Source organism: Neurospora tetraspora, assembly GCF_033439725.1.
Source record: "Neurospora tetraspora strain CBS 560.94 chromosome Unknown B0H65scaffold_7, whole genome shotgun sequence".
Taxonomy (NCBI): Eukaryota; Fungi; Ascomycota; class Sordariomycetes; order Sordariales; family Sordariaceae; genus Neurospora; species Neurospora tetraspora.
Window position 1 is genome coordinate 2,994,493 of NW_026944389.1, and position 118,021 is coordinate 3,112,513.

General features: G+C 50.8%; 32 protein-coding genes and 2 non-coding genes across 34 annotated transcripts; 17 read left to right on the forward strand and 17 right to left on the reverse strand.

The window, feature by feature from the left end:
- Positions 1 to 420: 420 nt before the first annotated feature.
- B0H65DRAFT_591715 (uncharacterized protein) lies at positions 421 to 2,711 on the reverse strand (the record flags this gene model as incomplete). Its single annotated transcript, XM_062831109.1, has 4 exons — positions 421 to 1,513; positions 1,625 to 1,897; positions 1,962 to 2,531; positions 2,600 to 2,711. 4 exons carry the CDS (start codon positions 2,709 to 2,711, stop codon positions 639 to 641), a joined length of 1,830 nt encoding a protein of 609 aa, XP_062678808.1. The 3' UTR covers positions 421 to 638.
- Positions 2,712 to 8,772: 6,061 nt separating this feature from the next.
- B0H65DRAFT_301137 (armadillo-type protein) lies at positions 8,773 to 12,389 on the reverse strand. Its single transcript, XM_062823141.1, has 6 exons — positions 12,179 to 12,389; positions 12,008 to 12,097; positions 11,650 to 11,931; positions 11,459 to 11,549; positions 10,119 to 11,405; positions 8,773 to 10,060 (listed from the first exon to the last, which is right to left on the reverse strand). The coding sequence occupies exons 1-6, from the start codon at positions 12,305 to 12,307 to the stop codon at positions 9,021 to 9,023; spliced, it is 2,919 nt and encodes a 972-aa protein (XP_062678809.1). The 5' UTR covers positions 12,308 to 12,389; the 3' UTR covers positions 8,773 to 9,020.
- Positions 12,390 to 12,969: 580 nt separating this feature from the next.
- On the forward strand, positions 12,970 to 13,950 carry B0H65DRAFT_476574 (uncharacterized protein). The gene is made up of 3 exons (XM_062827373.1): positions 12,970 to 13,302; positions 13,367 to 13,393; positions 13,451 to 13,950. Exons 1-3 carry the CDS (start codon positions 13,162 to 13,164, stop codon positions 13,559 to 13,561), a joined length of 279 nt encoding a protein of 92 aa, XP_062678810.1. The 5' UTR covers positions 12,970 to 13,161; the 3' UTR covers positions 13,562 to 13,950.
- On the reverse strand, positions 13,870 to 14,642 carry B0H65DRAFT_445629 (uncharacterized protein; the record flags this gene model as incomplete). The annotated part of the gene is made up of 2 exons (XM_062825756.1): positions 13,870 to 14,492; positions 14,552 to 14,642. 2 exons carry the CDS (start codon positions 14,640 to 14,642, stop codon positions 13,870 to 13,872), a joined length of 714 nt encoding a protein of 237 aa, XP_062678811.1.
- Positions 14,643 to 15,485: 843 nt separating this feature from the next.
- Positions 15,486 to 18,683, forward strand: B0H65DRAFT_433498 (OPT oligopeptide transporter protein-domain-containing protein; the record flags this gene model as incomplete). Its single annotated transcript, XM_062825075.1, has 2 exons — positions 15,486 to 17,725; positions 17,780 to 18,683. The coding sequence occupies 2 exons, from the start codon at positions 15,486 to 15,488 to the stop codon at positions 18,681 to 18,683; spliced, it is 3,144 nt and encodes a 1,047-aa protein (XP_062678812.1).
- Positions 18,684 to 20,499: 1,816 nt separating this feature from the next.
- B0H65DRAFT_301226 (histidine phosphatase superfamily) lies at positions 20,500 to 22,658 on the forward strand. Its single transcript, XM_062823142.1, has 2 exons — positions 20,500 to 20,972; positions 21,038 to 22,658. The coding sequence occupies exons 1-2, from the start codon at positions 20,650 to 20,652 to the stop codon at positions 22,545 to 22,547; spliced, it is 1,833 nt and encodes a 610-aa protein (XP_062678813.1). The 5' UTR covers positions 20,500 to 20,649; the 3' UTR covers positions 22,548 to 22,658.
- A 2,806-nt stretch (positions 22,659 to 25,464) lies between these two features.
- B0H65DRAFT_511654 (uncharacterized protein) lies at positions 25,465 to 26,329 on the forward strand (the record flags this gene model as incomplete). The annotated part of the gene is made up of 2 exons (XM_062828504.1): positions 25,465 to 25,566; positions 25,682 to 26,329. The coding sequence occupies 2 exons, from the start codon at positions 25,465 to 25,467 to the stop codon at positions 26,327 to 26,329; spliced, it is 750 nt and encodes a 249-aa protein (XP_062678814.1).
- Positions 26,330 to 27,337: 1,008 nt separating this feature from the next.
- B0H65DRAFT_432587 (uncharacterized protein) lies at positions 27,338 to 28,364 on the forward strand (the record flags this gene model as incomplete). The annotated part of the gene is made up of 2 exons (XM_062825014.1): positions 27,338 to 27,455; positions 27,565 to 28,364. 2 exons carry the CDS (start codon positions 27,338 to 27,340, stop codon positions 28,362 to 28,364), a joined length of 918 nt encoding a protein of 305 aa, XP_062678815.1.
- A 293-nt stretch (positions 28,365 to 28,657) lies between these two features.
- On the reverse strand, positions 28,658 to 28,731 carry B0H65DRAFT_t396. Its single transcript has one exon. It is a non-coding gene; the product is annotated as a tRNA-Val (tRNA).
- Positions 28,732 to 29,143: 412 nt separating this feature from the next.
- B0H65DRAFT_476590 (actin cytoskeleton-regulatory complex protein) lies at positions 29,144 to 31,086 on the forward strand. Its single transcript, XM_062827374.1, has 3 exons — positions 29,144 to 29,785; positions 29,879 to 30,113; positions 30,176 to 31,086. The coding sequence occupies exons 1-3, from the start codon at positions 29,549 to 29,551 to the stop codon at positions 30,892 to 30,894; spliced, it is 1,191 nt and encodes a 396-aa protein (XP_062678816.1). The 5' UTR covers positions 29,144 to 29,548; the 3' UTR covers positions 30,895 to 31,086.
- Positions 31,087 to 31,916: 830 nt separating this feature from the next.
- On the forward strand, positions 31,917 to 32,648 carry B0H65DRAFT_552186 (acyl-CoA-binding protein; the record flags this gene model as incomplete). Its single annotated transcript, XM_062829872.1, has 3 exons — positions 31,917 to 32,001; positions 32,196 to 32,263; positions 32,496 to 32,648. 3 exons carry the CDS (start codon positions 31,917 to 31,919, stop codon positions 32,646 to 32,648), a joined length of 306 nt encoding a protein of 101 aa, XP_062678817.1.
- A 583-nt stretch (positions 32,649 to 33,231) lies between these two features.
- B0H65DRAFT_580864 (tyrosyl-DNA phosphodiesterase-domain-containing protein) lies at positions 33,232 to 35,632 on the reverse strand. The gene is made up of 2 exons (XM_062830801.1): positions 34,737 to 35,632; positions 33,232 to 34,675 (listed from the first exon to the last, which is right to left on the reverse strand). The coding sequence occupies exons 1-2, from the start codon at positions 35,319 to 35,321 to the stop codon at positions 33,332 to 33,334; spliced, it is 1,929 nt and encodes a 642-aa protein (XP_062678818.1). The 5' UTR covers positions 35,322 to 35,632; the 3' UTR covers positions 33,232 to 33,331.
- A 527-nt stretch (positions 35,633 to 36,159) lies between these two features.
- On the forward strand, positions 36,160 to 38,762 carry B0H65DRAFT_511658 (uncharacterized protein; the record flags this gene model as incomplete). Its single annotated transcript, XM_062828505.1, has 3 exons — positions 36,160 to 36,365; positions 36,434 to 38,297; positions 38,370 to 38,762. 3 exons carry the CDS (start codon positions 36,160 to 36,162, stop codon positions 38,760 to 38,762), a joined length of 2,463 nt encoding a protein of 820 aa, XP_062678819.1.
- Positions 38,763 to 40,254: 1,492 nt separating this feature from the next.
- Positions 40,255 to 40,999, reverse strand: B0H65DRAFT_433069 (uncharacterized protein; the record flags this gene model as incomplete). The annotated part of the gene is made up of 2 exons (XM_062825040.1): positions 40,255 to 40,464; positions 40,577 to 40,999. 2 exons carry the CDS (start codon positions 40,997 to 40,999, stop codon positions 40,255 to 40,257), a joined length of 633 nt encoding a protein of 210 aa, XP_062678820.1.
- Positions 41,000 to 43,585: 2,586 nt separating this feature from the next.
- On the forward strand, positions 43,586 to 47,085 carry B0H65DRAFT_511660 (uncharacterized protein; the record flags this gene model as incomplete). The annotated part of the gene is made up of 9 exons (XM_062828506.1): positions 43,586 to 43,850; positions 43,906 to 43,945; positions 44,000 to 44,133; positions 44,274 to 44,519; positions 44,573 to 44,716; positions 44,767 to 44,866; positions 44,918 to 45,208; positions 45,262 to 45,364; positions 45,415 to 47,085. 9 exons carry the CDS (start codon positions 43,586 to 43,588, stop codon positions 47,083 to 47,085), a joined length of 2,994 nt encoding a protein of 997 aa, XP_062678821.1.
- A 1,838-nt stretch (positions 47,086 to 48,923) lies between these two features.
- On the reverse strand, positions 48,924 to 50,700 carry B0H65DRAFT_445640 (major facilitator superfamily domain-containing protein; the record flags this gene model as incomplete). Its single annotated transcript, XM_062825757.1, has 3 exons — positions 48,924 to 50,053; positions 50,197 to 50,592; positions 50,634 to 50,700. The coding sequence occupies 3 exons, from the start codon at positions 50,698 to 50,700 to the stop codon at positions 48,924 to 48,926; spliced, it is 1,593 nt and encodes a 530-aa protein (XP_062678822.1).
- Positions 50,701 to 55,688: 4,988 nt separating this feature from the next.
- Positions 55,689 to 55,762, forward strand: B0H65DRAFT_t389. The gene has a single exon. It is a non-coding gene; the product is annotated as a tRNA-Val (tRNA).
- Positions 55,763 to 56,353: 591 nt separating this feature from the next.
- B0H65DRAFT_445642 (uncharacterized protein) lies at positions 56,354 to 58,921 on the forward strand (the record flags this gene model as incomplete). The annotated part of the gene is made up of 4 exons (XM_062825758.1): positions 56,354 to 57,607; positions 57,907 to 57,938; positions 58,187 to 58,283; positions 58,739 to 58,921. 4 exons carry the CDS (start codon positions 56,354 to 56,356, stop codon positions 58,919 to 58,921), a joined length of 1,566 nt encoding a protein of 521 aa, XP_062678823.1.
- A 1,267-nt stretch (positions 58,922 to 60,188) lies between these two features.
- On the reverse strand, positions 60,189 to 62,225 carry B0H65DRAFT_433204 (uncharacterized protein; the record flags this gene model as incomplete). Its single annotated transcript, XM_062825050.1, has 2 exons — positions 60,189 to 62,080; positions 62,156 to 62,225. The coding sequence occupies 2 exons, from the start codon at positions 62,223 to 62,225 to the stop codon at positions 60,189 to 60,191; spliced, it is 1,962 nt and encodes a 653-aa protein (XP_062678824.1).
- A 3,047-nt stretch (positions 62,226 to 65,272) lies between these two features.
- Positions 65,273 to 65,796, reverse strand: B0H65DRAFT_432738 (uncharacterized protein; the record flags this gene model as incomplete). Its single annotated transcript, XM_062825027.1, has 2 exons — positions 65,273 to 65,489; positions 65,570 to 65,796. 2 exons carry the CDS (start codon positions 65,794 to 65,796, stop codon positions 65,273 to 65,275), a joined length of 444 nt encoding a protein of 147 aa, XP_062678825.1.
- A 16-nt stretch (positions 65,797 to 65,812) lies between these two features.
- On the reverse strand, positions 65,813 to 66,653 carry B0H65DRAFT_445644 (uncharacterized protein; the record flags this gene model as incomplete). Its single annotated transcript, XM_062825759.1, has 2 exons — positions 65,813 to 66,186; positions 66,332 to 66,653. 2 exons carry the CDS (start codon positions 66,651 to 66,653, stop codon positions 65,813 to 65,815), a joined length of 696 nt encoding a protein of 231 aa, XP_062678826.1.
- Positions 66,654 to 67,415: 762 nt separating this feature from the next.
- B0H65DRAFT_301664 (putative TOP2 protein) lies at positions 67,416 to 73,751 on the forward strand. The gene is made up of 3 exons (XM_062823143.1): positions 67,416 to 67,704; positions 67,878 to 71,510; positions 71,567 to 73,751. The coding sequence occupies exons 1-3, from the start codon at positions 67,648 to 67,650 to the stop codon at positions 73,655 to 73,657; spliced, it is 5,781 nt and encodes a 1,926-aa protein (XP_062678827.1). The 5' UTR covers positions 67,416 to 67,647; the 3' UTR covers positions 73,658 to 73,751.
- Positions 73,752 to 74,003: 252 nt separating this feature from the next.
- B0H65DRAFT_542185 (ATP-NAD kinase-like domain-containing protein) lies at positions 74,004 to 76,453 on the reverse strand (the record flags this gene model as incomplete). Its single annotated transcript, XM_062829200.1, has 2 exons — positions 74,247 to 76,453; positions 74,004 to 74,073 (listed from the first exon to the last, which is right to left on the reverse strand). Exons 1-2 carry the CDS (start codon positions 76,037 to 76,039, stop codon positions 74,004 to 74,006), a joined length of 1,863 nt encoding a protein of 620 aa, XP_062678828.1. The 5' UTR covers positions 76,040 to 76,453.
- Positions 76,436 to 79,098, reverse strand: B0H65DRAFT_476621 (S-adenosyl-L-methionine-dependent methyltransferase). The gene has a single exon (XM_062827375.1). The coding sequence runs from the start codon at positions 78,991 to 78,993 to the stop codon at positions 76,897 to 76,899; it is 2,097 nt and encodes a 698-aa protein (XP_062678829.1). The 5' UTR covers positions 78,994 to 79,098; the 3' UTR covers positions 76,436 to 76,896.
- A 367-nt stretch (positions 79,099 to 79,465) lies between these two features.
- Positions 79,466 to 80,912, forward strand: B0H65DRAFT_542187 (uncharacterized protein). The gene is made up of 2 exons (XM_062829201.1): positions 79,466 to 80,519; positions 80,609 to 80,912. The coding sequence occupies exons 1-2, from the start codon at positions 79,749 to 79,751 to the stop codon at positions 80,831 to 80,833; spliced, it is 996 nt and encodes a 331-aa protein (XP_062678830.1). The 5' UTR covers positions 79,466 to 79,748; the 3' UTR covers positions 80,834 to 80,912.
- Positions 80,913 to 82,500: 1,588 nt separating this feature from the next.
- Positions 82,501 to 84,856, reverse strand: B0H65DRAFT_301719 (uncharacterized protein). The gene is made up of 3 exons (XM_062823144.1): positions 84,630 to 84,856; positions 83,750 to 84,577; positions 82,501 to 83,696 (listed from the first exon to the last, which is right to left on the reverse strand). Exons 1-3 carry the CDS (start codon positions 84,721 to 84,723, stop codon positions 82,612 to 82,614), a joined length of 2,007 nt encoding a protein of 668 aa, XP_062678831.1. The 5' UTR covers positions 84,724 to 84,856; the 3' UTR covers positions 82,501 to 82,611.
- Positions 84,857 to 85,378: 522 nt separating this feature from the next.
- On the reverse strand, positions 85,379 to 86,358 carry B0H65DRAFT_301731 (uncharacterized protein). The gene is made up of 2 exons (XM_062823145.1): positions 86,175 to 86,358; positions 85,379 to 86,090 (listed from the first exon to the last, which is right to left on the reverse strand). Exons 1-2 carry the CDS (start codon positions 86,238 to 86,240, stop codon positions 85,500 to 85,502), a joined length of 657 nt encoding a protein of 218 aa, XP_062678832.1. The 5' UTR covers positions 86,241 to 86,358; the 3' UTR covers positions 85,379 to 85,499.
- A 652-nt stretch (positions 86,359 to 87,010) lies between these two features.
- Positions 87,011 to 88,985, forward strand: B0H65DRAFT_476627 (translocation protein). The gene is made up of 3 exons (XM_062827376.1): positions 87,011 to 87,677; positions 87,742 to 88,313; positions 88,376 to 88,985. The coding sequence occupies exons 1-3, from the start codon at positions 87,245 to 87,247 to the stop codon at positions 88,586 to 88,588; spliced, it is 1,218 nt and encodes a 405-aa protein (XP_062678833.1). The 5' UTR covers positions 87,011 to 87,244; the 3' UTR covers positions 88,589 to 88,985.
- B0H65DRAFT_500883 (Alpha/Beta hydrolase protein) lies at positions 88,981 to 91,551 on the reverse strand. The gene is made up of 2 exons (XM_062827835.1): positions 90,881 to 91,551; positions 88,981 to 90,804 (listed from the first exon to the last, which is right to left on the reverse strand). The coding sequence occupies exons 1-2, from the start codon at positions 91,196 to 91,198 to the stop codon at positions 89,332 to 89,334; spliced, it is 1,791 nt and encodes a 596-aa protein (XP_062678834.1). The 5' UTR covers positions 91,199 to 91,551; the 3' UTR covers positions 88,981 to 89,331.
- A 1,178-nt stretch (positions 91,552 to 92,729) lies between these two features.
- B0H65DRAFT_301748 (Spo7-like protein-domain-containing protein) lies at positions 92,730 to 94,403 on the forward strand. Its single transcript, XM_062823146.1, has one exon. It carries the CDS (start codon positions 93,004 to 93,006, stop codon positions 94,348 to 94,350), a length of 1,347 nt encoding a protein of 448 aa, XP_062678835.1. The 5' UTR covers positions 92,730 to 93,003; the 3' UTR covers positions 94,351 to 94,403.
- Positions 94,404 to 95,457: 1,054 nt separating this feature from the next.
- B0H65DRAFT_433298 (protein-tyrosine phosphatase-like protein) lies at positions 95,458 to 96,609 on the forward strand (the record flags this gene model as incomplete). Its single annotated transcript, XM_062825060.1, has 2 exons — positions 95,458 to 95,844; positions 95,956 to 96,609. 2 exons carry the CDS (start codon positions 95,458 to 95,460, stop codon positions 96,607 to 96,609), a joined length of 1,041 nt encoding a protein of 346 aa, XP_062678836.1.
- Positions 96,610 to 97,966: 1,357 nt separating this feature from the next.
- On the forward strand, positions 97,967 to 101,631 carry B0H65DRAFT_511675 (uncharacterized protein; the record flags this gene model as incomplete). Its single annotated transcript, XM_062828507.1, has 2 exons — positions 97,967 to 98,753; positions 99,140 to 101,631. The coding sequence occupies 2 exons, from the start codon at positions 97,967 to 97,969 to the stop codon at positions 101,629 to 101,631; spliced, it is 3,279 nt and encodes a 1,092-aa protein (XP_062678837.1).
- A 765-nt stretch (positions 101,632 to 102,396) lies between these two features.
- Positions 102,397 to 103,274, reverse strand: B0H65DRAFT_552204 (uncharacterized protein; the record flags this gene model as incomplete). The annotated part of the gene is made up of 3 exons (XM_062829873.1): positions 102,397 to 102,481; positions 102,634 to 102,763; positions 102,902 to 103,274. 3 exons carry the CDS (start codon positions 103,272 to 103,274, stop codon positions 102,397 to 102,399), a joined length of 588 nt encoding a protein of 195 aa, XP_062678838.1.
- A 1,372-nt stretch (positions 103,275 to 104,646) lies between these two features.
- Positions 104,647 to 106,685, reverse strand: B0H65DRAFT_591744 (uncharacterized protein). Its single transcript, XM_062831110.1, has 4 exons — positions 106,420 to 106,685; positions 105,961 to 106,327; positions 105,723 to 105,840; positions 104,647 to 105,594 (listed from the first exon to the last, which is right to left on the reverse strand). The coding sequence occupies exons 1-4, from the start codon at positions 106,567 to 106,569 to the stop codon at positions 104,889 to 104,891; spliced, it is 1,341 nt and encodes a 446-aa protein (XP_062678839.1). The 5' UTR covers positions 106,570 to 106,685; the 3' UTR covers positions 104,647 to 104,888.
- Positions 106,686 to 118,021: the final 11,336 nt, after the last annotated feature.

Consider the following 118,021-nt stretch of genomic DNA (forward strand, 5'->3'; position numbering starts at 1 on the left):
CATCCAAAAAACGGCTCCCATAGATAGTCCTCCGATTAGTGGCTTATCTATGGGAGAGCGGACGGGATCCCGAGTTTTCCACTATCTATGGCCGTATGTGTTAAAAGTAGTTCTTTGAACTTCTTATAAGTGGAAATGTGCATGAAGGCTCCATATCTTCACATTCCTACCGGGAAGATGAATGAAGATGAACAATACGCTGGAAGCAGCACGAAGCAGTTGTTTAGGCACAGTCAACAGAGCATTAAAAGATACGTATCGTTAAGTGGACGACCATGATGTCCGTAATTACTCATTGTATAATTTGAGACTCTCGATGGACGTGTACTTCCAGCTTTCACATCCTACGTGCTCGCTGAGGGCGCAATCATCGTGGAACATTTGACATAGAACATGTTCCTGCGCAGATGATCGATAAAACGGGTAGAATCTTAGTAGTTGGTATCTCGAACTAACACTGCTTCATTAAACGTAAACGCCGTCAACCTCATAAAAGGACATCCCCTTATATAAATAATCTTCTCCCTCCTGTCCCTAAACTCGTATTGATCCTCATCAACAAAAGAGAGTGGATATCCCATAAAACCAAAACCGCGGTTGGACAAAAGGAAATTGAAAACAAAAGAAAGAAAGTCCCATTAATACCTCACGGTATTCGGATTTTCATATGGATCCCTCCCCATACTATTTCCATATCCCCCACCACCCCCGTGGACACCGTGTACCGGTGTACCATAGGGATCAGACATAGCCCCCATCTCGTTCGCCTCCTGATACCCGCCTCCCATACCACCTTCCAACCCTCCCGTCGTATTCGTCGCGGCATTAACATCCCTCCACTGCTGTCTACTCTTCTCGACATCCCTCCTCGCCAGCTCCGCCACGAACGTGGTCTTGGGCTTCCACTTCAGACTCTTCCTCGGACTGACCTCCTCCATCATCTTATCGATCTGCTCCAGCGTGAGTCCCTTCATTTCGGGGACCAAGAAATACGCAAACAACATCGAAAAAATAGACAAGCTTCCCCAGATGAAGAAAACCTTGGGGCCCAAGTTGGCCGACCCCTTCGAGTTACCGACCATGTAAGGCGCCACGACGGCAATAATACAATTCCAGAACCAGTTACAAGCCGTGGAGATTCCCACACCGCGCGAGCGGATGGGAAGGGGAAAACACTCGCCGATGACGACCCAGCCGGTCGGGCCCCAGCTGGTGGCGAAGAAGAAGATGTTGAGGCAGATGAAGGCGATCATGGCGCGGACGGCGGCCGGGTCGTCGGCATCGACGCGTCCGGCCGTGGTGCCGATGATGGCGACGATGAATTGCATGATTACCATGCCCAAGGCGCCGTAGATGAGCAGGAAGCGGCGGCCGAGGTACTCAATGGCGACGAAGGAGATGGGGGTGGATAAGACGTTGACGAGGGTGGTGATGAGGGAGATGAAGAAGGGGTTGGAGATGGTGCCGAGTTGTTGGAAGAAGGTGGTGCCGAAGTAGAAGATGAAGTTGATGCCTGGGAGGGGGGGTTAGTTTTGTGGTTAAGACGGTGAAGGTTGTGCCCCTTATGGCTCCTTTTTGGAGGCCGGGGGAATGGGTTTTGAATAGAAACGAAAGGGAGACTTACCAGTTAGTTGCTGCCACATTTGCAATCCACACGCCATAATGATACGGCGGATATTGCTGTTCCCCTTGCGCAGCGAGCCGTGGAAGCAAGCAACCCACGATCCGATATACGAGGTTTGAGGAACAACTTGCATCTCATACTCATGGTTCGCCACAATTTCGGCCAGCTCGTCCTTGATGTACTCCGACTCAATCGGCTGTCCACGGACATAAGCCAGAGACTTGGCGGCTGAATGAAGTTGGCCCTTCATGACATGATAACGGGGTGACTCGGCTAGAAAAAAAAGGGTGTCAGCATTATCACATGACGATGGAAATTCCATAGCAGCACGACTTACGCAAAATAAACAACCCAGTTCCCAAAATCAACGCCCACAAAAACTGGACACCAATCGGGATCCGATACGAGCCCGTGTCGTTCCTATCCTGCGTGGCATACACGACGCAGTTGGCGAGCAGAATCCCGACCGTAATGCAGAACTGGTACGCCGACACCAGTGCACCACGAACTTTCCTGGGGGCGATCTCGGACATGTACAAGATAATAACGGTTGAAATGAAGCCCACACCCAACCCGGCAACGAGTCGACCAAACACGAACAGAACGGTCTGGTTAGTCGAGGCGATCTGGAGGACGCAGCCGACGCAGAAGATGAGACAGCCGATGATGATGGTGAGCCGACGGCCGATGAAGTCGGCAATGTCACCGGCGATGAGGGCGCCGAAGAAGGTGCCGCAGGAGAGAATCGAAGTCATGAGGGACTTGGTCGACGAGGGTAGGCCAAAGTTGGTGGGGTCGATGCCGATGGGTTGTTTTTTGTCGTAGTCGTACGAGTAACCCGTGTAGAGGGTGATAAAGTAGGGCATGCCTAGCACGCCGTTGATCCAACCCGTATCATAGCCGAAGACTAGAAGTGTCGCCCATGAAAGTAAGCATTGGCCATTGAGCAACAAGCACATGAAGTTAGAGACTTACAAAGTCCACCACATGCTGCAAAAGCGCAGATAAGATAGGCCTTCAAGGTGACCGGGGCCTCTATCCTCGAGAGATCCGCCGGCCCCTCAAAGGGGAGTAAGGCGCTGACCATCCTCCTGCGTTTCTTTTCCCAGTTACGACCTTAACCAAGTTGCAAGTTGGTGACCCTCCTATCAAGATGACTTCGCGCACCCAAACCCGGAATAGTCGTCTATGTTTCTTTCGAGATATCGCTGTTGACGTTTATCTGTTAGGAAGCAACCCGGACAGTGTTGTAAGCCTTTAAACCGAAAGACGTATATCATACACGCAAGAGAGACAGCAACAAGACAGAAGAGGAAAGTTCCCAGAAGGGAACTCGAGGGTGTGTGTGTGGTGCGCGGGATGTGTTATAGGAAATTTTGTCGAGTCCCACGGCAAGAGGGAAGCGGGAACGGATGCATGGGGATCGACTGTACTGTGTAAGACAAACCGAACCGGGGCCGGGGGGTCCTGGATGTCTGCCGTACACTAAACCTGAAAGGGACTGAAAAAGACGAAAGCGAATGGGGAAGGGAAGGGTGAGAATACAGTCGGGGGTACTAGATCATAGGATTGCCGAGCATGGGATACACTCAAAGCTCCCGCCGTCCGTTCCTTGGTGCAAAAGCAGTAAAAAGTTGACTGAGAAGTGAACACACCAGAGCGTGTGTAACAAAGAAAGGGAAATAGAAGAGAAGCAGTCAGCTTACAAAAGAAGTAGGAGAGGCGGCGAGAAGACAATGGAGAGGGAGCCAGAGGGTCCGGAAACTGCGGTCATGCTCAGAACGATTTGGAAGACCAAGACAATAAGACATCCCAAGACCCCGGAAACAGACGACCAAGCGTCCCTCGAATGCCGAGAGAAGCCTGGGCTTCATTTTGTTACGCAGGAGTAGCGTGCTACTGTTGGCTTATTTGGGTCTGGGCGAGCTACGCCACATAGGATCGGGGCCATGTTTTGTTTTCTTTTTTTCTTTCCAAGACAAGTTGGATAATCCTAGGCTACCCCTGACAGGTCGGCAGCCGTAGCACAACGCCATGTTCCTCGCCTGCATACACACGCAGGCACTTAAGTACGCAGCGGGTCATTTCTCGCTGCGTCGGCCTTTGCCCACTTGGGGCTCCTGGGAATGTCTCAGTGCCAGTAGTTTAAGTAGGATAAACCGTTAGCACTCCCGGAGACAGGTTTCAGCGGATGATTTGCGGGTAGCGCTTGTGCAATTCGGATATCGGTTCGGGGAGGCTGACTGCTTAAGAAGGTCTCACTCCTGAATGGTGTGTTTTTCTTCTTAAAACACCTACATTGGCTGTTCCAAGCGCAACTCGCGCCGAGAGAGAAAGAGAGAGATGATAGGTAGGCCAAGTACACAGGCCGTCCCAGTCCTGCAGCGTGCATGATAAAATACCTGGACGAAAGCGTGATGTCTCGTCTCTTGTGGCTGGTTGCCAAGACGAACCGCGTCTCTTTGAACCATGCTCGCCATGTCACTGGAGAGCTTTGAGAATGACTGACATTCGTGAATCAGAACGTGGGGTTCATTTCAACTTGCCTCTCTTGGCTGCGGAGGCGAGACTGGGAGATTCCGGGAGATGATGGAGCTGAATAAGAGAGATGACAAGGCGAGAACGTGGACGATGGAAAGTTTTTTGATAACGCGTAAAGCCACAGAGCAGATCAACCGACAAAGAAGCCGGGTGCAACGGTGATCACCGGGGAGAAAGGCCATGACGGGTGATCTGTGAATCTCCCTGCGAGCCCTGTTCCCGCATCTGGATGATCTGGTCGAGGTCCCAGGTCGCCAAGGTCGTATCCTCAGCCTGGTGATCGACACGACGCCGTATGTACGGTATGGTTTGAGGGTGTGCGTTAACAGCGGGGGATTGGGCCATGCGCGTTTTGCTTGCCGCCAAATATGCGTTAAAAAAGGGACGTTGATATATAAAACTGCATGTGTGATGCTGATTTTGGAACTCCTCTTGGACCTTGGCAACTATACCAGATTGTCACTCACTGCCCAATACTGTACAAGAGAATCAGGATATCGCCGACAGAATCAGAAGCCAAATACCGAAGGCGGCTAGAAACCTACAGTGCGGTGAGTACGCCGGCTGTTCAGGCAGCCTTATCCCATCCACTTGAAAGGGACTCGGCCGATGAATAAAGTGAAGTGTGAGCAAGTGTCTACGACGCTCTACCGTACCGGCGCGGGTCCAAGACAAAAGTGCGACCTCAGCGGCGCAAATACCGGCACCGTTCCGCAGCTAGGGCAACGGCTGAACCGGCGAAACACTGTACTTCCAAGGGGACTTGCCAATGGGAAAGCCAGTCCAATGGATCATGAATGGATCATGGAAGATGGTGTCACCGACCGACGGTGTGCTCCTAACACAGTCAGTGTCGCCGCACGTCACACGGCAATCAAACATGAGCTCGAAACGGAACATTTCTTGCCTCGCCAGATTGGCCATGATGGTAGAATGGTAGAACAGACAGACGCGGTGGAATCACCTACCCACCTACCCTCACCTATGACCGGCCCTGGGCAGACACACGCCACCAGCCAACTCTTGCCCTGTTCTGCTGCCGACTAACATATGGGATTCCGTAAACGGCGATCGCGGGAAAGACGAGAAGGTTGTGAGCTTGAAAGCTGTCACGGAGATTTCCATGGCAGACATCAGGCAGTCAGTCGGGCGGTCGTCTTATGAAATCCTTCGGTTCCGAGACATAAAAGAGACGTGGCCGTCGAGAAAGGAGGGAGAAAAAGAGGATGTACAAAGAGAGCGCCACCGAACATAAATCGCAGACCGCCCCACGCCGGTGTCGTCGTTGCGCTTTGTTGTCGTTCCTGTTGATGTTGCTCTCGTCGACCTTCTCTGCTGGTCTCGTCCTGGGGAGCCTGTGAGTGTGGGTGGCCACCTGAGCCAGCTTTTCCGTCCCAGCAAACTATTCACTGTCAGACATGCCGTGCCTCTTTCGAGATGACGTTTCGACAAGACGGTATACCAGTACCAAAGCAAGGCGAGGTGCTGGATTGATTGATTGAAGTTGGTGAACTTGTGATGCCGTTCCGGTAAGAAGCGAATCACACGGTAACAGCTGCAGTGCCGTTGAGCCGGTTCACTTCGCTTGCAACGAGGCAAGTTGGCGACAGTTCTGGGCAGTGAACACTCACAGCGAGCCGAGAGTCGGAATTGTGGGAGACGAGGTCCAGAGCCGTCTCACTTTCCCCCACAGCGTAGCAGCGGTCCCCAAGCTCACTGAACCCGAGTCGATCTGGGGATGCCCCACTTCACCTGATCCACACCCTAGTCTAACCCTAACCCGACACAGCTTAGTGTTTCCCCAGATAAATGAACAAAGCTCCACCGCCCTCTAACGACATCCACCCTGCACCGCGAGTTCACGATAAAACACCAGGACCACGGCCTTGACAACAACCCCCTTCAGCACGAGCCGAAAGTCGAATCAATCGGTTCCATCAGTCCTCATCAGATGGGTTCTAGCTCAACTCCTGGACCCCTTAAACTTCGCTTTATCCCATTTTGCAAACCTTGGCTCAATAGTTTGGTCTCGGGCCAGCCAGCTATCAGTCAGAATCAGCCGACTTCATGTTTGTGCCTTTTTGAGGCTTCCACACCAAGAAACATTGGCATATTGTCTTGTGATGAGCGGGGTTCTAGTTCGTTCTTTGCCTAGAGAGAGAGGGTGGTTCTTCAACTTCAGCTTTAGCCAAGTTAGTGCCAAGCTGATGTCGACAACTCGGCACAGGCAGGAAAGGTCGACCGGCAGTGGGCACCAAGCAACGGCATGTTTGTTCATGAAGCCAAATATCTTCAACAATAAATACCGTAGAGACTCGCGAAAGTCGCAAACTACTATCCCTCTTTGAGCGCCGGGCATATGGCAGAAATCTGCCAGAAGTATGCCCAGTAAGCATACATATGCCAGCACATGTATCTGTCCAGTTAGTGAAAACCTCGAGGATATTGCCCACCACGTTAACTTACACACATTCAAATGCACAGCGACCGGCCTGATCCTGCCAGCTGCCTGCACAGATCTACTCCCTGCCCGCGCTCAAAGAGGGATAGTAGTTTGCGACTTTCGCGAGTCTCTACGGTATAAGAAGTAGATGCGGTTCTTCATGCAATGCACCTGCCGATGCCACAGTGGTGGCAGCTGGTCACCCAGTCTAAAGTACTGCATCTAGCAGCGTGCAGTGTGCACGGCAGTCTTCCCCTTCTTCTCATGCACCTACTACCGTACCTACAGCATAGAGGGATACAGGAATGCATGCATAGGTAGAGGTAGTGTAGAGGCAGAGGCGCGTAGAACTATCAACTGCACTTTATCAAAGTGATCATCCCGGCATCTATCAAGCATTTGCATACAATCACACACAGATTCAATTCCTGTCCTGTATACATGAACACGAAGAGAGAGAAATCAGCATATCACAAAGCCCGGCTCTTGTCTTCCACTTTTCTCTTCCCCGCCCTTCTCCGTCTCTGCTTCTGCCCTGCGCTGTGTACCGAGACCACCTACCCACTCATACCCAGGGGCTCAGGGGTCTGAAAGGAAACGGTACGCACGCGAAATGGGAAAATTTTTGTCGTTCGGTGTTACCGGACTAGGTAGGGAAAGCGCAGAGACACTGGGCACTCGTATGACCTGACTGAGCGCTGAACATTGAAGGCTTTTGAGTGAGGGCTCCTGATCCGATTTTCCAGTCGAGCCTTCGATTGTGGTCAGCCACGGTCGGAGAGAGGTACATTACTTCGCACAAAGTTTCCTGAAGAGAAGTAAGTTGCGTGGGTTGAAGGGTGGGGTTTTGTGGCTTTATGGCTGTGCAATAAGCTTTTGATATGTACTTTATCACACACGTCTCGTCATAGGTATTGATGGTTTTGCTGGGCACAGAGTATAGACAGACAAACATTTGGATGTTTGCTAGGTAGAGAAGAAACCGGTCTGGAACTGCCGGACGGTGCCCCGGGGAGTCTGGATTGCGTACTGTATGTACCTAACTGGAAAATCTTGCATAGCCGACTTGCGCTTGCTTGCATATAGATTTACTGTGGTCTATTGTACTATCTATTGCGTTATAGTATGTGATTACTATTCGATTATCCTCAGAAATGTGCGATGGAAAAGATGAGGAAGAGGAAGAGGAGGAAAACACCAAGGCCCATTCCCATTCCCAGGTCCAGGTCCGCGGATACGGGACATATTGTTGATGAAGGTCAAGGATACCTACGAAAGTCGCAATGATAATAAAGATACCAGGGATATTCCGTCACCCTACCAGGGAGTCAGTCTGGCTGTGCCTGATTAAAAGTACTGCGGCAACCACGTGGACGTGAGAGACTTGATTGATCGGGCCGTTTACTTTCTTTGCGGACGGGACTGAGTCTAAACCCGGTGAGTCGAGGGCGGAACAACAAAGAACCCAGAGAATGATGAGGCAAGGAAGAACAGAGCTGGGCCAAGGCCTGATATTCCGGATCGTATCAGCCTAGTATTCGTTCCAGATGTTGTGTAGAGGCTCCTCAGTCGTCCACAAGGAGATCACCGAACTGTGAAATTAGGTCAATAAGCATTTCGCTTTTGAGTATATACCTGCTACATAACACCTTGACGCAATACCAAGTAATTACATCTACTGCAAAATGAGTTTCAGTCACTGACATCCACCTCTTCCTAGGTGGCCGCTCCATTCGTTAGCCACCCTGTCTCTTGATAACGTCGTGCCTCACACTCCTCTTTCACCGTTTGAATGCCAAATACAGACATACACATGTCCTCTACTCGCCAATATACACACATCGTCCTAGAAATACCCTTCGCTTGCTGTGTAGCACGCGGTCCAGGCTGCCAGTCGACTTTTCCCGTACCATACATACCATTTTCAACAACTCGCCCAATGTCTAAATTGTGGTATCTTCCCCCAATATTCCACGGTTGAACTGAACGTGTTGATTTGCGGTGGTGTCACTGTAGTCGTAATCTTTTATCCCATCTTTTTCGCTGATTCAAGTCCGAGTACCTTGGTTCCGTGTGTCGGTTATCATCTCATCCATCTCTCATCTCATCATAGCCGTCATCTCGTTGTAGGTTGTAATTCATCGTCCATGGCGACATTTCGTATCTGAAACCTCCAGATCCATTCATCGTGTCGAACCTTCCTTCCTTTTAATTATCTTGTCGTGAACCATTCCTGGTTCAAAATCCCATATTTCCTCCACATCTAGCGTACCATCATCGTCCAGTTATCTCAAAATCCGAATACTTTACCTGTTTCCACCTCTCCTCCGCTCCTCCGAGTAAGCAATTATTCGACGTCCTACATCCAAGCTCCAAACCTGCGTAATCCGAACAAGGCCACGATCCAGCAGCTTAACCCTCAAAGTGGAATCTTGCCGCCGCCAACATGCCGAGTCCATCTCTAGGCGCGATATACCTCCGGCGGTACGTGTTTGTGAAGTCTTGCAGTAGAGTCCTGACATGTCTCAAGTTCGAACGATCACCTCCCTGCAGCTTCTCGTTGATCTTGGCCATGAGCTTATTGGCTTCAGCATCCGTGATAGTACCAGCTGGCAGCATCCTGATTGTCCGGTCAACCCAGGTGGACGTCTCGGCGGGGAGAAGCTCGAACATGCCCAACAAAACACCACTGCCGTCACTAAAGCAGTCGCGAGGGAATGTGATCATCATGCCCGCCAAAGTCTGCTTGATGAGCGCCTCACCCTGGCTGAGCAAGAGCTGCCTGACGTGCTGGCGAAGCTGAGGGCCGACTGCACCGAATTGTTGACTCGATGAGGCGGGGTTGTCGCCGCCGTAGGTGAGAAGGTCGCGGATATAGTGAAGGGCAGCCGAAACTGGCTCCTGCTTCTCCAGGGACAAGGCCGAGATGGCAGCCTGGAAGATAGGGGTAAAGAGGGCAGAGGGGATCAACCTCTGAGGGTAGTAAAGAAGGGCATCAATGAGAAGACGGTAAAAGTCTTCAATCACGTCGGGTAGATCGATGGGAGCAATGTCACTCATCATACGGAGGACATTGGTCGCTTGAGCCTCGAAGAAGCCGTAGATGCTATCCACGATACCATCTTCGACATGTTCCCGGTCTTCTGAGAACTCGCGCAGAATAGCGCTCGACGCCCACAAGAAACAACCCTGCTTAGACTTGGCGAAGCCCTCTGCCAGCTTGTTGGCCAAGGGCCCGAGAAGAGGCGTAATGGCAGTCCTGTAAGAGATAACCATGAAGCGCCAGCATCTGCAAATCCGCTCGCAGATCGGGACGAACTCGATAAAGTTGTCCATGATAGTTGCCAGGACAGGGAACACTTCTTGCCAGTAGCGAACAGCCGGGTTATCCGAGTTACTAGGCCAGTACGGCACGACGTTCTGGACATATAGGGTAAGGAGGTTGATGTGATCTGGAAAAGCGTCAGTCAGTACAGGCGTACATATATGGTTCGGGACATTTGAACTTACCTGCAAGCTCCAACTTGGAGGCATCATCGGTAGCGTTGTTGGCCTTAGTCATCAGGCGCTGGACTAGAGGATCGCAATAAAGCTTAAGAAGGCTATATATATCCTCCGTCTTTTGCACACTAATGACGGTCGCTACACCCTCAGTCAGATCTTCCTTGCTATGGTCGCTGAGTGTATCAAGGATGGAGTTGTAGAAGCCTTGCAGCTCGATGGCCTGGGGACCCAACAGATGCTTGCAGTCGACGCAGAAGTACTTGAACGACTGGGCAGCAGCGCGTAGAATCTCCTGGGAGGAGGTCTGGAAAGACGCCAGAACGTAGGAGAGCTGGGGTTGGAGGTAGTCGGGGTGGGCTGATGTCCATTCAGTATAACGACCAAATACCATGATGGCCGCAAACCGCAACTTCTCGTTGTTGATGGGAATCTGGACCAACAACGGCATGATCTCCGGCAGGACGATGTTTTCTTCCTTATCCACCAGGCGACCCAGAGCTCGCAGGGCAAAGAGCGGCGCCTCAAGCGACTGCCAATGCGGTACTGCTGACTCTGTCGCCTGGCCGCCAAACTTCTCCCTCCAAATCTTGATTGCCTCGTGCACCTTTGTAAGACATTCCGTAGTACCCATCACCTGGCAGGCATCCTTCATGGTGTCGCCCATATGATGACGGAACTCGCGGAACTTTTCTTCCTGTTCGCGATCTCCATCGAAAAGGTCAAACTCGTTGGGGTCGTCGGATTCGGGATACTCGAGCTGCTTGAGAAGGATGTCGACGAGCTTAGAGTAGACGTCCAAGAGCTGTACCCTAGCCTGGATGTAGTGGTCCAAGGTAAGGTATTGCTTCAGCTCATACCAGAAGTTAAATGTGTAATGGATGACATCCCTTTCCTTGTCCCTAGCACAGCATTCCAGCAGAGTATCGACCAACGGGCGGAAATGTTGTGGCTCGCGCGCACAAAGCAAGACCCAGGAGTCACCGGCATCAGCGAATACTCGGGTAATGGCCTTGAATCCTTCGGTATCCTCCTCATCGGCCAGCGCTTGGATGCGCGGCCTTAGCTGAAGGACCTTGGGGAGGAGCGCCTGAATAGTCTCGAGGTTGTCGTCCACATCTCTGGTTTCTCTGCAAATGATACCAAGGCATTCGGCAGCCGTCTGCAAGGACCTGTCGTTGGAAAGCCCATTGATAACAGCATCGAGAAGAGGCGAGTTCACCACCACGCTAACCGGAACCTCGCGAAGCCATGAGGTAATGCACTCGAACAGTTGTGGGTTTGTGGCAGCAGCAGCTGAAGGCTGTGTTAGTCAACCATGGCACAGCTGTATTTCGAGTGGTACTTACGGGAGGACTGAGCATAGTTAATGAGGAGTCCGACAACCTCATTCGCGTTGTCGGCAAGCAGCTCTGATGTTCTTTGGATGAGCTCTTCTTCCTGTTATGATGCCAAATTAGACACTGATCCAGGCTGGTGCCACCAAAGCGGCTGGTCGAACTGGAGGCAAAGGCGAGCCGCAGCATATCGATCCACATACAGACAAGGTGATTTTGCGGCCTTCCGTGACCTCTTCGGGAAGTACTCGTAGGAAGTCCAAGATGCAGGCGTGGCTGGATACATCATCTCCGAGGGCGCCAACGACGGTTTGCAGAACATCCTTCCACGACTGCATCTGGATGGCTAGGATGGCCAGACACACGCATAGTTGAACTCGGACGGGCTTGGGGCCACTGGCGAACTTCTTAAGGAGAACTAGGATCTGATTGCGCAGAGCAGCATGTTCGCTTTCGGAAATCTGGGTTGCGAGGTCGTAGGTAATCTGATAATGGCGGATGTCAGCGATTCGCCACTAGCAAGCGCGGCGGTATCGTCATGTTCCAATGGGTATCTAATACCTTGCCCTTCAGTGTCGTTGCTGCGAAGAGTTGCGCCTCGGCTTCAGGAGAGCCCTGCAAGATCGATATTGTGGTAGTCCAGGCTTCGTTCTACAGTCGATTGAACAATACGGGTTAGTCACATGCGAATCATAAGTACACTGGGGTCAAAAGAGCTAAAGCGCAACTCACCGACTTCTGGAACTTTTGCAGGTAATCCATGGCGGCCTTCTTGGTGCTGGAGTCACCACTCCGCATCGTCAGCATGGCCTGCAAGACATTTGGGGTGGTGAAGCCATCGGCGGCACCATTGGAAGCCATGTTGGGCGGCTTAGAAATGCGTGTGATGTGATTTTGAATCGAATTCTAGCTTGGTGGTGGAGAGTGTTGCGATGCGATGTTGCAAGTGGAAGCTATCGCTAGGTGTCGCGGGTCGCAAAGTGGATGGATCAGCCCCTCCTATTCGACGGGAGTGTTGTCCGACTTTAGTTATCGGTCTTGCGACGCGATGAAAGGTTGCAAGTAATGTTGTTGGAAAGGCGAGGAGCTGAGATGCGCACGGGGTATATGAAGCTCGAGAGAGGTCGCAAGAATGAAGGACTGAGCGGTACTGTAGGGTGTCGCCGTGGTGACAGGATTCCTGGAAGCTGAAGGTTGCCGGCGACGATTTGCTCTTCTGTCCAGAAAGAAAAACATCCCGCCAACAATCGAAGAACGTCAGGCTGCCTGACCACCGACCACGAGTGGAGTAAACGGCGGCGGGCAGGCGGGTCAATGAAAGCAGATGCACCGCCATAAGTGGGACAAGCGGGAGGGGTGAAGAATCTGTGGCTTGAGAGCCGCTTGAGAGTAAATGCCAAGAAGTTATGACACGAAGCTGTGGGGCCGCAAGTGTGTAAGCGCACGGGCCATCTGAGCAGCTCCCCGGTGCTTGTGAAAACATGGGCTCCACACGCCAGAGACAGGCAGGCAATTCGACCTGGGGGAAATTCATTGAAGTCACGTCCCGCCGTGAGAGAACGCGACTGGGAACAACGGAAGCCAAGCCTAGCCGACCAACAACGAAGACCATCCACGACTTGATTGCGACTTAGTTCAGCCTCCAACATCGCCATCAAACTTGTGTCCCAAACAACAACCAAACGACCAAACCACAACAAACCCCGATTTTCAACATGACCGGCAGAGGTGGTGGCGGCAACCGCCGTGTTCTTCTTCCTCCCATCAACTTCCTTTTCCGTCTTCTGCAACAACACTCGACTGTCCAGATCTGGCTTTACGAGCAGCTCCATATTCGCATCATTGGCACCATTCGTGTAGGATTCTCCCTTGTGGTCTCTCCGGAAAGCAAACATGAACGCTGACACCTTTGTCTTTTAGGGCTTCGACGAGTTCATGAACCTGGTTGTAAGTAGCGGCGCAGGTCCCAAGCGATGGAAATACCAAGCCTAACCGGATTTACAGATCGATAATGCGATTGAGGTCAAGCTGGTCTCCAAAACAAACGAGAAGGAGGAGAGGAGGGAGCTTGGGGTAAGGATATTCTTATTGCTGTGGTGCGAAAGGGTTGGCTAACTGGGTTGCAGCAAATCCTCCTGAAGGGCGACAACGTCTCGCTCATCCAGAGCTACTCCGGGTGAAAAGCTCAATACCTGAACGAGAACCGGTAATCGACGATGCATTTTACGCTGGGACCTACATCGAGCGACCAAAGCCAGCAGATCTAGAGCTGTACATAGACGGCCCACAAAGACGTGCCTTCTACACACCAAACGACACCGAATCTACGGAACGAGATACCAGGGAAAAGCGATTGGCCGAGGCGCACAGGAATGTCGACTATATGTATTTGATGAGTACGGGATGGATATCATGTCATGGAACTATTTTGCTGCAGGAGGGCTCTTAATCTCGCCATTCCCGAGTATCAGGCCGTCCAGAGGTTGATCGTGGGGACCAACAGGTACCGACCCCTCGGACGGAGAGGATAGAAACTGCTCAGAAAGCGCTAAGCCATAAAGCAATACAGGGGTTTCCTGCTTCCCCAGCTCGACGGACTTTTGGTTGTGCCGGTTGATGAAGTAGTCGTAGAAGCCTTTGCCGTGTCCGAGTCGTCTGATGGCCCTAGTCTCCGGGTCAATGTCGAAGGCCACGCCAGGCATGAGGATCAAGTCAAGCAGAGTCTGGTCGGAACCTCCAAACACGCTCTGCCGCTCATGGACCGTGGCCGGGTCGATGCTGGGAATGCCCCATCTGTCTGGCTTGAGGGACTCGTAGTCGTGGAGGTCTCTCAGGCGGACCATGTCCATGACGCGGGCTGGAAGGTTGGGTGAGGCCAAGGGGTTCTTGTGCAGATACGGGATGAAGACCTCCTTGCCGGACTCTAGGGCGTGTCTGACGATGCCATCGGTCTGGATCTCACCCGTGGGCATCGACAGGAACACGCTGACCCGCTTGGCGTCTACGTAAGGCTTGAAGTTCTTTAGGGTGTTGAAGACCACGGAGCCTGCAATTTTTAGTCATTTTGCGCTGATAGTACCTTTGTGGTCTATGGAGCTGTCTTACTCTGTGACTTGACGGCTTCGTGAGAGAGGGCGCCGAGCTTGTTCTTCATGGCAGAGCGAATCTGCTGTTTGGCGGCGTTGAGAGAAGCCATTACGAATGTGTCCTCGGCCATACCACTCATCGTCTTGATCAGGGGATATAAACAAACTTGGACTGAATGGTTGGAGGAAGTAAGCTTGGAGCTGTGTGACGCTTTCGGCCAAGAGCTGCCCTCTTCATCTTATCTTATCGATCAACTTGGAGCATGCGGGCGATGACGGCGGGCCGGCAGGGTGCCTGGAATTGGATCTTTCAGCCTCCCGCTGGCGTGCAGATGCGCTGTACTTGAGCGCGTCATCCCGTCGTGTCCGCTTCCACTTTCATCCCGCAAGTTCCCCGCTACAAATTGGGGATAAAAATCCATCTTCCATGTCCCGTCATCCAAAGACTGGACATTTCATCGACCATGGAGAAATGGAAAACGCAACCTTGACGCCAACACTTGTCTCCTTTCTTCGAGGTTGCCCACCCATTGCAAATTCGCAATGACAATGACTCGCCATTCTTGGCTAAAGAACACTTTTCTGATCATGTTCTAGACCCCGTCTACCGTTATTTTATGTTATCGCCAGAAATAGAGTACGCTGGTCTTACGTTTCTTCTCGTATTGCCGCGATCCCACAGCGTCGCCTCGCTGTCCATCGTTGACTCTCGCTCGACTTGAAACATCGCGGGCGCAAAACACATGCCGGTCGCAACTCAAGGATAGACTGCTACAAGTCTACAAGTGATAACCAAACTCTGTGGCGGGCTCCATCAGGGCAACTGGGCGCAACAAGGATTGGACTTGCGCGGACCCCCACCGGGTATCGGATTTGTGAAAGGCTGGTCGTCCTTGGCTGTATTGACTCGTTACCCGCATCTTGCCCCAGGCGGGCAGGAAGACAGATTCCGTATGACGCCTGACCGAGATAGAAGTCCTTCCCCAGACATACCTTTCTTGGATGATTCTGATCATCATCCAAGCTTCCCGCTTCGTTCACTGCTACATCAAGCTGTAGTACCGGCCGGCACCAATTCGTCAACCACCACTCGAGGGCAGCCGACGCCAACCTCCTCGCAGTCTTCGCAAGACTTTGAAGTCTTACCCATTGGTTCGACACAAGACCAGGAGCGTGTGAATACGTCGCCTGGGCGGGACGAGCCCGTCCGGACCTTATCTGGCAATGCCCATGGAATCCTCGATCAACTTGGCTTACATGAGGGAACGGGTGGCAACAGCCAAGATAACGACGACGATAGCATACCAAGCGAGCCCGTATCTGAAGAACCCATGACCAAGAGACAACCTTCTCTTCTCTCCGTAGCGCCAGGGCGTAGCAGTCCCTCCTACGGAGCCATATCCTCTGCGCCGGCCCTTGCGACCGGTGCTCTCCAATCCCAAGGGAGCGAACCATCCGTACGCACCGAAACCGGCTCTGAGAGCGGTGATGCATCTGTGGGAAGATCTTCCGAGCGCTTTTCCTTGTCGCTGCGGAAATCGGGGGAATGGGGCGGCTCGATGACAATGCGAGGAATCGAGGGTCGTTTTGGTACAGAAGTACCACTCGTCAACGACATTGATCCGGATGACCTGGGGCATAGCGTGGAAGAAGAGTCTCTGCTAGACCGTTCGGATGAGTTCGACGAGGGCGATGAAAATGAGCAGGGCCCGGCAGACAACTCTCCCTACGCCCAGGTACGAGCTTCAGTTGCGCCCACCGACAATACGACACTTTCCATCAACACTCCACGGATGTGGACGTTGGCCGTGCTATTTTCTTTTCTCGGATCTTCCACCAACTTGTTCTTTTCGTTGAGATACCCCAGTGTTGCAATCACGCCCGTCATCGCATTATTATTGACACATCCCCTTGGTCTCATGTGGGACTTCTTTCTCAAACGAGCGGACGACCCCCCGGAAGAGTATGTGGATGGATGTCGGACAAACAGTGCCAACACTCGGATTCACAATGAGCAACCACGTCTTTTTGTTCCTTGGGAAAAGAGAAGCAAGCTCGACCGGCTGCGACTCTGGCTTGCCCAAGGTCGCTGGAACGAAAAGGAACATAGTTGCGTCTATGTCAGCAGCAATGTCTCGTTCGGTTTCGCCTTCGCGACGGATGTTATCGTTGAGCAAACCCAGTTCTACAAACAGGATGCGCCGATACTCTACCAGATTCTCCTCACCATCTCTACTCAAATCATGGGCTACACCTTGGCCGGTCTCACACGGGGATTCCTTGTCCGGCCAAGCGGCATGATATGGCCTGGTACCCTCATGTCGGCCGCCATGTTTACTACCATTCACAAGCAGGAGAACCATGTGGCGAATGGGTGGAAGATGACCAGGTGGAAGTTTTTCATGGTCGTGTTCCTCGCTGGCTTTCTCTTCTACTTTGGACCCGGCCTCCTGTTCCCTGCATTGAGCTATTTCAACGTCATCACCTGGTTCGCTCCCAAGAATGTTGTCGTTGCCAATCTCTTCGGCGTCGTGTCCGGCTTGGGATTGTTTCCCATGACATTTGACTGGGCCCAGGTCGCCTATATCGGATCGCCTCTTCTAACACCATTTTGGGCAGCCATGAACGTGGTTGGCGGTCTTGTCGTTGTCATGTGGATCGTTGCACCTATCGCATACTACAGCAACTGGTTCTACTCCTCTTATATGCCAATATTATCAGCAGCGGTTTTCGACAACACGGGCCAGGTATATGATGTCAGCAAGGTCCTTACCAAGGATTTTGTTTTGGATCGAGAAGCCTATTCCAAGTATAGCAGAGTCTTCCTCCCGATCACATATGTCCTCGGCTATGCCGTTCAATTTGCCGGCCTTGCCTCGCTACTTACACACACCATATGCTGGCACGGCAGAGACATATGGGCTCAGTGGAAACAGAGTCTGGGTGAGGTGCATGGCGCTGAGTCCAAGGGCTCGTATGAGCCGATTGCAGAGTCAACCGAGGGACTAAATCGGATTTCGAGTCGGTTGAGTTCGAGATCAAGCTTTACTAGGTCTAACTCGAACATGGAGAACATTATGAATAGGGAAGACGTACATAACCGGTTGATGAGGAGATACAAGGATGCACCAATGTCGTGGTATCTCATCACTTGCATATCGATGCTGGCCATTGGTATCTTCGTCGTTGAATAGTAAGTTATTTTCTAAACAAACATTTGAACATGTCGATCTAACCCTCTCCTTAGCTACCCGGTCCACCTGCCTTGGTATGGCCTGCTTCTCGCTCTCGGAATCTGCAGCATCCTGTTCATCCCCATCGGCATCATCATGGCGGTCACCAACCAGCACAGCAGCATTTATCTGATCTGCCAACTCGTTGCGGGCGCCGTCTTCCCCGGCCGACCCGTCGCGAACATGGTATTCGTGACCTACGGATACATCTCCTCAGCACAGGGAATCAAGTTTGCCGCCGATCTCAAGCTGGGCCACTACATGAAGATCCCGCCCCGGATCCTCTTCTCAGTCCAGATGGTCGCCACCATCGTCTCCTCCCTCACGCAGATCGGCGTCCTCAACTGGATGTTCAAGAACGTCCCCGGCCTTTGCACGCCAGAGGCCCTGAACGGGTTCACCTGCCCCATTGCCCGCGTGCACTTCAACGGATCGATCCTGTGGGGCGTCGTTGGCCCTAGCGAGTTCTTCGGCCCCGGGGCAACCTACCGACCGCTCGTATGGGCATTCGCCGTGGGTGCGGTTCTACCGATTCCACTGTGGCTATACGCACGCAAGAGGAAGGATAGCATTGTGCGGAAAATCAACCTCCCCGTGCTCTTTGGCTCGCTGGGCTGGATCCCGCCGGCGACGGGCCTGAATTTTTCGGTGTGGGCTCTCGTTTGCTACGTGTTCAACTACGTGATCAAGAACCGGACGCGGGCGTGGTGGGCAAAGTACACGATGACGCTCAGCGCGGCGCTGGACTCGGGCCTGGCGTTTGGTATTGTGGTGGTGTTCTTTGGGTTCATCTATCCCGGGGTGGTCAAGGGGTTTAGTTGGTGGGGGACGGAAGTGTATAAACAGGGCTGTGATTGGCAGGCTTGTGCGTATCAGGCGGTACCGGAGGGTGGACGGTTTGGGCCTGATGTTTGGTAGAGGAGGGTATTCGGGCTAGATGTTGGAAATGTGTGGTTTGGATACGATGATGAGGTTATGATAAGGTATAGAGTGATAGATATGTAGAACTTTCTAACTCCGAGTTCTCACTGTTTGACTTGCACCTCATCGAAACCTTCAACGGTCCCGACGCCCGGCTGTAATGTCCGAACTCCGAAGGCACTGAATGCTTGGCAAACGGATCTCGAATCTGGAACCATCGGGACCTGCAGTCGGACTGCGGGGCTCCGCGTGGGAACGTCGCAAGCCAAGAAAGGGCCGACGGGATCAACTTCTTGGCGCCGCCGGGTCTTGTGATATTACTGGTAATAATCGATATAGGTTCAACGTGGCTTAATTGTATGTATATATGTAAGACTGGCTCTATAGACTTGAAGCTCTAGCATCTAAGTAAAAATCCCGCATATTCCAATCCAACTGGGCACGTACACGCCCAGTAGTTCTCCTGGCCTCTAACATACCCCTTTAGATTTAGTGTACAAACCACGCCAAATCTACCCAAAAATAGCCTAAAATGCCTTAAAATCCTTCTAAAATTAATTAGAACTAATACTATTCCTAAATTACTTCCTCGTTATAATAGCTTTTAAATTATTATTCGTAAAAGTTTTACCCTACTATACTTACCGTTATACTTACCAATTCGTTATCCGAATCCTCTTTTATAGAATCCTTTATATCCTTCAGGCGGCCTATAGTAATATTTCCGTTATTAAACTCTCGTAATTAAATTTATAGCCGCTATAATTCTACGAATCCTAATTACTCTATAGACTTTAAATATACTTTAGGAAGGAAATTCTTAATAAAGCTATTTACAATCTACTCTTTAGTAAGTACGTAAATTATATATATTAGCTTCCTCTCCTATACTTACTTTAATTAATATTTATATATATTAACGTACTTAAATTTAAATATAAGCCGAATTCCCTCCTTTATAATAAATTATATCGTTTATTTATTATTATAATTTATAGGCGTAGCTTCTTAATTTTCGAACCTTAAGGTAAATTTATTAAAGAGACGGCGAATATAAATAACCTCCTTAATTCCCTAAGTAAAAGATAATAGTTCGGCTTTTATAAATAAGGTATTAGTAATAATCGATATGGGTTCAACGTGGCTTGATTGTATGTATATATGTAAGACTGGCTTTATAGATTTGAAGCTCTGGCATTTGGGTAAAAATCCCGCATATCCCAGTCCAGCTGGGCACGTGCACGCCCAGTGGATCCCCTGGCCTCTGACAGGTCTCTCCAACTTCTTGGCACATTCGGCACCGCAACCGATTCCTTCTCACCTCCTCACCTCCTCACCTGGGGCTTGCTCTCTATTCCCCCTCAAGTCTCAGCTCTCACCGACGACCCCTGATAGGTACATCATTGGTCCGTGCGCATCCAGTGAGACGACAAGACGATTGGCAGTTTGACAAACACCCAACCATTCGACGAACCAACCACGACATGAAGCACACTGCACGTGGGTGGTTGCAGTCAACTTTACATATGTAATGGGACCCGATCCTTTTTCTGCAGGTTGCATCTCTCGACTATTCTTTGTTACTTGAGTTCTTCTACCTTCTCGCGGCAAACGTCTGTTGAACTGGGTCGACCTAGTTAGTGGTTCAAGACCTCGACTCATGGCGACTGGGACGTGGATCAACACTCAAGTATATTGCATTGATATATGATGAGCCGCATCAACAAACATCACTGCGCATAATCACATCCTGGAAGAACAACAACTTCGGCATTGATCAAACCCGTCTGTCTGGCCATCAAGGTCCCCGCAAGGATATCCTATATATCCCCATTTACATCGTCACCTTCCGGCAATACTCGCGGTTAGGGAGAACGAGTCCGCGCAGAGTCGTATCCGGGAATACACGTCTAGACGGGAGAGGTGGAATAAGGAATCGCTTCACAGTTGCGCCGAACCGAACATGGATCCGGCCACCAAAGGAACGTCCAGGGCCTCCTCTGTATTTACTTCCCTCTTTAGGATGGGAGGAGGCTCGCAGCATAAATACTCGCCACTCGATCACGATGGCGAAGCTTCAGGAGGAGTAGCTCCAGAGAGTCAGACTCGGTTGCTTCCAGGCGAGTCAACAGACGAGAACTTGGACGAGGAAAGTCAACTTAAACAACAAAAAGGGAGAGGCTTGCTTTATCGGTTGGTATGGGGAGATCCTAATAACATCTTTGTCAAACTTATCATGCTCCTCTTGATGATTCCGTTGTTCAGCTACCTGGTTGCTGCTTCTCTGTGAGCCCTATTTTTTTACCTTTCTTGCCATATCTTCACGTCAAAAATACTAATCATCTCATCAGACGGGTACTCTCCCCAAATTCAGTACCTTGCGACACCCCCGAGCTTGGCTACCAATGTGACCAAAAGACCACTCACACATGGGGCCAATACTCGCCCTTCTTCTCCGTCCCATCGGAGATCTCCCCCTCCGTTCCCGAGGGCTGCCGCCTCACCTTCGCCCAAGTTCTCTCCCGCCACGGCGCCCGCTTCCCAACCCCCGGCAAAGCCGACGATATTTCCGCCGTTCTCACCAAGATCAAAACCTCCGCCACCTGGTACGGCCCCGACTTCGAGTTCATCAAAGATTACAACTACGTCCTCGGGGTAGACGACCTCACCGCCTTCGGCGAGCAAGAAATGGTCAACTCCGGCATCAAGTTCTACCAGCGCTACGCTTCCCTCATCCGGGACTACACCGACCCGGACTCTCTCCCCTTCGTCCGCGCCTCGGGGCAGGAGCGCGTCATCGCCTCAGCCGAGAACTTCACAACAGGTTTCTACTCCGCCCTCCTCGCCGACAAGAACCCACCCCCTTCCTCCCTCCCGCTTCCCCGCCAGGAAATGGTCATCATTTCCGAATCGCCCACGGCCAATAACACCATGCACCACGGCCTCTGCCGCGCCTTCGAGGATTCCACCACCGGCGACTCGGCCCAAGCGACCTTTATAGCCGCCAACTTCCCGCCTATCACCGCGCGCTTGAATGCGCAGGGTTTCAAAGGCGTCACTCTTTCTGATACGGACGTCCTTTCGCTTATGGATCTCTGCCCTTTTGACACCGTCGCTTATCCACCTTCCTCTCTTTCCCAAGAATCATCTACCCGCAAGAGGATCTCCCCCTTCTGCTCCCTCTTTACGGCCCAAGACTTGACGGTATACGACTACCTCCAATCCCTCGGCAAGTTTTACGGGTTCGGCCCGGGTAATGTTCTGGGTGCCACGCAGGGGGTGGGGTACGTGAACGAGCTTTTGGCTCGACTCACCCACTCACCCGTGGTCGATAACACGACGACCAATTCCACTTTAGACCAAAACGAGGAGACGTTCCCGTTGACGAATAAGAATAGGACCGTGTTTGCGGATTTCAGTCATGATAATGATATGATGGGGATATTGACTGCTTTGAGAATCTTCGAGGGGGTGGATAGGGAGAAGATGATGGATAATACGACGATACCAAAAGAGTATGGAAGCACGGGGGATGAGCCGGGATTGAAAGAGAGGGAGGGGGTGTTTAAGGTGGGTTGGGCGGTGCCGTTTGCGGGGAGGGTGTATTTTGAGAAGATGGTTTGTGATGGTGACAATGATGGGGATGGGAAGATTGACCAAGGGGAAGAAGAGGAACAAGAGTTGGTGAGGATCTTGGTTAATGATAGGGTGGTTAGATTGAATGGATGTGAGGCGGATGAGTTGGGGAGGTGTAGGTTGGATAAGTTTGTGGAGAGTATGGAGTTTGCTAGGAGGGGAGGGGATTGGGATAAGTGTTTCGTTAAAGGTAGCTCGGGTAGGTTATGGATTTGGTCCGGATAATAAGCAGGCGTTAGCCTTTTCTTTTTCTTTTGGGCGATCAGCGAGCGATGGAAGGTAACAGCAAGCCAAAGACATCTCTGTTCTGAATAATACCTAATACCTAATAAGCCAAGTAAGCCAAACCCTTGGGAAACTGTAAGACGGGCACAACCACTACCTATCTGTCTAGCACCCTAGCAGCAAAACACCCGCCAAGCACAAAACATCCAAGTCATGGCTCTGCTAGTACTTGTTGTACTATCTCCGCCCACCGCCTCTGACTCTTTACTTGAGCCTTGTGCACAGCCTTGGCCAGATGTTCTACTCTCTCCGCCAGCCGCCTCTGACTCTCTTGAGTCTCCTTCTTCTTCTTGTCCACCTTTTTAACTCCCTTGGGATTATCGCTGCCGACTACTTTCTTATATGGCTTCCTCTTGGCCAAGACCTGTTTCCCCTTTTGGTCGGGGGCGGCCTTGTGGTTGTGCTTCACCCAGGGAGCTAGCTTCTCCAGCTCCTTCTCTTTCTCTTTCTCCATAGCGGCGACACGAATCCTCAATTGAACATCTGCCTGCTGCCTTTGCCTCTCCTTCCTCGCTAGTGGCGGCTCGTGGTACGCGTTGGGCTCCTCGTACAGATTGGGTTCTTCAATCCAGTCTGTGTCCTGGGACAGGACCCAGAGCTCGGTGCTGCGGTTGCGGAGGTCCTTCTGGATGTCCTGATCAAACTTCTTGGGAAGTTGGTAATCTTTCTTTGTGGTGTATAGGATTGGATAGTTGAGGGGTGATAAAGGTTACTCACGTTCTGCATGGTGTCGTTCCTGTTAGCAGAGAGGAAGAATAAAAAAAGTAGGACGTGCAACTTGAAGAAGGAAGAGGAAAATGTAGGGAGGAGTGAAGAATATGGAATATTGCTTTATACTCATGAGAGATGTGTTTAGCTTATTCACATGATGCAAGACCGCTTTGGAACTTGTATACACTTGTATACCCTGATGCAAATGCATTGTCCAACTTGTTTCCTTCGAATATATGGCATGATCTTTATAGTAGTCTGTGTCCTGGGACATGACCCAGAGCTCGGTGCTGCGGTTGCGGAGGTCCTCCTGGATGTTTTGATAAAACTTCTTGGGGGTTAGTAATGACGCCGTGTATGTTCTCCTTGGATTGTTGAGGAGAAAGGAAGATGTGCTCACGTTCGGCATGTTGACGTTCTGGCTAGCAGTGAATAAATAAAGATAAGAACAGGTCGGTTCCAATTTGAGGGGGAAAGAGAGAAATTCAGGGAGAGAGATGAAGACCTTGGCTTCTTGTTCTGTACTCAAGATCAATGACCAACGTATCTTGATTTCTTACATGATGCAATGGAGCTTTTGGACTTGTATACAACGATGTAAGGTCATCAACACCTGATGCAATGCATTGTCTAACCTGTTTCCTTCGGACGATTTCATCTTGAAGAGCAGACGCCACTGTTCAACTAGCCGTTGGCCCCAACGGGTAAAAGAGACCTTAAAGTAAGCCTCCCGCCTTTTGTCCGATCCAGTAACAAAATATAAGTCACTGCCTCTGGCGAGGTTTCCCATTGCCGGAAGGCATACAAAGCAACTTCCTCGTCAACCTTGTCTTTCCAGCCACCTTTGTTGAACACACTCAGCGCCTTGGACAACCATTCGATGTGACGGCCTGCATACTCCTGTTCGATAGGCTCCCCTTCAGTAACATCCTCTTCGGTGGTCTCCCTGGCGGCCTTGTTTTGAGTGGTATAGCGTCCGCCAGATACGTGACGCTTTCAACGAGAGCATCGACGTTGGTCTTCCTCTTCGGCTTTGTAACTGTTGGAGTGTTACGAAGTTGGTGAATTGGAATGGCATGTTGGCCAGTGGCACCGGATCTCTGACACATTTGATGTTAGCTGCAGGCATTTTGACGGTATCGACCCACGGTCAATCCACGGTTCGAACTCGCTCGGTCGCCCTCGCGTTTTCGAAGTCTTTTTACCCAGGATGCCCTACGGCTTGACGGATGATACGGAAGGAAGAACCCTCATGGCTCCCCACTCAAAGTCAACGATTCGACTTCTCTTGTACTGGGCATGCCAGACTGGTATTTCACTGGGCTGGATGAGAGCCCTTTTGTGGTGTACATCTAGCAAGACACCGTACTGGGCACCCAAGAGCTTGAAACTTTTAATGGACAAGAAAAAGAGGAAACTCGACACAACGATGTTGTGAGTGGTACACATGTGAAGAGGTCGCCATGGAAGTTGACTTGCCAAGCACAGTTTGTACCTGGACAGGGCAGGGCGGCAGCCACCCGCTAAAGCCCGAAAGCTTGTCACTAACAGTGGATCTTTACTGCCCCTTTGGGCTTAGATAATCGGCCGTCGCTGATCTGGATGTTTGCGGCCACTCATCCTTGTCGTCTTGGCTCAGAAAGTCCCGCTCGGTGGGCAGGGAAGCCCCGCTGACGCAGTGCGTTCCCTCTTCAGTTCGGTGGTCGCGGAGCTTTCAACTTCACCACCCTCCTCCATTACCGGTCCGGAATCCGTATCGCCCGCAGAATAAAGCCTCGTTCTCTCTTCTTCGTGTTACATACCGACAAACAAGACTCTGGTACCTGTACTCCACGCCCCGGGACCCTCACCCAACTAACCGCCTGCGACGGAACTCCACGAAACGGCTGCCTTCTTCCCGGTTTTGCGCCAGCCTCTCTTTTACGACGGGTTTACCCACACTCACACACCAAACCGTCAAACGAGCGACCGCAAAAATTATCTTTGACAACTTCAACCACGACAGATGCGAGCCGACGACCACAAACGACCAACGACTCCATTGACTTCCTCCTGAACTCGATCCGCCCGTTCCGCCCGCTTCCTTCTCCTATCCAACTACAGACAAGCGGAAAACGGAACTGAGCCAACGAACTCGACCTTCACCATGGGGCCGGCTAGCGTTATTGTCCTCTGCGTCTTCCTCGCAGTGGTGGCTGCCGCCATCTTCTATATCCTAATCACACGCATCCAAGCAACAAAGCTGGGGGTATGTCATCCCTCCATCTCCAACGTCGGCTGTTCTTTCAAATTTGCGGTTGCGGATTCCAATTCCTCTTACGAACGAACCATGATTGACAACATGACTAACATCGTATTTTCAGCTCCCACCACCACCCATCACCTCTTACATCCCTTTCTGGCCCGAGCCTTCGAACTCGCTTCCCTACGCCAACAACACCTCTTCTTCCTCCGGCGGTATCAAGGGCTGGTTCGGCAAGTTCAAGAAGAACAACAATCGCACTGCGGCAGGTGCCTACGAGCCCTCCGGTGCTAACGCCAACGCCGCCCGGAGCCGCGGTTTCGGACCCCTCGACCCGGATGAGGCATGGGATGCGCGCGTTGGACATGAGGCGGATGGCTATGGACCCACATACTACGAGGAGACGGAAATGCAGCCCCCTCGGCACAACAACCTTGGCGACGATACCAGCTACGGAGGAAGCAGCTACCAGATGAACCTAGCGACCAACCCGGGCAACACTGGCACTAGCAACCCGTTCGCGGATCCTGATGAGGAGAGAGGCAGAAAGAGGAGCCGTTCTCCTGGCCCGGCTGCGAACAAGGGATTGAGTGCGCCCGCCTCCCAAAACCCTTTCGATGATGCTGCCGCGGATCAGAGCAACGTTAGCATGAGAGGCGTCAGCCCCCGTCCGATTGAGGGCACGGGAGCCTCGAAGCCGAGTGGCCACAATAATGGCGAGCCTGAGAGCCATGCGGAGAGGAGGTCAATCTTCAGAGAGGATGTGTGAGGCGGTGATCAACTAAGTGATGGATATTACTGGCGGCACAACAAAATGGATTAAAAAAAAGCCTTTCGGCTCTCCGATCACTACGAAAAGCACGAGGAATGGTCTACCGGGGTGTTAAAGGCGCGGCTACATTTTCATGAGAGGGCCATGTCTCTAAGGGGGAAAGGTGTGCGTGTACCTGTTGACGGGTACTCTTATCTTTCTACCCGAAAAGGCGGCAAGGGAAACATTTGGATTGGTTTGTTCATCATTTCTGGGAAGGGCGATTGGTTGGGAGTTAGGACACGGCTCTGTTTCTATCTATGTGTTCGATTACTTCCGCAAGAGTTACTTGAAATGACAGAAGCCATACGAGAAGCAACGCACCAGTCGTCAATATCAATCAATGGGCTGAGGCCAAACATACCAGCGCGGACACTCGTGGCCGGTCAGGGAGGATCTTCAAACAACAACTTACCGAGTTATCACACAAAGACCGAACGGCACACCTCGCATTCCAACAACAACAACTTTCCCAGAATCAAAGGAGGAGCACATATGATACATGCAGTACTCTATCGGACACGATCAAACTCTTTCATCCTGGCCTTGCCTCGTGCGTTACCGACCTTGCGGCCGTCCAATGTCTCGCTCGGGACACCGGATGATGGGATGAAACTGAAAAGAGAGCATGTTTAAGACCCCACTTCGGTCGCATCCCGCCCCACCCTCGCCGAGCTGGCCAGCCGAACCCCTGACGGGATGGACCAACACACGCCCGATGACATGGAAGCTCTATTGCTCTCCACCTTCCCCGCGCATGTCATCTTGGAGCTTATATACCCCGAGTTTTGAAAGCTTCCAACCAACATTCTATATACCAATTTCATTGAAACTCAGCTTCACCAACTGTAGAAAAGGCTGTTCACCTATATATAACCACCCTTTACGACGGCACTGTCGATTAATCTTGTCTTTTACTGTACCACTATCTCTTGATATCTAATAGCTACGGCAACCACCATCACCATGTCCGACATCAACCTCAAACAGATCCACGACACCCTCGTGGAGGTCGCCTTCGAGGCTGGCCGCATGATCCTCGCTGCCAACCCAAACAAAATTGACAAGGGTTCAAAGATGAACTGTGCGTGCCTCTCCTTTTATCCTCCAAGTTCTTCCCAAGCAGTTACCTACCTACCCATCCTGAGCAAGCAACCTCAGCTAACTAACAACCCCTTTGCCCTCCACAACAGCCGCCGACATAGTCACCGAAACCGACCAAGCCGTCGAGCGCATGGTCTCCACCACCCTCCGCTCCAAATACCCCTCCTTCTCCTTCGTCGGCGAAGAGACCTACGTCCCCGGCGAAACCAAAGTCACCTCAGCCCCGACCTTCATCGTCGACCCCATCGACGGCACCACCAACTTCGTCCACGGCTACCCGCACGGCTTTTGTATCTCGCTCGGCTTCGCCCTCGACCGCCGCCCCGCGGTGGGAGTCGTCTACAACCCCGCTCTCGACACGCTCTGGACGGCCATCCGGGGTCAGGGCGCTTACTGTCAGCGCAACGCCTCGCTCGAACCAGGAAAGGGGCAAGGAGAGAAGCAAAAGTTGCCGCTGAATGGGGGCCAGCCGCTAGGAGACTTGTCCACGTCCCTGGTGGCGGTGGAGTGGGGTAGTCAGCGCGATGGGAAAAACTTTGATATCAAGACGAGGGTGTTTAGGCAGTTGACTGCTGCCAAGGAGAATGGGGGGAGCATGGTGCACAGCTTGCGCAGTTTGGGCAGCGCGGCGCTGAATATTTGTGCCGTGGCGGCGGGCCAGGTTGATATGTATTGGGAGGGCGGGTGTTATGCGTGGGATGTGACGGCGGGTTGGTGTATCTTGGAGGAGGCGGGCGGGATTATGGTTAGTGGGAACCCGGGGGATTGGAATCCGGAGCTGGATTCGAGGTTGTACTTGGCTATTAGGGGGGCGGAGAGCGGGCAGAAGGAGATTGTGGAGGAGTTTTGGGGGGTTATTGGGGATGATAAGATGGATTATAAGCATTAATGGACGGTGAACATGGAGAGGGGATGGCACAGGTTTAGGTTATTAGTATTGGGCCAAGGAATGAGCAGGCATATCGGGATTAGAAAGATGTCGACTAGACGAGTTAAGGTTATCGTCAGAGGGGCTGGATTGGGGTGCGATATCCAGCAAAGAATCGTTCGCCTGTCAGCATTGTGAGTGACAGCTGCACCACGATCCTATAGCTGGTCGAAAAGTAAAAGTCATCCCGTTCTTTGACGTCGTTCGATATGGCAAGGCACGTTGCAAAAAGGTCAAAAAAAGAAATTCACATTTGATCCGACCCAGGCTCGATCTGGGGACCTTCAGTGTGTTAGACTGACGTGATAACCAACTACACCATCGGACCGTATTTGTGAATGAAGATTAGAGGCACTCCCTCGACTCATGAAGCCGGAGTCTCTTCATGCCATATTCTGGCGTATCGCTCTTTCTTTCACTGCTGGAAGAAGCCGGCACGACCTGGCAGCTGAGCTGGGTGGTTTACCAAGCGAGCACCTGCGCCCTATATGTAACCCGAACTATGCTGGAAGCAAAGTTCCGTTATTTTCTGAGAAGGCTATTTCGAAGTCAGCTACGGAACTGAAGTATGACGAGCCTCACAATGTGCAACTCGACCTTCGACAAGTGAGATGCCATTGTTTGGATGGAAAAGGGGCTCAGGGGCAGAGAAAAAGTGGAGCCCCATGCGCCTCGAAGCTACGGCAAGGCACAACAGCCATGTGCGCATATCCGTCCCCCGGTCATGCTGCGAGGCCCGGGCATCATCCACCGAGAGCTTGGACATCCGCCTGACAACTTCCCACTGTAATTACACCGCGCTACGGGGCTGTACACTTGCAACAACCCGACCTGATTTCCTCGAGATAACCTCAACCCAATCGAACTGATTCCCATTGACCGAGTATCAATCTCCGCCTTGTCCCTTTTATCTCCGTGACCATCTCGTCCAATTGAACGTCAATTGCTCCCATCATCTCGAGTACGGTCAATCAGCGCTCAGTCCCGTCGACGACCGCATCACCACCCGAACCCGAAGCCGTTGCCCCCGGACCTAGGTCACCATTGCGGTTCACGGCCCTTCGGCTCTAGAGAGGTAGCTGCTCGCCAACTTTCCAACTCACTTACACGTTACCTATACAACGACTACGAAGTCAACCGCGACAATGCCGCCAAAAATCGAATCGCAGGAAATCGAGACGTACTGGAACATCTTCTCGGCGCGAACAAATGGCGGCAAGTTCCTGACGGGCGAGCAGGCGGCGCCCGTGCTGAAGAACAGTGGCCTGCGCGATGACCAGTTGGAGCGCGTGTGGGATCTGGCCGATGTGGACAATGACGGGAACCTTGATTTCGAAGAGTTCTGCGTTGCGATGAGGGTCATCTTTGACCTTTTGAACGGGGTTCGTTTACCTCCTTCCTGAAGCCGCGAGTGAGCGAGCGAGGGAGCAGCAATAGCAGCTATATCAGAGAACTAACACGGGATACGGAAACAGGAATACGCAGATGTCCCGACAACTCTCCCAGACTGGCTTGTCCCCGAATCCAAAGCCCATCTTGTGCAGGCGAACCGCGCGCTGACCGGCAAGGCGCCGAAATTCGAGCAAGTCGAAGATGAAGATGATACACCCGGCTTGAAGGATGGGTTCGACTGGTACATGAGCCCGGCGGATAAGTCCAAGTACGAGCAGATCTATCAAGAAAACCGGGATATGCGCGGCGAGGTTTCCTGTATGTTTACTCCCCTTCCCTTCCTATTCCTAACCTATGCTAACCTACCCTCCCTCCCGCAGTCGCCGCCCTCCAAGACCTCTACGACTCCCTCTCCGTTCCCGACACCGACATCCGCTCCGCCTGGAACCTGATCAACCCGTCCGCCTCCTCGACCATCAACAAAGACGCCTGCCTCGCCTTCCTGCACATCCTCAACTACCGCCACGAAGGGTTCCGCATCCCGCGCACCGTTCCCGCCTCGCTGCGCGCCTCCTTCGAGCGCAACAAGATCAGCTACAACGTCAACGACCCGTCGCAGTCGCGCTGGGCCCAAAAGGCCGACGACGAGACCTCCACGGGCCGCAAGGCCAAGTTCGGCGACCAGTACCTGACGCGCCTGGGCCGCTCCTCGTTCAAGACGGCCGGCACGGATTTCTCGTCCGAGCAGAAGGACGACCAGTGGGAAGAGGTCAGGCTGAAGAAGCAGCTGGCCGAGCTGGAGGAGAAGATGGCTAAGGTCGAGGAGGCGGCGAACCGTCGCAGGGGCGGGAAGAGGGATACGAAGCCGGCGCTGGTCAAGAGGGAGCTGGAGCAGCTGTTGGATTATAAGCGCAAGGAATTGAGGGATCTGGAGGAGGGCAAGGGGAAGGCGGCGGCTGGTGGGAGCCTGAAGAGCGTGGCGGATGACTTGGCGACGGTTAAGGAGCAGGTGGAGGGGCTGGAGGCGCATTTGAGGAGTAGGCAGGAGGTGTTGGAGCAGCTGAGGAGGGAGATTGAGGAGGAGAAGGTTGGGAGGTAAGCTTGTGAGGGTTAGCACGAGGGGATGGGCTGAAAAGAGAGAGAGAGCGGGCTGGATGATTTTGTTGGGTTCCTCGAGATGAGGATCATGGAATGATTGGGTTTTCACTTGTGTCTAACTTTCTAAGACAGCATAATCTCTTAATGGTATTCAGTGGAGTCACAGCAAGCTACCTGATGGTTCATATCTTAACCCATGATGTTTCCTCTGGTACAACGACATGAGTACAGTAGTGTTCCAACGCCAGCCCAAGTCGCAGGGCACAGCTGCTCAGACTGGTTGTACTCATCAGCGAAGTGCCGTGCCCTCTTCCAAGCCAAAAGCACCGGAATGGATTTGCTTGTTGCCGCTTCGTAGAGACAAAACGAAAATATGAAACCAGCAGAGCAGTCAATTCCTGCACAACCAAGTCAAATACAGACATTTCAAGAGTCTATAAGGATGAGGAACTTTATAAATTCTGAAGTGCCATTCTCGGCGTTATCCCCCTGGTACTCGAATCCCTTACAACATGTCCTAAAGTGAGGCTGTCAGGTCAGGAAGACGCGAGTTAAAGAGGGTGTTGTAGATGTTATCATCGATAACTAGTGGGGCAATGACGCTCATGGTCACATGGAAGAGCCCGGGCTTCCAGGGGAAAAGAAAAGACCCCTCCCCACCACTCGTTGCGGGAAAGTCCACAGCGAGTGTTTACTCCGCACTTTGGAGCCTGGAAGGTACCTACCCCGCCAATCCGGTTCGAGAGTTGCATTTCATCCCATCCTTGGATCCTCAACAAGTTCGTGCTGTAGAGTACAAGGTAAAGGTACTTGTTTGGCGTACTTAAAGAACTGCCCTGCTTTAACCCTCAATCTCCCGAACTCTTCTCTTCTTTCCACTCTCCATCTCCATCTTCAAGTTCATATATACCCATTGTACGTACGCGACGCGCAACTACCTATCTACAAGTACGTTCGAGTCTTTAGCTAACCCAAAGCTATCCTCTACCAAAAGCAAACCAACCCACCCACCCAACAATCAAAATGTCTGCCGCTTTCGAGAAGGCCGTTGCCGATTCCAAGAAGCTTACTTCCAAGCCTTCCAACGATGACCTCCTCGAGATCTATGGTGCGTCGCGTCCCGTCGCGTCCCACTCCCATACTCTCTCTTGCGCTCGCTCGACAATTATAAAGCAGCCGAGGACTATGTTACCTATTAGTCTCGCGCGCGATCAGAAAGAGCTTGAGCTTCAACCGAACAAGACTCAACGACCACGGGCAAGGCAGCAGCTAGCTAACATTCTCTCTCTCGTCATCACACAGCTCTCTACAAGGTCGCTACCGGCGCCGACTTCTCCAAGGCTGACAAGCCTGGCATGTTCGACCTGAAGGTTCGTTCCGCTCCGTCTCCGCTCTCGCCGTTTACCCCCCACATTCCATCCCATCTCTCTCCATCACGCGCTCGCTCTTTAGCCGTCGGTCGAGTCACGAACCTCCATCCGTCCATCCACACGTACCACAACTCAACGCCCTGTCCCTACCCTCCGAAGACCATGCCATGAACCAAACATCCACCCCTATACGCCTAACTACGGAAGCTAACATGACATCCCCCCAAAACAGGGCAAGGCCAAGTACAACGCCTGGTCGAAGATTGTCGACGAGGCCCTCACGGCCGAGGAGGCCCAGACCAAGTACGTCGCCAAGGTCGAGGAGATGAAGACCACGTACGGCTACGACGAGAACAAGGCCCCCGAGGCTGTTGGCTCCAACTAAGGCGTGGAAGGCTTAGATACCCGTTGAGCTTATATAAATAATATAATGCCAATTTACCAAGATCCAAGAGTGTTCGAGGCCATCCATGTCTGCACGCGGTCTGTCTGTGGAGACTAGTCGGTGATGGGAAAGCGGCGAAGGCCCTTCGTGGTAGAATGGAAGCCGTGGTTCCACTATCACAAGAGGCTGTCGTGTCGATCTTTGTCTGGATGAAAAAAAACCATAAGGATTTGTCAGTGAGTTCCTACTGTTACCGCTGGCAGAGGTCTTGCTAACATGCAGGCAGGCATTCTGGTCGTGACGAGGTACGTAGGTAGTCCTGGTAGTTCAAGCTACCTACCTACCTACTTACCTACATCTTGTCTACATGTCGAGATCTGCAAAGAACAATTTCCCCGGTTTCTGCGGGTTCAGTTACACTACATTTTTGAGACGTCTGTGGTATCCCGTGTGTACATGACATGGCATGACATGGCGGCTTGAGCCGCGTGTGGAATCCACATCCATATGGGAGGAAAACGGAAGGGGTATCGTCAATATTAACACCAGACGGGAAGGTTACTAGGTATGCCGTCCAATACTGACCACATACGCTCTCGTTCAGAAGTTCATTTCGAAGGCAGATTACCGGAGACCACCCACATCAATAGACTGATCAGGCAGCTGCGTACCATTTCCGCAACTCAATCATGTCGCCAAACCTGCCCCATCCAGTCCGGCTCCAAGTGGTTCGCCGTGGCAACCCAAGGCACCTCTTGCGGCCCGTACCGCTGCAACGGCAGGTTATATGGCATCCGCAATCCTACCACCACCGTTGGCTCCTCCTTGTTCTCATCACCTCCCTTGCCTCTCTCTTTCTCTCCGCCGAAAGACGTCCCATTATTACGACTTGGACTTGGAGTATCCGTAAGAAAAGTAGGCACCATCTCGGCCTTCCCTCCCTTTTTGCCATCACTGCTACTATCACCATCTGCAAACAACTCCGGCCAAACCAGCACGCCAATCTCGTACGAACAGATGCGCACCTGCGGCTCGCCGGCGTTGTTCTTGCTCTGCGCGTCGCCCCAGGCTTGTTTGGAAAGGTTGGCGGACGTGAGGAGAGCCCAGTCGATAGAGGATTTGGATTTATGGTTGGCGTAGCGGAAGAAAGTTTTGATGTGGGGTGCGGCGCGTTGGCGGCCTGCCTCGCGGATGGGTACGGTGGTTGCGGGGTCTAGGTCGATTCCATCGGCCGAGTCGTTCGCCCAGTGGCAGAACATCGGCCTCAGATACTGGAGCTGCTTGGCTTGTTGAGCAGACTGGATCTTGGTATGAATGGAACCACCGGACGCGTAACCGTCGAGTGACTTCCTGATTTCGTCCGGCGTGGGGAAGATGATCTTGAAGTCTGGTTTAGACTTGGACGACGACAACAGGGTCTTGGGGCTTTGGGAACCACTGAGCGCTTCGAAAAGGGTGTTTTTGAGCCAGTTGTCGGTTGGACCTAGGGTAGCGATGGAGGAAATCTGGATTACGATTTCGGGCTTCTCGCCGTCATTACGATCAGGATCTGCTTGGCGAACGGGCACCGATTTGAGAGTTTCCTTCATCGCGGCCCAGCCCCAGCGGGTCGGGAAATCGTCAACGATAGAGTGTCGCCCTGGGACACTGGCGATCAGTGAGCCACGTATTGAGGAGAAGTCATATTTGGAAAGTTGGTCAACAAGAGGTTTACATGCAGCCCTGTAGGAGCGTAGATAGTTCAGAAAGTCTATCTTGAATTTCTCACCTGACCCAGCTGGTGGTGGAGCACGAGTAGAGGAAGTAGACTGTTGGGTGTCTGGCTTCAGAAGCGGAAGTCGGGGAGATATCCAAGCGGCTTGCGTCATGTTACCCCAGTCTCTCGGGATCAGGTTTGCAGTGTGGATGATGATCTCTGCTGTATCATCTGCTCGGAAGAGCACCATCATTTTGCTGTGATGGGTGCCAAAAGGCTCCGGAAGATAGGCATGATGCGTGGTGATATTGGGATAGCGAGCGGCGTCAGACTAGGTGGTCGGTCGGTCAGAACTGAACAACGAACGGCATGGCAATTTGACTTTGATATACCTGTATCTGTAACCTATTGGGATCCTCTTTCTTCCAAAAGCCGTGGATAACGTGAACCTTGATCAGATGGCGGACGTCACCATCAAACGCGCTCATGAGGTAGTCAATGTCGTGAAGGTAGTTGAACTCCCAGCACTCTTTGATCAGGGGGTCACCGAGAAGGTCCTTGAGTGATACGGTATCCTTGTTGGAATCCTGTCCCAAGGAGCGAATCGTGGTAAGATGAAACGGCGATTTGACAATCGTTCGAGATGGACATGGCTGCTGTTCTGCCTGCTGTTCTGCGGGAAGGGATTCTTCTTCTTTCTCTGGGCTTGTGCGGCGTTTCTTGAGCGGAGGACTGACAGCACGACTGAGGGATCGCGGTGTTGCCCTGCTACTTCCGCCATTCTGGGCTTCACCGGCTTCACCCAGGTCAGCATCTTGGACTGTTCTTTTTGACGAACAGCTGTTCTCCATCGTGACGGGCAGAGTCATAGCCAGTCCACGAACAATCAGATTGGGTCGTCGACGGTGCACACTTGGAACTCGACGGATGAGAGGTGTATTGGTGTATCTTGACAGCTTTGTGCAAATTGTGAACATGGGATGTCTCAAACCATGAACGTCGTGTGTTTTTCATGCCTTGCTCTTTCCGAGACAGAGTCTTTGACGTGTCGTTGTTGCCGTTCCGTTCCCTTCGGGTTGTCCAGCTGCCCAGGTGTTGTCTGCTAAGGGTGACTCCTCTCACAGCGTGATAGGCCAACTGGAAGTCTTTCAATTCAGATTTCGCGAGATTGAGAAACTGAAATAAATCAGTCTTTTAATAAGTCCAATCCCTCTTTGTTTTTTCCCAGTGAAACAATGTTCTTCACGAAAAGAAACAATGGCTTCCATGATGTTCACCTTCGACAATGACTTGGAGAAGTGTTTACATATTTCAGCCTCATGTGGCTTGGCTGAGCTCCGCGACGTGGGCTCCACTGATAAGTCTTGGCTGAAATCGTTCTAGCCCCCTTGGGCGGGCCCTGAGAGTCCAGGGGCCAGCACGGCCGGCCGGCCGCCATTGCCTCGATCGCCTCCTGAATCCCTTTGACCCCCTGGCCCCCCGTCGCCTGAAGCAAGTAGCGGATTGAGGTGGAATTGTCCCATGCCGCCAGCAGACAAACACCACCTACGCTGTTACTATTTTCAAAGGCGGTTTCGTCTCTCATCTTTTGGTTGACTGTGAACACCACTCAGTGCACCATATTCCACCACGCCACCATCGACGACCATCCCGTCGCGATCGACCCGTACAGCACGAAGTGGGTTCGATTTAGGTTCTAAGGCGTTTCTTCCCACCCAGGCGGTGCTGGTTCACTCTTCGATGCAGTGTGCGACAATCAGGCCCCGACATTGTTAAACATCACAACTTATCTTTCGTATACACCTGGCCACGACCATGAGGTGGCTTCCCCTTTTCTTGGGCGCGGCCCGTGTGGCCGTTGCCGCATCAACGACGACAACAACAGAAGCAGAGGACGACGTGGGGGTGACAGAGTACACCAAGTTCAACGATGTATCGATACCACCACTTATCGAGCTCACCCCCGACAACTGGGAGAAGGAATCCAAAGCCAGCAAATGGCTGATGGTTAAGCACTACAGGTATTTGATCATCAAGACTCTGGTCTGGTAAGCATGCGACCGCGTTAGCTGACACCTCGCACCTGCAGCCCTTACTGCCCCCACTGCATTGACTTTGCTCCTACATACCAAACATTATACGAGTTCTACTACACATCGAAGCCCGTCGGGAACGAGAACGCGAACTTTACCAATTTCTACGACTTCCGCTTCGGCACCATCAACTGCGTGGCGTACTACGATCTGTGCAGCGCACACAAGGCATCTTCCTACCCAACAACTACTCTCTACAAGAATGGCGAACAGGTCGAGGCTCTTAAGGGCGTCAAGTCCATGGTTGTTCTGAGCGAGGTGGTGGAGAAGGCCCTGGAAGAGACCAAGCCCGGATCGAGACCCGCGAAGCTCGAGCTTCCTAAGCCCGGCGAAATCTCTGCTCCTGGCTACGTCCCCAAGGTCGGCGCCATCAAGGATACCAAAGAAGCATCCAAGGTTGATTCCGTCAAGGACGTGCCCAAGGTCGATCTTGTTAAGGACTCCACCAAGGTTGATTCCGTCAAGGATATGCCCAAGGTCGATCTTGTTAAGGACTCCGCCAAGGTTGAACAGCCTGTTAAGGATACTTTCATCACCGGAAACGACGAGTACTTGATGCCGACTCCCAAGACCGAGGATAAGGTCGCGGACAAGGTTGTGGAAAAGGTGGCAGACAAGGCCACGGAAACCAAGGCCGTCTCCAAGGCTGACCCTTCTGTTGAGGCCAAGGCCAAGGTCGAGACGGCCAAGGTCGAGAAGGCCAAGGAGGAGGAGAAGAAGTCTACGCCTGCTGCTTACTACGAGGCCCCTGCTGCCGCTGCCGCTGCTGCTGCGTCCATCAAAGGCAACAAGCCCAAGACTACTCCTAACCCCAATGGTATCTCCCAGCCCCTGACTGCCGAGAGCTTCCAGAGCCAGGTCACCATGACCCAGCAGCCTTGGTTCATTAAGTTTTATGCCCCTTGGTGTCATCACTGCCAAGCCATGGCCGCCAACTGGGCTCAGGTCGCTCGCGAGATGAAGGGCCGCCTCAACATCGGCGAGGTCAACTGCGAGCAGGAGGTCCGCCTCTGCAAGGACGTCCGTGTCACCGGTTACCCCACCATTCAGTTCTTCCGGGGAGGCGAGCGTGCCGAGTACACTGGCCTCCGTGGTCTCGGAGACTTCCTCGCGTATGCTGAGAAGGCCATCGACATCTCTAACGGTGTACAGGACGTCGATGCCGCTTCTTTCAAGGCTCTTGAGGAGAAGGAGGAGGTCATCTTTGTTTACTTCTACGATCATGCCACCACCACCGAGGATTTCCTCGCCCTTGAGCGTCTTCCTCTCAGCCTTATCGGCCGTGCCAAGCTCGTCAAGACCCGCGACCCCGAAATGTATGATCGCTTCAAGATCACCACCTGGCCCCGCCTGCTCGTCTCTCGCGAGGGCCGTCCCACCTATTATCAGCCTCTCACGCCCAACGAGATGCGCGGCACTCGCCAGGTCCTTGACTGGATGAAGTCCGTTTGGCTGCCCATTGTTCCCGAGATGACCGCCTCAAACGCCCGCGAGATCATGGATGGCAAGATCGTTGTCCTCGGACTCCTTAACAGAGACGACGAGGAGTCGTTTACCGGCGCCATCCGCGAGATGAAGTCGGCCGCCGGCGAGTGGATGGACAAGCAGATCCAGCTCTTCCAGCTGGAAAGGCAGGAGCTCCGTAACGCCAAGCAGCTGCGCATCGAGGAGGCCGAGGACCGCAACGACCAGCGTGCTTTGCGCAACGCCAAGAACATCCGCATCAACATGGACAGGGCGGACAGGAAGGAGATCACCTTTGCTTGGGTTGATGGCGTTTTCTGGCAGAGGTGGATCAGGACCACCTACGGTATTGATGTCAAGGACACTGGTGACCGGATCATCATCAACGATGAGGATGTAAGTGTTCAACCCCCACTTCACAGCTTTTAGGCACTCGTTGAACGCTTGCTAACATACTTTCCCAATCAGAACCGCCGCTACTGGGACCAAACCACCACCGGCAACCCCATCGTCCCCAGCCGCACCTCCATCCTCGAGACCATCACCAAGATCTCCCAGAACCCCCTCAACATCAAGCCCAAGCTCACCATCTCTGCCTTTGAGAAGATGTTTTTCGACATCCGCATGACCTTCTCGGAGCATCCTTACCTTTCCATGGGCTGCATTCTCGGCATCGCCTTCGGTTGCCTCTCGTGGTTCCGCAACAGCGCTCGCGCCCAGAGGAGGGCCGGTCACGGCACCCACTTCAAGTTGGAGGAGGGCGGCGTTGGTGCTCCCGGCGAGAAGGGCAGCACCGGCGGCTTCATTCAGAGCGTGTTTGGCGGCAGCGGTGGCAGCAGCAGTGGACCCAAGGCCGATTAAATTACGGGCTTGGTCTGTTGGTGGTTGTGTTGGTTTATACTTCATCAGGAAAATGATCTGGATTTTACATATGTGCACGCGGTGGGAGTGGATGTAGAGCGTGCTTGTTGTAGTTAATGACTGATGGTTGTGTGTGGGGAAAGGGGCTCAAATGAGATGAGGAGGCAGCGAGGAAATTTGTGTATAATCGCGAAGGCTGGATTTTGGGGGATGGGAGGAATGGATAGAAGGGATATCTGGCGGACAGAGCATCACTGGACTGGTGGCTTTTGGCTTATTAAAAGGAAAAACCGAACCGACCTGAAAGCCTCCTTGACTGGGTATTGGTATTGATATTACTACACTTCTCTTGTTTTTTTTCCCCTTCCTCCTTGGCCATGCTTTTTTATATATCCCATTACACTGGGTTACTTGTGGGGGTTCCCTCATCCTAAGACTTGGAACCACACTTGGTGGAGAATAGAGTTGGCGTGTAGGATATTTGTTGAATCTGCTCGTAATATGGGAAGTGATGAGATGCCTCGGTGACTTTCTATCGCTTGTTGTTCCGTTGGTGATAGACCAATCCATAGTTGGTTGTGTAAAACCAAACAACACAGCGGGTCAAACCGAAGCTGGTGGTTCAAGTCCGGTTGGTCAGTTAAGTTGCCAGTGTACCGCCGCTCGTGGCCCGCCCGTCGCTTCGGGAGTTGACCGTTTGTTGAATGGCTGGTAGAGCTGGCCTCGATAAGCGGCCGCATATGTATCCCGTTGAGGCTCTGGTTGGAACCCTGAACCACGATGTGTAGCACTTTATATACTACAACTACAGTCCTCGTCTGGTTTTACTGGATGTGTGACAAGACTTCTAACGATGAAAAGAACATCAATGATTTCGCTTTCTCTTCTTCTTCTTCTTCTTCTTCTAACCCCAACGCTTGTGTGCGTGTGTGCCTTTTCCCAACCTCAACCAGACATACCTTGACAAGCAATACAGAAAAGTAAAACACCAAAAATACAACCGCTTTAAACAACCAGATCCTTCCTTCCCTATGTACATATCGTTTGAAAATAGGTCATGACCGAAACCGATCACGAACGACGGAGAACTGAAGAAGGAAAAAAAAGGAAAAGGAGGTAACCCCCCCCTCCCCCAGATGGTGTGTGTAAAAAAGCGCGGGCTTCATCTTTTTCTCTTTCTCTAGAACATCACCCAATCCCAAAACCAAAGCCAAAGCCAAACCGAAACCGAAACCGAAACCCATACCAATAAGCAGAACCATACATACTCGGGAAGGAAACAGAAAACAAGAAGAGAGCCCAAAAAGAAAACAAGAGAGCACAAAGTATAAGTAAGCCACCGAACAAATGAAGAAAAAGACTGGTAAGTACCGAGTGAGAGAGGAACAACAAAGGAGAACCAAAGTGTTTTGAGCGGTAGTGAGCGGGAGACCGCTCGGAACTCCCACCACCACCTAGTTATAGCCCCCCTGGTAGTCTCCTCCTCCCGAGACTAAGAGGAGGAAGAAGAGGAGTTGGAGTCAGACGATTGTGGTTGCTGCGAAAGCGAGAGAAGATCCTTGTAGAAAAACGTCTCGCTCTTCTTGAGACTGCCTTGAGGAACGCCGACGGCTTTGCTGAACTGGGGCACTTGGCCGAACTCGATGTAGCCGAATTTCTTGAAGGCTGCTTCGGCGGCGGAGTTTGTTTCGGTGTTTACGCGCTGTTTTCGAGTCTGTCAGTTCTTGTTTTCTCTCCTCTTTTTCTCTCTCTCTCTCTCTCTCTCGTTCTAAGGTGACAGAGAGAGAAGGGATGGACTGGACTAAAAAACTCACCAACAAAGTCCTCCCCCTCCTAGCAGCCTCATACTCCAATGCATCCACCAACGCCTTTGCGCCTCCCTGCCTGCGGTATTTCTGATTTACGAGGAGGGTATCAATCTTCCCCCGGAACGAACCCGTCTCCGTGTCGGACAACTTGAGCATCGCCAACCCTCTCAGGTCGTTGCCCACCGGTTTGCTACCGGGAGGAGTCTCGGGCAAAAGCAGAACGATGACCCGGGTGCCCCGGTTCGACTCGGCTATACGCTCCCTCCACCACCCCAGAAGCTTCCCGTTTTCGAGCGGCGGCAGAAAGGGCCCGATCATCCGGTCCATGGTCATGCAGGAGGCGTGCAGGGCGGCGATCCACGGGACTAGGTGGCCGTGTTGGTCGGGGGAGAAGACGTAGGTCATTGAGGGGGAGGTGGGGGGCGGCATTGTTGGGAGGTCCATGGTGAGTGGTGACTGAGAGCGAACTGAACGTCTCTCTCACCCTTGGTTGAAGATTGTGGTGGATAGGCGAAGAAGATGATAACGCTAGTATGTTCCTGTAACGAGTGCCGAGGTGTAGTTGATCTTTGTCGATATCATGGAGTTGGTCGTCTGTTTCTGGCCCAAGAGGAGGTGGCAGTCACGAGCTAGAAGTACTTTGAGCCGGTCAGCCAGTCTCAGCCAAAGATTTCTGGTATAAAAGGTGCAATGGCCAAACTGGGTAGGAGAAAGAAAAATGTGTCAACGGGAAAATGTGGGAGGGGGGAATGAAGGTGTGGGTGAAGATTGGGGGTTAAAAGGGAGCAACGTGATGGAAATTCATGAGTGATGAGTGATAAACCACTCCGGGACTTGAGGTTGTCAGTGATAAATTGCTGACCTTGGCCTCAAACAGGAAATATTGTACGCCAACCTCAGGCTTTCCCTGTCTCGAGGTGTGTGCCATTTCCTCCTCCTCCTCCCTCTTACCTCGGATCTGGGAAGGGAATATACCCGGTGTGCGCAGACGGTGACGGCGGTTGTAGCCAGATCGGGGGTCTGACCGGACAGACGGGAGAGGACCAACAAAGTCACGCTTCCCCGTTCCGACTTCCAAAGGGTGAAGCAGTGGTGTGGGTGGGTGGATGGGTGATGGAGGTGCAGTAGACGAGTGACCGAGGTGATGATGGTTGTTTTCAGGAACGGTAATCACACACGAAGAAGAAAAAGTGCCAAGATCTGGAAGTACTTTACCTTTTTGAGATGCAGCGTGAATACCAGAGACTGGAGCTTTGAAAACCTTGAGGGTCCAAAGTCTTTGCCCAAGGTTTTACCAATGGAAGTTTGTACCTGATGTTTTCTGTCACGATCTCACCTCAGTCAGGAACGGGACAAATCTCGAAACGTGATGATAGTGAAACCGAATGTACTGTACCTGCGCCTATAACAGCTGCAAAGGACTGATCATTTTTCCGTCACAGCGGCAGCGGCAGCAAGGGCCAGGCACGCGTTCACGGGCAGTGGAGGAGGGGGGTTCGCTTACGTTACGTTCCTTCACGCGTTTCAAGGCTGAATTGTACCGTGAAAGTTTCCAATGTTTCCATCACTCAAGGCACACGAATGGAAGTTTTCCGTCACGTTATGGACGGGAGTGGGAGGACTAAACGGCGGGGCCCTGTAAATGTTGAGCTTCAAGGGGCAGTCACCTACGCCACAGCACGTTTTGTTAGTGCGGGGGGTCCATTCTTTCCTTCGAGTAAAATTCCAGGGGCAAATATCCCAACTCGTCACCAACGGCACTTTCAATCGATCCTTCCACTCGTATGTTCTGTGAACTCCAAGCAGTCGGCAGAAAATATTTCAAAGCCTCATCACCATTCTGAAACCCGACCATACTGCGCATATATCTTGCATATCTCTTAAACTTACCTTGGCCCGGACTGTGTTGTTCCTTTGTATTGCTCTCTTCTGCGCTTCGATGTGGTGCAACTTATCCTATCGGAGCATACTTCGGCTTCACGAAAAGCATGATAATGCCATATTCATCGAATTCATGGCCATTTCTTGTCCTCATATGGGAAGCTCAAGGGTAGCCACGTTTCTGCCCCCGAGACAGTGCGTCGACCTCGGCAGAGCTTCTTTTCCAAAGGCGGGGTGAAAAGCCCAAAAGGTGGAGGGGAACACGAGCAACGAAGACCCTGATCTACACTGCCGACTGCGGACGTCCAACTTCCAGAAGCCGGGACTGCCCTTGAAGTGGCCGCTCCAGAAATGTGTGTCCGAATACCTCTAAAAACATCATCTCCCGCTTATACACCAACGGATATGAAAGAATCGCACCGCAATGCACCTCATCGTCATCACCACGGGCCGTCAGGGACTTTGTTCGGTGACATCGTGCCAACCCGAATAACAACCAATGAGAATACGAGGACAACGATCGCGATGCGGGCTTCAGCCCTACCAATGCCTGTGGTCCACTCTGACACAGGGCAGCTGAACTCAGCACCTTGACGACCCGAATTGGTTGGCTTCATGGGATTCCTCGGTTCGCTTGCCTCTTGGCTGGCTGGAAACAGTACCGCTGAGGACATCTGTACGTAAGCCTGTCGTCGTAAACACTGCTTCGCTTCAGCTTCTAATTGGTCTCTCAGAGCAACGGCCAGAGTGCCCACCAACAGTCCCCGCTCGTTGGGTGGTTGGCCATTAACAAACATTTAAGCTATCGTATCATGCCATCTCTTCAGTCTCCGTTTCACCTTCAGCTCCCTGACACACGCAGCTCAGTGTCCACTCTGCGGCTCTGTCACTGATTCAGCTCTTTTCCCTGTGACTGTGACGGACCTTCTTCAGTCTTCCCTCGCTCGATTACTTGCCTTGTACAACAACGTCTCACACAAACGGCCGCCTGTTTAGACGCCAGGCGCCTGTCTCTAGATACGACAGCATCGATAATTGCCAGAGTGCGCCCCGCACTTACGCCATATTGCAACTCCCGACCATCAAAATCACCCATCACCATCACTCATACGCCCGCTCAACGACATCTCCACCATGGGCTTCCTGCGTGATAAGCTCAAGCAGACGCTTGAGGAGGTTACAGCAGGTGTAGAGGGTCTGCTCCATCATGACGATAACGCCAACACTGCCGCCAACGCTCAGTCTCAGCAAGCCGGAGACGATGAAGTCCCCGAGACTTCCTATCCTTACCAATATGGAGCCAACCGCTTCGGATCCTTCGCACCTGAATCTTCAGGCGATGTGAAGTGGTACGTCGATGGAGCCTCCTATTTCTGGGCCGTCTCCATCGCTCTCGAGCGTAAGCAACAGCTGTTTTGCCATATTGGCCATTCACCCGCTAATCACTATCACAGAGGCCAAGGAGAGCATCTACATCCTTGATTGGTGGTTGAGGTATGCCTTTATCATTCCCTTGCAAGTTGAACCTTTTGATTAATAAATGGACAGTCCTGAGTTGTATCTGCGCCGCCCCCCTGCAAAGAATGAGCAGTACCGGCTTGACCGGATGCTGCGCAACGCTGCGGAGCGCGGTGTAAAGGTCAATATCATTGTTTACAAGGAGGTCGAACAGGCTTTGACTCGTAAGTCCTAAAAGATCGGTTCTTGATGCACTTCCAGGGCTAACAAACATCACCACAGTCAATTCTCAGGTATGATATTGCATCGACAAAGTTGCAAGACCAAAAACTAACCATGAGCAAATTCTAGCACACGAGGAAAGCTTTGGAAAGTCTCCACAAGAACATCCAGGTCTTCAGACATCCTGATCACATCCCAAGAGGCAGAGATGTCCTTGCCGATCTCCGGTCCAAAATGCAGATGGGCACATTCAGCTTGGCTAAGCTCCCGGGGGATACCCTGGCCGCCTTGTACGGAACCAAGGATGACGTTACCTTGTTCTGGGCTCATCATGAGAAGCTCTGCGTTGTCGATAGGAAGCTCGCATTCATGGGAGGCTTGGATATGTGTAGGTCTTTCTTTGACGCTGTTTACCAATGAAATATGCTAACAGTCGGACAGGCTTTGGAAGATGGGACACGAACAGTCACCCAATCGCCGATGCTCATCCCAGCAACCTTGACGACATCATTTTCCCCGGTCAGGACTTCAACAACGCTCGTGTCTACGACTTCGAGGATGTGGCCAACTGGGAGAACAACAAGCGTGAGTTTAACAGAGCTGATACTGAAAGTATTCGGACTAACATGACACAGTCGACCGTACCAAGAGCTCCAGAATGGGCTGGTCTGACATCAGCATCAGTCTGCAAGGCCACATTGTTGATAACCTAGTTGATCACTTCATTGACCGCTGGTTAGTCTAAGCCTATCTTTCAATGCCGATGATCTTGCTAACGAGTCACAGGGCCTTCATCTGGAACGAAAAGTACAAGGAGAAGGACCCCGGTAAGTACGCCCTTATCAGTGCGAACGCTCCTCAGCAAGAGCAAAGCCGCGATCGCGGATACGGAGAGAGCCGTGATCGTGGATATGGAGACAACCCTCCCTACCCTGATTTCGGTGAATTCGAAACCCCTTTCCATTTGCGCCAGCATGCCCGCCGTTTCTTAGGAGACGACGACGACGAGGACCATGACGATCGCATGCGCTCGAGCGAGCATCCGAGACGTAGCATGAAGGTTCAAGTAGTGCGAAGGTATTTTGACTCCTTCTCTCTCTTTGATATTCTGTAGCGCCTGACAAGAATAGTTGCTCCCAATGGTCGGCTGGTCATGACACGGAAGCCTCCATCGCCGAAGCCTACATCGAGATCATCACGAACGCCAAGCACTTCATCTACATTGAGAACCAGGTAAGTCAGATAGTACACTCGTTCACTCTCCTAGTACTGACGTATAGCAGTTCTTCATCACCGCTACGTCCGACGCTCAAAAGCCCGTTGGCAATAAGATCGGCAAGGCCATCGTCGACCGTATCATTCGGGCCCACCGCGCGGGCGAGAAGTTTGTTATCTTTGTCATGATGCCCGCTGTCCCCGCTTTCGCTGGCGATCTCAAGTCTGACGGCGCCCTCGGCACTCGTGCGATCATGGAGTTCCAGTACTTCAGCATCAACAGAGGCGGCAACAGTATTATGGAGTGTCTGTTAAGGGAGGGCATTGAGAACCCAGCGGACTACATCCGATTCTACAACTTGCGCAACTACGACCGCATCAACACTAGTGCTGCTATGGCTCAGGCAGCAAAGGATGCCGGAGTCAGCTACGAGGAAGCCCGTCGGGATTACGACGACAAGTTCGAACGTGCCATTGATGATGACCGGAACCAATATGAGAGCAGCCGCGATCCGTATGAGAGCAACAGGGGCGCATACGAGGGTGGGAAGGGTTACGAGGGCGAAAGGGGCTACGGTGGTGAACGGGGCTACGGTGGTGAAAGCGGCTACGAAGGCGGCAGAGGCGGTTATGAGGGTGGCAGAGGTGGATATGAAAGGGGCTACGATGACGGCAGACCCGAGCGCGACGAGTACCATTCCGGCGGATATGGCGATCGCTATGATGGTGGCCGTGGTGATGACCAGTACGGCCGCAGGCAGAGCGGCTACGGAGGTGGACACCGCGACGAGGACTACCGCCAGAGCAGCAGCAGACCCGGCAGTCGCTACGAAGGCGGCGGTTACGAAGGTGGAAGCCAAGGGGGCGGACGCCAGCACAGCCAATACGAGCGCTACCAAGAAGCCGCCAGCAAGATCACCGACAGCACCTGGGACACCATCTCCTCCTGCTACATGCTAAACGGGCCCGACCTGCACAGCGTTCCCTGGAACGGTTCCCCGGAATCCGAGATCAACGCCTTCGTCTGCGAAGAGCTCTACATCCACTCCAAGGTTCTCATCGCCGACGACCGCGTCGTCATCTGCGGGTCTGCCAACCTCAACGACCGCTCGCAGATGGGCGACCACGACTCGGAGATCGCCGTCATCATCCAGGACAAGAACCGCGTCGAATCCTCCATGGACGGCCAACCCTACCGCGCCTCCGCCTTCGCCGCTTCGCTGCGTCGCTACCTCTTCCGCAAGCACCTCGGTCTCCTGCCCGACCAGCGCTGGGACGCCGCCAACAACAACTGGACCCCCGTCAACCAGCACGCCGTCAACGAGTACGACTGGGGCTCGGACGCCGATCGGCTCGTCGAGGATCCGCTTGCCGACGACTTTTTGGCGCTCTGGTACAAAACGGCGAAGGCTAACACCAAGATCTTCCGCAAGGTGTTCCATGCCGTCCCCGACGACACGGTGCGCACGTGGGATGACTATGACAAGTTCTTTAGCGAGAAGTTCGTGATGCCGGGCACGGAGGCTAAGCCGGCTGAGGAGGGGTACAAGAAGGGTAAGGTTGACTACGGGCATGTCGTAAAGGATGAGTTCCCTGGTGGCGTGGAGGAGGTGAAGGAGTGGCTGGGTAGGGTCCGCGGTACGGTGGTGGAGATGCCGTTGAACTTTTTGATTGATGTGGATGATTTGGCTAAGGAGGGGTTGTCGTTTAACGAACTGACGAGCAAGCTTTATACCTAAGATGTGATGATGACTGGGAGATGGCCCTTGGACACATGGGGCATGAGGATGCGGGTGAAGGAGAAAGAAAACGGATGAATGATGACGAGGTAGAAATTCTTGAGCTTGAATAATATGTCAGTGCAATGGTTTACATACAACAGCCGAATTGTAAATGAAGTGCAAGTGCCTGGTTTCATTGAGCGCCATACGACATGATACACGATATATCTCGATGACGATATGTATACCTAAAGGTAGCTAGGAGAGCTTCAAACACCGTCGTCAACTCCAAAACTACAATACATATTAAGAGTCCAGTATCTGTATATCATCTCTACAGTCACCAAACTATTACGACAACTTAACATTGTTACTCTCTTTCCGGGTTGAGTTGAGAAGAGCAATAGTAAAATTAGTAACGCCGTGTAAGGAAGGGATCGTAAATCTCCCGTCTTCGATGACCTGAGACAGGGGGTATTTCAATTATATTCATTAAATAAGCATGTCGGGAGCAAAAAAACATAAATAAATGGATCGCCACGGACGTCAGTCACTCAAAGTAGAGAAAATGAAAGCTGACGAAGGAAAAAAAAAAGGGGGGGGGAAACCAAAAGCAAAAAGCTCAGCTGCCCAAGCCTCCATGGACTTGAACTCGAGGCCAGCTATGCGCATACCTCTACCTACCTACGAAAACAACCACGACCACGCGTTTTCTGGCTACCAGCACGGGCACCTACCCATCACGTAAGCTACTGGGAGTCCATTGTTGGAAGGTACAAACTTGGGGGCTTATATGCTCTGGTTCCAGTTCCATTCAGTGAAGGTCCCGTCCTGCCGATGGAAGTCTCGGGTCCTACATAGAATAGTGGAAATGCAGATGTGGAAGGAAAGAGCTGGGTGGGAAACATCCCGTCAGATAAATGAATGACGTGGAAGGAGCGAGGCAAAGCAGTGACGATCCATGACTGTAAATGAACTTACTGCAAGTACCACACAACAGTTTGGTGCCTTCTATTGCGAAGAACATGATGACTGTTCCAAAGTAAGTAGGTACCTACCTTAAGGTACGCAATGCACCTGCTTTTCAAAACAAATACCTAACAAGGAAAGAGTGAGGAAGGCATATAGTCCACTCCACTGAACCTCTCCTCTACGTCCTGTTGTAGACCAGCGGGTAATATCGTCTTGGGACCTGGACTCACATCTATCTGCGAAGTTGAGACGTGGGCAGTTAGCTGTCACGAGACAGATGACTGTCAATATTCAGGGCGAAGGAGACCGTGGGTAATGTTATAGTCACTGTTATCGTATCTCGAAGTTGAATTGGAATTGTCTGAAATCAAGGCGTCCATTCTATGTTCCTTCTAACCATCTATGACATGTACATTGACATCCGTTACCATCCCAAGCACTAGTTCAGCGTCTCCATTAGTTGCGGACTCAACCCATTCCAGGTATGATTTGTCCATGTTGAAAAGCAATAAAAGCAGTGGACGCTCACTCACTCACTGGTGTAGAAGCACACCATGACCCGTACCTAAAACGCCATGCCGTTCCCTTTTTATGTAGCCGTGGTCGTTAGTAAATCCTTTCCTTCCTTCTTTACCTGCCTTTCCTCCATGATGGGTATTTTGTTCCGCCTGTTTCCATATTGCACCTTATTACCATTCCCCCTTATAAATTCTACCCAAACTTTTATTCCCTCGGGACGAGGGAATTTAGGAGTATAAGATCTTTCCCCCCCCTCTTCCCTCCCCTAATTTCCTTCCCTTTCTCCCCTTCTCCCTTCGGCACCACCGTCGCACCCTCCGCCGCTATAGACCCCAACGATAAGAATAATGCATGGCCTTTGACCGTTAGGCCGCCTCCGCAGCAGGAGTAACTTCTCCATCGCTGTCGGAGTGTTGGCTCAGGCCGTCTTCGGGCAGCGAATCCCTCGACCTATTTCTCTTAACCTGGAAGCACTGGATCGCTCCGATGATGGCAACAAATGTGCTTCCGTACCAGGCCAATGCAGTGCAGTCCATCTTCCTTCCCACCGAATACAAATATCCGGCCACTGGTGGGGCTACCATGCGGCATGCTGCACCTGCACTGGCAGCGAGCCCGTTCACCTTGCCCAGAACAGAAGAACTGGGGGTGGCCTCCTTGATAAGAATCAGGAGCAGAGGGTAAAGGAGGATGGAGAAGAAGTTGCGAACCGCGAGACAGAGGTAGATGGCCGGGTATAGGAACCTCTCGGGAACAAAAAGCAGCGAGGGCATGATAAAGTAGACGATAGGGTGGAATACCGTGATAAGGATGAAAAGCCTGTAAACTCCGACCCTCTCGGCCATCAAAGGGAAGACGACGGCTTGCATAAAAAGGGCAATGACACCCTGAACAGCCATGACCATGCCGACTGACTGAAGAGAGAGTCCCAGGCCTCCAGGCGAGTAGAAGGGGCTCAGAACCTTGAAGATACCGAACGGGTGGTTGGTAGGGACCTTATCGTCCTCGAAGAAGATGGGAAGAAGGTGATCGAATGTCATCGAGTGATACGTGAAGATCGACAGGGAAACGATGACTGCCATGATTCTCTTGGAGAAAACATTATAGCTCGGCTGCTTCCCGATAGTCTTCGGCGCGGGGGTGGTATTCTTAATATCCCGAGCCCGCATGGTACCATAGTTTTCGTCGCGAAGGTCAACAGCGGGGCGCTTCATCGCATCGGAGGTCTCGATCAAGGGCGTGTTCTCGGAAAGGAACGTATCGTCGGGAAGCAGAACGCGGGGTTGCATATCGGGATGTGTCTCCTCGAGGAGAAAATAACCAAGCACGATGCTCATAAGAAGCATGCCGGCGCAGATAAGGTTGGGCAATAGGTACGGGAATCGGTCGAATAGGGAGCCCTTGGGGAACATGTTTGGGAAGGATTCGTGGGGGTCAGCAAAGGTACCGCCAATAGCGGGACCAATGATGGTGCCGATGCTCCAAACAAAAGGCACTGTTTCACATGTCAGCAACACCGCAAACTAAACCAGGCCGGGTATAATTCTTCGTTGACGACGTACTGATGGAATATGCCTTGGCTATATTTGTTCCGTTAGCAAAGATCTTGAAAACTTGGAGATGGCGGGCAAGACATACGCTCATGCTCTGGCTTTGTGACGAGCTCACCAACCATGGTCTGAATAACACCGATATTGCCGTTCAAAAGCCCGCCGATGGCACGGCCAAGCACAGCGACCCAGATGTTGGTCGCGAATCCAACCATGATCATGCTGAACATGGTGCCGACACATCCTAGAAGCAAGACGGGTTTCCGGCCAACTCTGTCGGACAGACCTCCCCAGTACATGCCCATCGAGGCCTCGGCCAGGGCAAAGGACGAGATGAGGAGGCCGGCGTAGAACGAGGCGTCATCTTCGTTTCCGATTTGTAGTCGCTTGATGAAAGCCCAGGCGTAGGGGAAGATGGAGGTAAGTGCGATCGGTTCGGCGAGACGGACGATTGCTGAAGGGAATCCGAGGTCAGCTTGCTGGACTGGCACAGCAGACAGTGAGTTTCGGACCTAGATGGCTTACCAAGGAGGAATAGCTGGACGGCTGGGAACTTGTCCGGGTCGCGGTGGCTTGTACTTGTTAGGCTCATTGCTTCACAGAAAGAGTGAGGTCTTACGACTGTCCAATACCTCCTCGAGGAAGAAGTAGTGCCAGGTGCAAGGAGCAAGGAAGATGGAGACGGTTTTGTTTTCAACAGGACTCGGAGAAGGATGGAAGCTGGAGAGTGATGGCAGGGCAATGGAGTGTGGAAAGCAGACACGTTAGGAACCGAACACAAACGGGAGAGGTCGAGATGGGAGTTAGAACAAGTTTAGGAATTATAACCAGTATAGAAAATATTTCGTCGAGACACCGCATGTACACGTTGAGGTATGAGTGGATGGCACCAGGCACCACGAGGTGAGAAGGAACTGACGAACGAGGGAAAAAAAAAATTATAGACTCGGCCTGGCTCGCAGGGAAGTCCCGAACCGCACCCGTTCACTCAATGGACGGTTTAGGCGCACGCCATGCGTTGCGCATTGATATCAGATGAAGGCGGGAATGGGAAAGTTTGGAAAGATACGGAAACCATAGAAAAGAAGAGGGTCCTTCTGGCCAATCCGCTTGCGAGTGCTTCCAGAACCGGCCAAGGTTCCAGGGCCGGGGGCCGTTCTCAGGGTTCGCGTTCCGGCTGCATTCCAACGGCATGGTTCCTGTCACCAGAAACCAGAGACGTACCGTGACAGTACCGTACATAGCAGTCTGCCCGACACATCGCCGTGCCAATGGCATCCTGTCATCCTGTTTCCGAGCCACTTGCTTCTTGATAAGTGACGGGAGCCGGTTACAGCGCGAATCCCTTCTGAGAAACAACATATCTTTGAACATGTGTTGGGCGATGGAGGACGGCAGCATGTAGACGCAGTGACACAAAGTGGCCGAGGGACGCCGTGCTCGATAAACGGCCGATAACAGGCTGATAAGAGGTCGAGTATGGCTGTCTGGAGGTGAGCCACGCACAACCACGGAAGCTGGAAGGGTTCCCCGGCACATCGCGGCGCATCGAGGCGCATCTGGAGGTTAACTCTGTCCGACTCAGATCCTCTCAACAGTTCGTCTTCCATCCGGCTTCTTTTCCAGTCCAGTGCAACGCAACACCGTCAAAATCGAGACGTTGGTTGCTCGCCTGATCGGTAGCTCGGTCCGTCCGTACCAGAATGCCCCAGGCCATGATGATCATGAAAAGGACACGAAAACTTTGAATTTCTGCCACTGCCACTGGCACTGACAACGCTGGGGGAAATGAGCTTGGATTGGCACATTGGGGTGTTCCTTCTGCGTTTGCTGCTCGAGAATTGAAGGATGCTGGGACGCATCATGCAAGAGCGCATGATGGGCAGGGGTGGCAATGCAGCTGCAGCCAATCATCTGTGCGCGAGACTTACAAGAAATCATAAGTGGAGTTGCTGCGGTGCCCACTTGATTGGTCCAGATCGTCGATTTCATGGATTGTTCGCATTGGTTGGGCCACGATAACCTCTAACGTCGTCCCTCGCTTTCTTTCTCGTCACTACCAGTCTTGCTTTCCTTGCTCCTCCTCCTCTAGCAGAAAGACCAAGGCATCTCGCTGCTCCTGCCTCTCTCCCGATATTTACACTTTCTCTCGGTTTTCGGCATAGAGAAGGCGCCAAAGAGGCGTGTAGATGGTCAACAAAAAGTCTTATCTGCCGCCCAGTCGCCCGTCCTTCAACCAGGCACTCTTTGAGTCCATTACGTCAACCGTGCTCAAACCTATGGGCTGTGCGGCTTCTGGATAGCGGAAGTGCCAACGCCGAAGATTGTTCCAGCCTTTCACAGGGCGTCTAGCGGTGAGACCAGACGCAACAATGGAAAGTGCTGGTTGATCTCTGGACCCTTGACAGTTACACGCACATGATAATCATATGCGCATCGTGGCCGACACCGGAAAAGCATTCTTGAGGCTCTCGCCCCTCCCGTGTCGTTTACCTTGGCTTCAGTTGAAACATACAACCCGGGCCTATGATGACGATCCAGCACGGCACTGTGTTTCATTCGAGCAAATTCACCGGGCACCTATTTCACCATATCTCCGGCTCACTTCAACATCCCAGTTTCATTTCTTTCTCCGAGTCTGCTCATCTAGTCCATCATGACCTCAGGTGCTTTCACTATCAAATCGCCAGACTTTGTTTTACCTCTATCGTCTCGCAGAACAAGGAACGACAACTCATCCGATACACTGCGACTTATCAATGTCCCAAGAGGTTCAATAAAGATCGAGAAGCTTATCATGTTGCATACCTGCAGTCCCCTTTTCACTGGCATGGTAGCACTCGGCCTTTTCGACCACTTCATATAGTATAGGTAGTGCTGCCGCCTGCAGAGTCGGGTTTGGCTGCTGCAATGCACCTTGATGCGGCTTGCATGTTCCCGGACCCTCCAGGGCGATGTCACTTTGCAAATATACCCGGGCACCCGCCCGGGCCTGTTCTCGGAGTTAGCTAGCTCATCGATATCCTGTTCTCTTTTCTTCTGACCCTTGTTCATCAACTGAAGATGCAACCACGGATGGATGAAAGCTCATCCCATTCCGTCTTCTACTACTACCTCCAAGAATACATTGAGTAATTACGAGATACCTATACGACATCCTCTCAATTCTATTCACACAATCAATCCTCCTGCAAGGCCCGACTGCCTTGCTGTACGAAAGGGGCACCAACTGGTTACGTCAACTATAACAGGTATAGTTCGTGAGCTACCCGGAAGTGAGGTATCACTATTTGGATTTTTGTTATCATTTCTATCGGAATACTCCCAAAAGGTCTTAGCCATCATCTTGTCCCGAGGTTATCACGGTTTCTCCATCAAGTCGACCCGTACCCACCCTGTCTTCCCATCCAGCCCTTCATGCAAGCACATCTTTGTCTCCCCCTACCGCATATGCATCAAGACTCGATAGCTTGGGGATGAGGGCACTAGCTTGACGCCATCTTGAGAAAGCACTACGTACTCGAACGGCCGCTAACGTAGGAATACCTAGGCACCGTTCCTTTCGTCTGCCTTATGGGGAATCAAGCAAGACAAAACGTTATCCCGGGGGCGCGTCCCTTGAACTGGACTTCGATCAATTTTTGTGTCTGAGACCAAGTCGCATCCGATATCGCAAACATATTGAATTTACAGCCTTTTGGAGGCCATATCATAGTGGGATATACTTGTCTTTGCCCTATCAATATTTCCGCGTCCCTTTTCGCCTCCTGTTATGGCGAAACCTTCAAACATTGGGATATTCATGTATACTTACACCCCTCGAATCGGTTAATCACCTTATCAGAAGCGCCTCCCAGTCCGAAGCCTCAGCCACAGGGTGCAATGACACCAGCGAGCGTGAGGAATTTCGCCGCCTTACACAGCAGAAAGATCGAGCTAGGGTATCAACCGCCGGATTGCCCGTTGCGGATTGACCGTTGCGGGTTGCGCCCCTATCTCTCTCTGGCGCCCCCTCGCAAGCATGGAACGGCCGGGCGAACTATTTTATTGCCGAGATATCACATGCATGCAGCCCTGTGGCAGACACGGATACTGACGTACCTGGTCATATCGGTGTTCGATGGTTTTGCAGTGTTCCATGCAAGAAGCCGGAAGCAACTGTTCTCCGAGCTAGACTAGGGCTTCGGGCCGCTGTGGGAGGGGACAAGTACCATATCTGTCATCCCGAGAAGGCAAAAAACAGTTCGCTACGACATCAGTCAGCTCAGCCAAGCCTACCTCCTTCCCTTTCTGATGAGACTACCATGCGCTGGACGAAAAGATGTCTTCAAGCGAGACTGATAAGGGTAGCATACCCGGAATTGAAGCGTTTCTCCCATTCATCCTCAAATCCGCGTTCTTGAAGTCGACCAGAGGAGCTATCTCGGAAGAGGCCCAGTGTCTACAACTTTCTTCTAGGCTCTTAGGCTCTTTTGGAACAATCCACATGCAAACCGATGAGGTTGACGGCGAGCCTGAGACAAACAAATCAAACAAATCCGATCATCATCTTGTTGATATCTGATCATCAACCCAAATAACAACACAAGGCCGCTCAACGACGTGGCTATGGCTACTTCGACAACATTGACAGCACAATGAATGCCTTGAGGACAAGGACACAAAAAGAAAAGAACCAGCAGGCCAGTCGCCAGCACAAAAAACGGGACGCGTCGGAAACGGGTGTTGCGTCAAAGAAGGAAACTGTACGGCGCAAACAACGTGAACAGATCATCACTCATGACTGTTCTTGTCTCATCGTCTGATCTTCTCTCAACGGATGAATCACTTGTCCGGAAGGCAGGTGAAAGGTGATACCTCTATCACTCTGTGGATAGGAATGTATTTTAGGAAGAGGACTCTCGGGGGGGTGTCATGGAAGTGCAAAGTTCGCAACATGCCGCTGCATGAAACCGGGATGAGATGGTTTGATCTTAATTTCTTTTGCGGTTCTATCTTTCACACTGGACAGACAAGATCACAGGTTTGAAGTCCTTGATCACACCAAGCGGCGCAGTCATTGAATACGTCAGAAGCATTACATGCCCGACGTAGCTGACCACTGGGGCGTTAGTCCTTGCAGCTTTATACACACTTCTTTTCCTCTCGATCACCGTTTTATGTTTGTTCATGCGCTTCGGGGACAGCCGAGAGAGTCACAGGTAGTACAAGAGTTTGAAACACTTGGATATCTATAACGCGGTATACACTTCAGTATTAACTGTTAGGTATTCAAATGCCCACTAGCATTTCACTGACAGCTGCCATCCATGTGTCCTTAAAAGTCGACCATGGAATGTTCTTACTACTTTTTCCTTTCTGTGGTAGACTTGCCACCAGATTCAGGTCTATAATAGAAGTGCGTGGCCATGAATCAGCCAAATACAAGAACAATATTTCTCAGCCCCTCTTTACTCGTTTTCCCAGTTCTATGAAGTTCCCATGGTAGACAAGGCATCATCTGAAAAGTGTGTCAAATAGCGCAGTTTGAAGACCAGGTTGATAAAGGTTTGCTTCTCAACCTGATTTCAACAATAACACGGTCCGATGGTGTAGTTGGTTATCACGTCAGTCTAACACACTGAAGGTCCTGAGATCGAGCCTCAGTCGGATCAAAATAAAAATTCTTTTTTGCATGTTTCCACGCCGTCCTACCATCTGCGTATGCTCCTCATTGCCTTTTTGATCGCTTCTTTCTTCACTTTTGCGAGCTCTTTGGTACAATCTCCGGACCATGAAAATGGAAGACGTCTCATCGTTGCTGCTGCTCCATACCGGTTCCGATTTGGTGCCCCGCCCCCGCAGCTCCCGTCCGGGCCGTTTGCTCCACATCGGAGCCGGCCCCGCTGCGGGAAAAATGTTTCCACTGGCCCCACTTAAAAGTTTCCCCGGAGCAGAAGTCCTGAAGAAGCCCGAAGAATGTCACTGAAGTGAGCCCTTATTTCGGGGCTTATTCGACTTCTGGAAAAAAATACTTGATTCTATTTTTGGACGGGTAGTTCGAAGATTTTACAAGCTATATACAGAACTTATGACATTTCTGAATTCTTCTCGTCACAACCTGGAACTCTGAGTTCATTCTGAGAGGCTACGTCATTTTTGACATTTAGCAACAGAAAAGTCCAAACTCAACGACCGAGTGAGCGAGCGGGAGTCTCACCTTACCACAACCTAACCACAACCCAACAACACAACCAACGCCCAGCATGGAAGACGTCACAAAATCCGCCGAGTCCCTCACCATTTCCACCGACAATGGCGCCTCCGAGTCATCAGCTCCAGCCGTCATCGGCCCAGCTCCGCCCCCGCCCGGCGCCGACCTCTCCGCCCTCTTCGGCAACCTTCCCCCCGGTGCGCTCGCCGCCAGCGCCGCCAACGCCAAGCCCATGACAGTCCAAGAGACATTCGAGGAGATGAACAAGCACCCCCTCTTCATGACCTCTCTTCCTTCCGACGAAGGCAACGAGGAGCTCGCGGCCCTGCAGGCGCTCGCGTACGAGGGCACACCCCTCGAGAACGCGCAGAACTTCAAGGAGCAGGGCAACGAGTGCTTCAAGGCCAAGCAGTGGAAGGACGCCAAGGAGTTTTACGGCAAGGGCATCCAGGTGCTGGTGAAGGCCGACAGGGAAAGACGGGATCCGGCCTTCAAGGCGAAAGTCGAAGAGGAGGAGCGGAAGCGGGAGGCGGAGGCGCGCAAGGCCCGGGCTGAGGGTGATGCCAAGGCGAAGATGGAGGCGGATTTGGAGAATGTCAAGGCTGAGATGCCTATCGCTGAAGCAGCAGAAGGTAAAGAGGAGGAAAAGAAGGAAAACGAACTAAGCGAAGAGGAGACGATCAAGCAAGAATCCGCCCTCCTCGAAACCCTCTACTGCAACCGCGCCGCCTGCCACTTGTCGCTCGCCAACTACCGTTCCTGCACGCTCGACTGCGCCGCCGCGCTCCGTCTCAACCCAGCCAACCTCAAAGCCCTGTACCGCTCCGGCCGCGCTTTGTTGTCGGTCTCCAAGATCGCCGAAGCCGACGACGCCTGCGCGCGCGGTCTCGAGATCGACCCTGACAACGCCGCCCTCAAGCAACTCGCCCGCGACCTGATCGCCAAGAACGAGGAGATCACGCGCAAGCAGCGGGCCGAGGAGGCCCGTCTCGAAAAAGAACGGCGCAAGAAGGCCCTGAAAAAAGCGGCGCTTGAGGCCCGCGGTATCAAGACCCGCACGACTGATGACCCGCCCGAGATGGAGGATGCTTGCATTAAGCTTGTGCCTGATCCGCTCGACCCTCAATCGGAGCTGAGTTTTCCGCTAATGCTGCTTTACCCCTTGAAGCTGGAGAGCGATTTTATCAAGGAGTTTAGGGAGACGGAGAGCGTGGGGCAGCATTTGGAGTATATACTGCCGGACATGCCGTGGGATGAGGAGGGGGAGTATGATAGACCCGACAAGGTGGAGTGTTATATGGAGAGTGTGAGTGGCGGGCTGATTAGGGTGCCGCAAAATGCGAGTCTGTTGAGGGTGTTGAGTAGTGGGAAGACGGAGGTGGTGGATGAGTTGGTTAGAGTGTTTGTGGTGCCGAAGGGGGAGAAGGCGGAGGGGTGGATTAGGGAGTGGAAGGAGAAGAAGGCGGGGGAGAAGAAGTTAAAGTAAAAATCTATGAGGACGGGGGGGGGGGGGGGGTGACGGGAAAAAGGAGTTATGATACCCAAGGTAAGCCGAGTGGAGGGATGCATATGATGGGGGGGCTGGATAGATGGGCTGTTTACTAGATAGACATTAAGGTGCAGATTGCTGTTGCAATGTCAGTCACAAAATAGGGTCATAGGATAATCTTGTCCGCCGTTTAAGTTTTTCCATTTTGATCTTTATTGTTATCTGAAAGTATTCCTCTCGACTCTTGGTAGGGCATTCTCCAGTCATCACTACTTCTTTTCCAGCTTCCAACGCTCTTCCTAATCTCTTCTTTGGGCATCCATCATCAAGGAGTTATCATAACTCTCCCTCTTTGCAAGTCCATCGATCCCTTCCTCTATCTTCGTCATAACACAGAAAGAGCCAAACCCAAGTAATCCAATCCCAGCACACCCTTAGCAAGGTCCAACACAATGAACATGCTTCGCAATCCATCACCGAGCCACAAGTCAAGGTAAAGATGCCTTTGTATCCCAGTGTTTTCTTTTGTGGATTACCGATGGATAGATCATGCCCCTGTCTACGCCATCAAGTAGACGCTATCGGAGAAACTCCCTCTCTGTATGCCTTAGCGCTGTTAAGTCACGGGATCGAAGGAAAACAGGCCACAGTAGAAGGGATGGACAGATGGAAGGCAGTGGGCGGCTACTGTAGGGAATGAAGATAGGGTACACAAAACTAAAAGGAGAGAGAGAGTGAAGCGCCAGATGTCAGCCATTTGACTCGCTGTGACCATTAAGTCAAGACTTTGATTCACGCAATCAGACAATCAATGACTGGATCGATGGGTGGATGTGGAAAAGTGTGAACGTGTCCAGTCACGGTGAAGAGGAAGCAGAGTCATAGGGTCAAAGGGTGGGGGGTCGTATGGGGTGTGCTCAGAGGTACCAAAAAATTAAGCAGATACAGGTACCTCTAGGTACCATGAAGCAAGATATGGTATTAGAGAATATTGACAAGACAATGGGTGGCCCAGGCGAAAGGGAAAGGGAAAAGAATCCCCTCGGTCAAACTCAGACAGTTCGGTTGGGGAGAGCAACCGCCGTGCCAGTGTACCTCCGTGCTCGTCCTGTCAAGGCAAGTGCTGTATGAATACATAACCCGTTACCTAGGCAAGAACGATGGGCAAGGGCGATAGAGAATGACAGGGAAGTACGATAGGAAGGTACCTACTAGGTAACGCTGCCTGTCGTGCCTTCTCTTGTGTTCGGGCTGCGCTTCCTTCTGCCAGAGGATACGTTCCATTCGATGGCTGAGGGGGATGTTTGACGCGGTGTTATGTTATTCTACCGTAATGACCGAGACGTCAAGGTTCTCTTCTTTTCGGTTACCCTTATCTTCTCGGCAGCCCAGAGGTCTGGTGGTAGCTGTTGCCTCCTGTCTCCCTGGCTTCTGCTGTGGTTGTGTGTGTGCGTGCGTTGTGTGATGTTGGGTGGTGAGTTTAGGTTGGCATAGTTGCCTGTGGCCAAGGGAGACCAACCAAACAGATCTGATCCAAGCCGGTGAAGCGATCAAGTGACTGTGGGGGTAAACAGGGAAGGCAGAAGCGAAGGGCAGACGATACACACGCTTGTCGTTTCTGAAGGGTGAAGCTCTACCTTTTCCTTGCGAGCTATCCAGAAGGGGGGCATGGCCTTGGGTCTTAATCGAGCACTAGTGGACGGTTGACAGTTATTCTTGACATCTTCGGCAGCGAAGTGTATCGGATATGTCAAAACACAGATTACAATGCTGTGTCATCCGTCACATCGAAATCCCTAGACAGCATCTCGTCGAGCTTCAGAGTTCAGATAGTCGAAGAAATTGTCGTGCATTGCCGATTAGTCTCAATAAAGAAAGCATTGTCAGAAATCAGAACAAAGAGAGGCTATCATAGCAAACGATTACTTTACCATGGAACTCAACGCAAGGTACCTAACAACGCAGCAAAACCTGGGTAAGAAGCCATTCAAAACAGGGAACTAACGACCGGAACGAATGCCCGTGATCCGCGGTCATGGCCAAGTACAGACTCTCTGGATTGCCAGTTTGACGCAACAACTACAATAGCAAAGCAAAGCAAAGAAAATCAAAGAAAACAAGGCACAGAAGCTTCGCGAACTTCAAACACCTTCCTCCATTCACTGCATCCCCTTAGCTTAGCCAAAAAAAAAAAAAAATGCCACCTAGGCAGAGTTATTCTAATGGTAGTAGTACTTTCTTCCTAACCGTGGTTTGTTCCTAAACGTACCAATACCAACATCAAGCAAAGAATCCGCCAACCCCTTTCTCCCCAGCACAAGACTCCGTTTTTACCTCTGGCTAAATGTACCCTATCCAAGGCAAGCAATCCAATCTTGGTTTTGTGTGTGTTCTTACTCTAGAACGACTTTGCCCTCCCGATGACTAACAACCGTCTCCTCTTCCTCCTGTGTTGCTCGTGCTCGTAATCATCCTCATCATCAGCATCGCCATCGCAGTGACGCGGACCAGCAGCATCAGCACCAGCATCTTGCCCATCATACCTAGGCCTCTCATTTGCAACGACGGAGTTCTCCCTAGTACTACCACATTGTGAAGAAGGAGAAGAAGATGAAGCAATAGAACTAGGTGAACCTAGGTAATGACTACTGGGCGAGGGAGGTGGTGCCGATGGCTCGGTAGTATCAGTAATAGCAGTAGTAGTAGCAGTAGTAGTAGCAGTAGTAGCGGCAGTATCTCCTCTCGAAGTAGTTGTAGTGGCCATAGCAGATAATGTAGGCGATGGTTGCCCAGAAGTGGGTGGGGGAGAGACGGGTGATGACAGAGAAGATGAAGGGGACTCTGTTCGTTTGGTAGAGGAGTAAGCAGCAGCAGCAGCAGCAGCAGCAGCCTCCTTTTCTTCCTCCTGCTGCCTCAAATGCAACAGTGTCAAAGCCGCTGTCTTGCGAGCAGCGAGGCTCGTTTGCCCGTCATCACGACCACCACTGGCAGTACGATTGATGTTGCTGTTGCTATTGCTTGTGTTTGCGGTAACAATGGAAGTTGAGGAAGGAGTCCTAGATAGTGGTGGGTGTGCGGAATTTGCTTCGTTGTCGTCGCCACCATCCATGTTTGCCTCTACTGCTATCCGTCTTGGTTGTTGGCTGTCTTGTATGTGCTCATGCTCATGCTGGTGCTGTAGGGCTGGCCTCCTTTGGCTCCTCCAATCCATCACTGGTGTTGTTGAAGGGGGAGTGAGTGCTCTTTGGTATCCAGCGGAGAATTGATAAACGCCGCGGGTGTGTCCGTCACGAGCATGGGTGGTCTCCTCACCTCCTACTCGGGAAGGCCTCCCATTAGGAAGCCTTCGCCGACCAGTCGCGGACAGTGAGCAGAGTTTGGAGATGGGGGGTAGCTGAGGTCTCGGGCTTGAAGCGTTAGATGATGCAAGTGATATCATGGAAGATGAGGGCGAGGGTAAGATTGAAGAAGGAGATGGCAAGCCCTGTGGGTGTTGACTGGCCATGCTGCTGATGCTGCCGGCTCTGCTCCTGTTGGCGCTGCCTGGTTGAGAAGTCCACGGGGAGGAGGATGTTCTCTGAGGAGAGCGTGGAATGGCAGTAAGCCATGGGTTGGGAGCTTGGCTACGGGGTGACCAATCCGAATGCAATACTGACTCGTCAGGCTCACTCGAGGGAAGTGGGCGCTTGAGTGAATACCGATCGAGGGAGTTGCTTGGGGGTTGGTGGTTTACCGCTGTCCATGCTGAACGGTGAGGTGTCCTTTCAGGATACGAGAAAGAGGGGTGTGTCGATGTCGAAATAGCAGGACAAGGTCCGGCACTTGACCGCGGCGGGTGTGATGCCCACTCGTTAGCTGGTGTCATCGGCGCCGAGATACCACGCAGCTGCGGCCTATTATCTACGCAAGAGCTCTCTTCAAAGAAGCCTCTTCTAGAACGCCCTACCCTTTGCTGTTGCTGTTGGCGGTCTCGGTGATCTTGGTTGGGGTAAGGCTGATAGTGATGACGTTCTTCAGGCCGAGAGGAGACAGTCCGAAGCGGACGTCTGGCAGGCGGTGATGAAGTGCAACCCCCGCCCCAGTTGCCGTATCTGTGATACAGCTCTTGTGCTTTCCTCATTGTATCGCTTATCAGCTCTGGCTTGATGATCATGATGCCGTATCGTGGCTCGCCAGGCGAGATGCATTCTGATGGGAAGTCGGGCCCAAACAAGGGTATCAGTGCTCCAGCGATCTGGTAACAGAAAGTTGCGCATACTGCTTTGGCACAAGCATATGGCATCCAGTACCCTATTGCGACCAATCAGTATTACTAATTAGAGCAGTATTGTAGAGATAGGAAGGGAAGAGTTCTCAGATTAGTACCTTGTGCTTTGATAGCACCTCCTGTAATGCTATAGGCGATATCCTTTAACCCCGGATTTTGGTTCAACATCTTCGCAGGTGTTGTCTACACAGCTGGGTTAGAGCCTTGAAGGCACCAGTATAGAAGGAAGAACGAACCTTAGAGTATCCGCAGCACTTGAAGAAATGGGTCATACGGACAAGGCCAACTTTGTAATCCCACATGACAGTGAATTCAGTATTGTCTCCGGGCCGTTGGAAGTTGTATTGGAAGACTACGCAAACTAATGTTAGCTGCCACTTCGGTTGTAGTTGAGGGCATGGAGGAGGATGGAAATCTATACCATCTAGACACTCTCGGCCAGTCTTGCTTTGGAAGTCTCTCTTTCCAGCATTGTACGGGATGTTTTCAGGTCTTTGTTGAATTTCCCCAAACGGCGTGATGCGATACCGGCGAATCTCTTGGAGTGCTATCGTATCCAGGTCCTCTTCAAAAGGGGGAAAGTTGACATCGGGTAGTTCCTCCGTCCTGGGAGTGGTTCTCGAGGCTACCGGCCGAGAGAAACAAGTGTCGGAAGATGATGGAACCGGAGCCACACGAGGCTCAACCGGCGTCGGGTTGAGCAAAGAAGTTACCGAAATCATGGGGAAGGATGTTCAGGTCGATGTAGCTATGCCAGCTGATGTGTTGTAGCCAACAATAACTTTAGAGTAGAGAGATGAGAGAAAAGGAAAGGATGAGGCAACAAGATGGGATGGGGCTGAGGATGTTATAGCTCGGACGGCGCTTGATATTTGGAGTCAGATGCGAAAAGGTCAAATTGCCCGTCAATACGCAAACAACAAAACGCTCACCAGACTCTCGCGAGCTGGCTGTGCCTGGGTGTCTTGTTGTACACGACAAGGAACCAAAGGCCCTCTTTTACCTTGACTTCCACCATGCAGCGGTCTGCAGCCCCGGCCGACGGCTTCCTTCTCTCCGTCTTGTTGCTCGACAGTCTCGGTGCAGTTCCTTTGTCTGGGGGTTCCCAGGAGTCGACTTCAGAGGCAAGGATAGCGTTTGGTTCGTCCACCGCTCTTTTGGTGGTCGAGGTGAAGCCACAAAATGATTACTGACAGGCGCAAGTGACGCTGAAACCACAACTTGAACGCCCGACAGAGGGACACAAATCGCTGTGACGGACCGGTAACGGTAAAAATAACAGTGGCTCACTTGGGTAACATCTGCCAAAAGAAAGAATGATTCAACGTTACGTCTTTTGCCAGGCCTGACTTCGGCTTTGGGACGTCCGGAGGAACCAAACGACTCCGTCATAACCGCCGTGGCCGACTATGTTGCGTTGCTCTGTGTATAATGCCGTTACATACAAGGGAAAGAAGAGGACCCACGACCGGAGTCCAAGCGGCTCGACAAGAAGGAGAAAGGGGAATCGGCGAGCAGACGTAGTGTCATGTTTGAACGGATATCACCGAGCAAAGGACTGGCACTGGTCCCAAAGACAGGGAACGATCACACGCAGCGAGGTGAAGCAGCATGTCCGTGACCAAAGCAAAACATCAGGCGAGTTTGGCGGGCGCAAATACCGGTCAAAGATCAAGCCGGCAGAGTAATGGTTTGTTGAGTGCTTCTGTCACAAGGTAAGGTGCCGGATGGCTGCAGGATGTACCGCTGGACGACGAGCCCGGGCAAAGTAACTGGGTGAGGATTGAACAAAGACTGACCGTCGTTCAGGCATATCCATCACAGCCCAAAATCCATCCTTGACTCGACACACGTGGCCTCTTGACCATGGTTCACCCGCTTATCAAGTAAATGAGATGAGCGAGGCGGCATGGAGAGTTACAACGAGGCTTGCTGTATGATTACAGTCGAAGTAACAAACCGTTTGCGAGGGACTGGTGTGGTCATGGCTTCCATATCACTAGCAAAGAGCAAGCGGAGCGAGAGACTTGCGCGTCAGCATCGAGGAAGGCCCATCAGCACTCTGTGTTTACATCACCACTCAGGCTTAGGCTTGGGCCTGGACCGACTGAGCAGATTACTCGCTGCAGTGAGAGGCAAGCAGTGTTGCGTTGTCGACGGCGATTTTAGAACATCCGGAGCAACAAGTGATACCCCTTGCTTCCACGAGCCCAAGCTCGATCCTTGCAAACTTGTACAAGCGAAAAAAGCCCGATTGGAAGACCCTAAATATGGCCAGGGGTACGGGTTGATGAATTCTGGGGTCCGTGTTCTGTCCTCCAGATTAAGGAGGATATGCTTGATGTTGCGTAGCATCAAGTGCTAGCAAGCCAAAAGCCAAGAAGGGGAAAGCTGCAGGAGCGAGAACTTGCGATGATGGACCGCGCCGAAGACTTGATGGGCGGGCAGTATCAATAGATAGTGAGTAGCGCAAAATCGTGAAATCGACTGTTGGGTGCTTTGACCGGAAGGGGGAGTGTGGTAGACAGCAACGGCGTCTACCAAGCCCTTTGGCTGGGCTTGTGAGCCCGCAGAGGTGAGCACAACAGATTGTGGCATCCAGACAGCATTGCTCGAGTCAAGGCTCGCTTCTCGCCAGCGCCCAGTGGATAGACAAAGATACCTTGTCTTGAGAATCCTGGCCTGCCTGAGATGGGTAGCTTCCGCGACGGGAGGTAGTGAAAGTACCAGCCATGATTGCTGCAACGGCCCGCCGGAGCGCTCCTCTCAAAGTTGACCATGGATGCCACTGCCGGCGATTTTGTGAGGACGTGGCTGATGCGTTCCCGCAAATAGAAGCCGGGCAAAGCTGAAGATGATTGAAATTAGCCCCTGAGGTCAAAGAACAATACGCTTCGGGAGGGAATTGCAGCCGAGCAAAGTTTCTCAAGACCACCCGCCAACCTGGACGTGGGAATCGTGAGAGCCTCTTGACGAGATGTACATGGTCTAGCATGACAGGACTCGTGCTTCGCAGAAATGGCTACACCGATGCCGCCGAGCAAGCGACTCCCAAGCCAACTTTAGCGATGATCCAATAGCACGTCGCAAGCGTCTGAGATTCCAAATATGAGGAACACAGTTGAGATCTCTAGTCAGGAGGACTGATCAAGAACGCCATCTTTCTGACAAACTCTCGTCAAAGGCTTCTGTTACCTCATGACCATGCTCCGGTTTCAGATGAGCCTTGTGGAACGGCGTGGGATTTTAACAGGACGGAAGGGAAGGCAGAACATGAGGAGGCCTAGGGGAAAGAGGTCTCTAGAACCCTTCTGTCCAGGACTCTGTGCATCGTGAGCAAGCTGATGTAGCCGTGTTCCGTTGCGGATCGACGCATTTGACCCCGGACATTTTCCTGCCCATCCCGCCGTGCCGTCCTGTCTCCCGCTCGCCCTGTGTTGGGGGTTGCAATGGGGGTTGTAATGGCTCAGCTGACTACCCTGATATACCTCTGACTGCCCTGAATGCCTTACATAGTAGAGCCCTGACCAGGTGGTTTTTGTCTTGGCTTTGCATTTTCTCTCTGATGCTGTCCGTCTCCGGGGGCTGGCCCACGACGTCGTAACACAACATGCTTCCGTGCAGTATCGTACGCCACATATTCGTGCAAAAGAGCCCCACGCATGGGGGGCGACGACAGCGGCAAGCAACACGGCAGGTCCATGAGCGCCCTATGAGGGCCCAGCATGCAAATGGGCATTATGCCATAACACTTGTCAGGCAGAGAAGGACTGGTGTAGAATTCGACAAGTGTCTTGCTCGACGGACTCCTTTTCCACCTCGTGCTGCAGGGAGCCCATTGCATGCCCCTTAGGCCAGGCACGACCTTGCAAGGAGCGACTGCTTCGAGGCTTCATTAATATCGAGGGCTTTGTGCGCCCCCAAAACACTGCTTGACTGAATACCTGTGGCAGGCTGTTGACAGGACGGGGCTTTGTTTGATGTTCCGGGACAGAGGCGATCACAGAAGCGACCCCTAGACCCAAGCATCCATCATGGCCACACTCGGGGTCGGGGAAATACCAAGACAGAACAAGTGATCTTCGGGCTTGTATGTCAGGAATAGTAACGGAATCTTTGGGTAACTGCCCTGTGCAGACCGGGAGAGAGTAAAAGTGAGTGTCTTGAGTGTACTGTAACGGGCCGTCAGTGACGACATGGGAAGCCGGTGGGAAGAGGGAGATGGATGACTGGATGGATCAGATGAAGGAAGATTCGTAGCCCGTCTCCCTCACTTGCGCCTCTTGTGCTCTTCTGTGACGGAGGCACACAACCATTCGCCGCGTTGTTTGCGAGACCTTGGGCGGGCCGCCATCGAATGGGAGAGTAAGAGAGAGTGGGAGTGAGAGATTGGACACGAACGTGTGAGAAGTGATGGGTAGGAAGAGCATGGATGAGCATGGATGATGCACCCGGGGAGAACCCAGCTTGGGACAAGACGAGGTAACAGAGCCACAGGAACAGGTGCCCTGGATACAAAGACGACGAGGTGGGAAGCTGGAGGTCCTGGTCTCCTGGAAAGAGCTGAGGTGTCGACGGTTCAGGCTCGAGTCTCATTTCTTTGGTTGGGTGCACTTTTGTTTGACCGTCATTGTCGGAACACGTTTGAGAGATGGGCAGAAATTGACTTGGTCGATGGAAGCTTGTCGAGTGAAGCAAGTGGCCGAGACATTCATGGGTCGGCCATCCGAGCAACAAGAGTCAAGACGTCGAGGCGACGAACAGTGTTTGTGGCTGGTGTAATAGAGATGTGTGGCTTGTAATCCAGTTGGTGGCTGACGCGATGATTATCTCCACGTGAGGGGTGCTCTTACTTGCCAACTGCCAGGCGAGTTTTGCCAGGTGTGAGCCCACTACCCCTGTTCATCCCTTCGTTGTCGTCGTGTCGCGCTGCTGTCGCGCCAAGACATGGGACGGTGGAGTGGAGACTTGGAAATGCAAGTTTATGCACAACACCCAACACAAGTTGCCAAGTGCTCATCAGCCGCTGTTTACTTTTCCATCATCCACTGTAGCGACCACTGTCACTGTCTGTCCAACCAACTGTCATTCCCGTCTGGACTCGAGGGGCCCTGAACATTTTTGACGCGCCGCCACCCCTCCATCTGCTCGTCTCGCATTCATCCTTCCACATTTCCAAGCAGGAACCACGTCTCACTGCACCACACTGCAACCGCGTTGTCACCTTTACTTCACTTTGTTTTCTATACCAATTACCCGCAAAACAAAACAATAATACGAACCTTCCCTTGGTTACAGGAACCACCCCCTCCCAGCCCCTCCTGCGCTGGTCTTTCTCTCTATCAGTCTCTTATCGCCGCCCTCTACCTGTCCGCCTGGTCCGTCACGGTCGCGGCAAATCCCACCGCGTTTTGTGAATGTGCACGCCTCTCCTGTTGTCGTCCTGGGACCAACCGTTGCTGCGTCTTGGAGGCAGCAGACTCGCACAGCCGCTGTGCACTCTCGCCCGTAGACACTTCTCTGCAACAACCACACCAACAACAACACAACTACCACTACTACTTCGGTCATCACGCCTAGTACCGCCAAGATGGATTCCGACGTCGAGTCCGTATTCGAGGAGTCCGACGCCTATTCACCAGAGGTGGTACGTGATGATCTCTTCTGCTGCTGTGGGTTGGAACCGAGACCCCCTTGCTGTTATGCGATTTATGCGATTCACGCGCTGCTGCTTTGTTCCGCTCTTGCTTGCTTTTCCTTGTCAAGTTCCAATAACTATCATCTTATATGCTAACCTTCTCTCTCTCTCCCGCAATATAGAAGCCCAAGGCCAAGAAGCCCGCTGCCAAAAAGGCTGCCGCACCAAAGGCGCCCGCCGCAAAGAAGTTGACCCAGACTACTCTCACCGGCGCAAAGGCCGCTGGCAAGAAGCGACCAAAACCCGACAGCGAGGATGAAGACGGTTCCTTTGGTAGCGACAAGGACGACGGCATTCTCGACAGCACCCCTCCCAATGCCAAAAAGCAGAAGAAGGCGCCGGTCAAGAAGGCCGCCGGCAAGCCTCTGGCCGAAATCGAGAACGATAGTATGCAGATCGACAGTGTCGCCCCCAAAAAGACGGGCGCTGCAAAGACGGCCACCGAAATGTACCAGAAACTCACCCAGCTCGAACATATCTTGAAGCGTCCCGACACCTACATCGGCTCCGTCGAGCGCTCCGAGCAAAAGATGTGGGTATTCAACAAGGCCACCGGTCTCATGGAAAACCGCCAAATCTCCTTCGTTCCTGGTCTCTACAAGATCTTCGACGAGATTCTCGTCAACGCCGCCGATAACAGCCAGAGAGATAGCTCCATGACCTTCCTCAAGGTGTCGATAAATCGCGAGTCTGGCGAAATCTCGGTCGAGAATAACGGCAAGGGCATTCCCGTAGAGATTCACGGCACCGAAAAGTGCTACGTCCCCGAGCTCATCTTCGGTCATCTCTTGGCTGGTTCCAACTTCGATGACAACGAAAAGAAGACAGTCGGCGGTCGCAACGGTTACGGTGCCAAGCTCACAAACATCTTCAGCCGAGAGTTCACGCTCGAGTGCCAGGATTCCGTCAACGGCAAGAGATACAAGCAGACATGGACAGACAACATGAGCAAGATGTCAACTCCCAAGATTACCTCCAACAAGGCCGCTGATTTTGTGCGCATCACTTTCCGCCCCGACTTCAGCAAGTTCGGCATGGCCGACGGTATCGATGACGACCTTGAAGCTTTGCTCTACCGACGTGTCTACGACATGGCAGGTACCGTCAGTGGCGTCAAGGTTTGGCTGAACGGCGAACACCTCAAGTTGAACTTCAAGACATACTGCGGGCTGTACGCCAAGGCCATTGCCAAGGAGCGTGATGAGGTAGCTGACGGCGAAGACGTCACTCCTGCCACAGTCATCTTCGAGCAGCAAAGGTCAGAGGGTAAACTATGGGAAGTTGGTTTTACTGTTTCGGATGGCGCATTCCAGCAAGTCTCGTTCGTCAACAATATTGCCACAACCACTGGCGGCTCTCACGTCAACTACATTGCCGATCAGATCATCGAAGTCCTCATGAAGGAGCTACAAAAGAAGAAGGGCAAGGGACACGGTCTCAAGACGGCAAACGTCAAGAATCAGTTCTTCATCTTCATCAACTGCCTGATCGACAACCCGGCCTTTAGCTCGCAGACAAAGGAGCAGTTGACGACCAAGCCCGCCAAATTTGGCAGCAAGTGCCAGCTTGGTGACCAGTTCCTCAAGAAAGTCCGACAGTCGGAGGCCATTGACAACTTGTTGAGCTTTGCCGACAAGAAGAGAGACAAGGACTTGGCCAAGAATGATGGCAGCAAGCGAAAGCGTATCAGCAATGACAAGCTGATTGAGGCCAACTATGCTGGTGGAAAATTTTCGCAAGAGTGCACCCTTATTCTCACCGAAGGTGATTCCGCCAGAGGTCTTGCTGTCGCTGGTCGTGCCATCTTGGACCCTAACCGTATCGGTGTCTTCCCACTGCGTGGTAAGATGCTGAACGTCCGTGACGCCAGCGCCGATCAAATTCTGAAGAACAAGGAAGTTGAGAACATCAAAAAATTCCTTGGTCTCAAGCACGGAAAAGTCTACACCGACACGAAGGACTTACGATACGGCCATCTGATGATCATGGCTGATCAGGATCTTGACGGTAGTCATATCAAGGGTCTTCTTATCAACTTCTTTGAGTGCCAGTTCCCGTCCCTCCTGCGCATTCCCAATTTCTTCCAGGAGTTCATCACACCCGTCGTCAAGGTGTGGCAGGGTCCCAACCCGAGGAAGCCTCAAAGGCTGCAAGGCTTCTTTACCTTGCCCCAGTACGAGGAATGGAAGGATTCACACAAGAACGAGTTGCGCAGATGGAAGTACAAGTATCTCAAGGGTTTGGGTAGTTCGACAACAGACGATGCCCAGATCTACTTCACCAACTTGAACAAGCATCTCAAGGAGTTCGATGTCATGACCAGAGAGGAATCCGCAATGTTCGAGCTGGCTTTCTCCAAGAAGAAGGCCGACGCTCGTAAAGATTGGCTTGCCAAGTGCGAGCCGGGCACCTACCTCGACCATTCGACCGAGAAAATCTCCTACACTGATTTCGTTAATCGCGAACTCATTCTTTTCAGTATGGCGGACAACATTCGATCGATCCCATCCATGGTGGATGGTCTGAAGCCCGGTCAACGCAAGGTTCTGTTCGGCTGTTTCAAGCAAAACCTCATTCACGATCAAAAGGTTGTTGAATTGGCCGGTTATGTGTCCAAGGAGGCAGCCTATCACCACGGTGAACAGTCTCTGCAGCAAACCATCATTGGTCTGGCGCAGAACTTCGTCGGCTCAAACAACATCAACTGTCTCGAGCCTAGCGGTAACTTCGGTTCGCGTCTTTCCGGTGGTTCCGATGCTGCCAGCGCTCGTTACATCCACACCAGACTGTCTCCCTTAGCGCGAAAGATTTTCCACCCACTCGATGAGCCCAATCTGGAATTCCAGTTCGACGATGGCAAATTGATTGAGCCCAAGGTCTACGCTCCCATTCTCCCCATGGTTTTAGTCAACGGTGCAGATGGTATCGGTACCGGTTGGAGCACTTCCATTCCCAACTATCACCCTCTTGACATCGTCGAGAACTTGAAGCGTCGCATGGGCAGAGACTCATCTGGCGACGGGGAGGAGAAGCCCTTCGAACCCATGACTCCATGGTTCCGTGGTTGGAAGGGCACTCCCGAGCCAGAAGGACCCAACAGATTCAAGTTTAACGGTATCGTGGAGGTCAACCCTCAGAACCCCAATGAGGTTGATGTTACGGAGTTGCCCATCCGCATGTGGACCGATGATTTCAAGTCCAAGCTGGAAGAGATTATCCGTGGCGATAAGGGTCCTTCTTGGATCAAGGACTACAAAGAGTACAACGACCACCAAACTGTCCACTTCATCATCGCCCTTGAGGAGAAGCAGATGTCCTCGGCTCTCAGGGACGGTCTTATTGAAAAGTTCAAGCTTACCAAGACAGTTGCTACGACAAATCTAGTAGCCTTCGACATTCGTGGTAAAATCCACAAATATGAGAACCCACAAGAGATCATGGAGGAATACTACCACTACCGTCTCAACCTGTACGGTGAGCGCAAGAAGCACTGGCTCAAGGTCTACCATGCGGACTACCGCAAGCTGCAGAATCAATATCGATTCATTTCGGAAATTATTGAGAACAAGCTCGTCGTTTCCAAGAAGAAGAAGTCGGTCCTCGTCCAGGAACTTCGCGAACGCAAGTACGAGGCCTTCCCTCCGAAATCGGATGGAAGGAATGTGAAGTCTCCTGATGAGGAGCTCGGTGCCGCGGACAACGAGGATGAGGAGGATGCCGTTGGTGGAGCCCGTGATTATGACTATCTGCTTTCGGTAGGTGATGTGGAGTCTACTGCTATGTGTTGCGGAGAAGACTAACGTGATGATAGATGCCCATTTGGTCGTTGACCTTTGAGCGCCTCGACAAGCTCAAGCAGCAGATCGCCGCAAAGAAGGCTGAGCACGATGAGCTCGATGCACTCGGCGAAAAGGATCTGTGGTGCCGAGATCTTGATGCTTTCACCGCAGAGTGGGAAGAGCAGCTCAGGCTGGAAGACGAAGTACGGAAAGAGATCAGGCAGAAGGGACGCCGTGTCTCATACAAGGGTGGTGCTGTCTCCAGACTCAAGAAGCCCAAAGCTGCCAAGGATGACGAGGACTTCGACCCGGGCGCCAAGAAGACCAAGGCCAAGGCGGCTCCTAAGGCTGCGACGATCAAGACACAGCAGCGTTTCCTGGAGAAGTTCTCCGGCATGGCGAAGCCTAAGCCTAAGTCAACCGCTTTCACCGACGGAGCTGATGACCTCTCAGACGATGACTTCGACTTGCTGGACAAGAAGGCCCCGGCTGCAGCCAAGAAGAAGGATGAGGATTCAGAGCCCGTTACTACCATCGCCAGTGTGCGCGCTAAGCGTGCCACCGTGGCGAAGCCTAACAAATATGCGCTCAGTGACGACGAATCGGACGATGACTTCTTGGACATCGCAAAAGCTACAACTGCTTCCGAGAAAACATCCGCGTCGGCTTCGGCTTCGACTGCGCCTTCGGTTGCGTCGGCGGAACAATCTGAGCAGCCTGCAGCGAAGCCCGCGAGGCGTGCTGCAGCAGCCAAGAAGCCTATCGTTCTTGATGAGGATTCGGATTCCGAATTGGATGACTTCATCGACGACGAGTCTGAGGAAGAGGTTGTTCCTAAGCCCACCACGAAGCGAGCTGCCGCTGCCAAGAAGCCGGCCCCTCTCGACGATGAAGACTCCGATATCGAGTTCCAGGACGCTCCTGAAGAGCCGATCCCGCCGACCCCCAAGCCGGAGGCCAAGAAGGCTGCTGCCAAGAAGCCGATTATTCTTGATGACTCTGACGAGGACATGATGATCAGCGAAGCAGAGAAGCCCGCGCCCGCAGCCAAGCCTGCCACCAAGCGCGCTGCTGCCTCGAAAAAATCACCTGTTCTCGAAGACGATGACTTGGAGAGCGACGCTGATGACAATATCGTGAGCGAGGCCGAAAAGCCTGCGCCGGCAAAATCTACTGTCAAGCGTGCGGCTGCTACCAAAAAGGCAGTCGTTCCCGAGGACGATGATTTTGAGAGCGACGGTGATGACAAGATGCTAAGCGAGGCTGAGAAGCCTGCGCCGACCAACCCCAGGAAGCGCGCGGCAGCCGCCAAGGCCAAGTCCTTCTTCGCCGTAAACGAGGAAGACTCCGAGAGCGAAGCTTCTGATGACGACGACATGCTTCTCGACGTCGGCTCCCTGGTCAAGGGCATAGGAGCCCCTGCCGCGACGAGCGAGGGCCCGAGGCTCAGCCTCTTCTCCATGAGTCGCCCGGAAGGCGAGAGCAGCGGTATCGGCCTGCCCAAGGTGAAGAGCAGGGCTTTCCACACCAAGGCTTTCCTCGACAACGATAGCCAGGATGATACCAACTACGAGGCTCTTGCCATTATGTCGTCCCCGCGGAAGCAGTCCAAGACTGGCGAAGCCGACCAGGGTTCCGAAGACGATGCCATCGGCAAGAAGGTCAACGCTGCCCCCGTAGTGGCCAAGAAGCGCGGTCGCCCTGCCAGCACCAAGACCAAGGCCACCGACGACGACGGTGCTGCCCCCAAGCCCAAGCCCAAGGTCACCGCCAAGAAGGCTGCTGCTGGCGAGACGGCCTCTGCCGTCCCAGCCAAGCTCAAGACGCTGGTCCATCTCTCGCCGGCGGCTAAGGCTTATGCCAAGAAGAATCAGAAGGCGAAGAAGCTCGCTAGCGATGACGAGGATGACCTTGATGGCGATGATGTCGTCATGAAGGATCCCGCGCCTGCTCCGGCTCGCAGCAGGCCTGGTCGCGCAGCGGCTGCTAGGAAGCCGATTGTCATTGACAGCGCGAGTGAAGATGATGATGACTCGTTTGGGGATATTGGTGTGAGTAGCAAGGCGAAGAAGGGTGGTAGGAAGGTGGCTGATGATGCTTTTGATATGGAGGATAGTGATTAGATGAGTGAGGGGGAGGGAAAAAATGTGTGATGATGATACGAGGCTTTGCGGAAGTTTATGCATACCTTATAGATATGGCTTGCTTAGGGTTGAGACAAACGGGTTTCCGTTAGTGTCTCTAATCATGACTCTCTTGTTGTTCGTGTACATGTATTTCCGTTTAGTTGCTTTGATGGGTAGGCTTGGTTCATAGGGACGAACAAGGCGTGGTTGGCATTGTTGTAGCTTGCTCCGTAAAGATACCAGAACTTGTTTCATTCTTTGCACGACACCCTTGCTGCTGGACGTCCATATCTCACTACGCATTGACTTCTGGTACCAAGACTGTGTTAAACCATAAATACGCCTAAATAACTTGCTCGCTCAGATTTACTCCATCTTTAACTATCCTTCCGTCAAGATCCCACCATCCAAGTCTATATCCAGATTCCCTTGTCAACTACCCATCACTCACCCCCTCCCAACCACAACCCCCTCATCAACCAAAACCCTCAACCTCTCTTTCCCTCCCCCCTCCTCCCTCCTGACAGAAACCCATCCCCCCCTCTCAACTTCCACAATAGTCCCATCCACACAAACTTTCCTCCACCTCTCATCCATCTCGTTAATCACCACTTTGATCTCCTCCACTTCTTCGTATTCTACCACCCCCTTGAACTTTTCCTCGGGGTCGTGTATGTGGGACCCGTCTCGGTAGGCGGCCATCATGATATCCATCGTTTGTTTCCCTCTGACTTCAGCGTTGGCTTCGCCTTCGCCAAAGCCAAAATGCACCAATCTTAACTGCCCATCCAACGGCCTCGAAGCGGGAGAGATACAAAATGTTTTTTCGAGGTTGGACACGAGGGTGAGGAGGATGTAGGTTGAGTGGGAATCCTTTGGTATCAATTTCCAGTTGTTGTTGTTCCCTGCTGCTGCTGCTCCTGCTGTTGCTGAGGAGGAGGAAAGGGAAGAGGAAAGGGAAGAGGAGGAGGAGGAAGAAGTAGAAGAACGACGAATAAAAACCTCGGCATCATACAAATGCGACACCTTCAATAACTCCCCAGCCGCCATGCCAAACCGCTTGTCGCCGTGCACGCGGTAGGCGGGCGTGTCGGATTCGTACACCAAAGAGGCGTGGAAGCCGTAGGAGAAGACGATGGCGCCTAGGAGGTGGGTGATTTCTGGTCTTCTTCGTCGTGCGTTCGCCTCTTTGTTTTCGGTGCTGGTGCTGGTGCTGGTGCTGGTGCTGGTGCTGGTGACGTCGAACAAGAGGTTATCCTTGGGCTCATTTTCATCATTGGGAAGAAATTCCGGCTGACCGGAGATTAACTTGGCTCCCGGTGAGAACTCGGCGCGGAAAGTCGGGAGAGGAGCTGAGACGCCGCGCTTGAAGAGGGTGCGGAGGCCGAGGACTAGTGGTGATGGACCGTCTGGTGTGTAAAGTGGCTTGTGGAGGGAGTGGAAGAGGGCGTTGCCGGTGCCTAGGGGGAGGGTGGCGAGGGTTGGGGTTGGTGATGGTGACGGTGGTGAAGAAGAGACGACGTCGGGCTGCTGACTGGAAGTGTGGTGACCATGGCCAGGATGGTCGAGACCGTTGAGTAGGTCAATGATGCCGCCGTCGCCGGACAGGAGGATGAGTGTCCTGCTTGGTTGTTGTTTCCCTTGAGAAGAAGATGATGATGACACCAGTCCCCGTGCGAAATCCTTGACTGTGTCTGCGCTTTTGGTCACGGTGATTTGATATGTTCTTTTGTCCTCTCTCTTACTGGGCTCGGCCTTTCTCTCCTCCTCCTTCTCATTGTCGTAAGCCTCACCAACCACATCACCAACACCCTCAAACCCAAGCCCCTCCTCCAACAGCGGCTTCAAAACACCCTCATAGAACCCCGCCGCCAGCCCCAACCCCGACCGTGTCGAGACAATCACATGCAACTCATCGACCCCAGCCAAGTGCTCTGGTGCCTTCTCAACCAGGAACTCCCGCGTCAATTCTTCCGGCAAGTTTCGCGCATATGTGACGGAGAGCTTGAAGGGCGATGATTTCGTCGCTCTTTCCTCACCACCGGCTTTTCCGTTGATGACCTTGGCCTTCTTGGCCTTCTCGCCGTCGTCAGCGGCGCTCTCGTCGGAAGACTTGGCGGCGGCAGGCGATGGCTCCTCTTGGAGGAGTGAGTAAATGCGATAACCGCCGGTTTCACTGTTGAGGATGAAGATGATTTGGTTGGGATTTATGGCGCTTCCTGCGTTCTCAATATCCCCGATGTCATTGTGAGCGGATGTTTGGATGAGGTCTCCGGTCCTTTGACTGAGATGGATGTGGTCTGGTGCTGAGGTGGAGGTTGAAGATGCCTTGTCGGTCATTGGCGTGGGAAATACGACGGTGGTGGCGGCGGCGGTCATGTTGACGGTATCGCGGGGTTGTTCCTCGCTATCCTTGGTGTTGCGGGGTAAAGTTTCCTGCGGTTGTCCTTTCTTCCGTTCACCAACTCTTTCATCCGGGTGACTTTCGGGCGTTGACTTTTTGTCCGTTTGAAAAGGACGCCTTTAAAGGAGAAGAGGATTTGAAATCGGATTGACTGTGGCTCTGATCTTGTTTTGTGACAGTGGTGGAGCCCTTTCGTCGACGACCAAGTGAGACAATGTTTTTGAGCCAGGACGGCATCTCGACCAAGCAAGAGAGAAGAGGAAGAACAAAGAGTGCAAGTCAATGACGATGATAGCAGGATAGCTCCAGGTGTGGAGGTTCAGATCAGCAGCCGCCTTAACAAAACACGGAGAAACACACGCAGAAGAGATGCGCATTCATTGCTCGCTATCAAGCACGTATAGTTACACCAAATCCATCTTATCATATTACCCACTGCCTTGTATGTACAAACTCAGCCGCCGAATTGCGTTATTATCACCCCCGGTTCACACCATCCGCGGGCAGAACGGTGCCGACCCAAAAAGGGATGCTGACATGCGTTACGGAGTGGGTCACCCACTCGGCATCATTCCCCGACCCATATTACGGCGCGATGATCGGAGTTAATCGCACAACAACACAGGTGCCTGGCTTTTAAGCCTAGGTTCGAGCTTTGGATTGTTGTTAGGATTGCATCTCATTAATTGATTGCTGCCTACCGAACCAGACTTCTTACTGGCTGTCGGATCGCTTTATCCTCGGATTCCAGCATCCTTCTCGCATCACCTGGGAAAGGGAGCTCGCTCCTGATGCCAAACCTCTAAATATGGACGCTCATATCTCAAGATCATCAATCCTTGCGGTGGTGAGACGGCACTTTTCCTACTGCCCTGTTCAGAGGACCCCAGTTCTCTCTTGGGTTTGCCTGGTACCTGACTAATTTGATAGTCTTGTCGTCCCGGCCAAGCTGCTCATCAAATACCACCTCGGGCATCGTCTCTCCCTCCGCTTGTTCACTCTGCTGTTCCTTGGGAGCCTCGGCACCTTCTGCTTGCTCCTCCTGCTTCTTCTTCTCACCGAGTCGCAGCAGCCTGTATCCAGGCGTACCAGGCTTGATGTTATCCTCCTTCACGGGTGCCTTCTGACGAATCCACTCCCTGAACACATGCCAAATAATAGACCATGGTGCATCTGTCTTGATGCTACCCGGCTTGCAATGACTCCTTGTAACCCGGTAACCGAGACCGCGCAGCGCGCCCTTGAGGGGTGCCTCTGGTGGGCATGAGCATTTGAGGATGCCGGAAATGGTAGCAGGGTGGAAGTAGAATGGGTAGGGATCAATAGCCGCGAGCTCGGCCTCCTTGAAGGCGGGATCCGGCTTCTTTCCGGCCTTGATTGCCTCCTCCTTGGCCTTCTCGGCCTCTTGTTCCTCGGGGGTCAACAAAATCTCCTCAAGTGCCGTCTGCAGCATACCCCTTATCCTCAGCGTCGTTCCGTAAACATCCGTGGGCGCCTCTTCAAGTTCGCCGAGGACACGCTTGATGAAATCGGGTGAGTGGATGCGGCCACCATACATCGGACCAGCCATGTGCATTGTGGAACCGCAGTGCTCACAGCCCTTATCAACCGAAGGTCCTTGAGCAAATGTGTGCTTGTAGAAGACGCCGGAGCCCTTCTTGTTCGGCGAAGGCTTGTTTCTCATCAGGAGCTGTGTTGACCAAGCTCCGCAGCCGCTATCGCAGTTGTACACCATCATGTTCTTGCCGCCCTGGAACTTGACAGCAGCGGGAGATTTCTTGACGCGGACGAAGACTCGAATGTAAAAGTCGATGGACAGGGAGAGCAGTGGCTCGATGGTGAGACCGTATTTCGCAGCTGCCGTTTGGATCGAGTAGAGAACAAGTCTAATGCCGACTTCGTGGGAGAACCACGCCTTGACAGGGACGCCGCCATACAAGGAGTAGCACTTCTCTGGGTATCCGTTGGAGGCCCACACACCGGAATCAGTGCAGGTAACGCAGAGCAGACCTCCATCATCGCGGACAGACTGAACGGCGGCATCCAGGAAGGGAGCAGCGGTGCCGTAGGGATCGAGATCGACAACGTCGTACTTTTCGCTCATGGTGGGCTTGCCCTTGGGATCCTTGGCGCGAAGCTCCTTCGCAATCAGGGTGTACATGTGGGCCAACGCATCGTCGTGGCAAACGTTGACCTTGTCTTCGAGGCGGTTGTGCTTCACGTTGAGCTTGATCGATTCGACAGCGGTCGCGAGGAGATCGTTCGCCGTTACTGAGGTGAGGAACGGGATTTCGTGGGCATACCTCAGGGCACGAAGGCCACTGGCTGATAGCGCATCGAGGACGGTAAATGGTGGCTGCTTTCCCTTTTTGGCTTCCCCGTTCGTAGCCTGTTCGTCGCCCTTGTCGACGGGAACGTCGGTCTCTTGTTCTGTCGTAGCATCAGTCGCGGGTTCGGTGGTCGCCTTCTCGCCGTCTGCCCCCTTTTGGGCCTTGTTCGGTTGCTGGTCCTGCTTCTGTGCCTGTCGCTTCCTCTTCTTCTCGATGATCTTCTCAAGCTTGGAGTGGCTGGCTTGCTTCTGTTGGACCGCTTCCTTGCCGTAGGCCTTGATGGCAAGGACGGTCAAGTCTCTGTTGTACTGCTGGATGGGATTGTAGAAGACCTGTCGGACAGCCTGGTCGGGCCTGAGGTTCTCCTTGTCCTCTTCGGACGGTTCTGGAACGAGAATGTGGGCGAGGCCTTCTTTGACTGTGACGTAGCGCTTGCCCTCGTGGGCGATGATCTGCTTGTCGGCGGGCGGCGCCGTAATGTCCTTGGCTTCGGAAGCCATTGCGCGGAAGTTAGTGAGGGGAAGGACCTTTTGGTGGGCTGGTCTGATCAAGCGTGTAAATATGCGCCGGAAAGATGTGGCAGCAAAAAGGGCGCGCATATAGAAGGGCGCAGGCGCGTGTTGACGACTTGATCAGTCGAGGCGCAAATTGATTGAGAGTAAAGAGAATCAGAAGGCAGTCACGACCCTCGTTGATCACTCCGCGAAACAACATTTTTGTGGAGAACAGTGAATGGCAGAAAACAGTTTGGACCCACTTGTGCCAAGAGTTGGAGTTCTGCCCTCGGGCGGTGAGAGTACAAGTGCAACGTACCCCTGGTGTTCAAGGCCCCTCCCCCTTTTTCCTCCTTCCTTTTTCTTCCAAAAGTAAACAAGCCAAGGGACATGGATCTTGTGAATAGCTTCAACTTATATGGACATTCGCTGGACCAAGAGACACTGGCCAAAAAGTAGATGACCCTTCGCCTATCACATCTACGATTGTTTCTTCGAGAGGGCAAGTGCTCTCATCTCCCGCCTGCATACTGCATTTCATTGCTGTCTCTTTCCTTCCTTGCGTATCGTGGTTGCAGCCTGCCCAAGATGGGTCGCTCCTTCCCTCCCAAGGCTGTTCTTCGAGTGAAGGCCCTTCTCGTGATCAATTATTTCTGGTCATGGGCCAACTTCTTCCATTTCTCTCTCCTCACTTACTGAATGTTCAGTCCTCTCTGTGAAACACAAGCTGCTTCGTTATTCATCGTTCTTGTTGGTGTACCTTTTTGGTATCTTGGAGTCGGAGTGCCAGATACTCCATTTTGCCAAATCGCCCAAACAGGTTATCGCCAATCTTTTCGTCTGCCAGAAGAACTGCCACAATGGCCAGCCCCAAGTACAACAGCCGTGACTCCAACATCCCTCAGATTCCGCCCCAGTCCCCCGAGTCCGAAGCCTTCGGCGTCGAGAGCATCATCTACAAGTCCGACCGGCCGTCCAACATCCCCATCCCAACCACCAATGCCGGTGTGAACACCAACCATGGAAACCGTGCTCCGTCCAACCCAAATCGACCTCCCAGCCGTCCATTCTCAACCTCTACAGCTCCCCATATGAACAACACGGGAAACACCAGTACCTTTGTCGCCAACAAAAATGGACAACAGCCCTCCGCCTCAAGCCCTCCTAGCCCCATATCTACCCCCTTCCGCACCTCAATCCATCCCAAGCTCCGTTTCTTGACACCCTCGGAATGGGCCCGCATCGCTCACAGTATCGGTGGCATCGCGGACCCTTCTTGCGAGTCCAACACCGTTGTCCACCCCACCTGCTGGTACTGGCCGCCTCGCGGCATGCCCGAGGGCCTTTACCGGGATGTCATCTACCAACGAACCCGGTACATGTACTCGTACCACATCTTCAGCATCATGCGATGGTTCTTGATGATCCTGCAGATCGTGCTAGGAGCGGTCTTGACGGCTCTGGGGGCATGGGGAGGTAGTGAGGGCGTCGGTACCGGGACGCCAATCACGATCTTGGCGGCTATAAACACCACAGTTGCTGGGCTGTTGGCGCTCATGCATAATAGTGGGCTTCCGGACCGGCTGAGGATGAACAAGATTGAGTTTGAGCAGGTGGCGGATCATCTTAAGGTTTGTTTCTTCCGTCCAACCCGGTCAAGTCATTTTGAGATCCGTCATGTTGGTGAGTGCTAATCAGCCGGCGTGTTGTGGAAAAACAGGAACTCCTCGACACGGGCATTGTCGAAGTCGGTCAAGGAGTGGATGATGTCCTCAAAAATTGCTTCTCGCGGTTTCACACGGCCAAGGCTACCGTGTGGGCCAACATGCCTGATGCGTATACGTCGTCGTCTGCCGCCAGCAGGGACAAACCGCAGCTGATCTGCCCGGATCCGACCATCCACCTTCTTGTAAAGCACGAGCAGGAAGCTGCGGAGAGAGAGTGAAGCCTGTAGAGTCTCGACACTTTAGTGTTTTTAACCGGCTCGTGAATCTGCATGGATGGGTTGTGAGAACATGTTTTAGGGGGGGTTGGGCTGTTGAGAAACATGGTGGAAGGCTGTTTGAGCAGTCAAGTGTTATTACGTATTGTGGTTCTCTTCTTTTGAGTTGGTCATCTGGTCAAGTATGAACGTTCATGGGGCCCCATTTTCTGGTGGACAGGAGGTAATAATGCCTATATGAGGTGGACATGGAAGTTGGTATGGAAACACTCGTGGTACAACCCTCTTACGACGGATAATTTTGCCAATAGCGAACACTCAGCTACGTATATGGCATATCTTCTGCTTCCAAGTCAATGATAAGATCATCCCTTCGTGGGAAGGCTAGTCCTGAACTTCACTACCTCTCCCACCCTCCGTCAGCCGCTCCTTCCATCTCATCTCATCCCACCCCCCAAAGTCCGCCTAAACCGTTCCTTCCTTCAAACTTGGGAGGTTGCTGTTGAACGTACGCAGGCAGGTAGGCAGGGTCATTCAGAGGCATCACCGCAAACAAGGCTGGATGGGATGGATGGAGGAGGTGGGTGGATGGATGCGTTCATCTGCAGAGACGCTGGGAAGGTGCGCTGTGCGCTTACTTGTAATCAACCACCACCTTATTCCCAAAACGACCCCCTCCTGGCCGACTGCAACCACAGTGGCGTTCAACGCCTACTTAGGTAGGTAGGCCTGCCGCCGTGTCGCGATATGCTGCACTGTTCGTATAATATGTACTTGGGTTGGCGACATGCCTCTTGCAAATCATGTTCCCATGTTGAAATACATACAGTTGATGCTAACTAGATTCACGATTGTTGCTGAAAATGTAGTCAAAAGAATGAATGGTATTATCCACATCATATAAGAATGTGTGGTTGTTGTACGTAGGTAGGTAGGTATTTTCTAAGCATCGGTCGGTCGGTTGGTATCATAAATGCAATAGACAAAAAGGGGGCCGTTTGTTGCCTCCAAATCCCAGTTTCCAAGCCCGGTTTCCATGATGTTCTGTTGGGAACCCTTTTCCCTTTTTTTGCCCTTGTTGCGTCCGTCCAACCATCCCTCTCTATCATGTCAATTACCAACAGCCTGACCGACGAAACGCAAGATAAGGAGCCCTGCCCCTAATATACGGTCACGGTGTCGGCTGTGTGTTGTTATTGTTACACCTCTCCTTCCGACCCCGGCCCCCCCCCCAAAACTCCTTCTTACTTCCGTTTTGTATATACCGGGCTTCAGAAGATCAGAAGATGAAGCCAGACGTAAGCACTATATCCGCCCCGACGCGTCCCGTCCCGCCCGATTCCAATGCCCATCGACCGGAATGCCTTTCCCATTTCCATTTTCCATTCGCCTTCCCAGCAGCCTCTCCATTGTGGTAACTCCCCTTTGATACCGATGATCGTCGGTCCATCCGTCCGTCCGTCCGGTCATGGATACCAGGAAGTACGCCATCGTCGCCCAAGTGCCAGATCCAGATCGAACAGACCGTGCTCCTCTCCACTGCGCCAAAATGTCGAATAGTGAATTAAACAGAGTACCTCCTCATCTTCCAAGAAAGATAAAGCCCGTCGTTACCAGTCAGCTGGTTTGGTATCCCATCATCAAGATGGTACAACAGCTGAATACCCGTGATCAGCGGACCGCCAAGCGTGAAAAAGATAATGTAATGATGCATCCAAAAAAATAAAAAAAATACCAGTAAGGATGAAGAACGGGAAAGCGGTTTGTTTCGTTATTCGCACTCAAAATGCGACACCCACGCTCTGCGGCCGGTGTCCATTCCTATGCTCGGGTATCTTTAGTCCCGTAATCGTTACACATGTCCCGGTATCTCCTTCTGTCGCTCCTTCTCTTTCACCTTCACCAGCACCTGCACCTGCACCCCTAAAACTGCTGCCATTAACTGCTCCTTCCCCTCCCCCTTGAACTTTGATTGTTGGTGCAGTAGACTGTGCACCAAAAGCAGCAGACACAGCAAAACTAGCCTCATCAGCGCTCAACACCGGAGTCTGCTTAGGCGTTTGCCCGGGCGTCTGGCGCACTGGACTGCTGCCTAGCGACCAAGTGGTGGTGGGCACTTCTTCTTCTTCGGATCGCCATGAGGAGAGGGAGGATGTGGATACTGTGTCGCTGTGGTTGTTGTTATTATGCTTGTTGTCCTGCTGCTGCTGAGCTTGTTGGTATTGGTTGCCCTGCGACGGAGAAAAGCACTGATAATACCCCTCGTTTTCCTTAATCGGCCTCGGAACATTGGTGATTGAATCCTTGCTTATGCTGTCCTGTCGTTTGCTGTGGCTGTGGTATGTGTCAGTGGGACTGCTGCTGGAGTGGTCGGAAACTGTAGAGCCACCACCGCCCGGGAAGAGCCAGTTGGAGACGCGGGAGAAGGACTTCTTCTTTCGGAGGGGTGGGCGGAGAACGAGCGGGAGCGGAGGAGCGAGGGGGCGATCGAATTCTGAGGTGATGATTCTTTGCGGCGGGGCGGGCCTGGAGGTTCGGCTGCGGGACTCGTTTGCTTTTACGGTTGAGGTGGGAGACGATTCCCGGTCTCCATTCGCTGCTTGGTCAAATCCGTGTTGGCCGTACCAGTGGTGGGCGAAGTTGATCATGGGTGGGTGGGAGTTGAACGCTGCCGCCGCCAAAGCAAGTGTAGTTCCGTCCGGTGTAGCACTTCCACCATTCATAGCTGAGAACATCCCGGGCCCCTGGGGTTGACTGCTCGAGGGCGCAGTTTTCGGTCTACGCTCGTCGTAGCTGACACGTTCGGCGAAGGATGGTGCAGCAGCTGGAATAGCGGGAACATCGAACATGGGCATTGACTCACTCGCTGTATAGTCTGTTAGCAAATCAAGCAGTTATTGGGGCAACATTATGTCATACCACTGTAACCGACAGGAGTGCCGGGCCTGCTGCCCTTATATACACTTTGCCGCTCAACAAGCTCGTCGATCTCAGCCTGCAACTTCTCCTTCTCGAGCATCGCACTTGCTATCCTTTCCAACATGATCTCGGTGCTGGGCGCGGTGTAAGCTCGGGCTCTGGACTTTGGCGGAATTCCTGGTGGGAACTGGCTATTGGTCGACGATTGTTGGACCTGTCCAACTGCACGACGTGTAAGATGAAACGAGGTGGGATAATCCACATCATTGGGACCCATGGTTGCACTGCTAATGTCCCACTGCGTGATGTTGCTGTTCTCGACAATATGTGCTGGCGGTGGAGGGGTGATACGGCTTGTGGTCTCATTCTCGTCGGCGACAAAGTGAGGTAGTAATGGCGAGGCTCGAACGCTCAGCTCGAGGGGGTGAAAAGATGGCGGCCTTGACCTTCTCGGTTGCTGCTGCTGCTGCTGTTCCTGTTGTTGTAGTTGTGGCTGTGGCTGCGGTAGTAGGCATTGTTGTGAAAGGTGGTCATCAGGACTAGGGAAGTGAAAAGCCGACTCGGAATGTACATGACGAAAGTTCGTGGGGGCTGATATTTGCGGCCGTTGTCGTGGGCGAGATGATGATCTCGACAACCACCTTGCCCTAGATCTAGAGACGGAACCGCCACGCGAGGACCTAGCCCCTTTGATAGACCTCGACCTTCCCCTCTGACCCTCAAGTGTCTGTTCTAATGGCCTTTCATTTGAGAAGACTAGATCGGCATACAGAGGCGGAATGAATGGAGGCTGCTGATCCCTCGAGATGACGATGGGTTTTTCAGAGTCTAAGGCAAAGGTCAGTAAAGTTTGATATATGGTTTTGATATGTTGACATACGTAAGCTGGACTTATCCCCCCGTCCAAAACATGAGTTCATGGAACGCATCCATAAGGCGCAGGTGTCTGAAAGCATGCTGCCCAGCGTGCTCATTGCTACTATCTAGTAGCGTGGGTGAAGATTACGATAATGAAGGATGGCGGTTAAAATAAAAGAGTAGGACGATGTCGAGAGGGAGTTTAGGCCATCGAAGCATCAAAAATGGTAAGTGAAGAGACCGACGACCAGCGACCAGGGACCCGAGAAACGAGAACAAAGGAAAGAAAACAACAAGCTAGGGCAGCAGCATAACGGTGCAGAAGGGGGAGAAAGGGAACAGTGAGAGAGCTCGGGCGCGAACGGCGGAGTATCTCATCTTTATCACAGAATTGAGTGGAAGTGAGTGTGTGGCATACAGCAACCGCATATGTATGTACACGCAGTGGCCCGGGGAAGATGGCATATGGACCACCCATCCATCCCGTACCACACTAATGCTCCATGATGCACTGCGGTGGTCGAGGTGCCTTTGCTGGCATTGTTGTCACTACCCACACACCCAGACATACATCCTTGGAGAAGCTGGCTCGTGGCTAGCAGCCGGAATACTTCCACTTGGCTGAGATGAGGAAAATTACAGCGTGCCATCTTTAGTTGATGGCTTGGGAGTAGGGGAGGCGCTGACGGTTCAGTTGCAGCAAGACACGATGTGATAGGCTGTTGGGTGTTTCCTCGCCCAACCAGTTGGCGCTTACAGAACTGGGGTCCTGATGATGTAGCGGATGGCGGCGCTACTTCAGGCTACACACCATGAGGGCTCGCCCACCAGTGGCGTGCCTCCAAAGCTACCGCACCCAAAAGCAGTGTCTCAGATGTTTCTTGGATACCATTCACCACTTGTGACGGCATTGCCACAGAATTTTCCGAGAGGTCACTCCGTATTCCACTTGGTCAAGACTGAGGGTTGGAGGGAGAACAACGACTTGGCGTTGGTGGGATGGGGACATGACCATGTTAGATCCGGCCCATCGTTTAGAGACAAACAGGACCCAAAACAAGCAGCAGAAGAAAGCCAGAGGAAGAGACGAAAGCCACTTGTTGGTGAAACATGATCCAAAAAAGGAAGAGGTACCAACAGGGGTCTGGCAAGGCGAAACAGCCCCGCGGCCGGCTAACTTGCAGTGATCTCCAAAGAGACGCGGTGGACTGGGGTCCTTCTGAGGCTCCCGCGATCTTGGTGGATTTGCTAGGATCCGATCTCTGGGTGCAGCTCTGGCCCTCTGCCATACCTGTTGTCGTGATAAACAAGTCGTGTGCGTATACGAACCCATGGATGCCGTCGGTCCTTGGGAGTTGCTTACGGCGCTAGAATGGCCGTGTTTCAAAAAAGGGCAGTCCCCAGACCCTTGGGCGTCCATTGTGTGTCCGTCTCGTCGACACGAAAATGATAGGAGCAGAGGTGCTCGTCCAGATGCAAGGGACTGGTGGCACCACACGGGTAGGGCGTTTCTCCATCAGCGAATGCAAATAATGGATTGGCTTATTTCACCGGAGAGGCAACCCACGAGGTTGGGTGAATTTTCCGTTCGTCTGTTCCCCTCTCTGCTTCCTTCCAGTGTTGTTATCGTCATACTTTCTTCGTGTGCTGCGGAAACGGCGGGGCCGAGGGGCGAACAAACCACCAGCGTCCAAGCCTCCAACGTCAATTCTCACCTCGCTTTTGGAGTGGGGAGCATGGAGAGTGGCCAATGTTGACATGGTGATTTTGATCGTGCAAATATGAATGAGATCAGTTGTTGGGTTAAGCGCCGAGATGCGCGGATTGCGAAGCACAGACGGGTAATGTCGCTGCTGTGCAAAGACACAATATGCGGTGCGAAGATGTGCTGGAAGAAACCGTGACCTCAGAGAGGATATGGTGCAGCAGACGACTTGGAAGCGAAAAGAAAGGCAACTCGAACCGAGCAAGGCAAGCAGATTGCGATACTCATGAGACAAGAATGATACAAGCTTCCCGACGCCGACATCAGCGGAATTATTCTTCGAAGAGAGATCATTGGTCCTCGTTGAAGCGCGTCAGTTTAATGAGATGTGTGATGGAACTTGGAGAAGGTTGCATCATGAATCCGAGTTTAATTGATGATGGATTACTTACCGTCCAAGCCACCTCATGAGGTTCCCAGTTGTGGCTGGTAAATCACCACCTTTCAGTTTCCGTGAGGCTCGATCCTTCTCAGGGTTATAGCCGGCAATCTCACTGATGAAGCGCTGCAGGAGTAGACAAAGACCCGAGCCAGGGTTAAGCGTGGGATATGCTTTGTACAGTCTTGGCCTGCATGTCATTGGGCCATGGCCACGGATCTCAAAGCAAGGGCCACGGGCCTAGCGCTCACAGCTGCCGCAATAGGCCTGGTTCTGGCGGTCGGGACGTGTAAAGTACAGATCGCAGCTTTGAATGGGGGTCTACTACTAGTTCCGTCATCCTTTTAGTGCATGGAACGGCATCTTTCTATCAACCACCACACACCAAAAATCGCTGCAGCAAGGACGGGAATTGCTGAACCTCGACCCTCCCGGAACACCACAACCGTCACCTCCTTCCGCCACGACATCGCAATCGTCGGAAGAGACAGATATGGAACAGGGTCCTCCTCAACCGGGCCCAGGGCAAATGCCCATGCCGCCTCCTGGCCAGATGCCCTCGCCCGAGCAAATCCAGGCGATCCAGAGACAGCTTGCCATTGATGCCGAGAAGGCTGGCATGACCGTTCCCGAGTTTGTTGAGCAGCTCAAGAGACAGCATCAGCAGATGATGATGAGACAAATGCAGATGCAACAACAGATGCAACAACAGCAACAGCAACAAGGAGGAGCACCACCCCAGGAAGATGGCCACCAGCACCAACACCAGCACCAGCATCAGCAAGGCCCTCCAGCCGGCCAAGCTCGGCCCATTGTTCCCGGCCCTCCCAAGCCCGAAGCCATCGCTCTCGCCAAGTTCCTCCGCAGCCAGGAGCTCAAGCCCCGTACCGTCATCCTCAATGGCGAACGCAAGGACATGTTTAGAGGTGAGCATATGCGACATCATTGAGACCCCCGAGTATCCAAATTGCTAACCTGATATCTCACCAGTCAAACGTGCCCTCCGTGCTCTCCAGTCCCCCGCCTACGAGAAGGCTCGCAAGAAGAACCCCGCCCTCCCCGAGATCACCGACCGCGCGTCCCTCGAGAACACCTTCAAGCTGCTGCCCATGTCCATGCTTGCTCTGCGCGTCACCAAGATCGACCCGCACGAGGGCCACGACCACGCGCCCACCAAGAAGCCGCACGGCGGCGGCAAGCGCGTCAAGGGTCTGTGGACGGTGCGGATCGAGCCGCAACAGGACGCCGCCGACGACCTGTACTACGTGTGGCTGTGGGAGGGCAGCCAGGTCATGCGCAAGGTCTACGCGGCGCTCGCACTGCTCGTTATCTTTGCCGTGGTGCTGTACCCTCTGTGGCCTCTCAAGATGCGCCAGGGCGTCTACTACCTCAGCTGGGGTTTCCTCATGTTCTTGGGTCTGTTCTTTGCCATGGCCATCTTCCGCGTTATTCTGTTCTGCATCACGTACTTTGTGCTATCGCCAGGATTCTGGCTGTTCCCGAACCTGTGGGAGGACGTCAGTGTCGTGGAGAGCTTCAAGCCTGTCTGGGCTTGGCATGATGTGAGTTTTTCTTCTCTGTTGCGCTCAAAAGTGCTTAACTGACAATTGTGAACAACAAACAGCCCAACCCCAAGAAAAAGAAGAAGAGCAAGTCCAAGACCCCGGCTGGAAGTGCCAAGGCCAATGCTACGTTTGCCGCTACTACCGGCCAACCTGCTCCGGCTACTGCTGTGACCACGGCTACCGACACTCAAGTTGCTACTGCTACACCTACAGCGGCAGCACAGCGAAACTATGCTGCCCCGAAGGTGGAGGAGCTTGCGGACGATGAGTAGGGACTGTTACTTGGTCAGGTAGCTGCTGTGGAATCTTCCAAAGGGGGAGGGGAGGCCTTTCGTCTCAAACTCGTGACATTCGGCAAAACATGTGCCACGGGGGCCAAACGCGAATGCCGTCGTGATGGTTAGTTAACCCCAGGCTCTCCTAGTCCTTGGAGGATACGGCAGCGTAATGTGGCGAGGGGAGAACCCCGTTTAAGCGAATGCGTGGGATAGTTAATTTGATTGGCGTTGTTTTATTATCAATGGTGTTTTTTGGGGGGTAAAAGCCAGTAGAGAGCAGCTTCACTGAAGACACGTAAAAAATGATAGCTGGTTCAAACAATCCTCTGAGTGGTTCAACAATGAAATGCCCGTGCAGTGCCGCACCATGCCGAAGCTCAAACATATATACCATGAATATTTATATATATCATCGAGATTGTGGTCTACAACTTGAGACTTCTATCCATTAACTTCCATAACTAAACCATATCCCATGGGCTCTTGTAACCTCTCTACAGGAAGTTCTATCTTCACGCCTTTGCTCCCCTCCCTCCCGAAAACTCCTTCAATGCCCTATATCCGCGCATCATACCGGCTGACCATACCAAAATCCCCCAACGCCGCTATATAAATACATCCAGAGGGGCAAAGTGGGTAGACAAAAGAAACCCAAAAACGCCGCCGTCTAAGCCAAGCCCAGGCAAAAAGCCATCATCACCATCACCACCCCCTCAGCCTAACTCATCTGACCTGACCTAGTTCTCAACCGGCGGCAGAGGCGGCAAAACCCCTTCCTTCCTCATCCTCCGCCCCCACTCCTTCGTCTCCTCCATTTCTTTGCGTACAACCTCATTAAACTCCTCCGGATTATCAATATACAAATGATGTCCCGCCCTCCTGATAACCACCACTTTCGCACTCCCATTCTCCCTCTTCCTCTCTTCTTCCGTTCGGGTCTGGTCAGTCAAAGCCTGCTCCACCCTTTTTCTGATTTTCTCTTCGGCCGCGTAACCGCCGGCAACATCCATCCAGTCGTTTTCGCCGTAGAGGAAGACTATGGGGAACCCTGCTTCTCTAAGCGGTTTTTGTACTTCTCCAACAGAAGATGACTGGGCAATTATTTGCCGACCAACCTCCTGGATGCGGTTGATTACGGGGGACCGAGCAAACGCGCCGGGGGCGAGGAGGTAAGGGAGGACGTACTCGCCCGATCCCTTTTGGCGGAAGAGCGAGTAGGAGTATGTGTGTAGGACTTCCTTCTCGTCGGGAGGGAGGTGGTTAAACCGGCGAGAGGTCCAGCCGGAGACGAAGCGGGGGCCCAGGGGACCGGTCATGCGCACGATGGAGAAGGGGGAGACGTTGGCGTCCCAGAGCCAGGAGACCCAGCCGGGGATGGGACGGCGGGGTGGGGCTGTGTCTTTTTTGGTGTTGGTTCCGTTGTTGTTGTTGGTTTTGTTGGCGGATGAAGAAGAGTTGGATTTGATCGACGAAGCAACGGCTTTCTTATCCTTGGGATCAGCCTGGATGAACGCCGTATTGGCGCCGCCCTCGGGCGTTTCGCGGTTGACGATACTCTCCTGATCCTGCGTGAACTCATTCCCATACGCGGACTCCTCCGGTTCCGGCATCGCGGCGTTGACGGCCCACGGATCCTCGGGGATACCCGCAGGCGAGGCGAGGATCAGCTTGTTGAGACGACCGGGATATTTCAGCGCGTACGAAACGGCGAGGTAGCCCCCCAATGAATGGCCCATGAGCGTAAAGCGCTCGATCTTGCGGGCTTGCCGCCACTCCTCCAACGCATCAATGAACCATGCCTCGGCCTCGCGGATCTTTCCCTGTTGGTCCTTGGCGTGGATCTTGAACGGTGGGCGCGCCGAGTTGCCCATGCCCAACATGTCGAGCGAGTAGAGCTTCCAGCCGGGCACGCGGCTGAGCGGCTCGTAGTTCTTGTAGAAGAAGCCGAGGCCAGCGCCGTAGCCGTGTAGCATGACGAGAGTGTCGTCGGCTTGTTCGCCGACTCGCTCGATCGAGAATTCGTTCAGGGCTCGGTCCTTGCCAGAGAGGGGGACCATGGTTTGGCGCCATACTCGGTGGCCGAAGGGGTCGGCGTTGGCGAGGTCAGATAGTTGGGAGGCTGTTGAGGCGTTGTCGGCGGTGGCTTCGCGGAGGTAGGGGATGAAGCAGAGGACGTTGCGCTCTGCTTGGCGGGGGGTTACGCTGGACCACTGTGGCGAGTGTTGTGTTAGAAAGAAACGTTCTGTCTCGCAGTTGTAGAAGTAATGTGGCATAGGGAATACCTACCCATTGCTGTGCGGCTTCCTTGTAACCAAGAGGAAAGAAGGCAGAGCCGGCGCCGCGAGACTTTGAGTCCTTCTCAGCCTTTGTCTGCGTTGCCCGCGACGAGGGAGGAGGAAGAGTGGTGTCGGAAGCAGACATGGTCGAGGAAGTGGTGGTTGTGGTGCTGGCTGGTCTTTGTTGATATCGACTTCGGCGATAGCCAGATTGTGTATAAGTCGGATCGGGAGAGGAGGTGGATGTGGTCGAGTTGAAGCGCCCAATGGCGGAGGCGAGCTTCAATTTTTTAGGAAGTGAAATGGCTGTAGGATATGTCTTGAGCATCCTCAAGGCAGCAGGGAGGTTTGCGCGTCGGACGGATGCCCCCTTGTTAGTTGGAAGGATGCTGACACATTTATTATTGTATGTTCAAGCCAACGATCTTGTAAGTGGACCATCGGTGAATCGGCGTTAAGCATGGCCTAGCCGGTTTAGATAGTGTTTTTGGTAGTGACTTCATACTGAGCACTAACATAGGGATCTCGATGGCACCAATTACAGATCTGGACGAACACGAATCCGCGGGCGAAACAGACCGCTCACTTGGCCACCCACCTGACCAGCCCATATGAGGTTTTGTTGAAGAAGCTGTGGCCAGCACAGCCAGTTGCAAAGTTCCCGCCTCCCAACGAAGGCTGAAAAGATCCGGAGGTTCCTTCGTCAGCTTCCCAATTCGTTGGGATCGCAGCCGGGGATGGGAATTGTTATTGGCGACCATTTGCCCGCAGTCTTTGATTCTTCCAATGGATTCATCCATTGTCATTGTTAGTGTTCCCATCTCCCTTCCAACCTCAAAATCCAAAAGCCCAGTGCGGCCGATGCGGTCCAGTGCCCGCAATTGCCCGCATTTTCCCTCGGAATTAGCGCGTCCCCAGGGCCCGACACCCCGATCACCTCAACCTCCACAGGCCAGCCCACTTTGTCTCGATTCAGTGCCCCAGATCTGAGGCGATGACGTCTCAACAACTTTTCTGGCTCCGGAACTGGTGTTGCGATAAAACCGTAGCTGCGGCATATCATCTCAAAGTTTGTTGACACCTTTCCAGAGTGTTGCTTTCAGTTGGCCAGCTCTTGACATTTGTTCTCAGCTTCCATTGCTGCGAAGACAGGTTGCCTTTCCCCGGGCCACTTGGAAAGGAGTGCTCTCCAGAAGCTGCATTGCTTGCATGTGAGAATGTGAAGTCGCGAGCCAAAAAGCCCAACCCAACAACAGTAATTCCCCACTTCTTTGAAGGTACTCGTCAAGTACCGTGAATCGCGCTATTCTCGCTTGTCAAAAAGGGTACCCTGGAAGTATCTTGATGACCTGCAGCAATGACATAACGGCGCAGAAACTAGAATCCCCTTTTTTTCTGGTTTCTTTGGATCCCTTCTCCCCAACATCCAGATACTTCGCGGTTCGGCTTCTCAGGACGGGAAGCGTTCAGCGTAAACCAAATAAACAATTACAACTTTTAAAGCCCCTTTTAACATCAGTATCAGGGTATAAGTCGTGCGTGCAGTGGTCTGAGGCGGTCAAGACAAAACCCTTAGACTTGTGAAAACCGGTGACGCAGTGTCCGGTCCCTTCCAAAACACGCCTAGAAAGAAGGGAAGGATTCCCCAGGTAGCGGTCAACTAGTCAGAGCCTGTCCATTCTAGCTTCTTCTCAACAGATTCCAGACGGTCCATTTCATCCTATTCTCGACAGGCATCACAGCTTTTCTATTCAGACCAAACAAACATCACCAAGAGTCGCACAAGGCTGACACCGGTCGAGTCCGCGCATTGCTACCTCTACGCATCCGTGACAGTGACAGGGGCTTCCCGCGGACACCCGAACGCGCATTGCGCAAAACCCTTCCCGCTTTGGACTCTACATCGAACAAGTCCGACCACCGACCACCCGCTTTGGGCAGACATGCTGCCGTGACACTTTGGGTTAGACGACTGCCGATAATAATACCCTATTCCTCCGATTCCGCGGCCGGGCCGACGTCCAACCTTTCCCTCGGACACCGAGCCAGCACTGCGCGCATCCCTCGCGCTCCCCCGACTGACGAGTTACCGTCCGGGCCACATAAAAAAGCAGGGAACACACGGTCACAACCATGGCGGACGCACTCGACTCCATCGTCAAGGGTGCGCCGATGCCCCAAGACCTCCCTCACCTCAACAACCTCAACAGGGCCATCAGCGGCACCACCCCGATCGCCTCGTCGTCGAATGCGCCCTCGACACCCACCAAGGGCAGCCATAATGGCGGCGCTGGCGCCAGCAGCGATCCGCTCAGCCACACGCCCTCGTCGCCGTCCATGATCTACCTGAACCTGCTCATCCTCGAAGCCTCGCTGCGGGCGCAATACCTGGAGCTGCGCGCCCGCCGCCGCCACCACACTTTTTTCTTGGTCCTTCTGGGCCTGTGGACGGCCGGGTTCGGGTACGCCCTTTTCTTAGCCCCGCGCGAGGACGGCAGCGGCGTCGGCGGCAGTGTGTACTGGGTCGTCGAGACGGGCGAGAAGGTCTGTTTCCTGGGAGGCATCATGACGGGCGTGCTCGTCTGGGCCACGGGCATCTGGGAGCGCGGCGTGCGCTGGCCCCGCCGCTGGCTGACGGTTAGCAACCGCGGCCTGCGCGGGTTCAACTGCAAGGTGGTGCTGATGAAGAGACCCTGGTGGAAGGAGGCGCTGGGCACCATCGGCTGGTTCTTGACGTACGGCTTGTTCTCGAATGCGACGTCGAGCTATCACTATGTGGAGCCGGCTATCTTGAAGGAGGTGGACAGGGAGTTGGGGTTGAGTGGGCATGGGCACCCGACGTTGCCGGTTGTGAACGTGGGTCACGATATGGAAAAGGGAGGACACGAAGAGGATTTGAGCCCCGGAGACGATTACGTTAAGCTGCTGTTACTGGCGAAGCCGTTCAGTCCCACATTCAGAGAGAACTGGGAGCTGTACAGAAGCGAGTATTGGGAGAAGGAGAACGAGCGGCGCGCGCTGTTGAGGGCCAAGCTCAAGGAACGCGATCGCAAGCTGCGCAAGCAGACTGGCGGCTGGTTCTGGTGGCTTCCCTGGCGACGGACCGCAAAGACTCAGCATCACCATCACCATCACGGCAGCTCCGTGTCCGAAAAGGCACTTCATCCTCGCGCCGCGGCCGTGTCGAGTGAACTCAGGCGTACTAGAAGTACCAGCACGAGGAGGGGAAGCATGAACGGAAGTGCTTTGCGCAGCACGACACCGACACCGTCGTCAAGGGGCGAGCATGATGAGCCCGGGCTGACGAGAAAGGGAACCTTCAGCCTCACGCCGGAGAAGGTCAGGAGAAAGAAGACGCTGGCTCCTCCTGGTTCGGCAACGAAAACGCGGCCGAGGGTGGAATCCAGGTCCGTGACGCCGGAGAACCCGTCGCCGCTGGCCAAGGAGAGCAGCCTGGAGCCGGAGGGCACGAACCCATGAATAAGGCGCACTTGTAGACGGAGGATACTTATTGAGTACTTGACGAAGTTCATTGAGAGTTTACGACGGGATCACGACGCAACGTGTATTATGCAGCCTGGCCATGTTATCTGTAATGGTGGAGTGTATTTTGCGTGGGAGTATTGTTAGATAGATGTTCTACCAGGCACATCTCGACGTCGGCTTTCTGTTTGCAACTGCTTGAACGTCCCTTTACTCCTGTGATCATGATAAGGTGACGGTCAAGCCCAGGGTACGCTGGTGCTTGGAGACCTTCAAGGTTCTCATTTTTCAGGGGCTGAAGCTTCACTGGGTGGCGGGCACCTGCGGCCTGGGCCGATGGTCAAGCTGCAGGGTCTACAGTGCGGTCAATTGTGCCTGCGCCTGCATTTTAATTGTCCCCTGCGTCTGGGCTTTGTTTGTTAACAAAAGCCAGCGTGATTCACACAGTAGTTTGCTAAGAAATCATCTGATCAAGCCAAGGTATGCAGGTTCATCTTGTCTGACTTTCGCCGTCGACTGCCTTTCCAGGTTCCCTTCACGAGACTTGTGAATAGAATGAGATGAAAAGTGCTTCCAGGTCCTATCATTCTCAAGTGAATGCAAGAACGCTCGCGGGCCGAAGAACCTTCACCTGTCATTGTTCTTCCCACTAGGTATCGTTTGCCCAAGACCGCCTAGCGCATGCCACGTTATTAGTACAAGTACAGTGGTACTTTAGGTTTTCCAGGCATCAACCTCCACGATCCACCTTTTACATATCAACACAGGAAGTTGACCATCTATCCAGATCTCTTCCCGTCAAGATATGAACCAACTCGCAAAAACCGGAGCTCGGCAACACTTCTACTAATCTCTGAGCCTCGCCTGCAATTTACCGACTTCTTCCCAGTCGAGACTAATTCCTTCTCACTTCGCGAGCCGAGGTCCTCCTCGTCGACAGCACATCACCGGCTGACCCAGGCCTCACCAAATCTCAACCAACAACGACAAGAAACCACATCCACATCTTCCACCGGCTCACAGCTAGCTCTTTCAAGAAACAAGACATCTCTCACCACCACCCTCTCAACCTCAAACCACACAACCCCCCTCTCAAAACCCAAAATGCAACAAAACGCACCTCACACCCCCTCCCCGGGGTCCCTCATCCGCGAGTCCGGGTCCATAACCCGCGCCGCCCCCTACGACACCCGCCCGCCCTCCCCTCCCACAGTCGACATCCCCGCCACGCGCGCCATGGGCCGCACCTCGGTGGTGATCACCCCTTCGCCGCGCAACCTCGACCCTGCCCTGTTCAATCTCGACTCGGATTATAGTCAGATAATCACCCACGGCCTGCGCCCGCAAGAAGCGCTCGACCAGGCTTCCATCTGGGAGTACTCGGCCCGCCGGTCGGCGCAGAAGGTTATTGACCCTTCGCTTTACCTGGGTCCGCTTAGTGTGGTGCGGGATAGGGAGTTTATGATGAAAGAAAAGGTGACGATGGTGGTGGTGGTGAGGGATCGGATTGTTGGACTTTCAGGACTTATGGGAGGACTTGGACTTGTGGGAGGACAACAACAACAACAACAACAACAACAACAACAACAACAACAACAACAGAAGAAGGACGGGCAAGGGGGGGTTCCGCCTACCGTTCCGACGCTGGGACCGGCAGCCAAAAAAGTCACCGAGGAGCTTGGGATCCAAGTGGAGGCGGTGGGGGTTAGTGGGTTGCAAGAGCTGATCAGGGAGTTTCCGAAGCTGAACGAGAAGATTGTTCGGCACCTGGTCCAAGTACACAGGCGGAGTTCTGGCTCCCAGACGGGCAAAGTGCTGGTGTGTTGCGAGACGGGGAATGATCGGTCGGCAGCGGTGGTGGTGGCTTACTTGATTGAGGTCTGGGGAGCGGGACTGATCGAGGCGCTTAGGTTTGTGCTGTACAGACGGTTCTGTGTGGCGTGGGATGATGATACGAGGCGGTATCTCAAGAACTATGAGGACATTTTGATGGCGAAGAGGACGGGTTGGCAGGATCAGGAGGCCAATGATAGGGACGCTGCTGCTGCTGCGGATGAGAGGAGGATGAACAAGTTGAAGAGGCAGTTGGCGGCTGTGGGTTTTTATTCTGATGATGACGATGATGATGATGAGATGTGGGACAGATACAAGAACTCCAGCAGCTCGTCCGAAGAGGCATCTCATCAAGCGCGAGGGAGAAACTTTGCGCCCTTTGTGGAGCGGCCGCCCCGTGTGGAGGGACGCAGAAACAACTGAACGAGGGTGGAAGCAAGTCAAGCTAGTCTATGGCTTCAAGTGCCATCAACGACCTAGCGGATGATGAGAGATGTCGACCGAAGATGGCATATCGAAAGAGAGAGGGGTTGAACAGAAGTAGTACTAGAAAAAGTACGTTATTTGCCCCTTTACCTTGTTGCTCTCTGCGTTGCTCATTAAAGGGTTGATATAGTAGTTACTATCCTTCATACCCATGCAATTTTTTGTTTTCGTTCATTAAGATGCGTAAGGGGTCGAGGAAAAGTCGATGGACCATAGGTGATACATGCTAATACAATATTATGAAGTTTCCATGTCAATAGGAGTATGCGACTTCCAGGTCTCAACACATATCAGAGTGCTTTCCAATTGTGATCGTCCCTCGTTGCTTCCAGCGAGGCTGTCGAACACATCCTCCTCCTCGAAATGGAACTCCCATATGCTTCCATTGCCATTTTACAACAACGCTGCTCTTGTTGAACCATGGAAACACTTAAAATTACGGAACACGGTGGGAGTGTCAGACATCGGATGAAATCCCACGATGACCCATCAACGAACCTTGACGGTCTGAAAAATTCCGATAACAGACCGTCATGAATACTTTCGCGTCCATTCACTTGCTCGTCCTCTGACACACGCGTTTGCAACGACCAAACTCTCGTCTTCAGACGTACTTCTTACTACGTCACGCCTCAACGAGCAACACTCTTCAACATTCGCTTTTCTTCTGTCCGTCTCAACAACCTGTCGCTATTGATGGTCACCTGGGGTGTATTGTCCCAACTCTGAAACGGCGCGCTTCTTGAATATCAGGCAGGCAAACAAAACCAGAAGATACAATACGCAAGTGACAACTTACGGACCTTATTCCAGGCGACTGTCTTTTCAGAAACATTTCAGCCTCGTTACCCTTCGCTACCTTTTACAGCCTCCCTCAAGCCTTTAGCTTCCTCTTCCATAGCAAATATCTGGCTTGCTCAACAAAGGTGAGTTGCCTTCCACCTACCCACAAACCCGCCCATCAACCGAAACAAAAGCCAAACAGAACTGCACACATCCAGCTGACAGTTTTGTAGACAACAGGACGGGCGAAACTTGACGGAAAGAGAACCTACCAGAGAAAAGAAGAGGATCAACAGCCATTACTAGGTCTCGCAGGTGAACACCTCCCTCCTGTTCTCTGGCAAAGGTTTAACACGAGAGTAACTCAACTGTCACCCGCAACTCGTCGACAGTCGCGTCCTTGCTATTCTCACCCTGCAACCTACTATCCTTTCACCACAACAACAACAACCTAAACCAACCACTCAACTCCTTCTATCACCCTCCATCAGCAGCACCACCAACCACCAAAATGGCCTCCCAACGCCCCCAGCGCAACCGCCGTCCACCCGTCTTCTACGGCCACGAGGAGGAAGACACTTTCACCGACTTCGAGGCCCCCTCGCATCCTCGCAGACCCATCGACACCCGCCTGCCCTTCGACCCTCAACTTGTCGAGGAATGCGCCTTCCCTTCTCTCGACCCGGTCACCCACGGCGGGCCGGGGCCGAGCGAGGTGTACAAGGTCTACCGGCAGGTGAGACGCGAACAAGAAATTAAGCGGATGGTGGAGTATGGGCCCTGGTACCATGAGCGTATTGCGATATTGAGTCTGAGGAAGCAAGTGGTGGGGCGTAGGGATGTTGGCGAGTTTCCCGGCGACGCGGTTGATAATAGAAGCAGGGGAAGGTCGCGCGGTGTTAGTGTTTTGTATGCCGATACCGACGAAGATAGGCGTAGGTGGGAGAAGAGTCGAGAGCAGGAGTTTCTTTGGGCGGTTGGTGAGTCTTCCTCTGAAGGAGAGGAAGAGGAAGAGGAAGAAGAGGAGGAGGAGGAGAAGGAGGAGGAGGAAGACAAGATTCAGCAAAGGGATATGGACGTCAGGACGTCGAGACTGATGTTCAGCGTGAGGAACACGAATCATAAGAAGCAAAAAGAAGCGGTGGCTGCTGTCGAGAGGGCTAGGCTAAGTCGCGCTCAGAGTCAGGCCAGCAGCCATGGGCAGGTGAGTCCGGTACTGCCTTTGGTTTCAGCGTTGGCGACTGCGGAAGGGGGAAATCAAAGGGATGCCGATGGGGATACGGTTATGGGCGGTGGGAGTTCGTCTCACTTAACCAGACAGCTTGTCGAGTCTCTCCCCAAACCGCGGTGGGCCTTTACGATATCCATTCGGGCAAAGAGTCCTCGACGGCCGACAGCAGCAGAAAAGGGCAAAGGAAAAGAGATTGTGCCCGGGGAGGTTTCCCGGAATCACAGTACGTTTGGGCCTGCGCAGCCGCCCCAAGAGACCAACATGGGCGTTCATGGTAATGATCTCAGAAGAGAGCATTCGACAGTGATGGTGAGTTTTGACAATCAACTTTCCCTATGAAATGTCAGCTAACCAGATTCATTGGGCAGGTACTGAATACAGCATGCGTAGCGGTTCCCGACTGGCCCTCTCTGCCTGCCAATATCCAATACCTCACAACCTACCTTCTGACAGCTGTCCATGTACCGCCATACTCCTTCGCGCAGCTGAGCACGCTGTTGTCCCTCTCCTCCGACGAGATCATATCTCTCTTGTATTTGATCAACCAAGAAACTCGCAAGATGATCGTCCTAGACAACCTCAACCGACAGCTCGCCGCAATCGAGGATATTAATGCAATCCGCGACGCTCTAGACCGCCTCAAGCCGCAAGGTCTTGTCACCGACTCCGTATCCTCCGAGGATATCCGCCAGGGTCAAGCGTTCTTGCGGTTCATGGGCCTGCACGAAGTGGCGGAGTGGTTGGCGGAGTACATGGGGGTCAGCAACAGCTGGGACGACGACGAAGGGCGATATGTCATCAAGATTAACGGGCGGCTTCTGGACGGGGATATACCGGCTGAAGTGGCCGGTAATGTGTTGAGACGCATCTGGAGGGAGGAGCAAGAAAGGGCGAGCAGGATCGAGAACGCCAGAAGAGTAGAGGCAGCAAGAGCATCGATGCAACCGCCACCGCCGGGCCTGGTGAATCGCTCGGTCCTGGAGCTTACAGACAGGAGCGCTGACAACGGCAATGTTTTGACCGTTCAGGAGGCGGAACAGGCGGCGAGAAGGCTTGCTGACTTGGAGCTGTTGGTTCCGGAGTCAGATCACTATACGGTCAGTTTGAACGGCGAATCCGTGCACTTAGAGGAGGGCCTGCAAGCGCGGCGAATTTGGAATGAGGAGCTGGAAGCCATGCGGCAGGCTCGAAGGCAAAACGCAATGGCACCTCCGGCTAGGCCGGCATTGAGGAGTAACCAGGAAAGACAACCGTCAAGGCCGACACTCGATCAAGTGGCGGGGAGTCTCGTTGGTAACCGAAAAGAGCATAGGCAAGGAGTTGGAGAGACATCAAGAGCTGAGAAGAGAACACACAGAGACGGACAATCCAGGGATCAAGCGACCCTTGCGCAGCAGCCCCTTCCTTCCACTGCAGCGATACCCTCTGCTCCTGTTCCGATGGACATTAACTCAAACACAAGCAGGACGACGAAGCATGATAAAGAACAGCAACGGAAGGGACACCCCTCGTCATCGGCCAATGAAGCAGACCAGGAAACCCAATCTCGTAATTCACCAACGAACGACTACTTGCTGTCCATCGGCATCGATCTTTCCCTTCACAAACCACCACCGGTCGAAACATCCTCGGGGTCACCCACCCTCGAAGAAAGAACCGCCGCATTTCTGGCGGCCAACAAGGCCACACTTGCCGCCATAGACAAGGAAGACGAAAAGGAAGCTCGTCGCCGAAGACGGCAACCGGCACAGGTTCATGCTCATGATGACGAGCCAACCATCCCCGCCTACGGTTTACGTAATGTCAGTGAGGCTCGTACCTTACGAAGTAACAGTGTATACAGTTCTCGGCTTCCCAGCAAGGCACCTTCCGTTGTGCCAGCCGCGCCTACAACAATTAGAACAACCAGAGGTAATCGCCATGCGAGCACCGTTGCTAACCCTTCTAGCTCCGCACATGAAACTCGCAGGGGACAGGAAGGGATGAGTAGAGAGGAAGGCCCGGGGCAGCCAGTAGAGGAAAGAAGTCAGAACAACAGAGTGAGAAGGGATGCTCGAAGACAAGTGAAGAACCCAGAAACTGCAATGGAAAGAGAACCGGAACAACCGAGGAAGCCGCAAGCTGCTACAGAGGCAGGGGCCTCGAATGATACCCCTCACCGGTATGCTCTTGCTGGTGATGGGAGCTCCAGACCTGTGATAACAGCAGCGACGACCCAAAAGGAGGAGACACAGCCAGTCGCAGTTGCAACTCCTCCCGCACCCAAAACTCCGGCTTCGCAAAAGAAGACAAAGATCATTCTCAAGATCGGTGGTCGGAGAGTCAGCCAACCGAGCAACACTTTGACGAATACACCACGATCAGAGCCAATGCACACAAGTCCACTTACCCTTGGGCGGAACTTCTCCGAACCTACGAGACGTCATCGCGAATTATCACCAGAAAGATCCATCGGTGGCGACGCTACTCTTGATGCAACATCTCGCAGCAGCTTCAATCAATCATTGCCGACACGCCGGAATCTTTTTGGAACAACCCGTGAACAGGAACATTCATCGTATCCGACTTCAGGGACACCGACTGCCCCAGATCATATCCAAAGTCAGGCTCCAACTCCGTCCTTAGGGGTCTTTCGGCATCCTCCGAAAGCTATTCCACAGCAGAGCCATCTGCAAATGCCTTCAACGGCCACCTTTCGGAACTGTCCTTTAACAGAATCTGGCTCTCATCATCAAACCGAGTTGGGACCTGCTGGTCCTTTGCCGTCTGTCACACCTGCAACGATACCACCTGCCCAAACCATCTCTCCGCAAGTTCTCTCTCAGGCTGTCGCTGGTAGAGAAAGCCAACAGACCATGCGCGGGAGAGCGACCGAGGAACTTGGAAAGAGGTACGCCACAAGGAGCCAAGTTCACGGCGAGGAACAAGGAGGAAACGGCTCTTAGGGATGGCCCACGGAATGGCTAGGTCAGCCTTACGTCTTTCTTACCTACAGGCCAGTTGATTTCACCACAATTTCAAACCATATCACAGCTGCGGCGGGAAATTCCTCAAGCATATGGTCATTGAAGACATGCTTCATTCCCAGTTCCGGGTTCAGTGAGCCGTCTCCCTCAAGAAGCAGCTCAAGTTTTAGGGCAAAACCAAGGTCAAGGACAGCCTCAACCATCTCAATTTCAACATGGGTCTCGCTATTGATCCAAAGCCCTTTCAGCCTTGATTCAACAATGAATGGCCTTCGGGGAGACACTCAGTTGCTCCCATCTTCGTTACATGGTTTTGATGAACATCGTATTTCTGATCCTTGCTTCATTTCCCGTCCCCGTTCTAGTGCTAATAGTAGTCTTAGTAGCAAAATTCAAGGAAGTTCAATCCTTTCCATCGATCTCCCACCGCCTATCTCGTGTCTCTGCGTTCCCGATCCCAATTCCTGTGGCTTTTCCGGGCTGTAAAGCTCTCCTCTCTCCGCAACCGCCTGACCATGCAATTCTTCTACCTTGACCTTTGCTTCCTTGTGCTCTGATACCGAATTCGGGGCGGGTTCATCAGCATCAGCGGCCCCCTTTCTTCCCTTCTGCCTTGCCCTCCAAAAGAAGAAGAAACATATGGCAGCAATTGCGACTACTGCCACGCCTGCTCCGGCACCTATCCCGGCTAATGCGGTAGCGCCTAGACTTGCCCCTGCTTTTGACTCCTCCTTGCTTATCGGTTCAGCCGAGCTTGTTTGCGTTTGTGTGCTCGTCGTTGTGGCTCCTCGGTCCAGAGACGAAGTGGATGATGCGGTCGGTAAAGAGACTGTCGACAGTGTTGTTGAAGTTGTGGAGCCCGTATCAGAGCCACTACCTTCGGTCACCACACCTGTCATGCTAAATACCAAGGCGGGCCCATCTCGGTGGTGATCAATGAATTTGAATGGGACGGATTCTGACTGGACAATACTGGCGTACACTGAATCACCTGGAGTGCGACCAGTTAACTGGATTTCACAACCAGTGACGTTGAAACCTTGCGGAAAGGAGAATTCCAGCGTAACAGGAATTGTTCCGTTGTAGGCAGGGACGTCATTGTCGTTCAATGCTTGATTGGGCAGCAGATGTAAGGTCAGTAACATGAACAGAAAGTGATCAAACTCAACTCGGATATTGTCCAGATCCCAATGTCAACTTTGACGGCCGAGAGTAACATTTCCAATTTCCGAAGGGTAAAGAAACTTACCCCATGACCCATTCTCCGTTGTGTGCGCCTCATCCTGGTAACAATAGATGTTGAGGATTGGGTCGTCGAACGAACTGATATAATTTACCACCATGGTATCGCCCCAGTAAAAAATCTCTGGCTCGTGGTTCCCTGTCTTCAGTTTCGGGTACAGAATGCTGGCATACCAATTCTCGATGTATTCGTCGTTGCAGTCGTCACCACAGGCGGCATGTTTGTTAAGATTGGTCTTTTCGATGGGCGTATCTTCTTGTGAAGGCCTGTTGATCGAGAGAACAGATGCCGTGGATGCAAAAGAGGAATTAAGCTGCAAGAGCAGGGCCAGCAGTAGAGGTATTGACAATGGCGCGAGGGAGGTTGGCCGGAAATTCATCTTGAGCTCACTCGCAGAGAAGACTCCAGTCAACAGGAACGAGGAGAAAATTTGAAAGGAGGAAGAATAGCACTGCCAGAGAGGGTGGGCAAAGTATTTGTGAGGACTTGCACGGAGAGAACAGAAAGTCAAGAACTGCTAGCAACCCTCTTTGCCCACTCATCAACACCATGCCATTGAAACACCCAAAACATCTAGCGTTGGATCAGCTCATCCAGTCTTTGACGAGTTCAACTGCAATCCAGCGGCACCCTACACCGTGTAGGATAACCACTGTGCACTCAACGGGTTTTCGCATCGCCTGAGAACCTACCAACCAGCGAAACACCCTTCAGTATCTCCACTAGTTGGTGTTCTGGATCTACCACTATCTATACGCCAAACTCTCAAAAGCAGGTAGCCGCCACTGCCGCCCAACTTGAGCATCGCGTTGCGCGTCTAGAGCATGCTGCGGACTCGTGCAGCCTCGTGCAGACAGAGCATCATGAGCCTATCATATCGAGCGCTAGAGTCGCTTTAGGAAGGAGCGAGGACAAGCTCGCAGGATCTGTAACGTGTTGGTGGTTGATGTTGCGTTTGGCACAGTGGTGATTTGTGAAAGGAGGACTGCGTGTGGTGGTTGGTGGCGAGGGCAGGGCTGAAAATATGCTGCTGTGTACACTAGGGTAGACTTAAGGTAGGGAAAGAGAAATAAACCATGAATCGATGATGCGAAAAATCGCCTTTATAGAATCATGAAGTTTTCCGGAATTTTTAAGTTGATTCTTTTGCTCAGTTCCTCCGCATGTTGTTGAAGCCATCACCATGTCTTGGCATTCTTGGCACAAGGTGGATACGATCCACACATGCTTACCCTGTATATAAGCTAGACTTCGTCTCCTTTCCTTTGGTCTTTCTCTCTCTCTTCAATCAATCGAGACTTTCACCACCACTTCCGTCGTCTCTCGTGATCACCTCCTCCGTATGGTTCAACACTTGTCACCCCTTTAAGTGCTACAACTTTCCCATCTTCATGACATGCACCCGCCAGTTCGAATGACAATGGAACATGATTTATGGACTGGAATCCTTTCCAAGGCTAATATTTAGTCAGTTTATGTATTTACAATGCTTCAAGAAAAGTGGATTGGCCATTGAAGTACCATGAAAGCATGAAATCGCAGAGTGACTGAAATGAGTCTGGCTGGCTGGCCCTTTTCTGTGGTAGATTTTTGAGTTCATCCCGTCGTCGGGTTCTATTCCCGAAACCAATGACAGCAAATCAATCCTTTCGCACAGTTGTGCACCAGTGAACAAATCCTTAAAGGAAAGATGAATGGATATTTGATAATTACCTCTACGTACGAAAGCCAGATCCTTGAGAGCGCTTGACGTCGTGAAAGAAAGTAAACAGAAAGGAATAAGAGGGAAAAGATAACGAACAAACGGCCCTGAGGTAGCGGGTCCAGAATAAAACCTCTCATGACTGCAGTGATGCAACACTTATTTCTCTTTAGACATCCAATCGCCCAATTTTCCAAGCCAAAAACAAACGCCATTCCTTTTATAACCTGCGCCAGGCCATTACAAAACTCCAAGGGACCGACAATACCCAGCGGAAGTCAGGTCAGGTCACTACTCCCTCGTAACATGCCACTCCTCTGTGATCTGGACCTGCATCACCGGCTTTCCTCCCGAGTTTCTGTTATTCCCATAATGGCCTCCCTGCCCAGGCCCCTCTCCCCTCTCCAAATCACCACTGCCCTGCTGTCCATGCCCCCTCCTATAATCCTCACCCAAAATCGACTCCTCACTCCGATTATCCATCCCACCCACTCGTCCTCCCACCGCTACCGACGCCGAGGAACCGCCAACCGCATTCGCATCGTTGAATGGACTCTGCCCTTGTGGGGAAGTACCAAGCCCATCACTCCCACTACTCCTCATGCCCCCCATCTTCCCCTCCCTATGCAACTCAAACTCATCACTCTCATCATCTCTAAGCGGCCGCGAGTTATTCTTCGACTTATTCTTGCTATCGTTACCAGAGCGTCCAGGAATCGTACCGCCACCAATGGTGCGCAGACCGACATGTCCTGTGGCGCCGCCGCCGCCGCCGCTTTGCTTCTGATAGCCGCGGCTGGTACCGTTGCGGGAGGAGATGATTTTGTTGAAGAAGGACTTGTATAAAGGTCGGCACACGGGAATGCCGATGCAGATCATGGTGATGGCGATCTCGGCCGAGGACCAGACGATCAGGCCGACGGTGTCGCGCGAATAGTTGTTTGAGGAGGAGAGGGAGGGGACTTGTATGGTGCGTTTGATGCCGCAGGCTCCGGCGCTGTGTTGACCAGAATGTTAGTTTGTGTTGGTCGGGTTGACATGAGCTTTGATTGGAAAGGAGAGAGGAGAAGAGAAGTGATGATAAATGAGCGTGTAGGGATGGATGTGAGTGGGTGGTGAACTTACATGACGCCTAGACTCATGCTGATGGCGATGATCATCTTTTCTCGTTGATTCATGTTGAGTTTCCAGAGGAAGATCCAAGGCATGAGAGCGAAGAAGAAATCGGCGAAGACACAGAGGACTTTTGGGGTTGTTAGAACACTTTCTCTCTCATCAGCCCTCTGCAGCCGGGGGACACTCTCCCCCGTTGCAAACCGCAAAACTTGGACAAAACATTGAGGAGGTAAGGTAGGTAACATACTACAAAGCGTCATAGAAACCGGCGTAGCATCCAAATCACAATGACCCCCCTTAATCGATTTATCCCAGAGATACGCCGGCGGCGAGCACTGGAGCATAAAGACAAAGCAGACGGAGATCGAAGCGCCCATAAGCGCTCCCATCACAAGCCAGATGCTGACTTTGTGCCATTTCTGGGTAACCAGGCGCAGCAGGAAGAGTCCCAACGACCATTTTGCCACAGCCATGCCAAGAACGGCGAAGCACTGGCCGATAGCCTCCCACATGATGGCGCCGGGGACATCTTCCACTGGGATGTCCCACATGTTTTGCCCGAATCCGTAGTGGGCTGCTATGGTACTGCAGATTGTGTAGCAGAGGAGAAATACCTTGAAAAAAAAAGGGAGTCAGGGTTAATGTTTGACCTTTTGTGTAAAAAAGAGAGTCTGAGAAATGGATGTTGTCCAGAGTAGGTACTCACAAACGCAAGAACATAAGCATGATCATCAAAACCCGTATTCGCCACAATAAAAGTGCGAACGTATAATCGTAGGCTGACGCAAAGTCCAGCAAGTGAGACCATAACCCACATCACAGTTATGGCCCCCGGGCCATCACCTCCCATAGGCATGATGGATGTGAGGTTACCGGTGTTTCTGGCGGGTTGGTACTGTTTCTTGAGGGTAAGTAAACAGAGGATGACGACCTAAGGGTAGGTAAGGAAGGAGCAACGGGCGTGACATGCACAAGCCACCGTGTGGTAGGATGGATTTTGATTATGTAGGAAATGGAAACCATCAAAAACCTCGACACCGTTGAAAAAACACTAGGGTAGGGGGAATAGGAAAGGCAGGTGTTTCTTAGATAAAGCTGTAACTTGAGCGGAAATCGGCTTGCTCTCGCCCCGGACCGAAGAGTGGCGTTATGTCTAGGAAGATTCCAAGAGTCTAGGCTAGGGTGTGCATCAGTTTTTCGAGAGGTTGTGATGCGTGCTTTCTCCGTACTACTACGTAGTTAGTTAGCTTGAATTACAAGGAAAGTGCACCCGAGAATGTGTGGGGATTCAAGGCAAGGGTGGTTGAGTCTTCAATTCTGGAAGCCCAAACAGCCGCTGTATGCTATGAGTTTGTGGTACTCACCCGTACTTCTCAACCCTGCCACCTCGAAACCGCACCGATAATCATCGGAGTTGTGTTCCTGTGGAAAGAGCATTGAAGACAAGACTCGTATAATATGAACATGAAATAATGACGGGGGTTACTAGGAGGGTGGAGGTGGAGCTACTTTCCCACCCCCCTGAACCGGGCGAGTCGGGGAACTGGATTGTAACGGGCTAAGTGTGAGGTGGGCAACACTAGGGCTTTAATCGGAGATTGCTGCTACCAAGATGCGCGCGCGCATGATCGTTTGCCCGAGCTTCGACATGTTGTTGATGTTGCGAGCTGCGGGAGGCGTTGGTCTCAGAGATCGTGATCGTGGAAGGATCCGTTTCTCGACTGGGGGAGTAGGGAGTCGATACTGACATAAGCCACGAGGAGCTTTGATACCCGGCTTGAAGAGGAACCGGGCTGCTGGGGAGCTCAACTTCGGAAGGTATATGCAGATCGCCTAGATGTAGTGTAGTCAACCATTGCACTCTTCTTCAAGCTTATCGAGGTGTGGATATGCTCTAACGCAGGGGCTGGACTGGGGGCAACTAGACTTTGGGGATATAAACCCTACCTGCCCCTGTGGACTTTCAACAAGAGAATGCGAAGAGTTACATCGAACATTCAATCCAAACATGGTGTCGTTTCATGTCCTGAAAACCGCGGTTTCTCTGCACAGTACCAAATGTCCGAGGAAGATAAACATTCGATCAGATCGTGCACCTAAAACGCCATTATGGCAGGTGACTGTTTTCATCACAACTAAGCGAGCTTGAGGTGCTAAGAAATAATTCACGCTGCAAGTTTTGCCGATGACGAGGATAGTTAAAAGTCGTGTCACGCCCGGTTTATAATGGACCAGAAGACCTCAGATAAAGGCATATGAACGTAAGTGTTAGCTGTAGTGCTCCTCAACTGAATCTCATAGACACAGCTTGGTTGCAGCTTTATGGACATCAGTCGGATGGATAGGTAGTATTGAACACAGTTCAACCTCCCCCTTTCTTGAGCGAAGCGAGGCCTGGGAAGCTACCGTTACGCAAGATCTCACTCATGTCGGATTTATCCCCACGGTTTACGGCCAATTACACCTCGAGAACGACTTGCAGGCCGGCACTTGACGTAGTATCCGGACATAGCAAACGATGTAATTGGCTTGTATAGCGTGGGGATAAATCCGACATGAGATCTGGCGGCAGAAGAATTGCCGTTATCATTGGGCTCCCTGTCATAGGCTCAGGCCCATGTTCACCGGACGTTACGTCGTCTTCCGCGGCAAGTCCAAGCCGGCATTCATAGCCGCGAGACATTGCCTCGCCATTTTGCAGCCTCATCATGGAATCGATATGGTCCTCGGGGCTTCAGCCAAGAGATAAAAGAAAATATTGTTAGCTAGAGCTCCAATCACAAGGCCGGAGTTGACGCCGGTATGTACTGCTGGAACATTGGCAGAGGATTGGATATGGGATTATCATCCCACTCGCTTCGACTCTGATATGCCTGGCATCCTGCCGAGGTGTGCGAAAAAAGACCGAACACTTTCTGGTGTGTTTTGGTGTAAGTGTGTTCGGATCATTTTTCGCACACCTCGCCTGCGCAGCTGAAATAGAAGGACTTGAAAGGTGTAGGGGAACGTCTCATTCTGATATGCGAAGACCGGCGCATGATGAATGTTTTGGGTAAAGATTTGGAGGCTTATATACTCCTTGGGCGATCGTTTCCGTGAAGTGCCCGGATGCATGCTGAGAAACATCAATATGTTAACGGTCGGTCAAAGGAGAAGTGGTGATGTATCACACAGAAGATGCTGTGAAACCTGTATGCGGCAGCGTATACCGTCCTTTCGGGTCGTGTACTGTACCATATGACCCAGATGTCCAAAATAAGCAACACATCTAGGAATGATTGGCAGAGACGCTTGGAACAGCCCAGAGGCGGTGGATGGCATGGAGCCCAGGGATGGGGCGAAATCGTATCTAGAACGCCAACACCGGGACTCATAGGGGTACCGTTTCCCTGGGTCTTGGGAATAAAAGAAGGTTGTCTCAGCTGGCTATGCCTCTTCCATGGCGCATATCTCGAAGAGTTGGAAAAGCAGCGGTCTGTCGTTGTTCCGTTCGGCCGAGTGTTCCAGGACCCATGCCGTCAAATTCCATCTTTTGACACTACCGGAGAGTGCGACTTTGGGCGCGTTCCAAATTTGCGAACATTGATCCAGATCTCATACACTTCACCCCTAGTTTGTTCGTTAGCGTGGTACTTGCAGAGGACTTTTTTACCACTTTCAGGATAGCTAGGCGGGACTGCTGGCGTGAATTGTAGCATCCAGTTGGCTATTGCCCGCTGTGAATGGAGTCAAGTCTTGGTGCATTGTTGTTTGTTTGAACCAAAACCCTAACCCTATTAACAGGGGTTTCTACTGTAGCGCGCTTAGAAAGTGGGCAGAAGAGAAACGCATGATGCGAAATGTAACTTCGGGCGGTGTTACATGTCCAGCACCAGATAAATAGTCTTTCTGCCCTCCTCCGAGACATCAATTTCTTCCAACTCCTGCATACCTGTGAGAGCCTCAATGGCAGAGATCCTCGAGAACGTCGAAGCAGCAACTTGAACGATACCCCTGTTGTGACCCCTGCGGATTTGAGTGAGCCGAATCACATTCATCACGTCAAAGTTTCGGGGAAGTTTCGGGGATTGACCAACCAGAGATGAGGTGAAGTGTCAGCCTGACCCGCTTTTCACGTCTACCTCAACGTCCAACGGCTTTTTAAGGCGCGAGGGCGCGGCCTGTCCCGGGGTGTCTCAGGAGAAGCCAACGGGTAGTGGAGAAATAGGGACGATCACCGCTTCTTTGGGGAACGGCCCGGTGCATGCGGCTTGTCATTGGTCCCGGGCCAGACCGTTGGCGAGGCCTAGATCCGCCGTAGCAATGGATGAAGATCTTTGGCAAGATCGTTGGGTGAGGCATCATCCGTACGCTAATAGTTGCGAACGAGATTGGACTCGAAGGGTGATTTCCTGGTGTATATGTCCTCTGGGGCTGTCGTTTTGTTGGTTGACTACCAGAACCCGAACTGGAAAAGCGACATGACTGAAGTGACCAGTCAAACCGTCTTGAAGCTAGTCTCTATTACATTGACCTCTCTCACCCCCTCACCCCCCCATCCCCGACCCCCCCCCCTCTCCCCGACCACCCCGCGCCCCCGCCCTACATAGAATGTAGGTCTCTTCGAATAAAGTGAGAAGAGGTCTATAATAATTTTGAACGTTTTGGCCGTTAGTTGCGAAAATTTTTATATAAATAAAAAAAATATACTTAATAATCACTCGCGAATATTTCAATAATAACAACACGTATCTAAATTCGGTCTGTTCATCGTATTTTGTATAAACTAGAACTTCTATATTTCAATTTTGTTTTATTTATTACAATTTATATTTATTATTAGGTATTCCTTAGGGGGTATATTTATTAAGCGCGGCAATTATCGTCCCAAAAAATATGTTTTGTATTTCTACTAATTTCTATTAAAATTATTTAAAAATTAGTACCAATAATAATTTAATTAAATTCTACCTTCGATAAAATTTTCAACTTCGTCTAATATTTCGAAACGTATTCCGACTTTATTATTTTATTTACTCTAAAGAAAATTGTGTAGTAATATATCGCAATTATTATTAAATATACGAATTTAGACGAATATTAATAGTTTTAAATTCGGTTTATATATATTATTATTCGAATTCTATTTAATCTAATCGTTCGGTTAATATTTAATTAAATTCTACGTAAATTTAATTTAGAATAAATTAAATATATTCGTCGTATTATTTATTAATATAATAATATAATCCTTATAATAGTAATGGGTTTTAGAGAAAGTATTATATTTTAAATAATATTAATTATCCTACTAATTAAAATTGTATTACAAATTATACTATTTAATCGTCTTGGTTAAAATAGAAGAACGTTATTATAAAATACCCCGCCGCTAAATCTTTATTTATTAATTAAGACTTTTATAAAATATATAATATACTAATTATTATTCCTAAACTATTAATTAATATAATTAGATTAATATATTATAAGAGCGTATATAATTAGAATACTTTATATATATTCTTCTCGGACCTAAATAAATATTTTACTACCGGTTATTCAAATTCCTCCGCGCCCCAGAATTCGCCGCCCGTATAATATTTATAATTATAAACGAATTTTATATAACTTATTAATAGCGTAATTTCTACAATAAATTTTCCGATTTTTATTAGCTCCGTCGGACCCTTCCTCTCTCTATCTCTTAGTTCGAATATATAACTATTTTAACTAAGGAGGCTGAAACCTATATATAAAAATACGCTAGTTTCTATTAATTCGGGGAATTAATAAACTCCCTTCGTATTATCCGTACTTCTATCGATTAATTTAATATTAATATTATTTTCAATTATATTCCGCCTAGCGAAACTTAGAATTTTAAACGCCTTAAATTCCTCTTCATTCTTATTATAGGAATTATTATACTAAAAATAATTATTTATATTAATAGTAAGAATTTAATTAATAAAGTAAAGAAGTATTTATATCCGCGCCCTAATAAAGCGTAATCTCTATAGCCGAATGAATACGCTTTTAATAGTCCAAGTTTATTATTCTTATATCCGCCCTTAGGATTAAAATTAATTTTATTAATAATTCGTCACTCTAGAATCCTAGTATTGAATTATTATATTTATAGTAATATTAGAAATAGGAATAAATGTATTTAATATAATCCGAATTATATAATATAGCGAAATTATATTTAAAGATATTACGGATTTATAATAACGTTTTAATCGCGCTATCTATAGTAGCGGGGAAGGGGTTACTTATTTCTTTATACCCTATTAATATTTTAATAAGTTTGGGTATACCTCAAAAAAATATTACTGCTAAAAACGTAATTTGACAATAGCTATTCGCAAATATATTCCGATTTATCATTTATAACGGAAATAATATTCAATATAATCTAATTTCAATTATTTAACGAATTAAAAGGTTCTTAATCAGTCGTAAATTGTAATTTCAATATATACGAAACTATTTATCTAAAAAAAGTAAACGAAAAATAATAATAAATAAAGAACCGACTTATTTATAAAATATCCCGAAATATATACTATTACGAACGTAAAATATTTCCGCGAAATTATCTTTAACGTTCTCTAAAACCATATTAATTATACCTATTATATACGTACTATATATTATAATGAGTATAATTATTATTTTAATCGAATTAAAAAGCGGCCCGAAAAATTAACGAAGAAGCCCGGCCTACCCTCCGACGTTTTAAGGGTAAATATTTATTTAATATATTTGTAAGGATTTTTTGCGGAATATATTACTTCGGTCTATATTATATATAGTATTAAATTCCAAATACCTTATATAATTCTCCTACTGCCCGAAATCTCTTAATAAATTGTACGTATTATAATATTTAAAATAGCCGATTCTATACGTATATTAAATAATTTAATAGTACGTATACCCCTCTTATAAGATTAGGAATATTTAAATATTTATAGGCGTAATTTCTTTATAGAATATATTAAAATCCTATCAGTTATTAATAATATAAATTAGAATAGTAAACGTAAAAACAATTCCGTTAAAAATATAATATATAGTAAAAATAGTATTATTCTACCTATTTTAACCTTACCCCCCCCCCCCCCCCCTATTTTTATAATTATAACCCTAATCTTTAAATCCCGCCTTACTAAACGCCCCACGTTTAAAAATTATTATTTTAAATGTAAGTATTAAAATATAATAGTTTTATTCTAATTAGAATTAACTATTTTACGTACTACTAATTCCCTATTTTATTTTGATTAAAATAGATTAAATGTTGTATTATTCAGGGGCTAGCTCAGTTGGGAAGATTTGGGCTTAGTCTACCTTGCGGTTATTTCCGTAAAGTCGTGGGTTCGAATCCCGCTCCCCTCCCTTCCATCCGATCTTTTCTAGGTTCGGGATTGGTATTAGAATTCATCCCCTACTAAGAATACGTAATTAAATTTATAGGGCTCTCCTTAGTTTAAAACCCTAGGATAAAGCGATTTAGCGCTTGAAAATCTCTTCCTTGATAGCAACGCCGCGCTAAATAAATTTAAGTCGATTCTCTACTCTCCGAAAAGTAATTACCCTGTCTAATAATATAATAGCTTTTTTATTTAATTAATGTACAATTCCTTAAATAAGTAGGGTAATATTTGCCTTCGCTTCGAAATTAGGGCCTTCGGGCTGAAAAAAGACTTTAAGAACGCCGATCGAAATCCGTAAGACCCTTCTTCCCTCCCCTTTCTCTACTATAAAGATAAATAATCCTAGGCGACGATAAGAGTAGGGGTAGAGGGGCTAACTATAGAAGAATAACAAAGGAAAGGCTTAGATCGAAGGAAAGATATATTAGATGTAAAGACGCGGGAAGTTTTTATCCGGTATTTGTAGTAGATATACGGTTTTTCCGCCTGGCTTTAAACGACGAAGGACTGTATACCTAAATAAGACGACTAGATTAGAATAGTTAAAGCGTGAATAAGATTATTATTATTATTATATTATTCAAAGTAAAATAACGAATAGACCCTACTTTATTTTAACTAAAATATATTAGATTACATTAATTAGAGCGAAATAATAAGTAAGCCCTATTTAATATTTTGATAAGAGCGAGATACGATTATATTTAACCCTACGTAGCGGCGTTATTTTTTAAACTAAATTTATCGAAACTAATATATTAGATTAAATCTATCTTAAATTATCCTATACTTCTTATAAATAAAATGTAATAACTACGTATAAATTAAAACAGTATTTATAAAATCTAAATTAATATATATAATATAAAATTACGCCTTTATTATAGGAAGAAACGGTTAATATAGACCTCCTAACTTTCTCCCCTGAACTTTTACTAGATTTATCCAAATATTAAATTCATTTAACTAAAGGAAGTAGATACGGTCGTTAAAAATTTACTAAAACCGGTCGATAATATATAATTTAATTTTAATACTCTCTTAGCCGAAATTTAAATTAAAATTTTTAAACTTTAATTATTTAAAGAAAGTAAACTCATCTACGCTATTTCACAACTCAATCCCTTCTTCCATTCAAAGAATTCCCAAAAAAAACCGCCTTTCGAAAATAAAGCAATCTTAAATACCTTTTTCTTTAGGGAATAAAATTATAATATTACTTATAACGGCCAAACCTCCCTTATATGAAAAAAAATCTTTTAAATAAAGCCGTTTATATATAATTATTAGATTAAAAAAGAATTTATTCGCTATTATAATTAATTACCAATAACCGCCCGAACTTTAAAACCAATTTATCTATTTTATTTTCAATTAATTTCTAACCTTACCCCAATTACGAAAGCCTATTCCTATTCTCCATTACTATATTCTTTATATTTTCTATACAATCTAATATATTACTATAATTTTCTTTAATATTTACTAACCTCCTACTAAAATTTCGAACATTCCTATTAATATTTCGAAAATTCTTTGTAATAGCCTATTTTAAATCCTTAATTAATTTTATAATTCCAATATCCCACCATTATTCTACAATAATTCTATCCCAAATGATTTTATTTACTATTTTGCGTATATCTTTAAGTATATTAATAAAGAGGTTTTCGAAAGCCTATATTCGGGTTAATATATTAATGTAATTAATTATAACTTATATGGCGAATTATAAATTAATATAATAAATATTGCGATTAATTAATTTAAATTCCGATATTAAATTAAATAAAATTAGACTACTATTTATAAATTAGCCTTTTAGAACTAATATAATTATAGTTAATACGTATTCTATAAATAAAGCGTAATTATATATTAAAATAACTAAATAAATAATATTAAGGGACTGCTGAATAAATTTATAAATACAATTTTCTCCTTTAATTTAAATTTAGCGGTTTTAGTAGGCTTAATAGCCTCCCATTTCTCTTCGCCTATATAGGTAACGTTTAATAAACGTTGAAAATTATCAACTTAAATTTATAAATATAAAACTTTAAAGTCATACTATTTATAAAGGAATATAAAATCTTTAACGTAATCCTTTTTAATACCTTTTACTTAATTGCGAATACGAACCTCTACAACTAATATTATAATTTCGGTCGCCTTAATAATTATATTAATACTTTTTGTAACCTTCTTACTTTATTAATTATATTCGTAACGAAGGTTATTATTCCTAACTTAGAAATTTTAAATCTTATTATTTAAATTGTCTTTATCTACCTCGGCCGCCGCTAGCCTCTATTCTAATTTAATTAACTACTTAATAATAGTTAACTCGTTATTGTCGCCCGTACTAGAGCGGTTATTTACGTTAGCTTAATATTTTTTAACTTTCTAAGTAAAATATATTACCTATTTAATTATTTTCATTATAATTTCGTAAATATAATATAAAGTATAAGTAATTTCCTTAACTATACAAATAAAAATTTCTAAAGCGTAAATTCTAATATTAATTTCGCCCTATATAATCTTAAGGTCTCGGTTGAATAAAATTAGAAATTCTTAAAAAGTAAGAAGACCGTTCCAATCTTTAATAGCTAATAATAGTTATTTTTATTAAATAATAAGGTAAAAGTTAATGATACGGTTACTTTTATTATTTTATTATTATTACTAAAAATATTAATACAATTAGTACCGTCCGTAATAATTTTATTTACTTTCAACGTATAATAATATACTTTAATTAACGGGTAAAAATTATCTATATAAATAGCGAAATTACTAATTAAATCCTATTGAAGTTAATTGCTTATTAAATAAGTAATAGAAAGTAAAGGGGATTTAATAAATAAATTGATTATTTTATTATTAAATTCCTTAGCGCTAATTGAAATGCGGTGTACTCAGGAATTTTAAATAATAATACTATTACAACGAATATTAAAAATATAATCGAATCTACTATAATTTAAATAAATACGATAATAAGCAACCTCTTTAAAAATATACTACTTATAAAGAAATATATATTTATAAACTGTATTAAGGTTAAAGTTAATAGTATTATTCGTATTAGCGTTAGAATGTTAAAAGTTTAAAGGTGAATTTATTTTAGGAATAAATTTTATATTACACTTAAAGCGTTTACCGAATCTAGCGGGAATTTCCTTCAAAATATTGTAAGAGAGCGATGTATCCTAAAAAGATTATTTATAAAGATATAGCGCTTCTTCGAAAGGGTAAAGGTAATTACTAATTTAAATTTTTCGAATAATTTATTATTACCGATATTACAAAAAGAGGGATTGTCTTCCTCCGAATCCTTATCTTCCTATACGCTATCTTTAATAGTATTATTAATATTTTAATTATATTTATTATAATTAGTAGTATAGGGGTTTTAATTGAGTTTATAAGGTTAATTAATATTATTAAGGACGAAAGGACGGCTTGGCGGCGCGCCTTAGGCGTAGTTAGTTATAATAATTAACTTTCATCATAATTAATATTAGGTTCGTTGTCGATAAGGTAATAAAATCGGGGTTTAAGAAGTCGGCGAAGCGACTTTTCAAGTTCTTCGAGTTTAAATTAAAACATTATAATACTTTCCTAAACGGATATAAAAGAATTTAAATTAAATATTACAACATATTAGCTTACGTAGTTCCGTATCGCGTAATTAAGTATAAATAAATAAATAATTAAAATTAAAGAAGGAAAGAGGGAGAGGTTGAGAATTAGGCTCTAGTATACACCCTTATATAGAATGAGCCTAGATTCTGCCAGCCCCTACCACCTTCCTTATCTAATTTAATAATATATATAAATGCGATATATTAATCGTAGTACTAATTGAATAGTCGTAACGAACTAATTAAATAGGCCTATATATCCAGGTTCCGGTGTAGCTAACCAGAGGGCGTATATCCCTAAGGATATAGGTCTCTATAATGGGACGAGTAGGTCCGCAGTACCCGTGCCAGGGTCGCGGAATCCATATCGTCACAAGAAGGAGCGAAGGAAGTAAGAAATAGGCGGGCAAAAACTATACTAATCGAATTAAGTATTAGCGCAAATTTTAAAATAAATCCCCTATTACTAATTATACGTAAATACCGAAATATTTAATAACGAACGTTTAAGTAGGCTTAAATTTACCTACCGTATAAAATAAATTTTAATTAGAACGAAATCTAAGGACGACTAATTTAATAATAGTTATAAAACGTCTATTTATTAATATTAGTAAGTAATAAATTGTAATATAATATAGTAATTTTAATGAAAATGAATTATAATTTTAAATAAATTACAAAATTTATTAGATTACCAATTCGGACGTAGGTAATATATAAAGTAACGACCTAATTAGCGCGTAGAGAAAAGTCGACCGGCGGGTAAATACGAATAAAAAATATTATATCGAATATTAATATTCGAATCTATCTACTAATTTTAATTAGAACGAAGGCTATTTAAACGTAGGAGATTTATAAATATTAATAACGGAATTGTACGTAAACCTTATATTACAAATTATTACCATTCAATAAATTACTTTCATAAATTAGTCCGGATAAAATTTAGTATAATTATCTTTTAAACCGGCCTACTATCGCTTTTGTCCCCGGAATTTCGAATATTATTAATAATAACTAAATCGTCGTCTTCGTAGTAATTAAAGAGACTGAAATACTCCTAATCTCCCCCCTTCTTTAACCGTACTTCTTTACTATTAAATTGCCTAAATATACCCGAAAATAATTTAAATAAACTATTATACTATAGGTGGGATACGTCGAAATCATTAATATTTAATTATTTATAATGCCGCGTAATAAACATATTCTTATATATCGTACAAAT

Excerpts from the sequence above, each read along its gene's own strand:
- B0H65DRAFT_301137 (XM_062823141.1), bottom strand. The coding sequence starts at position 12,307 with ATGGCTTCCAATGGTGCCGCCGATGGCTTCACCACCCCAAATGTCTTG. Across the intron at positions 11,932-12,007 it reads CAACGACACTGAAGGGCAAG|ATTACCTACGACCTCGCAAC; the intron begins GTATTAGATACC and ends CGCCATTATCAG. Across the intron at positions 11,406-11,458 it reads TAACTATGCTCAGTCCTCCC|CTGCTGCTGCCACAAACCCA; the intron begins GTAAGTACCACT and ends CACAGCCTTCAG.
- B0H65DRAFT_476574 (XM_062827373.1), top strand. The coding sequence starts at position 13,162 with ATGACCGGCAGAGGTGGTGGCGGCAACCGCCGTGTTCTTCTTCCTCCC. Across the intron at positions 13,303-13,366 it reads GCATCATTGGCACCATTCGT|GGCTTCGACGAGTTCATGAA; the intron begins GTAGGATTCTCC and ends TTTGTCTTTTAG. Across the intron at positions 13,394-13,450 it reads ACGAGTTCATGAACCTGGTT|ATCGATAATGCGATTGAGGT; the intron begins GTAAGTAGCGGC and ends CCGGATTTACAG.
- B0H65DRAFT_301226 (XM_062823142.1), top strand. The coding sequence starts at position 20,650 with ATGGATCCGGCCACCAAAGGAACGTCCAGGGCCTCCTCTGTATTTACT. Across the intron at positions 20,973-21,037 it reads TACCTGGTTGCTGCTTCTCT|ACGGGTACTCTCCCCAAATT; the intron begins GTGAGCCCTATT and ends TCATCTCATCAG.
- B0H65DRAFT_476590 (XM_062827374.1), top strand. The coding sequence starts at position 29,549 with ATGCCGCCAAAAATCGAATCGCAGGAAATCGAGACGTACTGGAACATC. Across the intron at positions 29,786-29,878 it reads TCTTTGACCTTTTGAACGGG|GAATACGCAGATGTCCCGAC; the intron begins GTTCGTTTACCT and ends ATACGGAAACAG. Across the intron at positions 30,114-30,175 it reads TATGCGCGGCGAGGTTTCCT|TCGCCGCCCTCCAAGACCTC; the intron begins GTATGTTTACTC and ends TCCCTCCCGCAG.
- B0H65DRAFT_580864 (XM_062830801.1), bottom strand. The coding sequence starts at position 35,321 with ATGTTCACAATTTGCACAAAGCTGTCAAGATACACCAATACACCTCTC. Across the intron at positions 34,676-34,736 it reads CCAATAGGTTACAGATACAG|TCTGACGCCGCTCGCTATCC; the intron begins GTATATCAAAGT and ends CCGACCACCTAG.
- B0H65DRAFT_301664 (XM_062823143.1), top strand. The coding sequence starts at position 67,648 with ATGGATTCCGACGTCGAGTCCGTATTCGAGGAGTCCGACGCCTATTCA. Across the intron at positions 67,705-67,877 it reads ACGCCTATTCACCAGAGGTG|AAGCCCAAGGCCAAGAAGCC; the intron begins GTACGTGATGAT and ends CCCGCAATATAG. Across the intron at positions 71,511-71,566 it reads ATTATGACTATCTGCTTTCG|ATGCCCATTTGGTCGTTGAC; the intron begins GTAGGTGATGTG and ends ACGTGATGATAG.
- B0H65DRAFT_476621 (XM_062827375.1), bottom strand. The coding sequence starts at position 78,993 with ATGCGCGCCCTTTTTGCTGCCACATCTTTCCGGCGCATATTTACACGC.
- B0H65DRAFT_542187 (XM_062829201.1), top strand. The coding sequence starts at position 79,749 with ATGGCCAGCCCCAAGTACAACAGCCGTGACTCCAACATCCCTCAGATT. Across the intron at positions 80,520-80,608 it reads AGGTGGCGGATCATCTTAAG|GAACTCCTCGACACGGGCAT; the intron begins GTTTGTTTCTTC and ends GTGGAAAAACAG.
- B0H65DRAFT_301719 (XM_062823144.1), bottom strand. The coding sequence starts at position 84,723 with ATGAGCACGCTGGGCAGCATGCTTTCAGACACCTGCGCCTTATGGATG. Across the intron at positions 84,578-84,629 it reads GGGGGATAAGTCCAGCTTAC|ACTCTGAAAAACCCATCGTC; the intron begins GTATGTCAACAT and ends CCTTTGCCTTAG. Across the intron at positions 83,697-83,749 it reads CACTCCTGTCGGTTACAGTG|CGAGTGAGTCAATGCCCATG; the intron begins GTATGACATAAT and ends CAGACTATACAG.
- B0H65DRAFT_301731 (XM_062823145.1), bottom strand. The coding sequence starts at position 86,240 with ATGACGATAACAACACTGGAAGGAAGCAGAGAGGGGAACAGACGAACG. Across the intron at positions 86,091-86,174 it reads CGGAAAATTCACCCAACCTC|TCCCTTGCATCTGGACGAGC; the intron begins GTGGGTTGCCTC and ends TGGTGCCACCAG.
- B0H65DRAFT_476627 (XM_062827376.1), top strand. The coding sequence starts at position 87,245 with ATGGAACAGGGTCCTCCTCAACCGGGCCCAGGGCAAATGCCCATGCCG. Across the intron at positions 87,678-87,741 it reads ACGCAAGGACATGTTTAGAG|TCAAACGTGCCCTCCGTGCT; the intron begins GTGAGCATATGC and ends ATATCTCACCAG. Across the intron at positions 88,314-88,375 it reads CTGTCTGGGCTTGGCATGAT|CCCAACCCCAAGAAAAAGAA; the intron begins GTGAGTTTTTCT and ends AACAACAAACAG.
- B0H65DRAFT_500883 (XM_062827835.1), bottom strand. The coding sequence starts at position 91,198 with ATGCTCAAGACATATCCTACAGCCATTTCACTTCCTAAAAAATTGAAG. Across the intron at positions 90,805-90,880 it reads AGGAAGCCGCACAGCAATGG|TGGTCCAGCGTAACCCCCCG; the intron begins GTAGGTATTCCC and ends CACTCGCCACAG.
- B0H65DRAFT_301748 (XM_062823146.1), top strand. The coding sequence starts at position 93,004 with ATGGCGGACGCACTCGACTCCATCGTCAAGGGTGCGCCGATGCCCCAA.
- B0H65DRAFT_591744 (XM_062831110.1), bottom strand. The coding sequence starts at position 106,569 with ATGCCTATGGGAGGTGATGGCCCGGGGGCCATAACTGTGATGTGGGTT. Across the intron at positions 105,841-105,960 it reads GGTTTCTATGACGCTTTGTA|TCCTCTGTGTCTTCGCCGAT; the intron begins GTATGTTACCTA and ends CAACCCCAAAAG. Across the intron at positions 105,595-105,722 it reads AGCATGAGTCTAGGCGTCAT|CGCCGGAGCCTGCGGCATCA; the intron begins GTAAGTTCACCA and ends TGGTCAACACAG.